Source organism: Trachinotus anak, unplaced genomic scaffold (assembly GCF_046630095.1).
Source record: "Trachinotus anak isolate AG129_WGS33_773 ecotype Australia unplaced genomic scaffold, CSIRO_AGI_Tana_v1 ptg000032l, whole genome shotgun sequence".
NCBI classification, from domain to species: domain Eukaryota; kingdom Metazoa; phylum Chordata; class Actinopteri; order Carangiformes; family Carangidae; genus Trachinotus; species Trachinotus anak.
Window position 1 is genome coordinate 5,517,834 of NW_027273883.1, and position 144,179 is coordinate 5,662,012.

General features: G+C 40.0%; 5 protein-coding genes across 18 annotated transcripts in view; 4 read left to right on the top strand and 1 right to left on the bottom strand.

Moving 5' to 3' along the window:
* The first annotated feature begins 31,485 nt into the window (after positions 1-31,485).
* On the top strand, positions 31,486-61,132 carry dpy19l1l (dpy-19-like 1, like (H. sapiens)). 2 transcript variants are annotated; one of them, XM_071469811.1, is made up of 23 exons: positions 31,486-31,625; positions 31,742-32,002; positions 32,427-32,451; positions 32,550-32,637; positions 35,191-35,328; positions 36,252-36,372; positions 40,473-40,566; positions 40,806-40,863; positions 41,947-42,038; positions 43,733-43,832; positions 46,367-46,444; positions 48,842-48,928; positions 49,155-49,214; positions 49,915-49,995; positions 50,482-50,583; positions 51,072-51,143; positions 53,106-53,185; positions 53,777-53,801; positions 55,466-55,585; positions 55,740-55,914; positions 57,563-57,662; positions 58,090-58,215; positions 58,340-61,132. In XM_071469811.1, the coding sequence occupies exons 2-23, from the start codon at positions 31,780-31,782 to the stop codon at positions 58,509-58,511; spliced, it is 2,217 nt and encodes a 738-aa protein (XP_071325912.1). In that variant the 5' UTR covers positions 31,486-31,625; positions 31,742-31,779; the 3' UTR covers positions 58,512-61,132. The 2 variants fall into 2 exon arrangements, with proteins under 2 accessions (XP_071325912.1, XP_071325910.1); XM_071469809.1 differs by lacking the exon at positions 31,486-31,625 and having other exon boundaries at positions 31,637-32,002.
* A 1,639-nt stretch (positions 61,133-62,771) lies between these two features.
* On the bottom strand, positions 62,772-80,996 carry LOC139612898 (uncharacterized). Its single transcript, XM_071469043.1, has 15 exons — positions 80,921-80,996; positions 80,518-80,803; positions 79,474-79,625; positions 78,846-79,125; positions 78,502-78,645; positions 74,624-74,688; positions 73,846-74,131; positions 72,392-72,546; positions 71,877-72,156; positions 70,037-70,184; positions 66,161-66,347; positions 65,435-65,729; positions 64,926-65,080; positions 63,455-63,734; positions 62,772-62,922 (listed from the first exon to the last, which is right to left on the bottom strand). Exons 1-15 carry the CDS (start codon positions 80,979-80,981, stop codon positions 62,772-62,774), a joined length of 2,925 nt encoding a protein of 974 aa, XP_071325144.1. The 5' UTR covers positions 80,982-80,996.
* A 3,470-nt stretch (positions 80,997-84,466) lies between these two features.
* Positions 84,467-107,430, top strand: smarcc1a (SWI/SNF related BAF chromatin remodeling complex subunit C1a). Of its 2 annotated transcripts, none has more exons than XM_071469808.1 (28): positions 84,467-84,722; positions 86,474-86,593; positions 86,742-86,827; positions 87,312-87,393; positions 87,603-87,695; positions 87,836-87,905; positions 88,116-88,185; positions 88,856-88,931; positions 89,671-89,796; positions 90,754-90,848; positions 91,669-91,799; positions 93,260-93,319; positions 93,442-93,479; positions 94,288-94,409; positions 94,668-94,739; positions 94,918-95,031; positions 95,163-95,316; positions 95,802-95,909; positions 96,195-96,254; positions 96,692-96,950; positions 97,469-97,630; positions 98,973-99,028; positions 100,489-100,642; positions 101,311-101,489; positions 101,849-101,983; positions 104,464-104,830; positions 105,323-105,448; positions 106,980-107,430. In XM_071469808.1, the coding sequence occupies exons 1-28, from the start codon at positions 84,537-84,539 to the stop codon at positions 107,069-107,071; spliced, it is 3,393 nt and encodes a 1,130-aa protein (XP_071325909.1). In that variant the 5' UTR covers positions 84,467-84,536; the 3' UTR covers positions 107,072-107,430. The 2 variants fall into 2 exon arrangements, with proteins under 2 accessions (XP_071325909.1, XP_071325908.1); XM_071469807.1 differs by having other exon boundaries at positions 84,469-84,722; positions 90,730-90,848.
* Positions 107,431-122,360: 14,930 nt separating this feature from the next.
* On the top strand, positions 122,361-131,755 carry LOC139613742 (homeodomain-interacting protein kinase 2-like). 2 transcript variants are annotated; one of them, XR_011686818.1, is made up of 21 exons: positions 122,363-122,517; positions 123,493-123,738; positions 123,829-124,020; positions 124,718-124,899; positions 125,007-125,130; positions 125,907-126,023; positions 126,136-126,204; positions 126,303-126,490; positions 126,578-126,991; positions 127,098-127,168; positions 128,001-128,238; positions 128,322-128,392; positions 129,099-129,207; positions 129,295-129,362; positions 129,817-129,910; positions 130,002-130,072; positions 130,220-130,283; positions 130,371-130,462; positions 130,581-130,672; positions 130,778-130,851; positions 131,218-131,755. XR_011686818.1 is itself a non-coding variant. In XM_071470588.1 (19 exons), exons 1-19 carry the CDS (start codon positions 122,515-122,517, stop codon positions 131,268-131,270), a joined length of 2,466 nt encoding a protein of 821 aa, XP_071326689.1. In that variant the 5' UTR covers positions 122,361-122,514; the 3' UTR covers positions 131,271-131,755. The 2 variants fall into 2 exon arrangements, 1 of the variants encoding a protein (XP_071326689.1); XM_071470588.1 differs by lacking the exons at positions 130,581-130,672; positions 130,778-130,851 and having other exon boundaries at positions 122,361-122,517.
* A 5,584-nt stretch (positions 131,756-137,339) lies between these two features.
* Positions 137,340-144,179, top strand: part of cspg5a (chondroitin sulfate proteoglycan 5a) — a 59,740-nt gene continuing 52,900 nt past the window's right edge. For 3 of the 11 annotated variants that reach the window (XM_071469564.1, XM_071469566.1, XM_071469567.1), the window contains exon 1: positions 137,343-137,899. In XM_071469564.1, coding sequence (XP_071325665.1) covers positions 137,803-137,899 — 97 coding nt within the window. In that variant the 5' untranslated portion in view covers positions 137,343-137,802. Of the gene's footprint in view, positions 137,900-143,497; positions 143,775-144,179 lie in introns of those variants that run through there. The other 8 variants (XM_071469571.1, XM_071469574.1, XM_071469568.1 and 5 more) reach the window with 6 other exon arrangements.

Consider the following 144,179-nt stretch of genomic DNA (forward strand, 5'->3'; position numbering starts at 1 on the left):
ATTTATTGTTGACTATTTTTTACCTTAGATTTAACTTTATTTTTTATCGGTTTTGTTTCAGTTCCATCTTTTTTTGTGAACTTTGTTCACGTGTTTGTTCCAGGCTGGATTCAGGAAACTTTCTGAAGTGCTCATTTGAACTTACTCATGAGTTGCATGGTGGGATGAGGCCCTTGAATTGCAGCTGTGTATAAGGCAGCTGGTACGAAGTTTCTAGCTAAAAAATTGAATTCACAAAAATAAATAAATAAAAAAATCACCCAAAAGTAAAAAGAGCTTTGCACAAAGGAGCCTTTGAGTCCTCTCAGAAAACATCATATCTACCATAAGCCATCTATAAGAGGAGGCGGTCGGGGACACGGATGAGAGCAAACATTTAGTTACAGCTGATGTTTCGTAAGTGTGTAAGTGTGAGAATTTTACTGATGACAACAGAATTGTATCAGATGTCCTGACAAAAATACAAAATCTAAAAAAGAAAAGCTGTTAAACGTCTCTGTGAACTGGAGAGAGTCATGGTGCATATTACTTTTAGTATTTATTTTATTTTTAAATCTTTTCTTTTTTGTATTCAGCTAGGATTTAATCTCCAGATTCAGTCAGGTGACATATAAAGTTGTTAGGACAAAGTGTTTTTCCCCTGTGGAGAACGGCAGACTGTCTGTTCATGACTCATATAACAGGCCTGGACATTTTAGTGAATTTTGTTCGTACCTAAATTTCAATTAAAACAAAAAAAAAAATTGATTAATAGCACAAGAAAATGAGATAAGTTGTCTTCAGTGATTCATTCATGCCACTTAAGAACAAATCTGTCATATGAGTTGTTCTTGCAACAGAGCTTTTGAATCCTGACTCACTTGGCTTTAAGATGACACATTACACTTTAACTCTCTAATAAATGCATTGTGCATCATATTTGAGTGCATGCCAGCATAACTGTGTGTGTGTGTGTGTGTGTTCGTGTGTGTGTGTGTGTGTGTGTGTGTGTGTGTGTGTGTGTGTGTGTGTTGATAAGAAAGGCAACAATAAAGCCTCGATCTGTGTGAAGTTTCCCAGACCCGACCTCTCTGGTGAAACAGCTGCACGGAGATCAACTGTAAATGACTGAGAGTTAGCTTAACCTAATCCCCTCTTGTAGGCAGCCTGCAGGTCGCTCCAGCAGCCCGACGGGCCTGTGTGTCCTGAGATCTGCACACCTCTGCACTTATCAGACACTCGTATATCACAGTCTCTCAAAGCCCCCACTGACCCGCCTGGCTCCACAAATTAATTCTCCCCCGAGGAGCAGGCCGACATTTAGCACTTAATGCTGCTTGAAGCTAAGTATGGTTAGTGAGAAAGACTTGAGGTTTGTCTTAAAGGTCCCATATTGTATAAAGGTAGAAATCCATGTCTTTATATATATATATATATATATATGTATATATATATATATATAGAGAGAGAGAGAGAGAGAGAGAGAGAGAGAGAGAAATGCACACAGCCTGTATTCAGAAACTGAGCCTTAAGACGAGCCATCAGGACTTCTGTAACTTTGTGATGTCACAACAAAGCAGTCACAGCCCTCAGCCATGCCCCAAGCCACTGGGACCCAGAGAGAGGAGGTGTAAAACTACACTGAGCTGTTTTTTTGATTCAAATAAAACACTGGAAAACTGTAAAATATTGAATATAAATAACGTTAAGTTCAGTCCTCACAACAGAAAAAAGAGGCTGGTGTCTATATCAGTAAATTTAATGTAGGTAAAGAGGATTGAATTTCTGTTTTTGCACAATTTCTAAATGTCTACATTGTAAAAAACAGTATTTTACACATGCACAACAATATTTTTCAGTCAAATGAATATTTGTAATAGCTTCTACATACTGTAGCTGTCTTGGGTCATGACAGTCCTGCAGCTTACAGACGTCTGTGTGGACTCCAGACTCCAGGCTGTAGCTCCATCAGCTCCGACTTGTTGCTAATCTAGTAATCACATCATGAGAGGGTCAGAGTGAAAAGAAATCTACACTCTCAGTTTGTTTGTTGATCAGGCGTCATCTCTGGTTACGAAAGCTGAAGCCAACTGTCAGCTGAGCAGTGCTGCTTTGTTCAGTCTAACTCCACTTATCTTGTAGTTCAGACTAACTGTTGCCAGCTGTCTGCAGATACCAGGCTGATTTCAAGAAACACAACCAGCTGGAGCAGATGAATCAAGAAGCAGGGTTTATTTTTTGGCCATATTATCCACCTCCACCATGTCTGTATGTAGGTGAGGACGAAGAGAGGGAAGAGGAAGGCAGCACAGATGTCACCAGATCTCCTCTAGGCTGGTCAGTGTGGCAACAACAAGTGTTTACAAGAAGCACTATGCAGACGGGCTGGTCAGCTGACAGGGGTCAGACTGGTGGAGCTGACTGCTGAGGAGCTGGACCTCCTCTGTTAGTCACGACTGTAGGTTTTCAGTGGTCCAGTTCATGTAAAGACATCACCAGCATCTTCCTGGGTACAAACACTTCACCAAAATAACACTGTCACATGATATTTCCTGGTTTTACAAGTCAACTTGGACCAAATGAGCGCACCAGTACCAAGACTCACAATTATTTGCAAGACCATTTGCATTCAAGTCCTTATGATTTATTTGGTCTTGAAACTTGAAAGCTGTCTGTGCCTAAATCTGGAACAAATCACAACACTTCATGTCTGCTCTCAGGAGGCTGTTGAGAAGCATTTTGGAAAGTGGAGGAGACCATGAAAGGAGGAAGAGCTCAGAGTAGCAGGTTGAGAGGACAATAAAAAAGTCTGCGAGCATGGTGCATTCTTTGCTGTTTCCCTCGTCAGTGGTACGTGGGGGTGAAACCAGCTGCTTCAGGACGACTGTGAGGCTCGCTGAGCCGAGCTGTCTCTCTCATTGTTGATTCACAGCCTTGTTTACAGAGAAAACAGCTCAGCGTCCAGGTATTGTGCTGCAGGATCAGCAGCGAGGCCGAGTCTGGAGAAAAGGACGGATGGTGGTTTGACATTTTTCTGCTCTGGTGTGTGGTCGCAAACACTGTTGAACACAAAATCTGCATTTTCACCATAGTTTGGTAGGATTTTCATTTAATACACCACTTCCACACTTAATCACCGAGTCCCCAGAGGCTGATGTGCGATTATCCACAGGCATGTGTCATGTCTGCCTCGGGCGGATGGAAAGTGTCTGAAGATGATTAATCAATAATTTTAATGCCTGTTGTAAGTCTTTATTGAGGAGCTCCCTGGGGAGGAGGGAGGCTTGTGATAATCGATTATTATGTGATGACAACAAGGACGTAAAATATTCAGATCAGGTTAAGATTTTCCCATAAGCTTTGAATTATTAGGAGCATTTTCTGATGATCTCTGACTATTAAAACTGGCCTCAACTCTTGCTTCATGAAGACAACCTGCCCAGCTGCAGCTGTTTGCCCTTGGCCGAGCCGTCGTCCCCTGGAAACCCTGTCGATTTCTAGAAGAACTGAAGCCCTGGTGGGTAACTGGGTTACAGAGCCTGTAATTTGTAAGTAATAGAAGTTGTCCTGGATGAGGGCACATAGATATGGTCCATGTTTTTAAAAGGGGGGGGGGGCAGTGGTGGGGGATCCAGAGAGGCCTCTCCACTTCAATCCTGGTAAACGGGGACAAACAGGATTAAGCTGGAGGTAGCAGGTTGGGGAGAGGGCGAGCTTACCTCGGGACTTTCAACAGCCCTGAGTGGATGCTGCCAAAGAGCCGAGGAAGAATGGTCAAAGACGCTCATTCTTTTAGCTGGCCTGCTGCAGCCGGGCCGCGCAGCAGCAGTTAATTCTCATTGGTGGAGAGCAGCAGAGAGGCGGAGAGCATATCGCAGTCAAGGGTTTTAGGGAAGATTGTGCAGTAATTCATTTCTGTTACTTGTATATGCGTCTGAATGTGGCAGTTCAGTTAGGACTAGTGTTGTTAAGAAGGTGCTTGATATGCAAATTAAAACCAAATGTGACTTGTGCAAGATGGTGAGTTCAAGGACAGAATGACATCTTATTTTTTTGTGCACCAAGCATGTTTGGAGTGAACATTTATTTGTTAACTACTATTTGTTTGGCTGAATGAAAACAATACATCTAAAATCTTATTGCAGATATTTTAAATAACCTAACGAAACTGGCTTTTTATGTGATGCACAGCCTGCACTGGACTCTCCCTGTGCCAAAAGATGACACATGACCAAGCTGTTGTCCAATGAATAAGCTCCTTGTGATTGTTTGGTGATTCTGTTTTCAAGCCTTTTTTCTAATTTGTTAATTATTTCATTGTATTAACTTAAGTGCAAATAAAACCCCACATTAACCCTGTGACTGAAACATTTCTGTTTTGACATGTGGACCTGCAGGATAAATGTTAATGTTATTGCTGATGAAATGCTTCCAAGATATGAAGGAAACATGACGACAAATAGCAAGTTAGCAAAATCTTTGTCCACAGGGTGAATCCTTGAACCTCCAGATGTGGACACAGTGGAAAGTGTTAAGGTTTTCTCTTACTACTGTCCTACTCTTACTGCTTGTATACTTACTACTTATCTAACATCCACACTGTTACTGGCCAGTAATTACCTTTAGTCAACACTCCTTGTTTGCTGGTTTGTGTATATCTGTTGATCAGAGGGGGGACAGAGTGAGTCTGATATGACAATCAGTATCAGTATCTATGTCCCAATTCAGGGGCCACATCCTTCAGAGCATTTGAAGACCGATTGTGTCACAGTGGTGCATCCAGGCTGTCCCATTTCGAAGGCTCCCTCAAACAGAGGAAATGCGTCCTTCTTTTCCTGGACAATAAAGGCTCCAACAGGTGAATCCTTTGTGGCCCAAGCTATCCTAAGATTAATTCAGCCTCTGAATAGGGGACTGCCACTTTAATTTTAATATTGAGATTAATGCTGTTTGTGTATTTAGATTTCAGCAAATTTACAATCTGCACATTAAATCAAGAGCCCATCAAGTCCCATTGTGCTTTATAAAGACCTTTAGTGTGCGTTGAGATGAAGGAGCAGCTCTTGCTTTTGAGCAAGGCAGTGGAATTGCTCACTTGGTTGTGATGGGAAATCTCCATGTGTGTAGCAGGATGTTTCTTCAAAAGATAATTCATGCTCAGCCAACCCATCCTTCATAAAAAATAAATAAAATGAAGGTTAGTGCTAATTTTTGTGCATCTTTTCTAACACAACAACATGTTTCCTTTCATCCTCAAAAAAACTTCACCCTCAGAGTTCTTCTTTCTCAAGATGATAAAAATGGCCGTGTCCGGCTGTGGTACAATTATAGCTACATTTCACTCCAGGGGCTTGTAATTGAATAACTGCATCCCTATAAAAGCAATTGTACGGTTATTATCTTCTTAGGGCCCCATTTGTGTGGAGTGGCACTTAGGATCAGGATAGTCAGAGGGACTAATCTCATATTTGGATTTCTTAGTCATCAGATTCATTGCTGATGGACAATGTCATTGCTGCGCCGCTGCCGCTGCCCATCCCGGCCGGCGTGATGATGATGGGGTCGGCCTGACCTCCCGACTGATGAGTCCGTGTATGTGTGTGTGAGCGTGTGTTACAGTATTGGCAGGAGCTGGCTCATCAATGAGGTCACTATCAAGTGTGCGCGCGGCTACGCTGTCAGTGTGTGAGGTCATTTAGCACATTCTCGGGGTTTGCAGAGGAACTGTGGAGATGTTTGAGGGGGAGAGTGAATATGGATGAGATTGATGGACTGTCAGGGGGAATCATTTTCTCCAGCTCATCAGTGTCGCCCAGTTAAAACCTTGTGATTTGATTAGGTTTGACCACCTAGCTAATCTCCCTCTTTGATCTCATGTTAAGATAAGAACACTTTCCTGAAGGTATGTTCTGATGATAACAGTGCAAATAGACTTCAGATCATTTAGAAATAACAGAAACTTAATGCTGTTATTTTGTCCATCAGTTTTTATAACATAGTATTGATACATACTGCACAACAAGTGAAGAGACAGATTATCTAAACTAGACTAATGATGAAAACTTGACTGTTTTGGTCACTTTAAAAGCAAAAATGTGAAACACTCTTAGTTCTAGGTTCATAAATGTGAGGGTAAGCTGCTTGTCACTGGTTACATCATTACAAACTAAATATCTTTGGGTCATTTATTCTGTTGAACAGTAAAAACAAGCTTTTTGAAGCTGACACTTTGGGCTCTGGAAAATTATTATGAGCATTTTCTCTGTTTTTTTTTTCCTGACAAATTAGATTATTTGGAAGTGATGGATGTTAAGGACAGACAGTTTAGTGTTTTTTTTTTTGTTTTTTTTAATCAACCATTCGCCTTTGTTTTCTCTTTCAAATAAATGTGTCTAACCCGTGGGTTTGTTTACAGCCTGTCTGATCATCTGGCTGCTTGAGCTTCTTACCTGCTTCTTCTTTATGTGATTAACTTGGTGAGTACAGTGAAGTTCATGTAACATGGCAAAATGAGAGTGTAACATTTTGGATTTTTGAGACAGGATTTGACGTCTGTTTTGTTCTTTGTTTTTTGGCAAGGAAACAACATGCACCTGGCCTCTCAATGTCCGTGTGTTGGTCCGGAATGAAATATCTCATCCACTGTTGGATGGATTGCCATGACATTTGATACAGATTTCCATGTTGTCATTGATCCTAAGGACATTGATGATCCTTTATGTTTCCTGTCGTGACACTAGCAGGTCAAAGTTGTCAGTTATCCTGTAAAATATCCCAACGTCTACTGAATGTCCTGGTCCCCAGAGGATGAATCCTACTGACTCAGGTGGTTCTCAGACTTTTTTTGCAGCACCATAAGGTTGGTGACTTTGTCTTTTAGTAAAATATCTAAACAGGAAATTTGGTGCAGACATTCCCTCGTGATGATTTTTGAAACCTTGGTGATCCTCTAACTTTTCCTTTACCTTCATCATCATTGTCAAAATTATAATTTAATTTGTACGTGCAAAACTAATGATCATCCTCAACTGTACTCTGTGTTCAGTGCATCATTAGCAAATGCTAGCATGCTAACATACTAAACTGAGATAGTGAACATGGGAAATACTGTACTGGCTAAACATCAGCATATTAGTATTGTCAGTGTGAGGTGATGTTAGGATTTAACTTAAAGAACTGCTACTCATAGTTTAAGTCATTGTTTATTACAATAACCGTGATCTTTCCCCGACCTTAATCAAGTAGATTTCGCTGCCCAAGACATCGCAGACATAATCAATTGATATATTAATTGATGCTCATAAATGTGGCCATTAAACATCACCACCCTACTGTTACTGTTTACTTTGGCATATTAGATCATTTTTCAATGATGCACAGATCTCGCTTTCACGCCAGGTAAGTTTCCTGTGTGATTTAAACAAGCAGTTGATTTCTGATCAGTGAAGCCAGAGCTGCGCCCACCACGGTTTGGCTGCCAGGTCCGTCTGCTCCTGCCGGGGTTAAAGCTGTCAGAGGGCACGACAGACGATGGGTGTCAGACTAAATAAACGCTGGGCAGCCGGGCTTATTTGTATGGTGTTAACAGTCTGACTGCGTAGCCCCCACCACACCCCTTCAACTCTTCCAAAAGAGCTCTTCTGTCACAATGAACCGGGGCCAAAGACGAGCAGCAGAGCGCCAGATCCCACAAACTGAAGGATTTACAGGTAAAATATACAATCTGGATAAAAACACACAGTTGTATATAATGTGGGTATTTTCAGGCAGTCACACAAAAACACACAATGAGAAAAGCTCATGTGGGTCCCAGCCAGTATTGATCTTTTAACATAGGATTATACAGTCTGGCTCTATAGGCTTAGCGGCCTTTAATTCCCTCACAGAATAGATAGACTGACTTTGGCTCTATACATATCTGGATCAATGCAAATCTACTTTCGCCCCAGCGGTTCAATTTTAAGCGAATTCCATTAGCCATAAGTAAAAGTTTTCTTGGGTAATGTGATTAGGAGAAGGTGGGGTAGAGGTGGGGAGGGGGATCCTCGCCCATGGAGTCTCTATGAAAGCGGTGAAACGTTTCTTTTTTCCCTCCTTCCTCTCTTCTTATTCTTCTCCGTCTATCTCGCTCATTGTGTTCACTCTGTTTTCGCCGCTGTGGCCTGCTGTGGCGGACGAGGAAGTGACGATAGCGCTACACACACACACACACACAGGAGACACGCACTAACACACATTAGCAGACAGATGAAGAAGGGCTGATTGATGGTTTTAAGGGCTGAAACCTGTTTGTTGTATTTTCTGTTGTTCAGCTCATGTTCAGTCTTTTTCTCAAAGCTGCAGTTTTACTTCTGTCAGCATGAAAAACGCCTCTGACGCAGCATCGAGACGAGCTGACTAGTGCTAATAATAATTAGTCGACTGACTGAAAATACCTAACGCAGTGATTATGAATTAAACCTGTAATTTTGATGATTGATTTGTACTTAGGATTTGCTGCTTTTCTCTGTTTTATTATTGTAAGTTCCAAATCTTTGGATTTTGGATTTGAGGGCAGGCAATGTGAAAGGTGTCATTTTCGTATGTTCTGTTTCCTTTATGTTGACTTTTGGATTACTTTAAAAAATGATTAGGATAATAAAATGATAAAATAATATAAGGTTAGCTGAAGCCATAATGCAGGCCAACATGTGCACCCCAAAAGTCAAGTCTCCCTTGAAACTTCAAAAAAAACCTATGAAATCCTTTGAGCAGCTCTGACAGACACAAGCCAACACCGGTTGTATTAAGTTCTTTCATTGAAAAATCCTTCGTGGGATTATGTCCAGGAAATCCATGAATTGTGTCCACGTCTTTTAAAAGTATATGGATTTTCCCTTTAATGCAACTATTTATTTTTCCATATACAGAGAGCGTGACAGCTCTTTTTGCCTCAGGCTTTAAGGAACATTACAGAATGTAGTGATTGTTTATTTGATGTGCTGGTTAGTTACTGTTCATACAGAATGAAATATATCGAGCAAACATCACTTTTGGATCAAGGGATGATCATAATTAACAGGAAAATAAATTGGCAGTTTCTCCCAAAGGTCTCTGATAACAGGAGGTTCTCTGAAACAGTGACGTAGTGTCTCTTCTTCTACTGTACATTTAATGCACTGGACTGGGATGTTTTGGTTCAACTTATTTAACTTCCACAAAGTAACATAGACTCTCGTTTACCTTTTGTATAAATGTGTTATTAATAGTTAAAACTTGTGATCATAAACAAATGTTTCCACTCTGCATTTACTGTATTTGTTAAGTCCGCGGGGACAAACTGTGTTGACCATCATTAGTTTTTCTTTTATGTAGTTATTTATGTGCGTTTGTGTCTGTATATGTGTGTGTGTGTATGTATGTTGTCTGTGTATTTAATGTGTGGTTATCTTATTTTTGATCATCATTTTTATGTGACAAAGACACAAAAAAGAATAATTACAATGGTTGAAATCATTTATGAGACACTTATAATAAGGACTAAAGGGAAAATAACGTTTGTAGGTTTTAGAGGCAGTTTTGATCTCAGTTGTGTCAGATTTCTGCCTCCATCTTGTTGTCAAGTTGCAACAGTGACCGACCGGTTGCAGACATCTAATAAAAGCTCAATATCATCCCAATATATTGATCTAATCTTGTTACACACACAAACACACACACACCACAGTGGATGAGACAGTAACAGGGCAACTGACGTCCGCTGATTGGACCTAATGCATCTGGGAGAATAGACACACAACAAAAAAAAAAAAAACACACGCACACACAAATTATTCTGAACATTGTCCTGAGTACAAAATTTAATCACAGTGACACAACTGCTATTTTGTATTAGGTCCATTCACAGAGCTCCCAGCAGGCCCTGGCTTTACCTCCAACAATAGCTTTGCTGATATTAGAACAACAGGCTGTGATTCCTCTTCACGTCCACTCTCTGCCCTAACGTGATTTCCTTTTCTTTACAGTAATTTGTTTGTTTTTCAGAGGGCTGGAGGTCTGCGTGTGGAGCGGCAGCTGTCTGTAAATGGACGGCGAGCGTCTTTGTTGTGTTGGCAGGAAGGAGAGGTCGCTGTCTGTCAGTCACCAGCTTTGTTCCACAGCTTTGATATGTCAGTTAAGGTGCAGGGGCGGACGAGGCCGGCACGCTGCTGATTGTTGAGTCTTGGTCCTGTTATTAAAATTCTCTCAATTACAGGAGAAGTGACCGCGTGTGTCCATATGGTCTGTATTGACGTCTGCAGCAGCAGGGACACTGATTAACACTGGTATGTTGTATCGCTTTTATCATCTCGTCTAAGTGAAGGTGGCTGTCGGACATACAAACACATTCATGGCGGCAGCATCCGCACTGTGACCTCTTTCCTCTAGTCTGACCTATCTACACACCCTCCTCTGACACCTGTCCCACTTCAGATTGGGGGCAGGGCTCTGCCAAACACAGTTATCGGTCAGCTGCACGGAGGTGAGAGAGTAAACTTTCAACTTCTCTCTTGTTTCGGTTGTTATACAACTATGTGTGGCTCTCCTCGTCTGAGTGCAACATCATGACTGAGGCATCCCTGAGGCCACCGTCTCCTGTTTACCTCCAAATCATGTTATTAACGAGGTCAAAGAAACAACCATATCACCCCTGTCCTTGCATCCTTACATTGGCTCCCTGTACATGTTAGAATAAACTTCAAAATACTTCTAATTGTTTACAGATCTCTCCATGGCCTCATCCCTTACAGCACCACTCGACCCCCCAGGTCCTCCCACTGTGGCTGTGCTGGAGGGCATCAGACAGGCCGAGTGTGTTGATGCTTTTAAGATGCAGCTGAAGACCTACTTTTATTCTCTGGCTTTTAATTATATTTAACCTGTTTTCGTGAGGCACTGTGGTGCGAAACCTGCTTTTGACTGAAATCAACTTGAAATGTGAATGCTGTCCCACAACGTGCACCATGACTATCACATCTCTCCTCTCTCTATGATGGCCGACTTTTCCTTTGGAAAATCGTGCAGATCAGATGCACACTCGTGTTTCAGTTAGGAACAATACACTACAGCATATGATGGAAAACAGACCACAAAACATTTCCTGTTTGGGCAAAATAGCTAAATTGATTGGTGTCTTTCATAGCAACTGCAAAAACAGTACAGTATATGACAGTCAATACATATACAGCACAAACTGGACAACAACGTTGATACTGAACAATTCTGCAAATCATATTTTATCATGAGATATTTAACCTGGTAATTTTGTATATTTGAAAGTAAGTTTTAGTGTCCCACAGCTTCCCAGAAAACATTTAATGATTTCTATTTCTTTCTTGTGTTTTTCAAGGAATTTAAAGGTCCCATATTTTACACTTCTCTGTGTTTTATTTGAAGTGTTGATATCCATAAGAAGATATATTTGTGGTTTTAGGAGCCAGAAACCATCTCAGTGTCTTTTTGCATCTCCTCTCTCAGGCTTCTCTCTGGAGCTCTAGTAACAACAGGTCAGTCAGCCAATCAGAAGGGAGCCTCTGTTGTCTGAGTGATCAAATAAAAGTAAGGTAGATTTCAGGTAAACACCAGAAACCGCAAAGTTGGATGTAGGTGGACGTCACAAAGTTACAAACTAAAGTCCTGACGGCTTGTTTTAAGGCTCAGTTTCTGAATACAGGCTGTTTGCATTTCTCTGTGGACTGAGGCTTTGATACCTTCACTGTATTAATATAGGACCCAGACCTGCTTTATAATAAAAGAACATGGAAATCTCACTTTATACAATTTGGGACCTTTAATGTTTATATTTGTAGTTGTATTATTTTGAATCATCCCAACCTGTGTGAGAGAGTAATTGATTTTGATTGACTATAAATATAAAACAAAATAAAATAAATAAATAAAGAACATCAATGAATGTGATAATTTACTTTAGCTTCAGTTTCCAGACTTTGCGAGTGAAATATGGGTTAAAACTTTGTTCAGCTTTCTCTTTCTTTCTGCCGCCTTATCTCCCTTTTTCACCATTTTCCCTTTATTATTTTGCCTCCAAGCCTCTTTTATTCCCTCTCTCCCTCCGTATTCATCTGTGGAGGCATTGAGCTGAAGTACTGCAGTAAAAACCCGTCTTACAAGCTGCTGACAGCGTGCTGAATCAGGGGCAGAATCAAAGAAAACCGTGGAGATGGATTTAAGTATGCCCCTCGTCATTAGCCTCAACATAATCAAATCATTTTACTCATTCAGAAGTTCTCGGGGGCCCGGCCGGGATGACGAACGCTGTCGAGAAGGCTTCATTCTCCCCCTCAGCCTCTCCCTCTCTCTCTCTGCCAGGAGTTAGCTGCCGGCTGCTGTCGCTGCTGTCCGGTCTGCTGCTGCTGCCAAACAAGGTCACTTAACAGCTTTTAATTGTTCGTGTCTGTCTGCAGTCGCTTGGAAAAATATGTTGGCAACTGCTCTGAAGGATCAAAAAAAAAAAAAATTGTGTGTTTGAGGCCGACTGCAGGTGAAACTGTAAGACAGGAAGTAGAGACATAGACACACAACCTCAGAAATTGGGGGAAAAACATCAACAGATTTCACTTTTCATGTTCAACTGTGCATCATCATGTTTATATGTGAATGGAAGGAAAAAAACTTTCTAATTGCTTTTGTTTTATATATTGATTTATTTTAGTTCTACAGCAAAAATTACAGCTTTATCAATTAAATTTTAAGTCTGACTGTAAGACACCAGACACATGTTGATTTCTTGTTAACGTCACAGTAGGTTAAGTATCCACATGAACGACATAGAGAGTATTTCAGGATGAGGAGAAATGAAGAGAAATATGACTGTTAATGTTGTTTTTCTCCTCTCCTCTGTGACTCCTCATCTTTTCCAGACACACAGAGAGATTCTCTGCAGTAGTTTGTCCTCCTTGTGTCTAAAGGTCAGGAGGCTCTTCATGCTTCTATCTCCCCCCAGAGGCTCATGGAGGAACTAGCACAGCCAGTGGTGAACATTGTATCTCCCAAATAGAGTAAGATAATATATATATATATATATATATATATATATATATATATAATATATAATATATTATAATATATTAATTAATGATGAAAGTTAAAACTGTGCCAACTTGCATGGGCTCACAACATGACACAATGATTATAAAAGCCAGATCCAGGAAGCTTTTCAAACAATACTCTCCAAAAATAATAAAAAACAATTTGAATCATTTTCACAACCAAACTTTCAGACTTTCATTTGCACAACAAAATTCAATGACCCAGTATACTGTATAATACAGGAGAATCAGAACAAATGCTAATTTAATTGCCAACTTAAAGAGTCTATAATTAATATTTTTATAGCAGGAATGGATCGGGTGACTTGTCTGTGAAAGGGATCGATCATAGTGATGAACCCAGAGAGTTACTTCTGAAATACTTTTGCTTAAAGGTCCCATATTTTGGACTTTTCCTGTGTTTTATCTGAAGTGTTGATATCCATGAGAAGATATATTTGAGGTTTTAAGAACCAAGAACCATCTCACTGTAGTTTTACATCCCCTCTCTTCTGATTGGCTGACTGTTTTCTTGGTGATCAAATAAAAATGTGGCAGATTTCAGGGAAACACTCAGAGAAACCAATTCCTGCAAGGCTGGATGGTGGGTCCCGGTGGGCTTGGTGTGGAGTGTGGCAGAGAGCGGTGACTGCTTTGTTGTGACATCACAAAGTTACAGAAGTCCTGACAGCTCGTTTTAAGGTTGTTTCTGAATACAGGCTGTGAGCATTTCTCTGTGGACTGAGGTTTTGATACTTTCACAGTATTGATATAAAACCTAGACCTGCTTTATAATCAAAAAACAAATGGAAATCTGCCTTTATACAATATGGGACCTTTAATCTGTGTCCTTGATTTTTATTTTTTCCTAACTAAAATAAAAGCTTGGTTTTCATGTAGCTAGCTTTAAAACAGAAATATAGCAAGGTACCCAGGCCATAAGTGAGATAATAAGTTGAGTGCACGTTATGAACCATGTGTGTGAGGCATGTGTGTGATCATGACCACGTGTGCATCGATGTGTGTATCTGAATTCCCTGGGCCCAGCTGTTGCAGTTTGTTTGTGTTTGGTCTGTGGCCCCGGGGCCCAGCCAGCTCAGTGACAGACGTGCGCAGCTCTTTAATGCCCCCCCTCTCAGCCTTGGCCATTGAGAGATATATGGTTCCCTGGAATTTTTGGTTCCCATGAATTCAAGCTGTGTGTCCTGAGCTGGCAGGAGAAGAGCTGCCTGCCACATCAATTCATCAACACCGTCGGCCGCCTGTCTCACTTGTGGCAGCTCCTCCAAGTGTGCCAGAGGTGTGTGTATGTGTGTGAGTGAGTGTGTATTGCCTCTACACATGTGCTGGTGTGGGCAGTGTAGGTAAATTCTGCAGGCACCAAGGAGAAACAGTGGGAAATAACATTGTGATACGTGCAAATGCAGATGTAGAGGCTCCCTCCAATACATGATATTTATTGTGTCCAGACCACTTAACAAACATTTAAACAAAATATCTAAAATGAAGTCAATAAACATTTTAATGCAATGCAGATTTAGATGCACATCCAAATAATTAAAGTTCTCCTGAGCTGGAACTTACCTTGTGGAAATTTGATTCAGCAGAACTTTGTTCAGGAATATGGATCATGTGAACACAATCCAGATTAACAGAATTCAACTAGAGTTTGACCTCTCCACAACACATTGACCACATTATCAGGTAATTTTGCAGGACCTGCTTTAGTTGTTGTTCTACTCAAGCGGGGAAAATTAGTGACCTTTCTAAGAAATTTGCATTCAGCCAAATCAGCAAAAACCATGACTCTGCAGCCTCCAGGTGAAGGAAAGTGTCTTCTGATGTTTAGAGGATGAAGAGATCATGTCACATTTGTTTCTAGACGTGCAGTAAACAGAAAATAAAGAAACACATAGAAAGAATAAAATGATAAGGCTGAGCCCTTGAAGTAAAGATTCTTATTTCTCAATTACACCTGAGCAGAAATAATTAATATGTTTATATTCTTCTGTGAGGATGGAGGGATGGTGACAAAAACACCTGAGAAACGAGAATAAAACTGAAAACACCGAAGGTTATAAACTACAGAGAAAAAAAGCTGGAGAAGGACAGGAACATTTATTCATTACTTGCTTTTTTCAGGACTTGAAAAATACCCTCATCATGTAGAGCATGTAAACAGAGCTGTGATCCATGTAGCGGTGAAAGGAACTGAAGTGCATCAGGTTTTTGCAGGGTTTGGGGCCGATAAGGTAACATGTGTTGTCTCAGTTCATGCAGGTGTTACACTATAAGAGGAGGTAATGTATGAGCAATAATCGAAGATGATAAATACATCATAATTTTTTTTAAAGCCCTTGTGTCTTCCCAGACTATGGAAGAGAAAATATATTGCATTGCCTTTGCAGCTTTCTGCCATTTACTAAAAAAATAAAAACAACAAAAACAAAGTGATTATTAAAAGGTTTATAAAGACGAGCCTGATGATTCTGGTAAATATTTGCATTCTGCAGAGAGTCAGTGATAAACTGATGAACCAACACATCATTTGTTTCACTGGACCACAAGTCAGCAGATTCTTTACCTCCATGCTTTTGTAATCTTCATTCTGACTCACTCAGACATCCCCCCCCCACATCATTTATTTTGAACCAACTAAAAGCCAGTGATGGCAGCGTTTGATTTTTAGCCCATTTTCCAGATTAGAATCCAAACCAATAAAGCAGAGTCTGGGTTCTCTAGTTTGTTTGTTTTTTTTTATTATTATTAAAATTAAGGCCTGAAACTTTATCCCATTGACTTAATTTGTCGCAGTTTTCTCTGAATTAATTGTTAATGTCGTGGTCAACTGTATTAGGTCCCATTTGTGTTACAGCACACGGTAACACACGTCACTAATTCTCTCAAACCTGCCTAATTTATTCATTAAATTGTCCAATTCAGCTACAAGGCTCTGGTGCCTGTAAAAGAAATTAATTATGAAGAGACGGTAAATTATTTATCCATGTTTGCCTCGAGGCTGAAACAAATGAGTCACGGCTGTTAATTTTATTAAAGAGAGCGCAAACCACATCTGTTGAACTGTGTCTGAAACCTGGAGATATGGAAAGATATCTAATGTCTAAATACATACATGTTTCATTAATCTGCATTACATCTGTACATTCAATATTTTTTTTTTCAATATTACTGATAAATATGCATCAAAGTCACATGTTCATGTGTCAAACTAAAGTCAGCTGACTTAATCTTCCAGTGAAGGTGTTTTAATGTTTAACCTGACGTCATCTCAAAATGGCACAGACATGACCAGAATATATATAATATAAACTTCAAACTTCAACTCTGATCTGATACTAAATGCAGTACAATTAATGCAACATAATTAAAGTAATTTCATAAACCTGAAAATCAACTGAGTTTGATGAGACAATTTGTGTTTGACTTGGTGAAATAGACTTTTTCCAAGTGTTAATTATCATTTGAATGAAATTGTCTTTTGTCAGGTGTAGAGGCCGTGTGTGTTATTTAGTATCCACATGAATATGTTCATACTGCTGCCTATAGCCGGTGCAGTGAGGATTTGTCAAGTTGCTCTTTAACTAAACATGGGAGTCAATGAGGTTAATCATTTCTCCACTGGCTCCTCCGGGCCCGGCCAATCTCTCTTCGTTAGGGCCTGGGGCCATCCGTCACGAGGAGAAAAAGCCTCCAAATTCTCTGAGATTGCCCGACAGTTTTTCAGCCTCTCCCTCTGCTTACACTCAAAACAATCATCAGAGAAGATAAATATGCACAGCGAATGCACAGCTATCGTAAAATTGCCTCCATTCCGGGAACGGCCACCATAATCCGTTCCGCTCTATCATCTGTCCAGTTGACAGGGGAGGCTCGGCCCGGCGGTGGCGGTGGACCAACCATGTAGAGGCTCCTGGCCCCGGCTTCGTGGCTTCACGTTCCTCATGTCTTCCTGGACGCTCAGGGGGCCGCAGCTGCTCGTCAGAGCTCCTCGTGCCTCTATTCTGTCAGTATCGGCAGCCGAAACTAAATAAAGATGTTTACTGACAGCCTAATGAACGGATGGGCCCTGGTGATTTAACCTTGATGAATGGTCCGCCCAGGTGTTTTCAATAACGACAATAAGCACTGCAAGCCGCAGGCCCACTGATACTGGTATAATGCATTATTAGGCCATTAGAGGCAGGCCAAGAGAGACCACTTATGCACTGGCCTATCAATAATGCGGTGTCCCAGTCCACATTTGGGCCCGGGGAATTAGTCATACTGATATTCTATTTAATAAAAAAATCACAAGACGACGCATAAAGAATCTCATTACATTTTAACAGGGTTACAGTAACCCAGGAGGAGCGCGAGTTTAATTTTCATAAGAGCATCCATTCCTCAATTATGTCAAGCAGAGAAAATGTAAATGGCAAATGGAATGCTAACAATATCTAACCAGCAGCGCATTGGCAGGAGAGGAGAGCGAGGGGGGGGCTGCAGCTCTCTGTGTGTGTCTGTGTGTGTATGTGTGTGTGTGTGTGTGTGTGTGTGTGTGTGTGTGTGCATAGTTTCTGATCATGCAAAAAAACAAGACAGAGAAACCCACAATTTGCCAGCAATGCGTGTGAACCCACTCCCACACACACAGGGCAGCAGCGAGGTATCAGACCTCTGCAGTGAACAGGTCTGAGGATGTTTCTGTGACTGTGATGATGAAAACTCACTTTTTAATTTTCTGTTAATCTCTTCACCCAGAAATCAGACTAAAACTAATTACATTTATGGTTTTTTTTGTTTTGTTTTGTTTTGTTTTTCTTAAACTCTGTCGTTGTTGGTGATCACACAGCCGTGTCGATGATGACAGATGGCTTTGATAATAGATTTTTCCATGTAGATGATGATAGTTAATTCAATAAAGATGGTGACAGATGATGACTTTGTTCTCAGTTGTTGCTTGTAAATGTTTCAGTACCTTTTTTGCACTTTTGTGTCAGGGGAAATGTGACTTTTGTACATAAGAAGTAAACTATGCTTAAACATGAGCAGCGCCTGCATCATTTGATTTTGCAACACTTAAACTACAAATAATACAAGGATGAGGAAAAGCTGTTTGACTCTATAACCAAGGGAAGCATTGGAATAGACACACTTTTTTTGTCAAGAGTTAAATGAGAAGTTAGAACAAACACCTGCCAACACCTCTACAGCTTAGAAATTAACACGTTGTATGTCAAACACAAATAAAAAATGTAAAAATGACAAGTCCTGGTTTTACAGAGAGTTACGTGCTGGAAATATTTCGGTGATATTGGATGATGATGCCAAATCCTCTCATGTTCTACATCTGTGGATTGTAACTAGGAATGGTCAATTTAAAAAGTGAACATTTGTTGCAGGTCTCTCACAAAATCAGTTGTCAGAATGAAAGTTAAATACGTTGCACTCGATAATTTCCATCTTGATATAAAGAAAAGGGTCGCTTCTTCCTGTATTCGCTTTATTTACGTATCATGGCTTCCTCACATGTCCTGCATTCCTTGGGAGAACTGGTTGTCCTCAAAAATTAACACTACCCATCCAAAAGACACATTTCGGCACCAGTGGGGGCAGCAGAAAGCAAAGTCAGCAGCAGTTGGAAGGCTTTGAAGAGAAACTAATAGAGCTTCTCCGCCTGACATAGCATCCACAATGTCAACAACACTGTAACCTCACTGAGTTTCATCATGGTTTCTGTGTCTGTTGTGCAAAAGTTCACAAGGAAAATATTCTGTTTTCAGGCAGGATGATTAAATCCTAATCTGCCCCCATCTCTGCCCTAACCCCAAACTTAATCCTCCAGATACACACAAAGTATGAACAATAACACTGGCTTCATTGTCACTGTCTGTGCAGATGCATCAGCAAAAAGCAACTACAACAGTGACTATAAATCACAAGGAGCAGAATTGTCCTATATATATATAATTCTATGTTGCCATATTTTTTTAACTTTGGACATAGCTAGGCTAGCAGTTCACTTTCTGCTACTAGCTCACAGTCTTAATGCTAAGCTACACAACTTCTATGTGTTTGTAAATAAAATTAAGGAAATACATGTTACTCCCATAATGTCAAACTAGTCCTTTAATATTTGGAAAACTAAAAGGTACTTAAAGCTACAATAAAAAATACAACATGTACAATAAAAATACAAACATGTGTGACATCATTTTACTAAACAGTTAAAGTTTCCAGGAGTAATGTTAGTGAGCTTGTGTCAAAGGCCACAATGTTGAAGTCACCCATGAGGAGTCACACCATACTGACTTCTCCCCAATAGATCCAGTTTTTACCATGAGCAGGACACACATTTTGATTCATGGGGAGGCATGAATAAACACAGAGACAAACACACATAAAAATGGATCAGTATATTCTGCAGGGCTCAGAAATCGTTGGTTAAACCCCAAAGGCTGCTGCTGAAAGGTGTCACTCTGCACTCTGGCTCCCCGTCTCTCTCTCTCACACACACACAAGCTCACAGACTGTCAGTAGCAGTATTGGCATGTAGCTATCAGCGCCTGGGGGCCGAAGCCGAGGGCCCCTGCAATAATAAACTGCTAATTGAAGGACTGCAGTGAGCAGAGAGGTGTTAGCGGGGAGCCCGGCCGCTGAAAGATCACTGCAGCACGCCAGCCAGCCGAGGCGCTGAAAGAGCCTATTACACCTCGCCTCTGTACCTGGACCCTGCGTTAATGAAAACGCACACTCACACACGCTCTGCCTGGAAGAAATATATACACTATACATCTGACCTGGCCTGTTGGACAAGTGTAGAGATGGACAGATGAGAAATGAGGCACTGTGGGAGTGTTTTTCTACACTGCAGCCCCCAAAGAAAATCTTCTGTCATTTTGACCTCGCATTAAATAACTCCAGTTTGGACCAAGATTATGTAAATTTAAACCAGGCATTAAAACCTGACTGTGTAGGCCACATAAAAATTGTTAACGAGGAGGATTTCTTTAATGCTAGTTGTTGTTCTGTCTGCTCCTGAACAGCCAGCTCAGTAAAGATGGTTTAAAGGTACAGCTAACATTTCCGTTACTACACTGCTTTTTCTTTTATCACATCAAAAGTGGAGATGGTTCTCGCAAGACGAGCGACAGCATCAGTTGTTTTGCTAAATGCTCAAAAGTGACATGTGCGTTTACTTTAAAGTGACAAAGTCCTCCAGCAGCAGCAGTAATTATGACAGGAGCAAAGAAGAGCTACTGAGCCAGTGTAGGGAGGAGGTTGTATTTTGCCGTTTAACTTGGAGGAGCTGCTGCAAAAGTGACTTGAAGGTGAGTGAAAACACAAATAATAAAGCATAAATATACAATTGCACCTTTTTTATGGTATTAAGTTGCAACCGTTAGTTGCTGTCCACATAAAGTGACCCAGATAAGCACTTATTTGTTGGCAGCAACAGAAACAGTTATCATTGTTTGTAGTCTAGTATCGTCTTTGTAACATCCTTGTTGTTTTCAGATTCCCACAAAAACACACCAAAGTTAGGAAAACAACCTCCCAACTCAGCAAATGGGACCATCAGAGTTGCATGTGAATGAATACATTAGCTTAATTAACTAGCAGAGTAAATCTGCCAGAGGGCGTTGTCAATTCAGCCATTAAAATCAATATTCAACAGGTAGAAATAATGAGCTTTTGTCAACTTCTGTCTGATTTCAGGAACCCATTATTTCAAAATGAATTTTGTGTAGTAAATCTGCTGGTTATCATTTAAAAGTATACATGTTAATAGATGTAGCGACAGAAGCTACAGGTGGTGGGGCTCATTGAAAAGTCAAATCTTTCTCATTAGAAAGTGTAATTTCTAACATTAAACCTTAAAATGATGCAGCATGAAAACCAGCCTGCTCTTTAGGTCTCCGTGACAAGTTTGAAAGTCGCTAAAAACTGAGCTAAAGCTAAAAACATTGGTAAAATTCTCCTGGAGGAAACTGTAAAAATGCCCTGAAAACACCACAACCACCACCACCACCGTCATCTCCACCTCCTCTCCACGCCTCTCTCCCCCTGTCGGCCTCTGTCTCACCTCCTGTGAGAGTGAACCGAGGGGCCTCCGGGAAGAAACAGCCCCTTATGTGGCGCGCATGAAGCCATGCAGAACGCTCATAATCTTTTAATACTCGCACAGGCAGGAAAGATTAAACCGTCAGGGTGTTGACAAGTGACAGAAGAACCTCGTCCAGTGTGTTAGTCACAGCGGTGGACCCACACGCATACACACATACATTAACACACTTGCATGCAGCCCCCCCCCCACCACCACCACCACCACCACCACCACCACCCCTTTCCAAGTGGTCAGGGACTCTTCACCTCAATTAAAGCAATTGGCTTTCCAGATTGCTTCCCCAATACTTGATCAGGTAGCAGTAAGAGGCTTAGTCAAAATGGTAGTGGTAATGAGAGAGGGAGAGAGAGAGGGAGAGAGAGGGAGAGAGAGGGAGTGCTGGAAGAGGAGGGAGAGCAGAGAAATAAACACAGACACAGGCAGACAAAGAGATTAGGATGAGAATGAAAGAGAGAGGGAGGGAGGGAGAGATGGTGAAATCTGGGAATGAATAGGCGATTCATTCACAGCAAGTCTCCTGCAAAGGAAAATTGAAAATGACCTGTGATTGTTTGTGTGATTATGTTCATGTTTACATTTCTTTCTCTCTGAGTGTTTCACATTCATCTCTGCTTTCCGGCACAGATTCACACAACTGTTGCACATCTTCATTTAAGATTTTGTCATTTTAATTTTTAATTATCACACTGAACATACTTTTTTTTTAAAAAAAGACTGCTTCTTTCTGCTGTTTTTAATTCCCTTGTTGTAACTTTAATGATTATTTTACTTTTGAAGGATGTTTATATGACACAGTGTAAGTATAAGAGATACATATAACATATAAAACAACATATAAAAAATACAACAAAGACAGTCAGTGGTAGAAAGTAACTTAAGTACATTTACTCTTGTGCTATTCTTGGTACTCAGTTACTTGTACTCTGCTACTTTATACTTTTTACCTTAAATATAAAAACAAATGATCACCTTAATAATAATAATAATAATAATAATAATAATAATTAGCTTTTGCTTTAATGTTAACACATTAATTTAGGAGTAATACATCTATATCTATATCTATGTCTATATCTATCTATCTATCTACCTGTGTGTGTGTGTGTGTGTGTGTGTGTGTGTGCCAAAATGTTACTCATATGGAGTATATTCATTGGGCAGCAGCTTTTTAAATCTGCATGGCCTGAATGTATTGTGTCACTGCTTCACAGCACTGTCAGTTAGTAGATTTAGATTTTATGTGACAGTGTCAAACTCTTGGCTTTTGTGTTTGATTTTGTAGAGATATAAACTGTGTGTCTTTCCTTTTCTTTGTATGTTGCTAACTGTTCCACCAGTGTCCATTAGCCAGAAGGGCCCAGCTGGGTGACTCCAGCAGCTAGTGGTGTAAGCGGACAGAGAGTTACAGTGTGTGTGTGTGTGTGTGTGTGTGTGTGTGTGTGTCAGGAGGTTGCTGAGGGAGAGCAGGGCCCCCCTGGCATTGTGTAGGGTCTGAAAAGGAGGTCACTGATTTGGGCTAATTATATTACATAGACCCGAGTCAGGGCTGGTTAGGTCTGCATTTATGTGTGTGAGTGAGTGTGTGTGTGTGTGTGTGTGTGTGTGTGCTCTTGTACATTTATCTTTGTGAGAAGCGTTTGAGTTTGACAATATATTTGGAAAGTGGGGACATTTTCTCAGCTTCTCGCTCTTTAAAGGACTGTTTGACTTTATTTTAGGGTTCAAAGTAGACCTGAGTCTTAGTTAAGGTTTCATGTTTTTTTTTTTTTTTTGGTTAAGGTCAGGATGTGGGGTTGGGCATGTACTTACTATGGTTAACATCAGGGTTTCGGGCTGGGGAAGGTTTTATGTCGATGAGTGTGCAAGCAGCAGAAAAGTGTGTGAAACAGTGCAAAAAGGAAATAACAAACTGACACACACACTCCTCTAACTCTCGCATCCAACAAAACGAAAGCCGCCATCTATTATCAAGTCGTGGAGCCAACACTAACAGCACTAGCATGTAGTTAGCCCTATAGCCAAACCACATCACCTGTGCGTCTTCCCCTCTGCTGCAGCTAATCCTCTGTGTGTTCACCTGCTGACTGTGTTGCTGCTCTGCTTCATTTGTCTGCACAGCCGGCGCGGAGCAAAGCCCGTCATATGACTGCATGCCCTGCACATCGGCCTAATCATATGGAAGAGATGATCACAGGGCAGGAAATCGCAGCACAGGGCCAAAGGAAACAATCTTTCTGCACTGGCTTAAGCCAATCATGTCCTCTCTCTCAACCCGCTGCTTGGCCTCTCGCTTGCCCTCCTTCTCTCTTCTTCTGTCTCTTCTTTTTTTTCCATCTTTAATTCTTTTTTTTGTGTGCTCACAGTCCTCAGAAGTGACTGCCTTCATTTATAAACCCAGAGCTTTATGAAATATCATTTTTCCATAAATCAGTTTTCCCCTCAAGGTCATTTGTTTGTTTTTGTATGTTTGTATATATTTTATATGGACACCAGTAAAGCCCTTTAACTTTATTTGGTTTTGGACATCAAAATATTCAAATGTTGGTGGTGTTTTAAAAGCAGTAAGGAAGACATGCATTGTCCATTTTGATGTACCTAGCTAATTAAAGGGAAATTTGAATATTTTCCAACATGGCTGTCGTTGTTGTAGTGATTTGGGAAATACAAAATCCAGTGAATGTTGTTTAACCTTATTAAGTTAGCTTGGTTAGCTGGAGAGTTGCCCACAAAGATGATGCGGTGATGTAGATTATAAAGCAACAAAGTCCACATCAGGAGGAGGCTGAGGTGGATGAATGGGTCAACAAAACACAGGAATGTCACACACGAGAGATGTGTTTGATTCGATTGTTTCTATTAAAGTTAACCATGTTGTTATTATTGTAACCATGACAACAAGGATCATCTAATGTCGAGGAAGTACTTATTTTAACCCAAATCATCATCTTTCCCTAAACCTAATGAAAGGCACGACACTTATTATAGTAACCATAGCAAAAGAAGGTTGGTATGCTGCTCTCAGTACAGTCTGCATGTTTATTATCATAACCATGGCAACCAAGGGCTGGTACGCTTGCCGCCTTTGGGGTCAAATCTCAGGAGAAACTCCTAAGGGTGGTCTATGGTTGTTCAGGTTGGAGGACTGGTTGTTTCTGTATATACGTGATCAGAGTCAGACAAAAACATTGCAACTAATTCATGTCAATTGGAAGTTATTTAGAAAGTTTTAGGTAGCTCACACTCTCTCCTGATACATGTTGTTTTGCCATGTTTCCTACAACAGAGGCAGCGAGGAGACAGTTATAATAACCCACAGTCAGAATGACCACAAGTATGAGAATGTGAGTTTCCAGCTTCCCTCGAGGTCAAGAACGAGACAAGAAATTATGGCTGGAGTTGAGAGTTTTTTTAATGAGAAAAAAAATCACATGTGCTGCTTTAATGGAGCTGGTTCAGAAATGTTGCCATTGTCAAGAGATTAGTTGTGTTGTGAGAAGTGTTAGCAGTTATTACTGTTATTAAACTTGATGAAGACATTACATGGGTATCTATCCAGCATTAACATCAGTTCAGTAACATCACACTCATTAAAAAAGCCAACAATAATCTGCTATATCAGGTAAAAGACAAACATTGTCCTGAGCCACCAGCAGCTTTGGTTTAATGAAACGAAGCGGCGGCTCTGATGTGTATCAGGCTCTGTTTTGCCTGACGTCTCCTCCTCGATTTATCTCTCCATCAGCGGAGCAGCAGGTGAACCGGCCGACAGCTTTGTCCCGGGAAGCGAGGGATTCAAACGCTCAAGGTCAAGGTGCGCTGGTAATCCAGGCAGCTGTGTTACCAGGATTAAGATGAGGCCAAGGCCAACGCTCTGTCCACCTAAAACAGCTGTTGCCATAACGACGACCTGGAGGCAGAAAAAAAGTATAACAGCTGTAGCTCTTGTTGGGCTTAGAGATAGTGCTGGGTCTGAAAGGAAAACTCCATCCAGTGTGACAGATGATATCCATAGGTTACACATGCATTTCCATCAGTTACATTAATGTTGAAACTGTTTAAATGATCTAAGACAAACAACAATTTTTACACCCACAGTTGAAGAAAATACAATGCATCACAACCACTAGACGTCATGTTTGAAGTTAGGCTTATTGTTACAGCAGTAAATCTCACTCTGTTATAATAATTACTGTTGTCTTCTCAGATTACACTTTGTTAACAGGTCAAAGCCGTTCTGCAAACAAAAGAAATCATAAATTCACAGACATCCAACAAGTTTCAGGGAAGGTAGATTCACCAAAATTGTAAATTACATATTTTTTTTAATCAAAAAACAACTGTAGAAATCCTCTAAACATGACAATACAAGAAAGTAATCAAACATAGTTTGTGTATCTGATGTTAAGTTTCTTTTCAAACTGAGTTTTAATTCTCATTTTAAGCCTAAATGCACCTTCTCTAAAACCTAAACACGCCTCCAGAAGAAGTAAGAAGCAGGGAAAATGTCCTCATTCATAACCTTTAAGATGTAAATTGTCTCTCATACACACACACACACACACCCTGGTTGTGACAGTCACTCCTGCGGTCTGACTGATGTGGTGTTGCGGCCCCGGGGCCCCTGGAGAGCACTAATTGAATTGGTTTCCAGAGAATACTAATGGGCCTTAATGTTGAGATAACTGATACTCAAACAACGAGTGATCATTGACAGCATGTGTTTCTGCTCCATAATAAACATGTCACAGCAACACAGGGAGCCAGTTGGTCCGTAAATCCCCACGCCACACCCCCCCACCCCCACCCTGTCCTGTCCCTTCCCCTGCCTCACATACATTCACGTTCATGTGGATGTTTACACTATACGTCTAAGGACCCTGTTCCATCTAATATCACTAAAATGCAGGTTAACGCTGGTGTACAGACAAACACATGCACATGCAAACAGATACAGATCTTGACAATATATTAAAAAGAAGCAATGTACACACTCGTACATGCACATACACACACATAGGCACACACGGGATTGTGCCCATTGCTCCACCACTACAATGAGGAGGTTAGTTAAACAGAGAGTGAATCACGCTTTCGCAATTTCGTAATTACCAACTATTGTGTTTCATGATTGAACAGAAAAAACACACTCAGACTTAAAGATACACAGACACACACAGACACAGACACAGTCTTCCCACTGTTCCTTGGTTACTTTGGCGTCAATGGGTCCCCTTGCTGTCCCAGCCAGAACCCTCCTCCTCCTCCTCCTCTGCTTCCTCAGTCTTTGCAGCCATCTGGGAGAAGGTTGTGCAGCAGGGACGACCTCAGGGCTCTGAAACACGGCTCATTGTTTCACATCTCAGCACTGACACATCAGGTAGATTTCTGCATTAATCTGGGAACACACTCCATGGAAAAAAGGCCAAGTACAACCAGAATTTGGTGAACATTCATGGCACACTGGGGAGCTTTAGAGGTCAAATCCAGTATATTGCCTTATAACAGTTGTGGTCAGTGCAACTGACAATTTGCTGAGCCCTGGTTCCCACAGTTATTGCTGCTACGCCCCTCAAACTTTCCTTTCTCTCACGGTACATAATGCAGATTACAATGATGATTGTGACGGATTTACCACTTGAAATTGTTGAGACAATGGCTTCCTTGATTTCAGACAGACAAAAGCAGGTTTCTCATTTCAAGCCACTGATCATCAATCGCTCCAGCCAGCGCCCAAAGCTATTTTATAAACCGACTCTCAGCAAAGAAAACCGTCAGTTTCTGAGACAGTGATGGTTATAGAGTGCTGCAGGGATGATGTATTTTTGTCGGAGGTCAGCATCACCCTGGTTCCCTAGACAATTTTTTTTTTCCATTGGCTTTTTGATTAATGCGAAAAATAAAGTCTGTGACAAACAAAAGTTTGTGATACTTACACATTTTGTTTATTGTCCCTGACAACCTCTGTAGTCTCATTTGGCCACTTATGGCAACTGCCCTTTTTTAAGAGACGTAAGAACTTAAATTAAGCAATTCATTTACTGACGTATTGTGTTGTAGAATAAAACGTAAAAATTTCTTGAGCGTGTGTTAACCACAGACCGTATTTCTGCCATCTATCCAAAAACCCATTCAAAAAACCCATAGACTTTGGGACAAGGGAACCAGACATGCTAAAATGCTAACTGATTTCTGTTTCACTCTAAAGGCAGCAGATCCATTACTCAGTGTGTTTGCTGTGTTATGTAAAATGTTGAAGGTTCTCAGTTATTTAGATGAACATTATTTATTTCAACAAATTTTAGTCAATTACCAACTGCTTAATTGCATACATAAATACACTGAAGACAAATTGTTAAAAAAAAGTTAGCCAGAGGCTAAGCTAGCACTATTAAGCACTAACAGAGGCCTAGACACAGCTTCTGTTTGCTTTTACTAAGGCTAAAGAAGAAGGTCCCACACTCCAAACTCTTCAAGTGCAGTACACTGCTTTGTTATATAGAGAAACCCAAAGCTTGACATGCCTGCTGCATCTAGTCCAGGTGGCTAAGCTATGACTGGACAGTCACTGTTTGTGGGAAGGGTTTAGCAAATGGTCAGCTGCATCAAACAATTGATTATATGACAAATCTGTATGCAATCCTGTAGTTTGAGCCAGTCAAAGAAGGAAATCAGGATAGATGACTGTAATTTGCAAAGTCCTGTCAATAAAAATGTCACGCTGAGTCTTTTCTTTACTAGGCACATGGTTTAATTCAAGTGTGGACACAACTATTTCGTCCAGGCCAGCTGTCTTTAATTAGCAGGAGGTCCCCTAAGCAACACGCCCTGTGAAGCGTCTTGGATAGAAGGTGTCATCACCCCCCCCCAGCTCTAACACTTACTCAGCCAAAAAAGCCCCTGACTGTACCCACCCATAATCTCACCCAGCCAGAGCCTCTGCCACGCTGTGTTTGGTGTAAAAACAAATTCCCTCAGTGTAATCGCAAGCTGAGCTAACAGTTTTCAATAGCTCATCCTTCACCATCGTCCTATCCAGCGACACCTCGATGTTTCTGGCGGTCCTGACGACCACTCAGCCTCAGTTATTGTATTTTGGTCAGACTTGGCAGCCATGAATCGACCGGGAGTTTGAGAAAATACCACCATGAGAGCCACAAGAAGGAGCAGGGGAGCTTTGGTGGAGTGGAAACTGGGGTTGATGATGAGAGATGTGGCACGCAGGCAAGGCTTTGTATCCCATGCGATGTCCACATGTGCTGGTGGTTTTTCAGGAGTGGCTTTGGACGGGCAAAATGGGGAAGGCTCAAACGCATTGCGCTCCAACAACAACTGCTGTAGGGTGGTATAACAATAACCATCCTGTCAGATGTGTGTGGGTAGTGAGAAAGCCTGTTTGAACAAGGCAGTTACATTATACCACTCTGTGAAACAACAGAAAAACATCACATTTTGTGCCCCATTTTGCGATTATGACAGGGAATGAGGCAAATGAGAGAATGGCCTGGATTGTGGGTTGAGCAAGAAAAGATATATTAGATTTTTAGTCTCTAACTTGACTTATTCAGTCTGTTTTAAGCCATGACTTCCTGTCACTTTCATTAAAAACCTGACAGGCGTCACTAATAGCACTATGTGAATCTAAATTCTACATGTTTACATAATCCATTATAAATCTTGAATACAACAATTGAATGAAATGCACCAGAAAAAATAAAAACAGATTAAAAAAACAGAACAAATACTGGGAAGAAGTATATTAGATAAAAATCTAATAAGGCCAATAAATGGAAAACCATGAAGACAGTTTATGGCCTGACAATGAAACTACAGCTGCTGTGGAAATGTGTCTGTAGAGGTTGTGAGTAACAGCACAATGTTCAATTGAACACGTACTGTACTGAAAGGAAAAAAGGAAAAGTGAGATATTATTCTTGGGAGAAGGGCTGCAAACTCAGACTCTGGAGCCCATCTTGGAACTTGACTCAGACTCAACCTTGATGACTAAGACTTAGACTCAGGTAATGGGGACTTGAGTGGGACTCAACTCTGACTCTTCTTTGGTGACTGAACTCTGAGGGCTTGAGATTCGTCTCAGATGAAGTTTAGTGACTCGATTACAAAGCTGCTTTGACCTGATGAATACACTTAAATGATCTAAGCTATATTCCTTTTCCCAGTAAGACGTGCTCCGACTCAGTGCCTCTGTATTGCAGCCCTGAGGAACCCCTAGCTGATCAGATCTCAGCACAAACAGCTTTGACTCTGTGTTCATCTTCTTGGTGAATCTCACAGATTCCCACATGCAACCTTTTAGCTCTCAGTGCTGAGCCAGCGGAGAAAACAAACACACTGTCTCATAAAGCTTGTTATCCCTCCCTGGTTTTCTCACCCACATACCCACCACCACCCACCACCACGTCGCCCTGAGCAGGAACGGGTGAGCAAGGTTCCCCAGTGGATGTTTGTTTGTGGAGTTTGAGGGTAAATGTCATGATGTCACCACCAGACGGCAGACAGTTTTTTCCCCCTCTTACTCTCCCTGTCTTTCTCCGAGCTTCCAAGCTAAACAGATGAGATCAACTCATCGTTCCTGATGTTCCCATCTCTGTCGCCAGAGAGAGCACCATACCATCCAGTTTGAAGCTATGGCGCCCATATCTCAGCCCAAAGCCATCCACCTCGCAGTATCTGCTGAACTGCCAGAGCCCTCAGTTAATATAATTTTATGAAAATAAAATTTTCTGTTTCCCTTTTTTGGCCCAGGAATTTGCAGAGTCTCATGCATCCAGGGATGATGGTGATAAGGCTGCAGCTCTAGTCTGGCTGCTATTAATAAAATGGTATTAATAAAAGGTGAAACAGAAGAAAAGCAAGAACTATTTTTTAAGATTTTTTTTTTAATTAATGTGTGAATGAGTTTGAAGCTCATGTAAAGATTATAGCCCTTAAAGAAAATAATTTCTAGTCACCAACACACAACTAGAGCCACTGTTGTGAGGTACAGTGTGAGTTCAGGGTTCAGGTAGATTATGGTCCTTTAGGGCCATCTACTGGTTTCAAAGTGCTGGTGGAACTTGCTTGATACTTTCAGGAACATTGAGAACGTGTTTTTATACTTGTGGCCGAATGATAACCAGAAATGTAAATGCTTTTAACAGAAAACATGTTTTACTGCTCTGGTTAATGAAGTATAAGGCAATATTTGTCAGACCCGTAGACTGCATATAAAAGGTCAGACCGCTATATCAGACCACTGTAGCCTCTCGTAATCATTATGAGAATCATGAATCTGATACAGCCTACATAGGAAAATGCCTTGTTCTAAGCTTGATCTATGGAATAATGTGGTCTTCTAAGAGGCAGATGCTTTTGTGTGTTACACAAATACCAAATTTAGCAGAGATTTCATTTTGAGTTTGTGCCACTCAAAGTCAAATGAAGCAAAAGTAGTGAGTAGTGACATAAAATAGATTTCTATTACTTATATTTTTCTTTCTCTGCATATCCTCTTGGTAGCTGCAAAGATGAAAAAACTGCAGAAGAGGCAAATGTCAGCTTTTAAAAGATACGGTGGGGTGTTGATTTAAGTCGTGGCAGATGTAGAGCTGTAAGAGTAAAAGCAAAGAAAATCTGTGCTTAGTGTAATTTTTATACATTTGGCTGAATGAAAATGTTCACATTTCTGTATTTGTGATGAAAAAATAAAGCCAGAAATGCTAAGTTGTTGTTTTTTTGTATGTGTGTTTTTTTCACAGTGATTGGGTTGGCAACCTACCCATGAACTCAAATGTGGAATACACCTATTTAAAAATTACATAAAATAGGAAAAGCCTTACTGTGAATTGACAGTATTAATTGTCAAAATAAACAACTAAATAAAAATAAATGTCCCCTTAGCCTCTCCAATTTTGCGTTATGGAGAACTAAAATGCGACTTTCTCAACAGGGACCAACCAGAAGCTTGTTCCGAGCGTCAATAACATCCGGTCCCGTCGTGACTTCCTGTAAACGTAAGGGGGACGTTCTTTGTTTGTGATCCTTGGTCAAATACTTTTGTACACTCCACACACGCTGTTCTTTTTATTTGACTTTTTATGGTGACTGACTGACTTGCTCTTTGGTTTTTGATAAGCAGTACAGCACCAAAGCTAATTCCTTAACGGGCTTTATTTTGAGAATGCCTCCAAAATAAAGTTTTTTTTTTTTTTTTTTAATTTAGCCTGTTATATTTTATTTAGGCCCTTTTAAACCCTACTTTTATTTATTTATTTTATTTTATTTTTTTTTTTTTTACCGTAAAATCTTCTGTATATTGTGTTTCCGAAAATGCTCGGTACCCGCCACTAATCGTTGCCATGGTTACCACCAGAAGCTCTGTAGTTCCGGTCAACGTCCGGTTGGGGGCGAAGCTTCCTCAGATTTCTACGAGTCTCAGTGGAAGCGTCGCTCAGGTAGTAAAGGGGCAGATCCGAGGAGCAGATACGAGCTACCGTGGGGCTGTGTAGCTCAGCTCACACACACACACACACACACCTCGGGTTGTGTCTGTTTTTTCTCCCCTCAACAGCTCCCCGGCTGTCTTAACCTCGACTCTTCCTGGAAACCATGGTGGCTAAAAACAGAAAACAGACCGGGAAGAGTCCAGCGACCCAGGCTGACCGCGACAAGAGCCCGCTTGTTTCGCCCCCTGGCAAAAGTAACATCAGGCGACCAGGCAGGGAGGGCAAAGCTTTTACCAGCTCTCATCCAAACGGGCTCTCGGGCATCAGGCACAAGCTTGGGCTAACTCCCTCTGCAGTCGTGAAGCTGGGAATCACTCTTCTCCTCGGTAAGTTAGGAGCGTTAGCCTGTTAGCTGCTAACGACTGCTAACGTTGTGTACAGTTTTTTTTTTTTTTTTTTTTTTTAGCATTAGCGAATCCGCTGAATTAAGTTATCGCTGCTGCTGATCTGTTGGCTAACGTTAGCTCACTCAAACACTAGCTCACCAGTTAGCTTTCTGTTGTTGCCATTCATTAAAACCCCTTCAAAGAAGCCTGGGTTCTTCACTGCAGCTACACACGTGTTATCAGGTTTTCTGGTAAAGTTCAAGCTAATATTACTATGATTTATCTTAAATATACACCACAGTGAATGCACCATGTCCTTATCCAAGTTTTCAACCCAATGGCTTCTCTCTGGACCCCATTGCAATTAGTCAAACATAAAGACATTTATTTGGCAGCACTGAAAGTTACTTCTCTCTGTCCACAGCTGCTCTGACTGGATATCTGCACTGGTAAGTTACTCTGTCTGCATGTTATTACCTAAACAGTGCTGCTGTGTTTGCTTGGAGATGCAGCTCTTGCCTCACACATTTCTCCTCCTATGGTTTAGGTATCACCTCTCACAGCTGTTTGAGAATGACAGACACTTTTCACACCTGTCAAACCTGGAGAAGGAGATGGCTTTTCGGACAGAGATGGTAAATGGTTCATTGGTTTTATTATGGGATGGTGTTTTGAGGCTGATGCTGCTATTGTCTGACGTTGCCCAACACTTGACTCTTTTGCAGGTGCAAAACAGATTGATGTTTAAGGATAGGTTCAGTTCAGGTTAAGTCTGTCTTAAAACAGTTATCAGTGAGGATGTTACAGGTTTTTACGTGCTTCTACAAGTATTTTCAATGTAAGTGAATGGGGACCTAACCCAAATTTCTCCTTCTGTATAAATATACATTCTAAAGTTTATCTGAAGCTAATGGGAAGTCTGAGTTAAAGAGATTAAGTGTATATCTGTCAAAGTCACCATTTGAAATTCCCTCTTTGTGTTACTTTCTCTGTGTCACAGCTCAGCTTTCGGTTAATTAAGAAATAAGCACATATTAATGATAATAAATATAATTGCAAGTTGCAGTCTTAAACTTCTGTTCCACAAAATTACCCAGCTCTCAGCCTCAGAGAAGGATGTGATGTCATGGTTCGAATTTGGTGTATAAATAAATATTGAGCAGAGTGATCAAAAACTGTGAGAATGTGTGGGCGATGCTGCGGTTTGCACTCTGGCAGTTGGTTATTGTCCAAAACAAGGTAATGACACAGACTAGAGTAACAACTTTGGAATTTTCAAACACTTTGCATCAGTGTTTCTGTTTGACAACGAAGCAACTTTGTGAAGCAAAGGCTAAACACAGATGAACTTTGACCAGTGAGTTCCACAGAGCTGAAAGCCTGCAGATTGAGCCAAAATCATGGACTGTAAATAAAGATGGACGCAACCTCCATGATGTCATCCATAGGTTTCTGAAGAGCAGTTTTGAAGCTCAGAGTGGGCAGCTCCACTGTCGCCATCTTGCCAGTGCCTGACTCTGCCTAACTCCTGGCTAATGTAAAAATGGGCTCCACACGCTTGCTTTGTGGCAAGCATACACTCACCCACCTGTCACTCAAAGCAGCCGTGCCCTCAGTTATGCAGACCTTTAAGCCTTAATAAAATTGAAATGGATGAGTCATATAAAATTCACCACCATACAGTTGTCATGAAGGAGGAAATTGGCTACAGAGACCAAAACTGTTTTTTGTACCAGGCTGTAAACATGTTTATTTCTGCTGTAAGGTTGGACATTTTAACATGGGAGTCTATGGGGATTGACTTGCTTGGAGCCAGCCTCAGGTTTTGGCACTTCTGTGTTGGCTTCATTTTTCAGCCTCAGAGGTTGCCGCTTGGCCAGAGCAGATGCACATGCAGAGCTGTTGTGTGTCAGTTGCACAGGTCTCAGTTTAAATGAATGAGGGATACAGAGTGAATATAGTCGCAAGGCAGAAGAGCTACGTGACCAAACCTTAACTCTTGTGACTAAGAATTGTGTGCACATTCAGAGAAAACCATCATTTCCTCTCACAACAATACAAACAACCGTAGACTTGCTCTTCGAAGCTGCCATTGGCTGTAACAATAGGCAAGATGTCGGTGCATTTCTAATTTCTGTGGTTTTCTGTCCCTTTTTGCCTTGGACACTGCAAAAGACCCAGATCAGAAAATATGTGTGATTTAATGTAGCATATGTTAATACATCACCATAACTGAGTGAAAGCTGCTGATGCTCGACATGCAGCTCAGGCTTGACAACCTTTTTAGAGATGACACTAAAGGTGACAGTTCAGTCATATGCAAACTGAATATTTTTCCTGTTGTGTGTTAGCAGATGGGCTTGTGAGCCTGTGTAACTCAATCCTGTCTGTTGTAGAGTTATATTTAGTGTCTGTCTCTGTCTCTCTGCATCACTCGGCTCTGTCTCTCTCTGAGTCTCTCTGTTCTCTTTGTTTCTTTTGTTCTCCTCTCCATCACTCTGCCTTGACATTTCTCATAGATGGATAGATGGATAGGGCAACAGCAGACAATTGTGATAATAGCCTACATGTTAGTAGAATGTGAGGAGGAGGCTAGAGGAAGGGGTTCAGAGTCCTGACGGCTAAAGTAAAATAGCAGTTTGTGAAACGTTTAGTCTTTTAGTGGACAGTGACCCGTGGCACCTCCCTGAGGGAAGGAGCTGGAGGAGGTGATGAGCGGGATGTGAAGGGTTGGAGATGATCTTCTTTGTTCGCTTTGCAGTTCTGTGAGCGTGTAGAGACTCAGCTGGGGGAAATGGTTTGCCTGTGATTTTTGGATGCCATGTTAACAATCCACTGGTTGAGTGCCTGTGCTGCCGTACCATACTGTAACAGAGGGTGTGATAATGGACTCATAGATGGCTGAGGAGAACAGAGGAGAAGTTGTTGCTTGATCTGATATTTTTCAAGCTGTGTGAGGAAGTATAGTCGTTGCTGAGCTTTTGCAGTGATGTGTTCAGTGTTATATTTGCATATTAGGTTATTGCTAATGTGGCTTCCAAGGAAGTGATGGTGATGAGATCTCTCTTTATTTGTATGATTGTTTTTTTGGATTAGGTTTCATCTTTTCTAACATTCACCACCAAACTTCTTTCTCTTTTTTGAGTCCATGAGTTTAATCTTTTGTATGTACTCTCTCTTGGTTCCAGGGTCTGTATTATTCCTATTACAAAACTATTATTGAAGCTCCCTCCTTCCTGGATGGCCTCCACATGGTCATGAACGATCGGCTGACAGAGTACCCCCTGGTTATTAACACGCTCAAGAGATTTAATCTTTATCCTGAGGTAATGTTGACATGTTATTCATATGATTTGCAGTATGTTAAAATAACCAATGTCACTGTTAACACATTTTATATGTTGTTATCAGACTGTAAATTTAAACAATATTCCACAGTAAAAGCTAAAATCTCACAATAATTCAAATATCTAGAAACGATTCTTTATTTTTGGAAGTGTCTTTGATTTCAGATGAAATACATAACTAAGCTCTGATGCTAACAGATCTGTTATTTCTCCTCTCTATTTCTTATTAGCACAGAGCAGTGTTGAAAACAATCAGGTACTGTTGCAGCTTCTCATTAACTCAACGACAGGCAAAAATTAAATGCGTCTGTTGTCTGGTTTAAGGCTGCAACCAACGACTCAATTAATATTGCAGCTCTAGTCCAGTTTGTGTGCACTCTGCAGCTGCTGTCTGTGCTCAACCAAAGATAATTTTTGAGGGAAGATGCACCACTCCTCTTCCCTATTCGGAGTTATTCTTGTTCAACTGACTCCCAATAGATAATGTCTCGTTCATTTCAGAAGTCACATTAATTTAATTTCATATTAATGAGCTTATGTAGGTGATAGTTATGAATCTGAACTCCAAGTATTTTAATGAACACGCTTGCAAAGGGTGTGTGACATTGTTATTTTCACTGTGTCATATACATCAGCATTTAAGTAACTATCAGACCAAAACTTTGTCAGGACCTTCTTGCAAAGAATGTGAGAGAGGTGCTAATCCACAAAGCAGTGCAGAGAAGATCAACATTTTCAGCTCAGGGAAGCAGTCGGTAAACAATTTCCACAGGATTACAGTGGGAATCCCATGTGTCTGTTCTCCTCAGAGATAACGGGACAGAAAGGTCCTTTCAGACATGTTGTTTGAACAGGCTTTCCGCTGACTGTCATGTCTCCCGCTGTCTGTCTACTCTCCCCAGGTGGTCCTGGCCAGCTGGTACCGGATGTATACAGGTGTGATGGGCTACTTCGGGATTCCCACGAAGATGTGTTGGTCCATCAACAGAGGAGAGGGACTCACTCCCGTGGATAGCTGTGAAGGTACAAACTGTTTCCATGGAGCTTTGGTCTGATCTGCAGATACGCTCATCTGTGCATGCGTTCACACACACACACACACACAGTTTCACACATGCACAGACAGCAGGTTGTATATCTACATTACACAACCACATAGTATCACAGAAATGACCTGGAGCTACACTGACACTTAAAATACTCACACTGAATTGAGTGGATGACTAATTTCTTCACAGTCTTTGATGATTTTCTCCACTAGTGGACAGACGCTGTCAGAGTGGCCTCATGGGGAGCTGGCAGTTGAGAGAAAATGAATTACTTTTACTGAAAGAACTGAGCAATCAAGGACTTATGATTCTTATGTTTTTAATTCAAATTGACTTCATCTGAGTTTTTATCTTTTTTCTAAAAAAAAAAATGCTCAACAGACTATTAACAAATCAGTCCTCAGGTGTGATTTTCATAAGCACAGAGCACAAGAATAACATAATAAATTGGGACTGCAGTCAACGTTTGTTTTTATTACTGATTAATTTGATTACTTTTTTAAAGACCCCCTCCAATGAAAAATGTATTTTTCAAGTTTTTTATCTTGAATCATGTTTAATTCATGATGTGTTTTATTTTAAATATATTAAAAGACACATTATGAGGGAAATAAGCAGTCAACACCTTGGATGTGCATTTGCACCAATGATAGTCTCATAAAAACAGATTTTCATATAACTGAGGATTTTGCCATGAGGAAGTAAGATGTGCTTCCAGCTCCAATTTTTTGATTTTTTTCTTCACTTTTTATGTGGGAAAACCATGTTAACCACAATATTAACCATAGCAGAGTATTTTAACATAGTTTAAAACATGTCTGAGGAGGAACTTTAAATCATGAATGAATTGTTTAGTCAGTAATATGTCAGAAAATGGTGAAACACGTCCGTTGCAACTTCCTAAAGTCTAAGATCGGAGAAGGTTTGTCTCATTAACAAGACAAAAATCACAAATGTTTAACTTTAAATAAAAAGAAATTAAAAAAAAAACAAACAGTAGGTCTTTACACTGTAGAGCTGGAACCAGAAAAAATGTGTGGCATTTTTGCTTAAAGTCAAAGTTCAAGAGTTTAGGAAATATGCTTATTTTCTTTCTTGCCAAGAGTTAGAAGATACACAGTAGTTTCATGTCTGTCAGTGCAGAATAAGGCTACAGCCAACAGACAATTACAGTGTATTCAGAAAGTGTTATGTTGCAGCACCAATACTGGAAACGACCAGAGCCGGACTCCGGCCAAAGGTAACAAAGTCTGTCCTCCAGCAGCTCTAAATCTCACTAATTAACACATTATATCTTGTCTGTTTATTCTGTAAATGGTCTTTAAAGTCTTTAATCAAAGACTTTACTGTCACACAAGACAAAGAAAGGCGGCAAATCTTCACATTTGAGAAGATGAAACTAGTTGATGTTTGACATTTCTGCTTGGAGAATGGCATCAGATGATTAATTAGTTATTAGGATTTTAGCCAATTTGTAGTAGATTAACTGACTTTGCATTTCAGCACTATTGTCATTAAAAAGAAAAAAATAAGGGAGACAGAGACTGATATTAACAGAAAGACTCACAAAGTCATGTTGGGCATCTCACACAAAGATACAGACTGACATTTAGGATCTGAAATGCAGCAAACAAATGGTAGAACAACAGGTAGAACACAACAACAGCAAGGGAAACAATAATTATTATGGTTGCCCTGAGGGAAAGACAAATGTTTTTTTCAGACACATTTCCCAGAAGAATAAATCTGCTGACAATAAACAAGCAAAAACCGTTTTCAGCTTTCCTTTGTTGAGCTGCAATCTGTGCGTTTATGTCAGTCTCATTAGTGAAGTGAGGCACCGCAGGGTCAATGTTTTCACAGTGTTTACATAAACCTGATGCAAGCCGCCTTGCACAAGAGCCAATGGTCAGAAAGAGGAAACGTGTACTGTAACTGTGAGGCATTATGTTTGTGAGATGCAAAATGACACAGTAAAGAGCAGAGAGCCGGAGCTGTTGTTAGATTTGTTTTTTTTTTATACAGTGTTTTTTCCAGTCACATCTGGTGATGAAACAGCTCTTAGTAATGTCAGCACATTTCCATGAATCTTGTTAGTCATTACAGCCTTGTCCATCTGCTCTGTGTACCTGTTAATTTTGTCTGGCAGCATTGCTGAGAGGAAATTCTTCAATGGTGCTAGAAATGAGGTTTCATTAAAGTTGTGAAGCAAAGTCCATTTGTTGTCACTGTTGCCACTGGTACAAATTCAGGAACCTCTGTTTGTGCATCAGAATTAAACTCATTATTATTCAGAGTGATATAACTTTACATCTCCTGCTTCTGGAAACACACAAGATGGTTGAGGGGAACATGTTCTGTAAGGCACTTAAACCCAGTTTAATGTTCTCTAATTTCAACAGTTCAGCTGTTAGTTCAACATTAGTGTAATAGTGTAATAAAAGTTCAAATCTTTCATGATCCCTCACTGGTTTCCCACCAAAGATATGGCCATGAGTTTTTAAAGTAAGTATGACGTTGGTGTGTAAAGACTTTATTTTAGCATAATAGTTTTTTGTATTGTGATAAAGTGCATTTATAGATAATATTAGAGCCTAGACAATAAGTTTTGTATGTGACATGGATGGAACAAAACACAGTTCACAGAATCCTCATAAACGAGTATTATTATTAAGTATTTGTATACTTAAAATATTGTATGCACATACACACATTTTACACTTTGTAGCTTATACAACTCCTGTAGATCTGTGTACAGGAAAATATCTAAATGTGTTTTGGAGCTGACGTGAAATCACAAAAGAGAAAACGTGGCTGAAAATAAACTCAGGCCACAGAAAAGCTGCAGCAGGGGATCAGGGTATGTGGCGTACTTGTAGGTGGAGCAGAGTACCATGAATTTATCATCCTGGCCAGGAGCTTTGCAGAGTTACTACCTCTTCCAAGGGCTATTTTTGCACTGACCTAACTTAATCAACTTTCAGTTATCCAAATTATACTGAACCCAAAATGCAAGTGGTACAGTCTGAAGGAAACTTGTGTGTCACTTCCCCATTATATAAGAGAGCTGACTGAAGGTGCAGGAGAGTTCAGAAAAGTGTTTTATCTCTTCTGTGTCGATCAGAGGAGTTTTTCTGTTACAGCTAATGATTGTGGTCATTAATCAGTGATGAATCTGTTGATTCATGTTGTCTGTTGTATTTCAGAATGTAGTAAGAAGAGCCCACAGCCATTCTAGCAGCTCTGTGAGGCTGTACTTTTTGTATTGAGCTAAATGCTAACATCAGCATGCTCACTATGACAATGATAACATGCAGATTCTTAGCAGCTCTTAGCGTGTTTACCATGTTCACTATCTTACTTTAGTGTTTAGCTACTATTGGCTAATTAGAGCAAAGCACAGAGAACAGCAGAGGGTGACACAAGTGTCATTACTTTTGCAGATATTTGGTCATAAACCAAAGAACCGCACAAACTGAAACTTTGAAGTTAAAGGATCATTAGTGTAAATTGAAATCCATCCTCAACGAGCGTGTTTCTGTTCCAAATGTCACAGCAATCCCTCCAGTTGTTGTTGAAATGTGTCAATCAGCCTCATGGTGGTGGAAAAGTCAGTCAAGAAAGCAAGTGGGATTTCTCCTCTTGAGACCATGAATGTTTCTACACAATTGTGATTGCGATCCATCCAGTGATTGGTGATATTTAAGTATGGATCAAAGAGGTGAACCCTCCAACTGCCTGACATCCTCAGAGCTAAAATACAGGCGTGCCTGAACCCAGCACAGAATGTTGGGCATTTTTGGTCGATAAATGACTAATCAATTATTACTCAGTTATCAAGTTGCTGTCAAATCCATTCCTCTGTTTACTGTCTAATAAATCTGATCAATCTTTGTAGCACCAGCTTTTTTCTCCATCAGTAACCCTTGATTCTGTAAAAAGCTCAACACCTTCTGTGTGTGTGTGTGTGTGTGTGTGTGTGTGTGTGTGTGTGTGTGTGTGTGTGTGTGTGTGTGTGTGTGTGTGTGTGTGTGTGTGTGTGTGTGTGTGTGTGTGTGTGTGTGTGTACATTAGGCATGGGGGATCCGGCATATTTCTACGTGGCCTGTGTGTTCATGCTGAACGGCGTGATGATGAGCCTGTTCTTCATTTACGGCGCCTACCTCAGGTAGCTGCTTCCTGCCCAGCGCTCCGTCCTGTCATGCTCTGGTGGGCATTCGAGAGGAGAGGATGAATTTCACGGTCCATCTCATCTCTCAGCTGTCACACCTTGACAGAAAAACAGTTTTGCGGTTTGCCTCTGACAATAACATGGATCAGATGGAGGATGACCTTTCTGAATCTGTTGCTATCTGCCTCACTTATCGCGCATCCTCACTTTTTTTTTCTCCATCGCTTCCTCTCTAGTGGCAGTCGGCTGGGCGGCATTGTCACCACAATGTGTTTCTTCTTCAATCACGGTGAAGTAAGTGCTCAGTCCTTGTCCTCTCTTCTATCAGTGTCAGTATTTGTTAAATGGCAACGCTTTGTTGCTCACTGCAAGCTTCTCTGGGTGTAAGCCTCTGAAATGTGTAAAACTCAAAATGAAAAACGCACTCAGAAAAGCAGAGGGTGGTTAATAGGAGCTCATTTCAGCCCTCAAAGGAGCTTAGAGTTGTTTTGGGCTGGCACTTAAAGCTGAGTCCCTCCTCCCTCCTCTTCTTCTCCAGTTCCCTCCAGAACAAATAGCGAATCTCTATTTTTCCAGATCAATACACTGACATTTCAACCACTCGCACACACACATACACACACACTCAGACTCAATGTTTCTCAGTCCCTTCAGACATCCTGCTCACCTCCTTCCATCATGGTTTCAGGAGCATCTGTGATTTTCACTTTTTTTTTTTTTTTTTTTTTTTTTTTTTTTGGAGGAAGCAGTGGGTTGGAAATGTGGTGTTCTGAGCTGACAAAAACAAGATTACAGTGTTAAATTTGTTATTTGTGTAAGTAGCGGTGTGGATTTTATCAAGTGAGAAAGAATATGTAGCAGACAGAAGACTGATATCACTCATGTTTTTTGGCCCCTCTGCTGTCATAAAGAAGAGCACGTAGACACTACAGAACAATGAAATTTAAAAAAAAATGATGATCTGTATTTGGTCAGGTTTATTTTAGCCAATTACAGTCAAGGATCTGCTGAGGACATCTCTACACTAAACAGATCAGTAGTATGTCATAATATCAGACATAAACATTTTCAGCATTTACAGAAATAGCACAACTTGCTGAAAAACAATAAAAAGAAGCTTTGGAAAAAAATATCCACCAGATACATGTAATATCAGTCCTGTGAGAAATATCTGCTGGCAGCAGTAAGAATGCCGACCCGATCAGAAAACTGGTTTTTCCAAATGGTAGAAATGTCCTGCAGTGTCCCAGACCATTAAAGATCTGCATAAAGAACGTATAAGCCCCCTCTTCTGAAGTCTTTGTGTATTAACACAAATTCATGAGTTAATACAGGATTTAAAATTTTTTTCTTGTGTGTGTTTGTGTCTGTTACCAGAGCACTCGTGTGATGTGGACTCCGCCACTGAGGGAGAGCTTTGCTTACCCCTTCTTAGTCCTGCAAATGCTGCTTCTCACCTACATTCTACGGTAAACTCACCGTCAGTCCAGATCCCTCCACTACAAGTCCCAATAAGTGTTTTTTTTATTACTTGTTTGTCAGTTCTCCACATTAAGATATATGAATACCGAAAGACTTTTATTGCCATTATTCTAACCCCTGTGTGAGTTATCTTTATTTCAGTGAACCTGTAGGTGCACACATTGTACACACTGGCAGTTGTGCAGTCACACAACGTGCAATGCAGTGGATCATTGAACAGTGCATTACTTTGGCATCCACTCCCTTAAATCTAATTGTGTCTTTATGCTTGTGATTCACATTTTATTGTGTTTAAAATCTTAATCAGAAATTAGCGTCACAACAATGGCTGAATGACTGTATTGTCGCACTATAACCCCTGGATGTCAATGTTAACACGTGAATGTGTTTTTATCCCTTTTATTCTGTTTTATCAAGTTATTTGTTTGGATGTTTTAAAGGTCTCATATATTACAGTTAAGTTTAAGTTTTGATATCAATAAGAAGATAGATTTATGGTTTATGAACCACAAACCATCTCAGTGTAGTTTTACACCTCCTCTCTCGGCTTCTCTCTGGAGCTCTAGTAACAACAGGTTGGTGAGCCAATCAGAAGAGAGGCTCTGAGCAGTGATCAAATGAAAATATAGCAAATTTCAGCTAAACGGTCAGAGAAACTAAATCCTGCAAGGTTGGATGGTGGGTCCAGGTGGGCGGGTCTTGGGGCCTTGCTGAGAGCAGTGACTGCTTTGTTGTGACATCACAAAGTTACAGCAGTCCAGATGACTGGTTTTAAGGCTCAGTTTCTGAATACAGGCTGTGTGAATTTCTCTGTGGACTGAGGCTTTGATACTTTCACAGTATTAATATAGAACCTAGACGTGCTTTATATTCAAAAAAGACATGGAAATCTCACTTTATACAATATGGGACCTTTAACATCAATTTAAAAGCCTAGCCAGAGACAGAGGCTGCTAATTAGCTTCAGCTAGATGTCCTCTGCACCTTGTATTTATTGCACTACTTAACTGTGTGTGACAATGATTATCTGTTTGTTCCGTGTTAAATAATTTTGTTGAAGAATTACAACATTTGTGATCCATCAAAAACATAAAGAAGAATCTGGTTTTCTTTTCATTTCAACGGCTTGTTTAACCGTAAATGTGTGAAATAACAAAAGAAACACAATCAAAAAGCTGTTTCCTTTTGAAAGCAACACAAGCTACAATTTCTAATAGTTTGTCCTTTGTGTGGTAATTGCTGGGGTGAAGTGAGGCTTGCCTCTGTTGTCAGCCTGCTGCACTGAAGCAGGCTCTTTGGTGAGATAAAGTACTTGTCACAGACTAGTAATCTTCTCCTCTGCACTTCAGCGAGTGGACGCCACCTCGTGTTGTGCAAGTGCAGCCAGTAAACTGTGACATATAACAATTTAACAGTAAATGGAGAATGAACTGTGTGATGTATTTCTCACTACATAACCAGGTCTTTGTAGAGCACTCAGAGTGAAATTGAATGTGTGTGCTAGTTTGTGTTTGTGTGTGTTTTTTCAGCCGTCTTAATGCATCTTCTCTTATCCCTCTCCTATCCATCTTCCCTTACACTCTCTCTCTCTCACTTTCTCTCTCTCTCTCTCTCTCTCTCTCTCTCTCTCTCTCTCTCTCTCTCTCTCACTTTCTCCCCCCCGTCTCTCTTCTCTCCCCAGGACACGGAACCCGAGCAGGACAGCCATGGTGGCTCTGGGCATCTCCAATTTGTGCTTCATGCTGCCTTGGCAGTTCGCCCAGTTTGTGCTGCTCACCCAGGTAAACAGAGGCAAGAGAAACATTGAGAGAGAATGTGGGTAAAGAGTAAAGAGATTGGGCAGAGGAGATTAGACAGAGAATAGAGACTTTGAGAGAGCAGGGGCAAGGAGGGAAAGAGTTTAGACGCTGGCAAAGACATGAAAAGGCAGAGAAGACTCTAGGGATAGAGAGAGGTTGTATTATGAGAATGCACCATGTACATCTTTGTTTCATTAACAAAAAAAAATATGCAGAATATTTGAAGTGGACAGGTTAAGACTGTTGAAAGAACAGATTCTTTGTGACAGACGAGTAGTAAGTTAAAGAGCGTAGGCTGACAAACAGGTCACTGCTGCGAGTGTCCACGCTGTCGGCAGGTCCCTCAGGCCACTGCTGCGTTGCATGTGGGGATTTTAACAAGAGACGAGTTATTTAACAACTATTATGTCTTTGTTTGATATTTTATAAGCTACTGCTTGAAGTCAGTCACTCATCCACTGTGTGTGTAAACCAACCAAATACTGTGTGTCCACCCTCACCGCTCACTCCTCAGTCTAGAAGGAGTGAGAAGACTGATAATAATAATCTCTGTTATATTATGGTCCCTCATGCCCTTTATTACTGTTTACCACTAAATTTATTCAATGCACCGTTAATTTTATTTTAATTTATGCAACATCAGTTCAATACCATGCTGTATTCAATAAATCAGCTACTTGACATGCAAAGCCAATGTAGAATGGATGCACAGTATTTTTATATTTAGGCCACTAATTCCACTGCAGTAAAGGCCAAATCTAAAGACTGTAAAGGTGAGTCTCATTAGAAACAATGAGCTGTGTGGGTTGTCCCTCTTACAGGTATCTCAGACGCCAATATCATGAGTCTCGGTACAGTTTAACAGAAGTTAATTTGCAGAATTTCATCTCACCATTTTAATAAGCCTCTAGAGAATTATTCCCAGCTGCCAACAGAAAACACTCACTCCTACATGGGTACATGAAGTGGCTTATGTAAACAATGCTAATTACATGTGTGTGAAAATAACAAGTCTAAACATGAAATGTGTTAATAGCTATGCCTCATATATTCATGAATGCAACAGGAGATGTGTTTTATTATTAAACATGGCTGCATAGAACAACAAAAGCACAATCAAGTCATGAAATAAAGAGCACGAAGTACGAGTTTACTAACTCAGTCCAATCCAATCCAATCCAATCCAATTAATTTATAAAGGTCTTAGATATTTTTTTCTAGCCTGTCATATGCAGTAATATTACTTAAAATGAATGTTTTTGTATGTGATTTTAGCAAAAACTGTCTGGAAGATATAGAACCTTTTGTGCAGACCTCTGATGTTAATGTAAAATTCATATGTAGACCTTTAAATACGGCTGTTTTTAACTTGGTTGCTGTTTCCAACCACTTTGTGGATTTTATCCTTGTTTACATTGTGTTTAATGATTAATTCATGATATTATTAGGAATGATTGTGATATACAGCTGGGACGTAGTAGCAAAAATAGAAAAAATAAATCTCTTGGTAAATTATTCCAGGCTATATCATTCCTGCTGGTTTTCACTGACACATGTCCTTCACACGTGGGTCAGTGTGACTGTGAAATGGGCATTAAATTATATTCAGTGTGGTATTAAAATGGTTTTTAAAAGTCGAACTTGGTGAATCTGCAGAAATCCCCCTAACTGCATCATTTCAGGCCTGTATGATATTCCTATAATATATATGATGGACTTAACATAATTAAATTGTAATTTCAAACAGTATAATTTTTTAAATATTCCTAAATTAACTCACTATATTTCTACAATCAGTGTTGTTCTTTTTTGACTTTATCCAATTAACAGTGAGTTAAGTATATTTTTCTTGTAAAATATCTTCATAATATTGTAGAGACTCTTGGTTTCTGCTTCCTGCGTAGCTCTGCAGACAACAGGAAGACGATTTTTTCTGTCAGCTGTCTGTCACAGGTGCTGCAGCTCCAGTCAAAGCTGAACAGAGTGGGTGGACTGTTGATAAGAAACCCACATCAAGCTCATCACAGTCCACAGAGCAGATGTGAGAGCACACACTGCTGCGCCATCATCGCCTTTTACAGCCATGAAAATTGAGGCTTTACAGTGGAAGTGTCATCCCGAATTCAATTTCTTAGATTTTAGATTATTTTTATGATTTTTAACATATTATGTTTCTTGCTTGCCCCTTGATTATCCGTCCCTGTGCTTATAAAGCTTGGATTTGTAAACTGTCTATCTATGTCTCCTATCTGTAAGCACCTGTGGTAGTTGGAAGCCCACAGTGATTTAAACTGGATAAAATTTGTTAATAACATCCATGTTATTAACCATAATGACATTAACATCCAGTCTCTATTAGCAGCACATCACATTTGGCTGCAACAAACATTATCTTCAGGTCCCTTAAAGAAGTCAGTGTTGAAAAATATGAAAACATGTAGGTGGTGAATACTAATAAAGTTAGAACAAACACCAAGGAGTATGTGGTTGACCCTGTTGTGTGTGTTTTTTTCCAGGTGGCTTCTCTGTTTGCCTCGTACATCCTGGGTTACCTCGGCCCCGCCAAGATGCAGTCCATCCTGGTCACTCACATGGTACAGTAGAAGTCTTTTCCAACTCCTGCTGTAATCACTCAATTCAGAGTATTTCTGTCTCCCAACTTGACATTAACTGGTCACTGATGCATCATGCACTGAGTCTGTGACAACATGATTAAGACTGCAGAAAGAAAAAAGATCCAGATCACCAATCTATGCAGGTGAGAGAAAAAACAATAGTGTGGCTCATGTGTTGCACCCAACACAAGTGACAGCCTTCGCAGCTGCTGTCCTGCTGTGTGATGTGCTCTGCCTCACTTCTCCTTATCTCACTCGGCTCCTCGGCCAGAAGAATTCCACATGAGCCGGAGGACAACACCAGCGGAGACAGGGATGACTGTCTTGAGTATTAATTACACTCATGCATGTGCACCAGTGCCTTTTTAGCATTAAATAAGGGAGGATATGCGCTTCCCTCTGCCAAGGGCAGAAGTATATCTCTGTATGTGAGAATGTGTAAAGATGTTTGTGCTGGGGTCTGTGTGTGTGTCTGTGCGTTACTCTGGCCGCTCGTCCCTCTGCTCCACATTCTTTCCCCCTAATCCCCTCAGCATGCCAGGCTCTTAGCCAGGGCCTGTGTGCTCCACAGATAAGGAGGAGCCCCTTTGTGGTAAGATGGTGGAGATTTGTGTCAGAGGAAGGCATATGGCTCTGCATAATTTACAGAGCTTGGCAATGATGACTTTGGGTGTGTGTGTGTGTGTGTGTGTGTGTGTGTGTGTGTGTGTGTGTGTGTGTGTGTGTGTGTGTGTGTGTGTGTGTGTTTTCAAGAAGAGAATACAGACACACAACGAGGTGTGTGTCCTCTGTGACCTAGCGAATTGTTAACGAGCCAGAGCAATCACTTGTTACAGAGTCACACACACACACACACACACACACACACACACACACACACACGTAGAGGGCTGCACATAACTAATATTTTCATTATCAATTAATTTGTCTGTTATTTTTCTGATTAAGTGGTTATTTAGTCTCTAAAATGTCAAAAGAATTAATTATGAGCTCCCAAAGTGACTCCTTCACACCCCAAAGCATTCACTATACTTCACTACTTTATGTTATATGTTTTTTGGTTATAAACCAGGTCTAGGTTCTATATTAATACTGTGAAATTATCAAAGTCTCAGTCCACAGAGTAATGAACACAGCCTGTATTCAGAAACTGAGCCTTAAAACAAGCCGTAACTTTGTGATGTCACAACAAAGCAGTTACCATCCTTGTTGATGCCCCCAGCACTGACAACCCACCGTCAAACCTTCTTTTTGTTGTTGTTTTAATTTGTTATATCAAGCCAGTTTCGCACAGCCTTCCCAAGCATAGTGATATCAGAGCCCAGTGGCTAAAGTCTTTTCTGAAATACCTGAGTGTTTCTGTCTGAATCTGACCATCTGTTCATTTCACGAAGTTCATTTCATGAAGTTCATGACGTGAGTGAGTTCAACAGTAGTAGGCTACAATCCATTACCTGTGGTTGGCCTAGCCATGTGTCTCTCAAAAAGCAGTCAGCCAGTCAGAAGAGGGGCTCAGAAATCAACACAAAACGCCTTATTCTTGTGAGAGCTCCTGAGAGAAGAGATGTAAAACTACAATGAGATGGTTTTTGTTCTTAAAATCACAAATATATCTTCTTCTGGATATCAACACAGATGAAACACAGGAAAAGTGATAAATTTAGGACTTTATAATTATTTGCACCCCAAATCGATTATAAAAATGGTTGACCATTAATTTTCTCAGACTTGACTTGTCAGTTAATATATTTATTATTTCAGCACTGTAAAAATTTTCATTCATTGTCACCCCGTTGTCTATATTATACAGAGTGGAGCATTATTCAACTCTTCACTGTGGGATTAAGCATCAGAAAGTTAATGTAATAGGATTATATTCTGCGAGAGGCTGCGTCTTCAAAGTTTAATGTTCTGGTTTAAATCTCTGGAGTGTTTTCAGCAACACTGTGGCGCAGAAAGACTTATTGTTGACACTTAATGCGATCTATCCCAGACCACCCTCCTGCTGTAGAGAGCCAGACAGCAGTGAAAAGCTGCGGCCGCTGACTGTGCCTGTGAGCTCACTGCCAAGCTCGCGTTTAGCTTTATTTCTAATTACACAGACACATGATGCACGTAAAGCTATTATTTATATATATATATATATATATATATATATATATATATATATATATATATATATATATATATATATATATATATATATATATATATATATATATATATATATATATATATATATATATATATATATATATAGATAGATAGTAGCTGGATCACACAGTTCACAGCTGTATTCACCACCAGGATTGATGTTAAGGAGGTGTCATTTATCACAGTTACATCACCTTCCTCTCACCTCCCACCCCCTTACAGATCACGCTCGGCGTCTGCTTCATCCTTATGTTCGGGAACTCCATGCTGCTCACGTCCTTCTACGCCTCCTCACTCGTCTCCATTTGGGTGAGTTGGACCTTTACATCTGATGTATGTGCAGCAGCTGATTGATCTGAGGTATATCAGGCCTGAGTAGATTAGTTAGCCCAAACTAATGAGTATATTTGTATAAGTAAAAGCATGATGGGATGTAGTGGACTGAAGTCAGAACACCATGATTGAGAAGAAAAATGCTGTTTTTTTGTTTTGACTTCGTTTGGATTTTGAATTGTGTTTTGGGGGATTTTTTCAGGCAATCATTGCACTGAGGGATCGATTCGCTCAAGTTTTCAGACCTGGCATCGTCATGTGGGTACGTCCAACTGACTTCCGCTTCTGTTTGTTTTGTTTTTTTTGTCCTTACTACACCTATTTACTATAATTTTCATATTAGGTTATGGTGATATTCATACTTCTGGCATTCTTATATTTGTATGTCACTAAACAAAAAGGGTAAGAAAGAGAAAAAAATGAACATGTAAAGGGGAGAAGTAGACAAAGAGGAAATAAGAAAACCAAGTATCCCACATTATTGTTTATGCTCAGTTTAGCACTGAAGTGTTATTACAGCTGTTACTTTTAATACCCAACGTCTGCCTCCTTTAATTAGAAATTCTCTGTATTATTCAGTTGCAGGGCTCATATTTAATCCATGTAGTCCACCATCTTGAAAATCCAGTAGAAGTAGAATTAACTTCTGCTCCTTGTGTTTGGGGGGATACACTTTATTCTGCCACTAAATAAAGGGAAAAATAAATGCAGCCATTCTATAGAATGAATATAAATGAAACACACTATTGATTATTGAGCCTCTGTCATCTAGTTTTGTAAGAGTTCAAAACCAAGTCTCATTTTGAATTACTTAAAAAACTGAAGCTTAAAGGTAAAAATAATAGTACTGGCTGAATTTTTTAACAACAAAGTTTACCTGGCCAGCTCCCAGCTAGGTTCCTGCCTGAGTGTTGTGTGTGTACATGTCAACCGGTCAGTGTGTGTCTCCTCCTCCTCCTCAGGTCATGCAGGGTTTGGCGTGGGTCAGCTCCACAGTTCTGCTCAAATTCATGTTGTCCACAGTCCTCGGTGCCTCTGATGATGTAAGTGACACTAACTTTACACTAAATCCACTTTATTGAGACAGTAAATTATATGTAATTTGTCTGTTTGTTGTACTCTCAGTTTGTTCCGGTCGCTTCCAAATCCAAAATGCAGATATTCAGTTTGAAACATGTCTACACCAAATTATGTTCCTGATAAGATACTGATAATATTTTTTAAAAAGGCTTTCCATATTCCTAGGAAAACATTTTTTTTTTACAGAAAACTGTTGTGGGTCAGTTTGTATAAATGTTTGCTGAAACACACGACTTCATACACTGACTAATTATTATTAAAGAAATGAGGTTCATTGACCCACAAATGAAAACGTAGCTGCTAATGTTTAGATTGTCATTGTGAAACTCTATTATATTGTTAAATGCCACCATCGGAAAAGGTCAGAACTAAACAATAAATAACATCAAAGGTCAGAAATGACAAAAAACTAAATATATAGAAAATCTATCTGCTGTTTTCTTGTCCAGGCTCACATCAGTGGACTGATCAAGTCGAAGTTCAGCAGCTACAAGGATTTCCACACTCTGATGTACACATGTGCTGCAGAGTTTGACTTCATGGAGTTAGAGGTAAAGTCTGTTTTAACCAAAATCAGGGCCTCCATCAGAGCTGACATTTATCTTCCTGCCACAAAATAACTGAGATAACTACAGAGCTGTGTGTGCTGCAGCCTTGTTCACAGATAAAATGCAAGTCTCATGCGGTTTGTTGAGAAACTGTTGCTGAATTTTAGCTTTCAAAATGTCACTCGGGCTCCAGTGACGATACCAGAGAAGAGTAATGAAAAGTAAAACCTGCTGTTTTGTTTCAAAGCAGAGCTCAGTGCAGAAGGAGCCAGCTCTGTGCTCTGAATTTAAGGGGAAGTGGAAACCTGTCAGCGGGACCTGGCAGCTCAATTTGGGAAGACTTCCGTGATAGACAGCTGCCTGATTTAGTTTTTTTGTTCATGTGTGAACACAAGTGTGTGTTTTTAAACATTATTATAAAGCTGTTCCCTCTCTCTCCATCTCCTCTCACCTTACCTTGCTGTGTGTCTCTGTAATTCTCTCTCCCTCAGACCCCTGTACGTTACCTCAAAACATTGCTGCTGCCCATCAACATGCTGGTGGTTGCTCTCATCGCTGGCAGGGTGAGTCTCCTCCTAGGTAAACAGCTTGGTTTGATTTAGAAGCTGAAGAAGAAATGATAAAAAAAAGAGCATGTTACAGAAGGTCTGGTTGCAAAGTATACTGAGAACAATAGAGGGAGAGAAGATGTGTGAGGTGAAATCCCCACCAGCATTATTATCTTTTACTCAGTCTGTGGCAAAAAAATATACAGAACTAGCGAGAAAGAATAAGAAGGCGATAAACTATGCAGAAGAAGCAGCTGTGTTTCCATCATAGGCTTCAACAGGAATTAAAGAAACATGAGTTTATGATTAAATAATGTTGTTTAATTACTTTTTTATATACGCAAGAAAAAAACAGAGAAGTTGGAAGAGCTAAAGTCATCCTCTCAGGCTACATTTGTCCCCAGCAACCTCCAGCAAGAAGATAGGCTGCATCTAACCTGTCAGACAAAACCCAGGGCAAAAACAGTTGTCAAATGACTCGCTGATGCTTGAGAAGCTTAATTGCTCTGAGAAAATGGTCATAATTTAAGTTGACACATATGAGTGTGTGTGTGTGTGTGTGTGTGTGTGTTTAATTTTAGAAACTCTCCTCTAGATTTAAGAAGCTGGACAGAAAGATGAGTCTTATTTAGAGAGGTTTTAGTAATGAAATCAAACTGAGACTGTAAAACTGCAGGAGACTGAAACTGATGTGAAATGTGAAGGTGACTTGTCCCCGATTCCCAGTGGAAACTACATCTTTGCATGTAGTTATCAACAATAAACAGCATGGTTTCAGTGTTCTGTAGCCTCAGGCTGCAAAAAACAATCACAGATCACTTGAGACTATTGTGCATCCAGTCAAGGCTGCAGGTTTTGGTCCAGCAACTATGGAAATTACTGACTTAATAATGCACCAACTGTTAGCCAATCAAATTATGTTTAGTTTCCTTAATACAATCTTGAGAGTTGACCTAGAAGACTTCACTACAAAGAGCTCTGTCCACTGATTATTGCTGCTTTATTTTTGATTGATGTGACTTTTCTTAGGAGAATATTGATTTAAAAAAAATGTTTTAAAAGTGAAAATACATATAATAAAGAGCAAAAAACACATCTTGTAGTACATAATGACATGAACTTAAGAAAAGGAAAAAGGAGCACAAACTAACTATTGAATATGAACAACACACCCTCTCCTTTTTCAAAACCTGTGTGAAATGAGGAGCCCTCTGTGCAGTGTGTGTTGGCAGAAATCAGACGGATGCGACTGTCAGCGTCAGTTCTGCAGCGTGAAGGCTCCGATCTTGCCTTTCAGAACAGTACGGCAGGCAGTCAAACATAAAGTTCAAATCACTTTAGCTCGTCAAGATGCTGCCTCACTGCAGCAGGAAGAAGAGCTGGGAGTCTTACCTGCTTTGGTTACCACGCATACATTTCTACCCCTGAGTAGAGCTGCTTGAGTCGAGGAATTCTGGTTTTCATTGTGAGAGTTTTGCTGTTGTCTTATTTGCTCTGCATGGGATGTGTAGTTTACATTTACTTGGGTATATTTAAGCTTTGAGAAAGGAGAGAGGGAGATTTATGCCATACACCTATTTATATAAACAAGTAGGCTAAATAACAGAAACACCTCTTTGTATAATGCAGAATAGTTCAGCAGCATCACAAGGTACATCCTCTAAAATGATCATACAGTTGAATAAATGTCTCTGAACATTTCATGATTTCTTGTTGGAGTGCTGGAGTAGACAGCATTAGTTTCAGCTTGGTGTACCTAATAAAGTGCCAGCTCAGTGAATTTTAGGAACATCAGAGGAAAAAAACATATTAAAGCAACTGCTCTTTATGTCGTCTAATCTCATTATGCCTCACCCACGCTAAGCTAAGAATACATGAGTCAACGTGACAAAGCATGGCAGGCAATACATGAGCAAGCTGTTAGGAAGAGGCGGGTTTATTTTTTTTTTTTTAATCCAACAATTTGTCCCTTTTCAGACCATCCAGGATGTGGTCCGGTTCCTGAGGGACGGAGAGAAGGCGTCTGGCAAGAGTGACGATGATGATGAAGCTGCAGGGTGAGAGACCTGAGATCCAATTTCACTGTATCTACAGTTTTAAAGGTCCCATATTGTATAAAGTGAGATTTCCATGTCTCTTTTATTATAAAGCAGGTTTAGGTTCTATGTCTGTGAAAGTATCAAAGCCTCAGTCCACAGAAATGCACACAGCCTGTATTCAGAAACTGAGCCTTAAAACAAGTCATCAGGAATTCTGTAACTTTGTGATGACACAACAAAGCAATCACTGCTCTTAGCCACACCCCAAGCCCCGCCCACCTGGACTCACCATCCAACCTTGCAGGATTTGGTTTCTCTGAGTGTTTACATGAAATCTACTGTAATTTTATTGGATCGTTCAGAAAACAGTTAGCCAATCAGAAGAAAGGCTCTGACCGACCTGTTGTTACTGGATCTCCAGAGAGAAGCCTGAGAGAGGAGATTTAAAACTACACTGAGATGGTTTTTGGTTCTTAAAACCACAAATCTTGTGGATATCAACACTTCAAATAAGTGAAAATATGGGACCTTTAAATAGGAAAATAAAAGATTATTAATGATGTGTTATCACAGCTGAGTTTATATGTTTCTGTCCCCTCTATGTTGCAGATCTGAGATAGCTGCAAAAGGAGAGGTGAGAGAAAATACTGTTCACATCCTCTTATATTAAGTACATGCACAAGCATTATCTCGGTAACACCTCACTCTGAACTTTGAGGCATTTCTTCAGCGTCGCTCCATTTTCCTAAACCTGTTTTATTCCTTTTTAATTCCTCCAGTGCACTTACATCTGCTCAGTTACTGTGCCTCTAAGTGATTTTCATCCCTTTTCTCATTACCAAGAAATGAAAGGCAGTTTCTCTTCAGTTCAGAAATCTCACTGTGCTGCCTTTTGTTCTGCTGATTCCTCTGATTTTCTCTAATATCCTCCTCCCAGGGCAGGGAAACGTTAAGATGTTCATCCGCCCGCCACCAGTGTGTGGAGGCTCCCAGAGTTTCCCAGATAATTGTTTTAATGTTTTCCTATGACTCAATGAGTAACACTACAAGGAGTGTTCTCACTCCTCACAGGAAAAGCTGTGTTAAAAAACATACTTCAGATCAAAGCGTCACGTTATGTTCAGCATGTTCACAAAATGTAGCTTTTAGAGTGACATGACAACTTCAGAAAGCTTTTCTTAGGATTTAAACTGGCAAGTTCAAACACAAAATTAATTAGATTGCAACCCATGTGGCATGATCCTAACATATGTTGCAGCATTGACAACTAACAGTTCAATGAGAGTTGCATTTGATGTCAGCAAACATCTTTATCTTAATCCATGATTTTTGCTTCTGTGGTGTTGAATCCAAAATGACAAAAGGACAGCCCTGTTATTGATTAATCTATGTGTAATTTTCTCATATAAATTGTTGATTCTGCAAACTGCCTGTCACATGTTTTCACAGCTTGTGGTGAAGTTATTTTCAGACAAACTATCCCAAACCCAGAGATATTTATTTTATATGGATACAAAATAAGAAAACCTGCACATTTTAAAGGTGCCCTGTGTAGTTTTGGACCATTAGTAGCATTAGTTTGTGCTATGGAGCAAGTGTGTTTCCTTTTGTTTAAATATCACGTGAATACATCAGTCCACAGTGACTAAACTAACTGGCTAAAAGGTTTCACACTGTTTCCAGGGCAGAGTGTAGGTGTCCACTAATCACTGGGTTGGATGTTTGAACCTCAGCTCCTCTTGTCCACATAATCAAAGTGTTCCTGGTGGTTAGGTCGGCACCCTGCTCACTGCAAATGTTTGATGAGGAAGGAAATGTACTTTAATCTACAGTTTGATCAGAAACTATGAATCTAAATAAAACTCCACACTTTCAACATTTCAGCTGAACCCAGTGAGTGATTGTCACACATACTGTCAGTTACTGTTAAAAATCTTTTCAGCAGTAGCTAAGTAACAAGTGTGAATTAAAATCAACGTTCCTTCTTATATTCATCTCAAATGTTTTGTACTTACAGATCAATATTGCATTAATATAAATGTATATATTGAATGAATTTAAAGAATCCAGCTGTGGTCGTTTGGATCAGACGTCTTGGTCTGAGTCTGGTGTTCATCTGCGTTTCACTGCCACAGCTGTGAAAGAGTTTGATCAGAGTTCCTGGCACATTAAAGTAGTTTAAAAAAAGGCGGCCTCACAAGCCCTGTCATTTTTTTATTTTGTTGTTTTCCTGGTATTTTCTCTGCACCTTGTTGTCAGTTCTGATGACAGTCTGTGTGTGAACTTGTTACCCTGCAGCTGGTGTACCACAGTCTGCAGCTGGTGGCGTTTGCTGTCCTGGCCATCCTCATCATGCGTCTGAAGCTCTTCCTGACGCCCCACATGTGCATCATGGCCTCGCTCATCTGCTCCAAACAGGTCTGTCTCTCTCCACAAGTGAAGTGACACAAAAACACCATATACTACATTTTTAATTTGTTTTGACCTGTATAGAGAGATCATGTCTTTGATGAGAGGTTTGTAGAGCCGACGCTCTGTCCTTCAGTAACGCTCTCTCTGGTTGTTGTGGCAGTTGTTTGGCTGGATCGGGGACAAGTTCAAGCACCAGATTGTGGTGTTTGCTGTCATGGCCGTCATGGCTGTTCAGGGAGTGGCCAACCTGCAGGCCCAGTGGGCGATCATCGGAGAGTTCAGCAACCTGCCGCAGGAGGAGCTGCTGGACTGGATCCACGACAACACCCGTCCTGGTGAGTGAAGTCGCCCGCTGCCATGGCTACAGTGAAAATAATGATCCTGATTATTCTGCTCAGTATAATGAGTTGGATAAAATTACAGGAAACTTGATTGAGAGTCACATTTCTTACAAATCAATGTGATGTAGTGAGTAAAGTTACAGAAAACACTGAAATAATGACTGAAATCACCACAGATTTTTCTCAAGCAAAAAAAAAAAACCTCACACATCCCTGAGCTCCACACAACTCCAACAACAGCTGCGGTGCCGCCTCCTGAACCAAACAGTTTGCAGCTCAGTTTGTATTGGGTCGAGTCGAAATTCGCAGTGAACACAAATCTCCTGTTCTTTGTCACTTGGAACGAGCTCAGTGGAAGTTTAATTGTGATGCCAAGAAGTCACCTCTGGTCAACAGTAATTACACTAATGACTGTCAATCACAAATCAAAGTGCGGGGGGGAGCAGCATTCCTTATGTGGACCTTCTGATTGGAGCCAAACAGGCTTAAAACCCAGAGTCTGAACCAGATTGTGAAATTTAGACAAAGAAATAACAGAAGCAATTTACAGGAATTAGTCAACAATGTAGACCACGGCAGAAATTCTAGATCAGGGGTATTCAAAGGTCCAGAACAGCTTTAACTCTTCCTTTTCTCTTCCTTTCCTTCTTATATCCCACTCCTCCACTCTCTCCACTTAATTCTCCAACTCTTGTCTCCAGTGTGTGTATGTCACCCACTGTTGCACGGATTGGCTGAGTGGCATCACATGACCAGTGCCGTAGAGTCTAGAAAAACTGTGCTGGTTAAAGTAGAAACACTCTGTCAAGACAGTAATCCCCAGTAATTTATGGCTTATAAGTCCAGAGCTGGATAGGATTTTATATATATAATGAATGGCTGCGGTGTCAAGAAAGTTCCTGGTTCCACCTTATATGTTATTATAGGGAGCAGTGATGCACATAAAAGTAAAGTTTATTTATATACAGTTATTAGTCACACAGTGCTGTACAGTTCCATAAACAATTAAAATCAGTCAAAATGTGAATTTATAGAAACACACAGCACAGGAATACAGTAGAGTATCTGGTAAAATATACACAACATACCTGAAAGCCGGTTTACAGTTAGTTCTCAGAGTCAGCAAACCTCAGAGGTGCAGGTAGAATTCTTCACAACTTGGGCGCTGCGACCTCAAAAGTTCAGCTTCTGTTTTGGGTCCAATTCCTGATTCCTGGCAAAATTATCTACATTTTGAAACTCACAGTGTTGATGATTCCCTCATTAAACCTTTTATCTGTCCTCATTCTTCTTTATCAGCAGAGATAAAAAAAAAAACAAACAAATCATGTCAGCCTTCTCATTGTAGTGACTGTCGCTGGTTAAAATGACAGACATCAGTAGTCTGTTCTCTGGTTAATGCGCTCTCTGCAGCTGGTGTATTACGGACAAAGACAAAAGACGCATTAGTTTCTAACATCACTTATTAGCATGAGCAGACCTGTGTGTCCCTTTTGAAATATGGACCAAGAGATTTCTTTTGACCTGAATGTGTTCCTCTCTACATCAGGACATTATCCTATTATTTTTATATCACGACTACTTTCACCTACGAAAAACAGACAGATGCTGAAATTTGTGTTTTTGTTTTTCTGTAATACAGATTCTGTGTTTGCGGGGGCGATGCCCACCATGGCCAGCGTGAAGCTGTCCACAGGTCGACCCATTGTCAACCACCCCCACTACGAGGATGCAGGTCTGAGGTCAGTGGAGCAGAGACACTAGAGGGAGGTTCCAGTCAGAGTGGTGTGTCCTGCTCAGTATACAGCATATACAGTACAATAACACACAGCAGGACCTTTTTCATTTGATGCAAACTGGATAATTAGTATATACGTACATACATACAACTGTATAGGGATGTGTGCAGTTCATCGACTAAATGATTAAACGTTGCCCCCTTCACCAGTCGGTACCAGGAATACTAGTCTGTTAAACTTAATATTTCATTAATGTACAACACTGGTCAGCTGTTTGATCGAAGATGTTACACAGCCACTTGCTACTAGCAGAGGCTGCAGCTGGTTTGTAATGTTGGTATTATTTTTCTAGCACACTGCTGATTAAACTGTGACTGAAGTTGTCCTCCCTCTTGTGCATTGTAACATTGCTCTGCTGTGTTGCCTGCAGGGAGAGAACCAAGCTGGTCTACTCCATGTACAGCCGCATGTCTGGAGAAACGGTGAAGAGGAATCTGATGAAGCTGGGAGTGGACTTCTTTGTCCTGGAGGATTCCTGGTGCACCAGGCGAACCAGGTACCCCAACACCACCAGTGCCCTCTCACAGAAGAGTTTGAAGTGTTGCCTTATTTTGATTTTGTGTGATGTTTTTTTTTTTTTTTTTTCTAATTCATCTTTTCCTTTGTCTCTCCTCGTCCAGGCCTGGGTGCAGCATGCCAGAGATCTGGGACGTTGAGGATCCCCAAAACATTGGTAAAATTCCCCTCTGCACCCACATATCCAGGAACTCACGCCCCCACTTCACCACAGTTTTTTCCAATGACATTTACAAAGTCCTCAAAGTCCCCAAAGTCACCAAAGATCTCAGATAACACCGCAGGATGGACCGGTCCAGCACCAAACTCCTTCTTTCCACCACTTCTTTTGTACGTTTTTTTGATCAGTCACCGCCGTTGCTGCTTTTTACCTTTCCAAACTCAACCCCCCGACAGTTCCCCCTTCTTTCGCGGTGCTTTGATTCACTCAGTGGTGGACTAATAATAGGTTGGATATGCCAAAACAATCTGCCACGAGTCTCTCAGCTCTTGGTAACCTCATGGTTCTCAGTATTTCCCTTGTTCCCCACATTTTTGCCAATCATCCTCCTTCCTGCGTCTTTCTCGTCCAGCGGCGTTCCCATCATGCTCCAGCCGGTGCCCAAGTGAAAGCCAAAAGGTGTTGTAGCTCTTCGTTTAGCTTGTTACATTAGTTCTGTTATTTGAAGAGAAGCTGTTCAAACATCATTTTTGCGTTTTACTTCAACTGTTTTCGTGACTTTTGCTTAAGAAGTAAATTTTGTCTGGCAGGACCAATCGATGATGTCCACATACTGTGAAGCAATACCCTTTGCAAACTTGACAAAAGCTGACTTCTTCTATTGTTATGCACAGTGTTGATCTGAGAAAAAGAAAATCAGATTTTTTTTATAATTTATTTGTGTGAATATTTTTATGGAAAGACATTTTCTTTTGAAGCCAATAGTGTTTTAAGAGTCTTGCGAATCACAGAGAAAAATTCTGTTCTTGTGTTTGGAAGCTTTTGAAGTCTTGTTAATACATATCACTCAGTGTCGATGTCCAGATCGGTTTCACTCAAGAATATTTTTAGCAAACTTTTGTTCTTAATTCAGTTCTAAACTGGCTAAAAGAGCTTTTTTTATGGCCAAACATAGTAAAAAAAAAAGTGGTTCTAACCTAACTGTGCCCTGTTACAACATTTTTGTAAATACCCAAACAGTTGTTTTGTACAATACTGACGTGCGGCCTTTAAAAGGTTCTTTGTGTTTCTTAAATTATTGTTTATTGCCAAAGGAAGTCTGGTGATCAAAGCTGGGTGTTCGGGGTTCTGTAGCATCAGTTTGTGAGTTCTGTAACAGCCAATCCAAACTATTTGTAGCAGTGAATTTAATGTAATTGGTAGCAGGTTGGTGGGCTCCCTTATCGGTTTAGGCCACATTAATAATTGTTTATTATTTTAATGAATAAGATTAATTCGTTTTCTTGCTAAGAGTTAGATGGGGAAATTGAAACAACTCAAGTCTGTAAAGTAAATATGACGCTACAGTCAGCAGGCAGCCAGTCTTAGACAAGGCACATTTGTTTATATAGCACCATTCATTCAAGGTGCTTTACAGAGGCATGGAAATACATTAACAATAGACCATTAACATTACATTAAAATATCATTTTAAAACAATGAGTAAGTAAAAATGTTTAAATATCAAGAAGTCATATTAAGATTCAGGTAAGACACTTAGACCCCATTTTAAAAGAGGTGCTGCAGAGATAAGAGACATTAAAAAGAAGCAAATGCAAAGATGTAATTAAGTGGTAAGCTGCAGCAAATAGTGATGTTTGAAGACCAGATTTGAATGATTTCAGGTGTTCAGAAAGCTGGTTCCACAGGTGAGGAGCAGAGAAACTAAAAGCTGCTTCACCCTGCTTGGTTCTGATTCTGGGAGTAAACCTGTCCCAGACCACCTGAGGGGTCTGGATGCTTCACAGCGTACAGGTAGATCAGAGATGTATTTGGGCCCAAGACCATTTAAAAAGTTTATAGCTGGATTTTAAAATCTTATCATTTTACACAGAGGAAGCCAGAGCACTGATTCAATTATTAGCACAGCATGAAGACTGGAGGCAGGAGGAAACTGCTAGTCTGGTTTTGTCGAGCTAGTTCAAAAATACGCCACCAAGCACCTCTAAAAGTGTTAAAACCACAAACTGTGGAGTTGTCTGTGGACTATTTCTTGGTCCAGGTGCTTTCTTAATGGCAAGAAAGCAAATAAGTGTATTTTCCACAATGTTGAATTGTTCCTTTAACAGAGAGGAGCCACTGAAGAACCAAACCTTCATCTTACTCTCTGAGCTTGAATCTAACCACATCCACACAGACACTGTTTCCTTCTGCTCATTTACTGCAACATGACTGCATGTCCTTCAGTCATTGGTCACTTCTTATCAGATATTCCATCATGATTTAAAAAAAAAAAAAAAAAAGGCTGCCAGTTTTCTGTTGGCTTTAATGTGTTTTTGTTTGTTTGTAATGGGTTGAAATCATTTCCGTATGATGCAACTCGGGATCAATGATTTCACTGATCGGGCATCAGAATGATGTGAAAGAACAAATGAGATGAGAGAGGGGCTTTTTTCAAACAAAACAAACACTCACAATTCAAAACAAGCTTCTGAGCAGCTGAACAAATCACACAGCTCACGATTAATCTCTTACATGTTGTGCATTTATGTACTTCTCGTGTGAGGACCGAGGATGTGACGATGTGGAAGTGATCTTCAAGTTTCCGTTTTTAAAGGAGTGGGGCTGTTGTCACATTTCCCCAAACACTTTGACACAAGTAGTTTATTCCTGTCGCAGGCGTAGGCGTGTTTCAGATGTCTTTTATAATATTTTGTCTATTTTGTCTGTATTTTAAAAAATAAAATATTTGCCATCAGCAGCATATTTTTTTGTCTTTAATTTTAAAATTTAATAATGATACAATAATATAATCATAATAATACCTGCTGTAGATAAACTTGTGGTATTGGACAGTAGGGAAGGAGGATGCTCAAATGAATCTAGTCTACAGGCATAAGGCTGAGGCAAACAACCACCGCCTATAGTCTACATGTGTACAGGTGATGGCACCTGTGCACCTTTGAGCACTTGATCTCATTTGACTAAGTTTGGCTAAGTGCTGGTGTCTGACTGTGGTTTTTCTGGGCTTTATTAATCACAGATTCAAACAGGAGAAAATCAACCTGGAAGTGAACAAAATAAAACTGAAACAATCATCTGTCAATCAACAGAAGAACTCAGAGCATGATGATGTCACAGTGAAGTTGACGTTTGACCTTTTGGATATAAAATGTCATCACTTGATGAATTGTGATAAATTGTGTCATAATTTGTAAATGAATTTGTGAGTTATGACCAAAAACATGTTTTATTAAGTCACAGTGACCTTGACCTTTGACCTCTTGCCCACCAAAATCTAATCAGTTCGTCCTTGAATCCAAGTGAATGTTGAAGAAATTCCCTGACAGACTGGCTCCCAGCTTTACAAATGGCTGAATTCTCTGCTTCTCTTATGTTTAACACTGAACTGAAGACTTTCAGGTTTTGGACTTTTGGTCAGATTAAAACAAGGCATTTTAAGACATCACCATGGGCTCTGAATTTGTGATTGGAGTTTTTTTATCCACTATCTCCTTGAAATTTCTTGCACCAGACAAATCAATCAAAAATTAATCAGCAGATCAATGGTAAATAAATGCCCCACCATGCAGTGAGGGTGAATCAGGAGCGTCTTCCTGAGGATCCTCTTGGTGCCTTTTAGTCGTCGTCCTCTTGTGCTTCTGCAGTGAAGCTGAATCTGCAGCTCGCTCTCGTCTGCATTTCACTCCATCACTGACTCTCAGTGATTTCACAGACAGAATCTCTAAACTCATCTCACAGCCGAGCAGTGGGAAGTGTGCAGTTTAATAACCTCAGATTGGCCGGGGAGGGAGATGCATTTAACTTCCAGTGATAACCTGTCGTCACGGCACAGGAAGCGCCGGAGAAATGATTTGTTGTACGACCAGACGAGCTAATTAACACTCAGCTAAATAAATGTCCTGTCTTTGTGTCTCTGTGCTGCTCCGCCTGCTGCTGCCAGGGTCTTCCTGCTAAACAGATGATGAGGGAGAGGCATTAATCACATGTCACTCTCAGCAGAATTTATTGATTTAACAAATACATATTCACAGTCAGTGTCTCTTCCTTGATTTGATTTGATTATTTGAACCCGACACAGAATTAAATAGATCAATGTTCCTAACATTGGCTGATGGAACTAACAACGATATTGTACATTTAGCTCATCTATTTTCAAACTGATTTAAGGTGAAGCATGAGCACTATGAAACTCAACTTTTACTAATGTGAGCCTTTTAGACACTGCAGCGGTCCTGCATTAACACTTTGCAAAGAAAAAGTCTGAGACAAACTTTGCTCCATGTTTCACATAATTTTATTTGTTTCTAATCTGTTGATCCCATTAGTTATAATGGTAACGACTAGATTTTTGCAAATGAATTAAACTTTTAAAGCTAATCCAGGACAGAGCCGTACACCTCCACCTCGCACAGGCTCAGGTACTCGCGTCTTCCGGGGATGAGCACGTTAACGTAGCGACCGTCCAACCCATTACACGGGAATTCAACAATAGCGCTTGCTGGGATGTGTGTGATCACAGCGCACCTGGCAGAAGAAGCAGAAACCACTTTGTTAAAAAGGTTGACTAAAAGACAGGGAATTCCTTTTCACCAGTGGCACTGGGTGTTTTTAGGCTTCACTTTCTTAGACTGTTGGTGTGGTGATGTTTTTATTAGGGTTTGGTGGTGATAAAATGAAAAGTGACTAAGTTTTCTTTCAATTCCATACAATAGACCTAGACTGATATATCATATGACTGATTTATCAGCCGATATTGGCTTATTGCAGATCTACCTATTAGTGTATATGTTGGCCAATAAATAACAATAAACTGCAGTAAAGAAATGCTAAACTAGGATTGAGGTAATTAAGGAAAAACAAATATCAACCAACTAAATATCAACATCACTTTCAGTCGAGCTGTATCATTCAGTCTGCTTTGCTGTAGAAGACTGGAGATGTTAACCTGCATCACCATTTTTAGCTGCAAGATAAAACTACTGAGCTCCTCTCATAAGACAAATGTGCTTAGTTTTATACATTATATTAGTATTGTAGTTAACAGTCTGTAAACTACCTGGGATTGTTGTTGCCATTGTTGTCAAGAGAATCCCCGATGCGGATCTCTGCACCATTGAGTCGTTCTGAGAAAAAATCTCGGTTGACGATTTTAACAGAAAACACTTTGTGGGTTTTGCGCAGATCCAGTCGCCACCACGGGTTGAGGATGTAATCTGTCTGAGTACAGGAGGCGTCTTCCCACTTGGGGGCACGATTCCCATCTATGGCATTATAGGCGATGCCAAATCCAAACAGTGACGCCTGCGTGGCTTTTCCTTGGAGTGCCAGGTTTTCTCCTGCAAAAACAGTGTGGAGTAAGCACTGACACCTACCGGGGATTTATTTGTTTTAATCACATTAAAGTCAAGACAAACTGTGCATTTGCTTAAGTATGTCACAACCTGTAGTTTGGGAGGCAGAGAGGCTCTCAGCAGAGACGCTGTCTAAATGATAATGCACTGTTACTTTTTATTTGAACAGTAATTGTGCTATGTGCAAAGGTTTGGGCTTAATAAGGGCCTACTTAGTCAGTACTTAGAAACCCTGACCTTTTGTCAGATATCACAGCTTGCCGATGCTTTTTCTAGCAGTTAAGAGTTTTTCTTTTCTTGATTTAGGATCGTTTTAGCTTCTTTATCACAAATACCACACCTTAAAATGCATATCACAAGACTATTCAATACATTGGGCATGCACAGGACGCAGACTGTCCACTCTGCAGGTAATTAGTTGCAGAAAATACTGCAAATGAGATACAGCAAAGGAAGTTGTGGTGTTAAAATGCAGAATTTAACGGCAAAGCAGCTGCTTGCAAAGACAACAAGGTCAGTAACATTTGTAATTATCCATGTTGCTTTCGCCACTGTTGTCAAGGCTGCTGAGACCTCATCAGGGAGCGACTGTGGGCATCTACATCAGTATTTCTGAAGGTGTCCCTTTCTGCCTGTCCAGACTACAACCCTGCAGCCCTGGAGTTTTCAAACTAAAATGTGGTCAGCATTGTTTCCAAAAGTCTCAGTTTTAGGCGCTCAAAAATGTATCAGTATGGAGCCTAAGATCCACCCACAGCTGACGTAAAGCAGAATATTTCTACCTCTGTGCTGAACAGTTAAAAGTTGTTCTCTTCATCAAATGCTCAAGCTTTCCTCTAAACAAGCCTTTGGTGATTTTACCCTCATCTGTCCACAGCACTTGTTTCCAAAACGACCCTGGCTTGTCCAGATGTTGTCTTCATGCTGACACTCCAGACAGTGGAAGTTTCAAGCTTCAAGTGCTCGTGCTCATATTCTAGACCCTTCCTGCTTTGCAAGTCCCGACAAGTCATCTTAATGAGGTTCTGAGACTTTACAAGTAGAGGGGTACCCGAACTTTTTCCCCTCCTTTAACTAAGATTGTAATTTTCTTAGAGAGGCAACAACTGTGACCACTAATAAGCTGAGAATCACATTCATTTTATCTATACATTGTGATATGGCTCAAATCCTCACCAGTTGGGGCACGATACCCATAAACCTCCACTTCACAGAGTGTAAGAATCCTTTCTGTACCAGGCAGACGCACAGTCACATAACGTCCTTCCACTCGACTGCTGAAAGTCAGAGTGTGTGAGCTCCCTGCAGGGATTGTAGAAATTACACCAGCCCTGAAAGAAGAGAGGAATCATTTCATTAATGACGCTCAGAATCTGCTTGGGGGATTCTGTGATGCAGTGGTGTGATGGTTAATGAAACAGGTCGGCTGTGACTGGGCTGGCTGGACTTAAAAGTTTGATTCTTTCAACTGACTGTGGCAGAATATGAATGAGTAATTCCTCCTTTGCTTTAGCCTTGAGCCGTTCTCACTGGTCCAGAGGGAAAATGTGGTGATGAATATTAAACAGTGCAGAAATGAAAATAAGCAGCAAAATTACTTTGGAGGAAATATAAGAACATAATGGCTGCTCATGCTGTTGTTTTTTTCTTTCCTCTACATCCTATAACTATCAATAAGCACTCACACTGGGTTTGCAGCACCATTGTCCTGTAAAGAGTTGCCAATGTGAATCTCTGCCCCGTTGATTCTTTCTGCACAGCAGTCACCTCTGTTGGTGATGATGACGGATGTGACAATGTAGGACTCCAGCAGGTCCACTCTCCACCAGGGATTGGTTTGTGTTATCGTCTGGGAGCATGAACCAGCTGAGAAAGTAGACTGACGGTTTCCATCAATGGCGTTGTAGGCAGCTGTGAAAACATCCCTCAATCCCTCGAAGCGATGAGACTGGGTTGCTTTGCCACGCAAAGCCACATTTTCTGCAACAGAAATGGACACAGCTTTATGTTGCTGATTACTCCTGTGGACGAACTTATTAAACCTATTTCCATTAAGAACACCCCTCATTATGACACCTTTGCTTGTTTACACTATATCAAATAAAGATGGCCTGATTGACGATGATGATGATGATTTTAGACAGCATGCCAGGGTTCTAGGATCAAAGGTGTAACACATTACACAACAGCACTGCCGTCTATCCCGCCATGTCGATTTAGCTCTGTGATTACCTCCACTGCATAAAGGCGGAACAGCAATTCCCCCCACAATGTGTTCATACCTGTATATTATACAGTATCTTAGCCATTATTTAAATGAGAGCACCAGATGTGTGTTTTGAGAAAATGTGTACCGGTGGTGATGTTTTATAGTTGACACATAACTACAGGTATCTTCACATCATACTTACGATAAGAGTAAGCTGAGCACGTCCACAAGATGAGCAGCAAAAGACATAATGCGCTGTGTTTCATAGTTCTGGTTGAGACAGGAAAGAGAGAATTGTTGATAGAATTAAGACTGCAAGTGACTGACTGATGAAGACCTTCAGGAGGAAGACTAATGGAAGAAAGATGGCAGAACTTTGCTGAATTAACTTAAATGAAGAATAGTTTTAAACAATGATGGATTTTTTTAAAGCGATAAATAAGGACACAAAGCTAGTTAAAGGTCCCATATTGTAGAAAGATTTCAATGTGTTTTTTGATTATAAAGCAGGTCTAGGTTCTATATTAATACTGAGAAAGTATCAAAGCCTCAGTTCACAGAGAAATGCCCTCTGCCTGTATTCAGAAACTAAGCACTGTATTAAGAATTGACTGAAACGCAGCCCATTAACACCACGTTAACCAGCAGTCACGTCCAAGTTCCTGATTATATACCCATGAGGTCATCTGACAAAATCATCAGCCACATCAGCGAAAGACAAAGGTCGTTCTCTGATTTTGGCTATATTAACTTGTAAAATGATCATTCAGAGAGAAGACTAGAAGCTCATTCACATCAGCTGATGTGCAGTCAGCATAGAGTTGTTTCTGCAGGCTCTCACTTGCAGGGAGATACTTGCGACTCTCCTCTAAGGAAAGTAGCTAAGCTTTGTCCGAAAAGTCAAAAGATAACATGGATGCTGAAATGAAAACCAAGATGTAAGATTGTTGTCACGACTAAAACTGACCAGGGTGCTTTTTCAGACATGCAATCCACATGAAACATTACGGTCACGTTAATGTAAAGTGGTGAAAGTCTGACGGGGGCTTACGATGAGAGAAACGAGAAATAAAATGCTCATGCTGCTCTCTGCTGATAGCAAATGTTTTATCCCTGGAGTCCAGTGATTCAGCTCTTCTTCAGCTGACCTGTACCCGGTTAAAAACCCTTCAAACCAAGCAGTTTGTGGAAAACTCCCCCATACAGTCAATCATTAATGAAGATAACATCAATCGAAAACATCACGGAGTCTGCTCCTATTTATTTGAACTGCATTTCAGTGGTCAGCTAAGGACATCCCATGACAAATTCCAGAAATTTCACCTAATGCACACTTTGTTTTCCTCACAGAGAGATCAGAGAGCACGCATCCAACAACAACCTTTCAGTAGGACTTCTGTTCTCCTTTACTCATATCCAACCTCTTTAGTTTCCTTTTTGGAGAATGTTTGCCCACTAATTAAAAAGCATTCAGAGAGATCCTTCAATACAGTCAATTGCTCAAAATGTGTTATTTATGTTTTGTATTTATATATTTTTACATTCATACATACTTATCCTTAGGAATCATCTGTGTCTTGTGTTTTTTTGATGTTGCTCGTCTGGCTTTTTCTTCCTTTGCTCCAAATTAGGAGCAGCACTCCTAATTTCGCCGTATGCCAAGCTTACACTGACAATAAAGGCTTTTTAATATAAATACAGAAGACGTGTTTTAAGATACAGTCCGTTATCATGTATCAATTAAGATATATCATGTAGGCAGTCAATTAACCAGTTTCTATAAATATGTAAATATATTTCATTTCAGAGAAACTTATCACTTTAAGCAGATTAATGTAAGAACAAACTCACAGAAATCATTTTGCACAGTAAAGTTCAAATATCCAGCTCGGTGGAAACAGTGGCAGGCAATGCTTGACCAGTTAAAGCTAAAAATAGACACCAGTTGGAGGATACTGAAGTGGAAGTGATATCTCTTCTTACATCTGATCTCAGAACAGCTTTCTGTCCTGTAAAGGATTTGCTACCTGTTTGCATTCATCATGCAATTCACTCCCCTCTTGTGGTGGCAGCAGGGAGTTGTCTCTGGAAGGTAGTTTTGACACCATCTATTGTAGTTTCTGTTATTTTCGTGGCCGTGTCCCGTTGACAAGGACTGGAACTTGTCAAGCAGTGAGGGCTCCTGCCATTCTGGGATTATTTATGATGAATTATTATTCATGCAGCATTATACGCAAGCACAGATGTGTGGAAACTAAACTGGCGCATTATGCGGCAGCAGTAGCAAGTAAACAAGCAAATTACACTGTAATTTATCATCATGTACAAGATTTGCTGACAGTACGTGCGCACAACCTTGCAAGGATTGCTGCAGTGTAACTTTTAGAGTGACCTTGAGATTTTGGCATTAGCACAGTGACAAAGGCCCCGGTGGCTGTATGGTGGCTGTACGGCGTAATGATTTTCTGGACATCATTGCCAGAGGAAGTGAAATCGGTTGTCTTGGAGATGAAGCCTCTGGGAGGGCACATCAGAATCATCTAATGACTTCACTCCAAACAGTGCGAACAGGCCCACTCAAATATTTGTAGGGACGTCCCTACTGTCCATGTGCAAACACACATCCTTGCTATCATCTGTAGAGAACTGAACAGCAGGTTTTCCAGGTGTTTTTTGGAAAAGGCACAACTGCATCTTCTATCTCAAATGACCTTCGTGTTCAGGGACAGAAAGTAGAAACAGCAGTGTTTTAGTATGTGCGTGTTCTGAAGGGAGCAGGCAGCTTGTTTGCTGGCTATAAATACACTTTAACACAGTGAAGTTTAAATGCTACACACAGGACCAGACTTGTGGCCTTTTCCCTCCCATTGTGCAATACAATTTAAATGAGGAAACGTCAACGCTCTCTGCGTGTAACTTTTTCCTTTATTCATAGACAAACTAACACAGACAATTCAACAACATTCTCCAGACGGTCAATCATTAAGATCGACATTAATCACAGACTTCATGGAGTCTCCTCTCATGCATTTTAATGACATTTCAGTGGTCAGCTGAGGACACAGAATGGCACACTCACAGAGATGACTGCACTGATGCAACACTGTAATTTCATTCACAGTTACTTTAAAAATTACATTGAACTATAAAAATGACAATAATGAATGATTTCACTCTTTGTTATGAGGCAACAGTGAACAACAACAGCTGTTGTTCTGTGTCCTCCACCGTCTGAACACAGATCTCTGGCACAGATTTAATTAAATCATAATTAAGTCTGTTTAAACCACAGCATCACTGATAAAAGTTTTAAATACCAATCTTTGTGTTTTTGCTATTGTTAATTACAATATTATTGGGTGTTTTTCAGTGTAAAAGGCTGTACGACGATCAGACTTTCACTCAAGGTCAAGATTATTTTATTGTCTCCCATAGAGAAAATAGTCTCAGATTAAGGGAAATGATGCATGAAAACCAAAGATCACATTAAAGTCACTTGCCTTTGGAGAACTGGATGAATCGTAGTTAGTTACTAAACTGTGTTGCTGTGAACTGACCAGGTTAACACTGTGTTGTTGGTCAAAATGCTGTTGTAGGCTGAGATGCAATTTGGAGGTTCTATTAATAGTGAATGACAGCATGATGCACATGCCAAAATATCTCATCACCTCAGGTAAATCAACAGCGGGAAGAGACACGCTTTTTATTACAAACTGTCTGAAATTGCTCCTTATCTTGCACTTTATTTACCATCCAAAATTGGATTTGTGTCCAGACTGGAAACATATTTAAGCACAAAGTAGTGACCTAAAGAAAATCCCACAATGGAACAAAATTTATTTTTTTTTTAATTAAAAATAAAAAAAGAAGGAAAGAAAGAAAAAAACATACTTTTTGCAGTTATTGTCATACCAGGAAATGATGAATGAGTTCATGAGGAAGTGATTTCAGACAAAATTGTGCAATTTATTGCTTTACATGTTGTTTTTTCTGGCAATATTGAAGCTTAACCTGTGATTTCTTGTTAGTATGAGAAAGGGCAAAATGTTATTATGCATTTTGAACTTCCTCAGATCTAGTCCAGCCTGGAGCCATACACCTCCACCTCACACAGACTTAGGAACTCCTCTCTGTCGGGGATGACCACATTAACGTAGCGACCGTCAATCCCATCGCACTGAAATTCGGCAACAGCACCTGCCGGGATGCTTGTGATCACAGCGCACCTGGCAGAAGAAGCAGAAATCACAATTGTTAACTCCAAAAAAAAAAAAAAGCTGGTTAAATAAATTGGCAAATTTCAATTAAGTAAAATAAACAGTTGCTTTAAACATGCTCATGTATCTACTCTGGCACAATCCAAACTTGTGTTGGTTTTCAACACAGCATATACTGAGAGTAAAATAAAGGTTTTGTATACCTAGATTTGTAAGTAACTTTGTACATGCTTTAATAATGACAGTAATAATTAAATTCTGTATAGCGCTTCTATTAATATAGTGTTAACGAAGGACATGAGAGACAGTCACGTCATAATATTTCTAGAAGCAAAACCAGATAAATAAGATAGAATGAATGAATTTAGTAGTGTGTTTAGCTGTCATTACAAAAAATATATAATATATACACACCAAGTCTGATCTAATTGAGGGCTTAGTAAGTCAGTGATATTATTAACCTGGAGTTGTTAATGTTTTGCAAATTAAAAATAATTGTATATATTTCATAATAAAAGATTTCTGGCCACCAGGGGGCAGCATAGCATCGAATAAACACAAGATGTTTCCTCCTTATGGAACCATCATGACAAATGTGCTAGCAAACAGTTGTCTACACATCCTATTAACACAGTGCAACATGGAGATTTATTTTGAGTTGTATTTCAGGCCACCTGATGAATGTAAATCCAATATTAACTCCTTTCAACTCTGTTTGCCCCCAACAACTCAGCTAAATGCACCAGTGAGTTCATGCTAACTCTGTCTGCCACCTGGTGGTGGGAAGTGCACAGTGGGTTGAGCAGAGCTTCTTTTTTTCACTGCTGCCTCAGATGGAAACTACATTATAAAAGAGAGTGAAATTGAGCCAGTACACTGAAATTGCAGGCCATTAAATCAATGAGTCAAAACACACACACCCAGTAAAAAGGGAACAGCAAATAATTATCTGTGGATTAACCCCATTCATCTAACACACAGTACTGTCACCCACTGCCAACATGACAAGGCTCTACAGCCATGTTCACTCCACAGAGGAGAATTAAAAACCATGCCAGCAGCTCTGCGAGCCTGCACTTCAGCACAGCGCGCAATGCTAACATCAGCATGTTAACAGGCAAGTTAAAACACTGATGTTTAATAGGTCATGTTTACTATGTTAACTATATGAGTTTAGCCTGTTTTCATGCTAACATTTGCTAATTAGCATTAAACACAAAGTCAAGCTGAGGGTGGTGCGAATGTCTTGAGTTTCGCTGGTATTTGGTCATAAACTAAAGTACTGGACAAACTGAAATTTTGACCTGGTGTTGGCGTTAGATGAAACTCAGAGGATCACCAAAGTTACTATCGTTCATCCTGAGCTGGACATGAATGTGTGACTTGAATATCATGGCAATCCCTCCTAACAATTCAGTAAAAAACAAAAACCTCAACCTCACAGTGGTGCTACAGGAAAAATCAGGGATCACTAAATTCAGCCGGATTCATCCTCTGAGGAACATGAATGTCAAGAAAATTTCATTGCAAACAATCCAATTGTAGTTGAGATATTTTGGTTTGGACCAAGCGATGGACAATCCGTCCTCTGGCGTGGCTAAAACACATTGATACGCTTAGCTGTAAGATATGTTGTGTTGAAATGCATCTGGAGATATGAACAAAGAAATTATTACTTCAAGTTACCAGTTTGTAGACTACCTGGTATTGTTGTTGCCATTGTTTTCGAGAGAATCTCCGATCCGAATCTCGGCTCCATGGAGTCGTTCTGGGTTTTCATCTCTGTTTGTTACGTTAACAGAGAACACTTTATGGGTTTTGCCCAGGTCCAGTCGCCACCAGGGACCGATCTCATTCTTTGTGTGAATGCAGGAACCCTGGTCCCAGTTGCTGGCGCGGTTCCCATCTATGGCGTTATAAGCAATGCCAAATGAATATAGTGATGACTGTGTGGCTTTTCCTTGGACTGCCAGGTTCTCTCCTGCAAAAAGAGCATCATATAAATATGCATAGTCTCTTTGTCCTATGACTCATTGAGAAAATGTGTTTTAATTTGCAGCCATAACGTTGCAAGATACAGGCTGGATTAACCAGCACTTTCTTTAATGCAAAGGTAGACTGTAAGTTTTTATTAAGTATCACAGTTCACTTTATAGAAAAGATGAGAATTATTAATTACTGTCCTCATATATTCATGGAATAGTTTAGATTCTCACCAGTTGGGGCACGGTACCCATAGACTTCCACTTCGCAGACTGTAAGCATCTTTTTTAAACCTGGTAAGACCAAAGTCACATAACGTCCCTCCACACGATTAGTGAAATTCAGTGTGTCCGATTCGCCTGCACCCATGATGGGAATCATACCAACGCTAACAGAGAGAGAGAAAGAGACAAACGTGAATCAAATGTTACTCCTGCAGCCCTTAAAGGTCCCATATTTTACCAGTATTTCATTTGAAGTGTTGATATCCATAGGAAGATAAATTTGTGGTTTTAAGAACCAAAAATCATCTCAGTGTAGGTTTACATCTCCTCTCTCCGGCTTCTCTCTGGATCTCTAGTAACAGCAGGTTGGTTAGCCAATCAGAAGAGAGGATCTGAGCCTCTCCTCTGATTGACTGAATGTTTACTGAGTGATACAATAAAAATATAGCAGCAAGAAACTGTGGGTGGGTCTAGGTTGGAGCATGGCAGAGAGCGGTGACTGTTTTGTTGTGACATCACAAAGTTACAGAAGTCCTGACGGCTCATTTTAAGGCTCAGTTTCCGAATACTGTGTGCATTTCTCTGTGGACTGAGGCTTTGATACTTTCACAGTATTAATATAGAGCTTAGACCTGCTTTGCAATCACAAAAGACATGGGCATATCACTTCATATAATATGAGGCTTTTTAGGGTTGAATGGTAACATGAAGATTAAAGAAACAGACTTGTTGTTATTTGTGACTGAAGGTTTGGTTCTTTAAAGCTGAACTGAATGTTGATTTCTTGATTTTGTGTAAGGAATTCTGAACTATAATGATACTACAGCACAATTATTCAAAAGGATAAAACTGTTTTTTGAAATGTTTGTGGAGCTAGCATCTCAGCTTTAGCTTTGTGGCGGACAGTTCCCATGACAAAGATTTGACTGACTAAAAATTCAATAATTACTCAATTATTATTCACTTCATATGTTCATGATAGGATGGCAAACGAGTCATGGAGTAACAAACAGTGCTGTTTGGCCTCATTAACTGCCTGTTTGGCCATAAAGTTGTTATGAACAATTTTTTTTTTTAGTTCCCACCCACAAACATAGTGCACCAATCAGATTACTGGTACCACCATGGTGTGCTTTTTGGAGCGAATGTAGGGGCATAAGTCATTTTAAAAATCTTTTTTTTTTTTAATAATAAAACTTTGATCGAATAAGTAGGTGAGTCAAAACAAACACTAGAATATATTATGTACTGATTTCTTATCAAAAATGCACCACTAACAACCTTTCCTTCTTCCCCTATAGAGCCTTTTAACTCTTTCTGTGACATAACAAAGGGGAGGTGAAAATGAGAAAAATGCTGAGACAAATGAAAACACAAAATAAAATGCAGAATAAAAGCTTTTTTTAAGAAAAGAAAAAATCTCCAAATTACACGATATTGTCTTATTTTTTGTATTCACTCACACTGGGTTTGATAAACCGTTGTTTTGTAAAGAGTTTCCTATGTGGATCCGCAGCCCGTTGATTCTGTGCTCACAGCAGTCTCCTCTGTTGGTGATGATGACGGAGTTGATGATGTAGGTGTCCAGCAGGTCCACTCTCCACCAGGGATTGGTGTGCTCATCGGTGTGGGTGCACGATCCGGACCCGAATGTACTGTCCCTGTTTCCATCAATGGCATTGCTGGCAGATCCAAACATGTGCTCGTAACGGTCTGACTGGGTCGCTTTTCCACGCAAGGCCACATTCTCTATGAATGAGACAGTTGTAATATTAAAGATTGTGAATTGTTAAGATTAAATCCATATCTAGTCTAATAATTTTGCATTTTCCTGAGAGCTCAACAGACTGCAATCAAGGAAAATACACAAAAATAGAGAAAAAAAGGAAGGGTTAGGTATTTGTTTTGGTCTGAGATGCTGGGGGCAAAACTACATTAGAAATTCTCATGCATTTATTGCTGGAGTTGAGAAGCTTTTGCCCCTGAAGACTTTATTTCTCTGTGTAAGGAAATAGCTTGCTTCCTTACGGCACCAACTACAGCTGGATTTTCAAGCAAAACACTCAAGACAAGACTTTATTTATTAGGATAGTGTTTACTTTTCTACCTCCTCTTTCTAAAATGTGTATCTTACAGTACACATCTCTTTACACGCAATCATCAAATGACAAATGTTTTTCAGGAATGCATTCTACTGCATGTGGTGATGTTTTTACAATGAAGAGGTGGGATCATACTTACGATAAGTGGAAGCTGACGATGTCCACTCGAGGAGCAGCAGGAGGAAAACACTGAGTTTCATCATTCTGGTTGAGATAAATAACAGTTATTATAATAGACAATATTTTAAAAAATACCACCTCTGATTTGTCTTTATTACTGTTAGAAATATATTGTTTGAGAATTGTGGATGAGTGATTATAATGATAGTTTTGGATGTGACAATCAAGAGACTGGAAAATGAGCAGAAAACGAGACCATGTTTGAGTCTGAGAGTCAATGGCACAGCTGTGTGTAGGTTATATTTCTGTGAGAACGAATCCGGGCCACTGTCATTTAAATGTAAAATGTAATGTAAAAACAATTAAAGGCACCAATCATAGGTAAAGTTTAGGGAGGCCGGGGGTGTATCCTTAGCTATTATTTCTGAGCAATTTAATAGTAAAAAACTCAACTGAATGCTCCCCGCTTTAAATGTGAATCCTAAAAATGTACTTAAAACAAGTTTGATGAACTGCCATACTTAAATTTACCTAGTGGAAATTTCAAAAGGATAAAACCACAAATTAAAAAAATTAAACTATTTCTATAAAATAAATTCAAGCCACATGTACATTTCAACATTAGGTATTCAGTGCAGATTAAAGATTAATATTCAAAATATTACAGCTATTTTATTTCTTCCTCATGTTGCAGAGGTCCAAAAGTCCCCACTGTTCATGCTATAAACATTTTTGTAAAGTAACACGCTCAAGTCAAGAGAGCGAGATACAGGAAAATTAATGCACTAAGGTGATCTGATGCTGCAAAGACATAAAACGTGTTACCTGGAGACTTGGGCAGAGCGAGCGCGTTCTCCCTGGAGTCTGGTGATTCAACAAAAAAGATAACAAGCTTCCAAACCCCTAAAAGCTTGGCAATTTCTGTGCTTTTTATATGCATCTCTACATCAGTTTAACCACAATCAACATCCAACCAATCATCAGAAATCAGATCATATTCACTTTCAACACTATCCAACCATATGCTATGTACATTTATTTCACTTCCCTATTTGTGAAATACATGTCAGAGGTCAGCCAAGACCATTCCCAGAAGTGTTTTTTATATAGTATTAAGTCAAGAGTAGACACTAGAAAGCATAGTAATAAAATCAATGTCACACTCACTCAGTGGTGTCACTGGACATCCTCTGCAGACTCTGGTTTGATTAAAATGAACTATTTTAGTAGACGCGTTGGAGTTTAAAACAAGTGAAGATTACTGGCTAAGCACGGGCAAATAGGTTTGCACATAGTTATAGTCATAGTTATACATATAACCAACCACTTCAAGTGCACACAAGCAACAGCCAGCTCAACTCAAAGTGAAAGAGTGTATCATACATTAATGGGGTTTGTGTGATTTGGGAAAAAGTGGGTCACAGCGGATGAGCAGAAGGTGGTGTGAAGTGCAGCCGCCCCTTCACACTACAACTGCAGTGCACATCTGCATAACCAGTTATGTCTCTGACTTTGAAACCATGGAAAGTAACCGAAGTACCAAGCAGTTAGAGACAAAGAACAAAAACAAGTGTAATGTTTTATACTGAAAATGCTTCGTTGCAATTTTTTTTACCTTGCACAATGTTCAATTTCCCAAGAACTTCTCTGTTAAATGTGTCACTTGAATGTCTGTTTCATCACTTCAAATGCTCTGCTACTTCTCTTTTGCTCTCTCACTATTTTCGATTCTCTTGAATTTACTTGTATCTGTAACTATGTGTTTTTTTACGCCTTATTCTAAAAGTGCCACGACAGCAGCATAGAAATACTGTTACAAGTAAAAGTCCTGCATTCAAAGGTTTACTTGAAGTACAAAAGCATTAGCAGAAAATACTTACTTAAGTACGTACTTAAAGTACTCTTCATTCAGAATGGCCCATTTCAGTACAACATATATTATATAATTAGATTATAATTACCGATGCATTAAATTATGGATTCATCAATATAATGCTGCAGCTGGTGCAGGTGGGGCTAATATTAATTACTTGATATACTGCTGGGTAGTGTAGTCTATAATAATACACGAGAATTTATGTGTTGATTATACAGTACATACTTGACTAAATGTACTTAGTTACATTTCACCACTGACAATGTGAAGCAGTCCAATTATTTTCAATATGACAACACTTATTATCGTGTGTTATTGCACTTGGAGCATGTCTGCTTATACTGGACTGTTGTCAGTTCAACCCATAGCCATTGAATCAGTCAGAGTTGTCTTAAAGGAATAGTTAGATATTTTTGGGAAATGTTCTTTTTTTCCCTCTCTTGAGAGAAGAGTTGGAGGAGACTCCACGCTCATGTCGGGGCGGCTGTGGCTCCGGAGGTAGAGCAGATCGTCCACTAATCTGAAGTTTCCCCAGCTTATCCTGCTCAGAGTTGAAGTGTCCTTGGACAAGATACTGACCAAAGATTGCCCCTGATGGCTGTTCAGCAGTGAATGAGTGTTCAGTCCATTTACCACTTACCATTATCTGCACACTTAGAGTGCAATCAACCCTCACAATCATACATGGGAATTTGTCACATGCTATCACGATAGTAGTATATCCTCACGATGCCCGCACCAACACAGCTAGTTATGTCATCCGTGGTCAATGTACAATCTCATTAATACTTTGTCTTGTTTGAAGTCAAAATCTCTGCCTCATTTTAAATACATAAAGTAATGTTCTGTTTTTGTTGTTGAAATTGTTGTTTTCAGTGTCAATATGCCAAGAACTAATTCAACACTGATTCAAAGAGGATTGCTTTGTTCTGTATTTTGTTATCTCAGCTTCCCATAGACAGTAGACATAATCTGCAGCCTTGGATCAATGTAAATTTAGTTTACATTGTTGTGAAACTGGTTTTACATAATCCTGTGTATTGGTTGCACTGTCATGAATGTAGCATCACTGAATGGGAGTACTTCATACATAATCACTCATTTAGGTGAAAGATGTTTCATGTTTAATGTCTCCATGTTATTATACAACTAACAAATATCTTCCCCTGATTCTTCAAGATTCATCACAGTAAGACGTCCTGATAGAAGCTGAGCTTGGCGATACTGGCAGATCTCTGTTTATCAATGTATCTTAAATCATACAGTGGGCCTCAAGTGTTGCACACATTGCTCATTTTCTCAATAAAATTTCTCAACTTTTCTCATTTCCCCATCCCGATGACGGATAAACAGGAAGAAGCTAAACACAAGGCAGTTTCACTGTTGTTTCCCACAGTTACATCACATTTCTTATTTTTATTTTTTCTTACAAATCTCTGTTGGCTAAATTACAGAAATATCTGTTATAATGCAGTGTAGTTCAACACAACACTACATCCTCAGAAATGATCATACATGATCACCAGCACCTTCAGAACCTCTATTTACTGCACACCGAATGAAATCATCATGTGTAACGACAAAGGTCGTTATACATGATATTTTATTCACTGAACCACCACATGATTATTGAAGAAAGTACTTGTCAGACCTACTGATAATAAAAATAATCATTAGTTGCAGCCTTAGAGGGTGATGATGATGATGATGCTGCTTTGTCCCATGGTTTCTGTGTATTAATTACTTAAAATAAGGGAACACAACTTTAAAACAAATTAGCTCAATATAAACAAACAATTAAGGCCTTGAAACTTGATTTTGACACACTTCTGTCATAATTGATATTCTAGTAAGTGGCACTAATATATAATTATTCACATTACTTAGACCCAAATAATATGCATTAAATCTGGCTTATGGGGACCCTGGGGGACCCCTAATCCAGCCTTGGTCTGTGCAGGTTAAACACAATGTAATTTCAGTGTCATTAAGTAAATTTTGAACCTCCTCAAACTTAATCTAATCTGGAGCCGTACACCTCCACCTCACACAGGGTCAGGTACTCTCTTCTTCCAGGAATGACGATGTTAATGTAGCGACCGTCCATCCCGTTACACTGGAAGGTTTCGGTGAAGCCTGCGTAGATGTGTGAGATAACAGCACACCTAGAGGAAGAAGAGTTGATTTTGGCAACTCATTGAGTATCATTAAAAGTGGATAAATAATATTAATATAATATATAGTGCCAAATCAGTATTCTTGATTTGTTTATTTATTTATTTAGATTGATCTTAAATATGCTGTTTCAAATAAACACTATGGCAGATCATTCTAGTCGTATTTTGATTAATAGTCTGTAAATTACCTGGGATTTTCGTTGCCATTGTTTCTGAGAGAGTCTCCGATGCGGATCTCAGCTCCGTTGAGTCTTTCTGGATAAGCATCTCTGTTTGTTATATTAACAGAGAACACTTTGTGGGTTTTGCCCAAGTCCAGTCGCCACCAGGGACTGATGTTGTTGTTTGTGCAAGAGCAAGAAGCCTGGTCCCAGTTGCTGGCACGATTCCCATCTATGGCGTTATATGCAGTGGCAAATGAATATTGTGATGACTGTGTAGCTTTTCCTTGGAGTGCCAGGTTCTCTCCTGCAAAAAGGACACAGCTGAAAACATCGATGCTACCTGCAGAAAAACATGTCAATGTGTGCAAGTCTTGAACCTGAAATCTATTTTTATTTACACGTTGTTTCCCTTTGCAGTGGTAAGAAGAAACACTACTAAACAATGGAGAAGTTATGGAGATTTGTGTTGTTAACTTGGATAAGTATTGCAAAAAAGCAGCTCGCAGTAGTAGTAGTGTGTCATATGTCAGCATCCACGGTATGTTTATATCTATTAGTAACAGGAAGTGAAAGTTTCCTCTTTCAAATGAATGTGGTTCAAATTGTGGTGTGACCATGGCTGTATAGGAAATGAGGCGGCGGCATCATGGACCTGGGGCACGGTAACCGTAAACCTCCACTTCACAGAGTACAAGTTGCCTTCCAGGACCAGGTAGAACCACTGTCACATAACGTCCCTCCACACGTCTGGTGAATGTCATTCTTAAAGACCGGCCTAATGGGATTTCAGGAATTACACCGACACTGAGAGAGAGAGAGAGAGAGAGAGAGAGCAAGATGAATTTTGTAATTCTGTGTTATAATTGCCGTAGTTGAAAGTAACAGGTGAGAGTTTCATCGCCACACCTTTCATTAGCCCTCTGAACAGGGAATTTGTAAATGAGCATAATACTCAGTTAAAACTACATAGAAAAATAATACCAAGAAATCCAGAGAGAAACTATTAAATGTTTCTGGAGGTGAGTCGCATCACATGTAATAAGGAACATTTCTTTAGCATCACAATGAAATACAATGTTAACCTTTGATAATAATAATAACTATTTATAAAGCACCTTTAAAAACTGAGTTTACAAAGTGCTTTGACAATCGAATAAAAAAACAGTGATATGTAAGAGGCTCAGAAGGCAACTTAAAAACAAAAGTAGTACAGAAATGAAATAAAATATAAAATATACTTTGATATTAATAAGGACAATTAGAGAGAGTAGATGCTGTATAAAATCATATACACACATACACACACAAGCACAAACAATAAAAGCAATAAAACTATGATAAAGAGGCAATAAAAAGATGATATTACATAAAAGTAAGTCTATAAAAATGAGTTTTAAGAAGTGATTCAAAAGAAGTCCCTTCCTCTAGCTTTATCTCCTCAGTCGGGTCATTCCAAAGTCGAGGGCCCTGGTGGCAAAAGCGTGGCCACCTTTCGGTTTAAGCTTCAGCTTTGGCTAATGGGGCTCCTGCCTGAGGATCTAAAACTGCGTACTGGCCCATATGAGGTGAATAATTGTGTAATGTAGGCCTGGCGTGCTTTAAAAGTGATCAGTAAAAAGAATTATAAAACATAAAGGGAGTCAATGAAGATAATGTGATATCATCCGTTAAAACATGTAGGAAGCTGTGCACTCACACTGGGTTTGCAGCACCATCGTCCTGTAAAGAGTTGCCAATGTGAACCTCTGCACCGTTGATATATTCTGCACAGCAGTCATCTCTGTTGGTGATGATGACAGAGGTGACAATGTAGGACTCCAGCAGGTCCACTCTCCACCAGGGATTGGTTTGTGCTATAGAGTGGGAGCATGAACCGGCCCCAAATGTAGGCTCACGGTTTCCATCGATGGCGTTGTAGGCAGACGCATATGCAGAGTCTGCTTGGTGTGACTGAGTTGCTTTGCCACGCAAAGCCACATTTTCTATGAATGGGAGAGTTTAAATAAACATTAACCAGACCAGAGCATCCAGTTAACAAATCAACATAACACATACAACCAAAATTAATCATTATTATCACTCCACTTGATGATACTTACGATAGTTGTAAGCCGAGCACGTCCCCAGGAGGAGCAGCAGCAGGGCTGAACTGTGTTTCATTGTTCTAGTCGAGGCTAAAATCATAAAAGAAATCCAGTGAAATCTCTCCCAGATCCGACTTATTTGTTCCAGGAGTAAAATATCCAAAATAAGAATTAAATATCTGGCAGCAAATAAGAAATAGCCTGAAGCTTTAAGCACATGCACACAAGAATTAAATTAGTTTTTTTTTTTTAAACAATCCTGTTTAAGTACAACCTCATACCTTGACTTGCTAAATAAATTCAGAGGAAGACGAGGAGTCGCTGTGCTGATAAAGTGCATATTTATATGTGCATCTTATCATGGCCCTTGTCCTTTGCCCTTTTCCAAATGTTTAGATAAGGCTCATTTAAAATATAAAGTAGGTCAGTGATCAGCAACCATTGATGATGCTGTAAAAATAGGCTCTTTGATTTTGACTGGTGGTCACTCATTTAAGATTGAGTTATCTATTGCCCCATCATCTATGACATACAGTAGGATAAGATAAGATGAAATTTATTGACGCTGGGAAGGAAATTCATGAGTGTTTATTGGAAGTTATTGTAGTGTGCTCATAAAAACATAATAAAAAAAACACAATAGTTCAGCTCATCAAGAAAATGTTATGGGTATTAGATAAACTAGAGCATAGCTAATGCCCTCTAAAGCTGATGCAGACAAACAGCAACGTAGTAAATGCTATTCTGGCATTTTTCTAATTGTCAACAAATCTAATGAAGAGACCAAAACCATACATGTGTAAATATTAAGAACTCTTCTTTACATAAAAAATAGTTTCTCTACTTAGTAAATACCACAACCAACCTGGGCCCGTTGCAGCAGCTATTAACCTGTTTACTAAGTGAAGTTTTACACATCACTACATTAAAATATGTTATGTAGAGTTTAGTTCTCATTAAATAAACAAACATAAATAATGAACACAAACTAACTGATGGGTGTAGGCTAATTGTTGTGTAGCTAACTACCACAAAGCTAATGTTAGCTTGCTAATATATACACAACAACATATTTGACCTGAAACTTGATCAATGCAGTTTAACAATGTTTCTCACTTTTCACAAAAATAACACATTAGAAAGTATTATGCCTATAACATTTGACTAAGACTAAATGAGTAAATTGCAAGGATTAGCATATGCTAGTCTGTAATCTACAAGGAAATTCTATAATTGCTCTTAATTAAAGTGTTTCCTTTGACTGGTTTGCACAATCCTCAAGTCTTTACAAGCTAAGACATTCATAGGTTTTAATGGCACAATCTGATTAAGCTAATTACTGGTTTGAAACAAGATAGTGGTTAATATAGAGCTTGCTAATGGATTTAGTAACAGTAATAGCTGGTGCAACCCAGGTGATGATGCAGGAATCATTTCAAAGCCTTTACATCAATTGGTAATGTGCTTCATGTACATTTCCATATCACTAAACAAAATTACAGTTATCCAGGTAACCTCAAAACCATTGCCACATATTGAATCTGGGGTTTGTGTCTGTCTTCCCCTCCTAGTGTCTGGGTGCTGCCTGTCCTTTGTGCCAGTTCATCTTTGTTCAAGCGTTCAAACACTCTCTTCATGTTTGTCTCGTGTGTTTCTTCACCTGCTGTTCCCTGACTGTGAGTTTTGCCTTTGGATATGTTTGCCTTCTTGTTGTGATTCCTGTGCACCAAACCTGCCTTTGTAATAAAGACCCTGCTTTTTACCAACACCTGCGAGAGTCTTGCGTTTGAGTCTTATTTCTGTGGCTCTGATAGAAATTACTCCTATTTTGGGGATATTTATTAAAAACTACAGTTTTTTTGGGGGAAATTAGACATTTTAAAAAAATCTAACTTTTTGTGACCCACCTTTAAAGATTTTTATGTCTTTAGTAGGAACCTATTGGCTTGGGACTAAGTTTCACCAACAGGGTAACTGATAGACAAATACAATTTTGGTTTTGGTCTTTGGTTGGGATTCGTCCATTCTGTTTTGTTTTTTTGTTTGTTAGTTTTTTTGTTCTTGTTGAAAATCACAGCATTGCCAGGTTTTTCTGACCACATCTGAGCTTGTTTCTCATATCTGTCAGTGAGAAAGAGCAGCTCACTACCTATAACTTTTGAGGCTGCACATACAGTATAATTTTGTTCAACTGCTTTTTCTATAGGCTGTGGTCTTAGACTAGTGAAGAGAACGTACATAGAACTGAAATATCTCCTCTCTCAAAAATATAAACTTATAGGTTTGTCTCATGAAGACAACTATCTTTTTTGCTGATAGAGAGGAGATGGTGTGAACCTGCTCCACCTCCTGGCCCAAAATATAATAATAATAAAATAATAATAAAAAGACAATGATAATGAAAACAAGCTGACAAAAAGACTAAAGAGTAACAGGCAATAATGGCTCAGAACAAGTGACCAAACGACCGATGATAAGAGGCAAAGAAAACTGGGATTTAAGATGTGAACAAAATAATAAATTATGGTAAAATAACTGGTGTAAAGAAAACACAAAACATTAGCCCGCAAAAATAAATAGATACATGACTGAAAAAATAGTAAAAGAGAAGGTGTCAACAAATAATTTTAGGCCTTCAAAAGGCATAAGGAAAAACTTTACATGTTTTTTTTATCTGTCTCAAAAAAAAAAAAAGAACGTGTAATTTTGAGGTACTTGAGTATTTTCGTTTGATGCCACATATTGTTAAAGAAGTCTGCCACATTGCTTTATGATTTAAAACAAAACTGTGCAAGCATGGTCGTCTACTTCTTCTACTCTATTACATTTTACAAGGATTTCTTCTTTTCAAATTAAGATTTTACAAACATACTGTGTAATGAGCTTAAAACATGATGCCTTGTAAACAACCAAACATGTCAATCAGAATTTTGATACAATTCAGTTATAATGAAGATTGAATTTTTGTATGTTTGTTTATTTTGCTTTGGTTGAAGAATAATGTGGGGGGAAAAAACTCATAAACAAAGACTCTTGCATTAATGTGTCAGTAATGGCCATCCAATAATATATCACTTTTCTGCAGAAGAATGCTTTTACTTTGCTACTTCAAGTAGGCTATGTACTGTCAATACGTTTGTACTTTTACTTGAGTAAGATTTTAAATGAGGGACTTTTACCCGTTTTTTTTTTACTAAAGTAGTAAGTAAGTAAGTAAGTGAAGCATCTTAGTATTTTTTCCACCACTGCTAATGATAAAAAAGAGAAAAATGTAAATAACCAAAGCAAAGGAACTACAAAATAGCAGCCAATAAAAACTACTACTAATGAGTACGTCATTAAAACGGAAGTTGTCATAGCGGTCAGAAGGTATTTCAGGTGAGACGTATTGTGTTATATTTTCATCACTTTCGAAAAGGACAAGAATGTGTAGCGTAAAAGTTAGATTTTCTTCTGTAACTTCCACTTACAACAGCCCAATGCAGCCTACATTTCCCATAATCCATTCAATGTCGAGAATCGCGAGACTTGAAAAGTGTCAACGCGTTTGCGGCTGCGCAATATCATTCGAAAACTTGCACTGTGAGCGACGCCGCGGAGGAGAAAGACAACGCAGTGAACAAAACACACAATGGCGACGGCGGCGACAACGGCAGGCGGAACAGGTTCAAGCGGACCGGCCACCGGCCCGGTCGGTGGCGGAACCGCAGTGGGACGAAAAAAGGATGGCGGCCCATCCTCGAAATTCTGGGAAAGTTCAGAGACGATATCCCAACTGGAGACGGTGCGGCTGTGGATAGGAAAGCATTACAAGAAGGTAAGCTAGCTGCTCCATTCCTCCATTGATTTCTATGAAGGCCCGAGTCTCGCTGGCACAATGGAGGGCTGACATCCTCGCTAGCTGCAGCCACACTAAACTAACTCGAGTGAAAGACTTTAGCTGTTTGTACAAACGTTTACTTTGGCCGCGACCAACAGCGTGTACACGGTTAATTTAAACGTGAAAAGCCAATCACAAAGTAGACGGGCTGTAATTTTACTTGAGCCGAGCTGTTTATCACTTAGCTAGCTCTGTTAGCCAGCTAACCGCCCGCTCAGTAACGTTACCAATAACACTCATGTTTAAAGACGGTGCAGCTACAGCAGCTGTTGAAATCACATTTGTAGTAAATCTCACTTCATAACATTTATCAGAACTGCAAAAGGACCGAGTGGCTAACCAAATGTTAGTCACGGGACACATGCAGTCAAACAACTTACAGTGTTAGCTAGATAAGACCTAGCATGCTTTTTATTCCCGCTCAAATGACATTCTAGTTACTCAATAAACATTAGATCACTGCGTGCATTTTGCATTTGTGCAGTCTTATTCTCGGTTGAAGAATAAACAGTGTTGAGTTTTGACAACACAACAGAGTACCAGACTGTGCAGGCTGCACTCGCCCACTTAGTTAGCCAAACAAAGAGTGGTGCGCCTGTCTCCTCATGTCTTCATTTAAGTCCGCTGACGCACCTGAGTGGGTTAAATTGAAGAAAACAAAAAGCAGTCAGTTTAAATGAAGTTAGAAGAGGGAGTGTAGGTGCAGCTCTACGTTTTAACACAGAGGCATATCTGTAATAAACATGTCAGCTTTGCTAACCCACTTACTTGGCTTGAGACTGTTTATATCCAATCACTGTACCTAGTACAGTTAAGTTGGCTGTGTTTTCAAGAAGGGAGAAGCGAGTCTCCTTGACGTTGTCTTTGTTTTAAATAGACAGGCTCCTGTTGTGCCTATCTATCTATGCAACACTCAGTCTTTGCCATAGCAGGAGTGAAGATTTATTCAAAGCCAGGAAAAATGTTAATGTTTGCAATAGATTTGGTAAAACCCTGCTGCAGTGCTGTAGCAACACCCACAATTCCTCCTCATGGATGCAAACGAAAACTTCAAATTAAATGCACCTATAATGGCAATATTACGTAATTATTATCAACCCTCAGACATTCACACTGTTATGGTCAGTGAAGTAAATTTTCAAGTTTCATTTGTCATTGTTTTGAAATAATGATTAATAGATTCATTTTAAAAAGTAACTAATAGATGTGAATAAAAATTGGGAATAGTTTTGATAATTGAATAATATTTTTTGTTACTTTTTGAGCAACAATGTTTCGAGCCTCTTAAATGTGAGGATTTGATGCTTTTCTTTAATAGTAAACTATATATCTTTGGATTTTGGACTATTAGTCAGACAAAGACATTTTAAGATGCAAGCTTGGGCCGTTTCAAATTACAGTGGACATTTTACTATTTTCTGGCATCATATAGATAAAGTAATGAATGGATGAATACAAAAAGTAATCAGCAGTTTAATGTATTCAAAATAATTTTTAGTCGAAGCCTTATTTGCAGTTCTTGTCAAAGGTGACTTTTCCCCCCTTAATTGCTGATATTACAATTGTGATACTGTGTTGTTTGCAACATGTTATGCAGACCCAAGTGTGTGTGTGTGTGAGAGAGAGAGAGAGATTATCATCTTCACTTGTGTGAGTTAACAAATGCATCAATCTCTGTCTGGCCCCAGTATGTCCAGAATGACTCCCCCTCCAGTAAAAACTTGGCGGCCCTGGTTGTCCAGCTGCTGCAGTTCCAGGAGGACGCATTTGGACGCAGGGTCAACAATCCTGCTCTTACCAAGCTGCCTGTAAGCACAACACACATACTCACAAATGTATCATGTTTGCATTGAAACCACAAGCATTATGTGGTGTTTATGGTCGCTGATATTCATGCTTGTGATTGTATACCTTCAATGCAGAAATGTCATACCCTTTTTCTTCTTGTGTTTCCAGACTAAATGTTTCCTGGACTTCAAGGCAGGAGGTGCTCTCTGTCACATCTTGGGGTCGGTCTACAAGTTTAAGAGTGAGCAGGGCTGGTGAGTTGACTTGTGGTTTATCGTCACAAATATAGCTGCTGTTGACCCCAGCTTGCAACTTTATGTCCTTCTTAAGCTGCATAGTATTCACTCATACAATGCAATGATATGTCTTTTCTTAGAAGTGTTTAAATTCATATTCATATTCTTGAGGGTAAAAAAAAATCATAATAATGGCTTTGTATTTTTGGACGCTGATTGGTATGGATAGAAAAATGTAACTGTTACAATTCTAATTTGCATCAGTCCTAAGTGATTGTTGTTGTGAAGCAAAACATGACTTGGTACCTTAAATTATTATTTTTTTTTTATCCTGAACTGAACATCAGAGCAGCTTTTGGCAGGTACTGATTATAGAAACCAGACTTAATGTCACTGAATAATTACACAAATTGAATTTGAATTGCCGGAGCACTGCACTGGAACAAAACAACAGCATTGCATTGCTTTTTTTGTTTTTTTACTGTGTTCTGTCTGTTCCCAGGCGTCGATTTGACCTTCAGAATCCCTCCCGGATGGACAGGAATGTGGAAATGTTCTTAAATGTAGAGAAGAACTTGGTCCAGGTATGACCCATACATACACAAGCAGAAATGTACAATTTAAGCTAAATGACATTAATTAGATCTTTTGATCTGATCTGCATATATTAGTAATGTTGTTGATGTTTTTAACCAAACCAATGACATGGATAGACAGATGAGCAGTAATTGTCTTTTATGTTCATTTTAAAGATAAAAATATTATTTCTGCCTTAATGTTTCTGTCCCTCTAGAATAACTGCTTGACTCGACCCACTGTTTTCCTGTCACCGGACATTGAGCAGAAACAGGCCAGTAAGCTCAAAGACATCATCAAAAGGCACCAGGTGAGATCCCACTTAATATAAAGAAACTAGCCAATGAAGACCTTTCTCTTTCAATTAGAGAAGAGATGTTTCTAATGGCAAACTCTGTTGTATCTCTCTCTTTAGTTGTTTATTATTTTTTTCCCCTTTGTCACCCCCAGGGCTCCATCACTGATGATAAGTCAAAGGCCACCCACCACATTTACCCTTCACCATCCCAACAAGAAGAAGGTAGGATGGTATTGGCTGTAACTTGGCTGTATCTTACACATTAATTCTGTTCCTAATCACATAATAGTTAGGGAAATTTTCTTTTTCTCTAAAGTTTTATTTATTATAGCAATAAAAAAAAGTTGGTAATTTTTATAAATAGTACTCAGGATTTCTGAAATCTTTTTGGTTGGTGTATGTATATGTCAGCATTGGTTTGTGTGTTTGCAGAGGAGTGGCTTCGTCCTGTTATGAGGAAAGACAAACAGGTGCTGGTGCACTGGGGTCTGTACCCAGACAGGTGAGCAGAGAGGAGGATAGAGGACTCAAACACAACCTCTTAACATTTATAGATTTATAGACTGTTTATACCACGTGATTTTTGATGAACTACCATTAAGCATCTTTTTTATTTGTTTCCTTTTGTTGTCACTATGTCATTGTAATTTATTTTGGATGATAACGTAGATGAAAGGCAGTCTGGGGTCCTCGAAAGGGACCCTGCAAAGTTCCCAAAACTCAGTTATGACAACTAACATTTAAGAGACAGGTCATATGTATTGAATTGATTTATATTGTTTGTTTTTTTTACTTTTAACTTTGGTTTAATCAGCTTTCACCTGGATTTCTCCCAGTCTTTTGGTTAATTACTTTCATGACATCTTGAAAGTTTTCTTAGCACATTTTTATCACATTTTAAGTTTGTAAAATCAGTTCGATTAAATCCATGATTTTAATATTAATCAAAATATTGCCGATATAATTGCTGAAATAATAATCGTCTTTCATACCTAATATCTAAACCCTCCCAGGTGAGGGGTATTTGTTCTGTTTTGAATCAGGTTCAGTGGCCTGATCTATATGTATTTGGGGCTCCTTGACATGATGTTGTTTGGGTAACTACTCTAGGTTTATGCAGCAGGTTATATCATTAATGTAGAGATCACTGAGTTGTTTTTTTCTTCTGTTAGCTATGATACTTGGGTATCAGCCAGCGAGGTGGATGGTGATGTGGAGGATCCCCCGAGCACTGACCGACCCTGGAAGGTGAGCAATGAGGAGAACAAGCAGAGCTGAACTCAGACAAGTTCAAAACCTGTAGCTTTAAAATGGTGTTTGGTGTTGAAATGAACGCATTAGCAGCCAGTGTCAGAGCATCCATTTTTATTTATTTAAGGAGAGACGTACATAGGATGCACTGGTTTTGGTTACTGCAGTGTTTTCTTGTTAAGGGTTGACTACCTCCACTAACTCAATAAAAATATATACACTTCTATCAAATTATAATGTACCGTCAGAGAAAAGGAGCAGAAGTGCATTGTTCTATAGCAAATGCAATACACTTATTGAGTGTGGCTATTGTTTATGCTGTCATATACAAACAAAACAACAATCATAAGAAGGCTGTGTCAGGATCTGAATGGTTTAATACCCCCACTATACAGTTTTCAGCAGGAAAACAAGAAGACACCATGTGCTGAAGAACTTACCAGATGTATAGGTGGCAGTAAATGTTGCTGTTAAATAAGGTTTAAAAAAAAAAAACATTAAAAAGTGCAGTGCGTGTTTGTTAAAAGTAAGATGATTTATAATTTGGTTTGGTACTACATCACAGGTTTTTGTCAAGCTACATTGAGTCAATTCCACTGGGAAATGAAGGAAAATCAGGGCAGCAGTGTAAAGCGCTGATTAGATTCCTGTAGGATAAATTGCAAATAATAAACACGGCGCACACTGAGACTCAATCGTCATGAACAACCTCTGTGTCATTCCCTCTCTCCATCAGGTCCATGCCAAATGGGTTTTGGACACAGATGCCTTCAATGAGTGGATGAATGAAGAAGACTACGAGGTAGACGAGAACAAGAAGCCAGTCAGCTTCCGCCAGAAGATTTTCCCCAAGGAGGAGGAGGTAGGTATTGTGTGCTGTGTGAGAGTGTGTGTTTGTGCTTATAAAATTTAAAACCAGTCAAATACAGCTCATGAATTCTATACTGCATGGAAGAGTTAATTCTGACTGCTTGAGTATGAGTGTTTTTGCTGCAGGTTTGTGTTTTGTTGGATGTGGCTCTGCCCTGTGGACTATGCTTGTTGTTGTTGTCGTCGTTGTCGTCCTCCTCCTCCTTCGTCTCCGTCTTGCCTTCGTCTGTTTGTTTCCCATCCTTTTCCAAGCCTTTCCTCTCTCTTTGTCTCCTTCTAATGTATTTCAGGGTTTCTGTCCTGTTTGGAAATAAATTTGAACATTTACCAGGTGTGCCGGAAAACTAAAATAGGTTTATTAGCCACAGATTACTTCACATGATCAAAGGCTATTTGAAGAATTCATTAAGAGCGAAGACATTTAGTTTCACTTTAAGAATTAGACTATTTTGTCTGATCAACTGATCAAAGTGCCCACATGGTTTCTGCTAACAGTAAGCTAACTACCCAGACAGATGTTCCATTGCTTACATTTAATCTAAGTCTAACAAAATGTACAGCAAATGAAAAACCTCTTTGTTAAAGTTGGTCCACGGTGCCCCAAAAAGTGAGTGAACATCCAGAAACTATAGTATTTAAACTATATCACAAAAGTTCGTCTGGTAAAGACAGTTTACAGTGGATAAATATTCAACACGATACTCAAACCCAGAAGTGAAGGTTTGAGTGAAAGAGAAGCAGTTTTAGGAGGACAGTATACAGGAACCCTGATCGTCTCCACCACCACGGCATCCCCCCTCCCTGCCACCCTTCTCCCAGCGCTTCCCCTCCTTGTGTGTGCAACTGTTCCATCCTCTCATTCTGCGGCTCTTTCTCTCATCCTCCATCCCTCGCTCCATGCGCTGCACGGGGTTTGTCTGATCAGTCTTCCCGTACACCTGATCGCAAGGAGCGCAAGGCTAACTCCGCCGGAAAGAAGAGGAGGCGCTCGCCCTCACCGCCCAGCACTCCTGCCGAGTCCCGCAAGAAGGGAGGAAAGAAGGGGTAAGTGAGCTTGAAGATGTACAAACTAATCTTTAAATATAAGGCTGATTTTTACCAACAGTTTTTTTTTTTTTTTTTTTTAATGTCAACAAATCCTATTAGGAAACCAAACGACCGTGTTTGTCCATCTACCCATACTTTACAGCTTCATATCTTGTCTGTGGCAATCAGTCCCAAGCTCTTTGGTTTTTAATGGAGACCTAAATCTTTAAGAAAAAAGGTCATTAGTACATAACTTTATTTTTTTTTAAAAAGGCCCAGCAATTTCCCAAAACATTTTGGCACTCAAGTTTTTGTGAAACTTTACTCAAATAGATGGAAATTGTCCACATGTTGAATTGTTTTCAGTTTTCAGTTTTCATGTGGTGCTCTAGTGAGTATTTTCAGGATGATAGATGTGGGGGTGACTACAGAAAACCTACTGTGGTGTGTTCATGGTCATTAAAAAACATGCCACCCAGTGCAACAGTGAGGCTCATTGATGTGTTTGAACAACAGCAGAGAAACAAGTTATGTAAGTCTATATATCACAGGTAATACTTGTTAGTCTGATCAATTCATTATTGGTCCATTAACTTGTTGGCAAGATTTTTACAAGAACACAAAGGCAGGGTAATAGTGATGTCAAGTTAAAACTCACATTGACACATAGTTGTGTGTGCTGGTGGATTTATGGTCTTCACAGCTAAAAAAGACATTGAGGAAGATGTCTGAAACACCTTCACAGTTACATCTGACCGTATTTGATAAAATTTCCAGCTGTAGTGCTTTTCCAGTTGAATTTAACTGACCCATAACTTTGTTCACTCTTTGGTGTAAGGAACCCGGGGCCTCACTGGAAACGACGGGGCCACAGAGGTGAGGAGGAGGACACGGAGGAGGACATGACAAAGGACATGGACGACTCGTCAGCTGGTGCCAGCATGGAGGAGGGAAGCATGTCCAAGAATGGTATGTGCTGAGTGTGGCACTCGTACTTTGATTTGATACATGAATAATCATGTTGAGGCAGAAGGCAGTTTAATCTTTGTCTTTTTATGCTGCTGTTTGTCTTGCACTGGTATTTAGCTGGATGTGCACCCCATCCACTGTCTTTACTTTAAAGTGAAGCAAACTACTGTGACCTTTTTATAGCTGGATTGTGTTCCCCATAAATGTAAGATTATCTGTGCCGTTGTAAGTTTTTTGTTTCTGTTTTGGCAAAAAGACTGAAGTGTGTTTATTTGAACAAAAATCTAACTAATTACACTGTTTAAACTCAAGGCAGAAAACAAGACCAAACCAAAATATTACCAGATAGATTACTACATGCTGATTGCCACCACTTGGCAAAATCTGAAATAAAAAAAATTCAGTCAACCTGTGTTTACACTTGAGAAGATGTATGTGTACAAAACAAAACATATTTCTTGCCAAATATTTAACTACCAAGTTGAAGCAATGTGATGCTCACAAATAACTATGGGTTTGGATTCCTTCATATGATCCATTTTCCATCATTAGATAATTTATTGACCTAAATATACAATATCAAAATATCCCCAAACAGATAACATAACTTTACATGAAAGATCCAAACAATATTCTCTATACATTACGGGGTCAGTCATGTAGGTGTATGCCAGTTCAGCAGAGCTTGTGTGATATAATCTTATATATAGAGGCATTTAAAATTGTTGTGTTGTGTGAATCTGATGAGAGAGTCAGTTTCATCTCAAGCTGCACATGAGACAAAGAATGGAAAACACATTTCTTCATCTTCTTCATTTGTAAATGTGTGAGAATACAGTTCTGTTCAATGAATACCATCTTATCTCTTTCACATCATTTTTTAAGTATGGATATTGATAGTTCAGCTTTGTCGTTTTCTTGTTTGCATTCAATTAAGATTTTCTTTCATTGAGTGCTGAGCCGCTAATCTGTAATAGATCATTTAATTATTTTTGATTTCCTGTGTGGTTTATGGGCACTGAGGCATAAGAACGACAAGAAAAATCCTCGGACTCTCCAAAGAGACACACACACACATACACACACACACACACACACACTGTGTTCCAGTAACAAAAGTAGGAAAACAGCCTGGGGATGTGTTTTTTTTAACAACCAGATATGAATTGAGCTGGATCTGTATTCTCCCTCCTCCCTATAAAACCAAACACACAATCCTTACTAAAGATGCTGTCTGTAGACCAAGTCCCATCTGCGATGTCCCACTTTTGCAAAAATCTCCTCCTTTTTCATTCCAGCAGACACACACCCGCTCTCACTCAATCTATTTTAGTGTCCTCCTTTGCAAAGAGGTGCTGGTTAATGCCTCCATGCCCACGGCTGAATTAAACTGTCTTTGAATTTTTTTTTTCGTTCTTTTTACCCTTAAGTATCTTTTTTCTCTTCTCTACCATACACAGCAAGTTCAAAGAAAGACAGTGAAAACACTCCATTGAAAGGAGGGAATGTGGCCGACTTGGGTATGTATCAGTGACAGTGTTTGTTTATTTAGTTGTGTATGAATTATTTATTTTTCAAATACATTGTCAACGAAACAGCATTGTAATATATTGCAACTGAAACCTGCCTTTATTTCTTTCAGATGACATGGAGGATGACTCTGTGCTGTCTGGTGGGAAGGTAAGATCACTGATGACTCAGACCAAACCATAGGACCAAACACTGTAGGGGTGTGTGAGAGGGAGGGAGGAAAAGATTTTACATACATTTTTAGCTAAATCATTGTTTTGTGTATAAAATTGCACAAATGGTTACTAATAAGTTGTCCGAGCCCAGTGCAATGCTCTCAGTAAATCAAAAAACCCAAAGGTGGTGCAACCATTTCTTAGTCTAAAATATAAAGACGATGCATCTGCTCAGGTCTGCTGTTTACTATCACATGGGAGCAATGTCTTTTAGGGAAAAAAAGTATTAAAGATATTAAAGATATCTTTTTAGTGTTTTTAGTGGATTAATTGACTAATTGTTCCTCTGGAATCTCCCCCGTTTATTCTCAGAAAATGTCCACACACAAACACACAGGACCCAATGCCTGCTCTTCTTAAAATGTGCAATAGAGAAATTTTTGTTATCGTGGAAAAGGGGAAAAAATGGATTGGGGTAACATTTCTTCAGAGAATTAGGGAAAGTGTTTTTAATATGGCTGATTCAGCTTTCTTGGACTGATTTAAAAAGGTGAAAAGAAGTGGTAGTTACATGTTGCCCCAAGACCATTTGAGTTTCCTTGCAGGCCAAGTCTGTGTTGATGCAAAGAAGCTTTCATGAACTTGGGTCTGGAAAAGAAATCGAAGCATCTGCACACTTCCTTCCATTTCAAAAACCCAGGAAACTAGGCCTTTAAAGTTCATAATAAAATAGTTAGTTAGTCGATCATGCTCACACACAGTCTTAATCATTCTGACCTTTTCGAGTGTGTCTCTTTCTGCAGGACGATGAGGAACATAGCAAAGCTGAAATCAACCGGCTGATGGACGCTGGTGAGGACAACGTGACTGAACAGACTCACCACATCATCATCCCCAGCTACGCTTCGTGGTTCGACTACAACTGGTAAGAGCTGAGGAACGGATATAAATGCATGATTGCTGCACAAATTGTTGTGGCCGTTTTGCAGGTTTTGGTTTTTTTTTTGTTTTCTCTTGTTATCTAATAATGAGAAATGCTACAAATACCATGGTCTAAAATTGAGGTAACAAGAGGCTTTGCTAGTCTCTAATTGTCGAGGAAAATTAGTATGGTATTTTTACTTCAATTTCCTTCCCTCCAACCAGATTTCTACTTTAAAATTTTTTCTTTATTTCTTGCCAGCATCCATGAGATTGAGAGAAGAGCTTTGCCCGAGTTCTTCAATGGAAAGAACAAGTCCAAAACTCCAGAGATGTGAGCTTATATACACACACACACACACACACACGCACACACACACACCCATCATCCATACACAGCTACAAATTAGATTAAACCACCAGACATCTTGTGTATGGTATGCTGCTGCAGACCTAAAGTGGTATCTTTCCTGTCGTACTGATCTTTGTGGCTCTTCTTGACTCCTGAACAGTTACCTGGCCTACCGCAACTTCATGATTGACACGTATCGGCTGAACCCTCAGGAGTATCTCACCTCCACCTCCTGCCGCAGGAACTTGACTGGGGATGTCTGTGCCATCATGAGGTGAGCTTTGTAGTCTTTTTATTAGGATATGTAATATACTTTATGGAATTTTTTTAATTAACTGAAATAAATCATAAAAGTGCTCAAAAGAAAATAAAAGCATATTAAATGCCATTGTTGTCTGTGTCTAGGGTTCATGCTTTCTTGGAACAGTGGGGTTTGGTGAACTACCAGGTCGATTCTGAGAGTCGCCCATTGCCCATGGGCCCCCCACCTACACCCCACTTCACTGTGCTAGCTGACACGCCCTCCGGCCTCATGCCCTTGAACCACCGGCCCCCACCGGTAAGGACCACATTAATAACTTCAAATCTGAATGAGTGCGGAAAACTGTCCTACGTTTTAAAAAAGGCAGAGTTGGTGGGTGTGTGTTGTTTCAGGGAGCAGATGATGAAATATGATCCAGGAAGGCTAATTTAACTAATTGATAAGTGAGTTTGAAGACTCAACACCAAAACACTGCAGAGTGGTTTATACAATTATAAGACGAGATTTTACAGCTGAATAATAGAAACATTTACGTAAATGTGTTGGGGGTTTTTTTGTCTGAATGCAGCCTCAGAGAGAAATAAGAATGAAAATCACGGCTGTCCTTTTTTTTTTTTTTCTATGAAGCACTGCAGTTACCTTCTGTACTACTTCCATGATAAAAGCTTAATTTTTAAAAAAACGCTATGAAACAGTAAAGATCTTTACGTGTGCGACTTGACAAACACTAAACGGTACTGTGTAAATATTGTTGACTCATGTGCCATGTTTCCTCCCTCTAGATTCCTCCTCCACAGCCAATGCCCAACTTTGTAGACAAAGGCAAAGACAAACCCATCGACCTGCAGAACTTTGGCCTTCGCACTGACCTCTACAAGAAAAACCCAAAGGTCAGAACTCAGCACCCTGAACATGTTTTAAACATTTGATATTGTGTGATGTTCTGTGAGGCGGTCAGATAATTTCTTGGGATTTCTAAGGTGGTAAATAATGGGAAAATGGCAAAACAAAAGTAGTAATACATGTAAAATATCCTAAAAGACTTGAAATGTCTTTTTTTTCATTTAGTATGGGAAGCAAAAATTGATGAAAACAGCACAAATCGTCTTTATATTCTGCTTAAAATACAGTTAATAAAAGTTCCTATGTGATAATTTGGTTCTGGCTCCCTACAGGGTAAACCAGTCCCCTCCACCAGGGAATGGACCGAGCAGGAGACTCTGCTGCTGCTAGAGGTGAGTTCCTCAGGACAAAAAAGGAGGAACCCATTAAAGTGTTTTAACAGTGTGAGCTGCTGAGCACTGAAAGGCTTAACTCTCTGTATCTCTCCCATCACCTGCCCGTCACCTTCCTTTCTCTTTCCTTTTGCTTTCTTTGCTGTCATTGCCCTCTCTTCCGCACTTGTCCCTCTTATTCTGCTCTCTGTATGTCCATCTTGTTTCCTCCTGGTTTTATAAGTCCATCCTTCCTTTCTGAAAGTGACTTACTTTCTCTTCTGCCCTCCTACTTTTTAACTACCCACCCTTTCACATTATTATAACCTTCCTCCTCACTCCCTCCATCCTATCACTTTCCATCTTACAGCTCTTCAGTCTGTATCTCTGTCCTCCCACTCTTCAGTTGCTTTTCTGATCCTAAGACTTGTAAACTCACTCCTTCCACCTTCTCCCAGGCACTGGAGATGTACAAAGACGACTGGAACAAAGTGTCGGAGCATGTCGGCTCACGCACCCAGGACGAGTGTATCCTGCACTTCTTGCGGCTGCCTATCGAGGATCCGTACCTGGAGAGCACTGAGGCCTCTCTGGGCCCTCTGGCCTACCAGCCCATACCCTTCAGCCAGTCTGGAAACCCTGTCATGAGCACAGTAGCTTTCCTGGCCTCTGTGGTCGACCCCAGAGTGGCGTCTGCTGCTGCCAGGGCAGCTCTAGGTGAGAAATGCATTGCCACATCTTTTAGATAAGTGTTCTGCAAATGTGAGATTTAGTTTAGGAGCTTCACGTTTTACTGTGATAACATTTTGACATTCGTAAAAACAAATATCAGAATTTATTTTTGGATGTGTACTTAGAAATGGCTTTATTCATTGAAACATAAATATGACTATGATATGACATATAAATATAGCTTGAACCTTGAAAATAATTTTTTGTCCTACAATTGAATTCAGTATAACTTTATCACTGTAAGTGCAGTTTTATTCAGCAGTTTGTCACTGAGATCAACAGACCCACAGTTGAGATAAATGAAAGAAAAAACTGTGCTATCACAAAACTGAAAACCATCAAAGGCTATAAGCCTAAAGACTATGAGCTATGTTGTATGTTTCAGTAATGCACCAATACCAATATTGTACAGTTTGTTATATAACATCTTTCGGAAAATACAATACACATGAAGTCTTCTCATTTTGTTCCCTTTGTCTGTTTTGAATTGTGAATGAATACAGAGGAGTTTTCCCGTGTGCGTGAGGAGGTCCCGGCCGAGCTGGTGGAGGCTCATGTGAAGAAGGTGCAGGAGGCAGCGAGGAGCACAGGAAAGGTGGACCCTGCCTACGGTCTGGAGAGCAGTGGCATCGCTGGCACCGCCCCCGAGGAGCCAGAAAAAACCGGTGAGTGACGTGTCGAGGCCTAGAGACGGGAGCTAAAGTCACTGGTTACGATCTTCTGACCAGTCTGGAAGAATCAGTAGCCAATGACGGCAAGTGTTAAATTGTGTAAAACTTGAAGCAGGTACTGTTGGGACAAAGGGAGGTGTTTTCTAGGAAGTGGGTTCTAGGTTTGGTAGTTTTGTCTGTTGGGATATCTGCAGCCACTGGAGGGCAGCACATGGTAGCAGAAGCATCAGCAAGCGTTTGGGCAGGGAGAGGCAACTTTGATGTCAGATTATTGTGTGTGTGAGAGAGAGAGGACCAAGGGAGGGGAGGACGGGGTCATCACCTGATCCTATACAAACATCCTTGTTTTTTCCTCACATCATCACCTGAATATGAGGCAGTGATGATCAATCTGTCTTTACATTTGAAGACGATGCACGTCACTTTTGACCAGCAGTGGTGTGAGCAGCACAGAAATATTGGTGTGAATGTGAGAGTGAGCATGCTGCCGTGGTAACCCGTGGATTAAATCATCAGTGGCAGATGGGGCAGGAGAGGGAGAGGAGGGGGAGCAGAAAACTGGGTCATCACACTCTGCCATGTGCTCATCTCTTTCTCTCGTCTCTAGTTTGCTCTGTGCTTTCTTTTCTGTCTCTTTGATTTCTTCCTCACACACACACAGACACACACACACACACAATACGAATCATTTATTATACCTGAATTAATGCCCCCTAGAGCCACTATAGAAATCAATAAGCTTTAAAGCTTCCAGTGCCTCGCCCAGCTGAAGCACTTGACCAACACACACACACACATCACACAATCAATATTCAAACCTTTAACACGCGCTCAAGTGCACTCATGACATGGTTTAACACTCAACCATACACATGTATTCCACTCGGTCACGTGTGTGTTTGGTCATTTTGTTAGTGTGTGCAAATCTTGTGCACTCTTCAAACCCATCCCTGTGGGCCAGTTCACTTAAAATGCTTTGGCCTTAATTTCCTCTCTGGAAGTACTTCCCTCAAACGCTCGTTTGTGATGGTGTTTAACTCGGAGAATAAACAATTGCATTTTATTTCAAACAGGACAGTATGTCACTGCTGCCTCATTCTGTCTTGAAAGTCTTGAATTTGTTGTGTTATCTCTGTATGATTATATATTAATGTATGCAATCTCACCTTGTCTCTTGCTCACGTTCTTGTATTCTTGGCAACTTAAAGGATTCCTGGGGGAGAATTAAAAGGGGTTGTAATTAAAAATCTAGGCTGCAACAAATTAATCTGTAACCATCTTGATCAGTTTATATCTGTGACATGATGCTAATTCTTCATAACACTGTCACTTGCAGAAACCACAGAGCCAGAAAAGATGGACACTGACACAGACTCCCAGCAAGCAGATAAGGTAAGACCATCTTCTCTATGTATGCTGCAGGGCATAGACAATCCTTTTTTTATTTGTCTGTTTTTTTCATTTTCATTCGTTTTCATTTGGGAATGAATAGTATAATGAAAACCTCTGCAAATGAAGAGGACAAGACCAGCAATAAATTATATTTGTCTCTTTTTCAACAAATGCTGTGTGGAGATTTATGCACACATTAGTCCGCCACAAAACACTTTCTGACTTTCCTTCCCTGTCTGTGGCACTCAGCCCCAGGCCCATGGATTCCAACTGAAGACACAAGTCTTTTAAAACAGGACACAAATATGTTTAATAAAAAAAAAAAAAAAACATGTTCCTCAAACAACTGTCATTTTTAGCAAACTTTCCTCAACAGAAGAAACCTTGTGCATTTTTTTGGGCACTATTTTCAGCAGCGGATTAATACACATTTTGTGTTCTTGTGAGTATTTACAGCAGCCTGTGTGTGTGTGTGTGTGAGCAGGTCTAGACTGAAGTCTTTATAATATTTACAGAAACCCAACAACAACCCACCACGAGCCAGCACCAAGCACAAGATGTGTTTTTAATACGTTGAGGCCACAGTAGAGTCCGGTGTTTTTGGCTTTTGCTGCACAGACACTACGACTTTTCATGGGATTTGTTGACAAATACAAAAACACAGAGTATCGCCAGACTCATCCAAATTTATTGATTTATCACAAACTGAGTATGGAAATATTGTTTGAGCCGAAAAGTCACACTTAAATGCAGCTAAAAGGTGATCACTGGAGATATCAAGACTAATTCTCATGAGTAATTGTTATGACAATATTCAGAAAAGTTTGTTGGGGTAAAATAAAATGTGTATATATAACAGTTTCTGCCAACATGTCATTAAAATCACCTTGAGTATTTTTTCAACACTTGGTGTTTAAAGTTAATTTTTCCACTCATCTACATTTGGTCCATGCCTCTTGGTTTGGAAAGGCCCAGCGGGGGAATCAAATGGCAAACATTCACATTGTCCCCTCTCTGCTGGGCCAGCTCAGTGGTTGATGGCCTCCTCATTAGTGTCCATTAACCAGTGTCAGACACTTTGTCCAAATCACAGTGATTGTCCTCAAAAGTTAAATAGGATCACAACAGGATCTATTGTTCCATCTGCCCTGAGCCGTCACAGCATTTACCAACTGAGCAGCTACATTTAAATGTTGAATTGGTTCAGTTGTTTTTGTTCTTTGGTACTGTATGTAGGTCATCTGTCAAATTTTCTCCACCATTTATTTTCTTAGTTATGTTTTACAAAGGCTTCAGCCCATTTGTTTTTTCTTCTTTCTCTCTTTAAGCAACTTACAACACTAAATCGTACATCCAATCTAAAGTCAGATCTCAAAGTCAGACTTGTAAGATAGGGCCTTGTTCTTACTTCTTGTGACATTGGCCACTAATTGTTGTTTGCCTGTGTCTTAATCCTTCAGGCGGAGTTGAAGGAGGAGGCAGAGAAGCCCAGTGAGTCTGCAGAAAAGAGCGACAAGACAGAGACCACAGAAAAGGTAAAGAAGGAGGGAGCGGAGACATCGGAGCGTGAGGAGGAGACAGAGGAAGGAGGAGAGGCCAAGATGTCTCCAGCAGGTAATACTGAGAGTGATATAAGAAATATAAGAAAATGTCTGACACACTTGAAGTTTCTAAGCTCGAAACTAGAACATTTAATTAGCAATTTGCTCCAAATTAAAGCTTTTACTGACTATTTTATTATGGAGTACGCTGCCAGTTATATTATTAATCAGTTATCTCATTGGTCAATAAAATGTCAGAAAGTCTCCAAACTCACAGTTTTCCTAAGTCAAGATGGTGTGATCATGTTGCTTGTTATGTCTGATCAACAATCCATAACCCAAAGATCTTCAGTTTACCACACAATTGACAAAGAAAAACAGCAACTCACTTCACTAAGAAGCTTGAACGAGGGAGTAGCTGACATTACTTAAAAAATTACTCAAACGTTCATCAAAATAGTTCATTATTTTGCTGTTGATCAACTAAATGATCAGTTGTTTCAGATTTACTTCTTATATACAAAAGGTCACCTTTGCTGACTGATTGCTGATTTTGTAGTAATGCTTTAGTTGAAAACTTCAGTGTGTAGAAGGATTCTAGAGGATTTTTTCTCAGTGTTATTCTATGTACTTGTCCTTTAAAACTTCTATACAACAGTGCAGGGGGACATTTTTTACCTGTTGATGCTGACATTGAGAAAAGTCTGCCAGTTGTTAAATTTCTATCTTCGTCACTGTCAGACAAAGACAAGGAAGAGGCTATGGAGACATCGTCCTCAGAGCAGGAGAAGGATAAGGAGGAGAAGGCAGCCACAGAGGAGGGAGAGGACAAGAGGAAGAAGCTGGAGCATGACATTGGGGAGGGAAATATCGCCACCGCGGCTGCAGCTGCTCTTGCATCTGCTGCCACCAAGGCCAAGGTGAGACTGCAGGAGAGCTGACTGAACCTCAGCAAACACACACTTCAGCAAGTCTGATTTTCAAAGGTTCACTTGGGTTATTGTTTAAGAAATTTTGCACCAAGTCATTGGTCTTATCTCAGTCTGCTATTGTCAATATTCTGTCCTCCTTTCTGTGTGCACAGCTGAATGCATGTGGAATACATTCTGTACAATGTAGGACATAATTGAAGAAATGGTTATTGCAACAGAAAATTCAAGTTCTGGTCACAAATTAACTCCCAGAATGAACTGAACTTAATTTCTTGATATCTTGTTAATGCAACTTCTAACAGTATTTGACACTTACACTGTCTGTCTCCCTGTTTCTTTCTTTTCAGCACTTGGCAGCAGTTGAGGAGAGGAAGATCAAGTCCCTGGTCGCTCTGCTGGTGGAGACCCAGATGAAGAAACTGGAGATCAAGCTGAGGCACTTCGAGGAGCTCGAGACCATCATGGACCGAGAGAAGGAGGCTGTAAGTCAAAAAGACGCTGTGCTCTCTGAATGATGAACTTGAGATTTAAGCATGGATGTTTTTGGCCCTGCACAGCTAGGAAAGATGGCACAGTATTAATTATAGCCTGCATTCATATTCTAAACACACTCAGTAAGGGCTCTTAGCTGGGGTTATTAATAATGAAGGTGGTCTGTTAACTTCAGCTCATCCTGCAGTTTGAAATCGCACCCACTCTGTGATACTAAGAGTAGCTTTAAGTATATGATGGACTGAACACAGCACATTTACAACCTGCCCACATTCAGTTCTCATTCTGATGGTTAAATATCATATATTAGGAAGTCCTTACTCCCAGTCCTTACTTATATTAATTTACCAAAACACTCATGATAGTAGCCTATAGTGTGTATATATCCTCAGTGTCAATAGTTTAGTTGTTACTAATGCTGTTGTTGTTGTTGTTGTTGTTGTTGTTGTTGTTGTTGTTGTTGTTGTTGTTGTTGTTGTTGTTGTTGTTGTTGTTGTTGTTGTTGTTGTTGTTGTTGTTGTTGTTGTTGTTGTTGTTATTATTATTATTATTATTATTATTAAACACATTTTTCAAAAGAAAGATGGTGGATGAAAATCACAATGACGATTCAGATTGGTATAGATATTGTCAGTTGTGCTCACTCTCAACAACAAGAACAAAAGAATATGGTTGAAAAGGAAAGTCACACAGTCCTACTTCTGTGGTGGCTAAATTGAAATAAGTGGTGGGCAAATATTTGGAGTTCATCGCCCAGTGTTGGCCAGTGAACAAGTTGTTTCCCACTTGATCCAAGTCCTCTACCGAGACTGAAGAGGAGACAGAGAATTACTTCTTTGTGCGGGAACTGAATTGCAAATAAAAGATTTTCCAGAGCAAAGTGGTTTTAGGCAAGTGAAACTGTTACCTGTCTCCACAGGGCAAATGAAAAGCCCTCAGCTGTGTGTGCGTGTCCTGCCCCTGGACAATCCCCGGAGACGCGAACGAGAGTGTAAAACTGTGTTTTCGCAGTGGAGGCCTCGGGAACGTAGCCCAGTTTCACAGCTGTAAATAGTGCATGAAAAGGACTCTGGTTTACATAAGCTTTCTGAAGACTGGAGAGAAACCAAACCTCTGCAGCTGCCATGGGCTGTAAAACACTGAGCCTCTAAACAAAAAAAGAGGACAAAGCTCCAGACAAAGCACACAGACCAAAAGAGACACATGGCAGTTTTACACAGGCAGCCACTGAAGTGTAGAAACCTGCTGCTTACGCCCTTGAATATGGAGCTCTGAAACATTTACGTACCAGAGTAAACATCATCGTTCTGTCTTTAGATTCAGTTCACCCAAATTATATTTATGTCCAGCTCTGAACCTTCTGCTGAGACCCTAATACAAGACACTGGAAACAGTGAAATGTTTATACAGTTGAATCAACACCTCTCTAAAACAACATTAGTTTTACTAGGTGTTCCTAATAAACTGCCAACTTTTAATTATTCAGTCCCACATTAGGTCATGGTGAGTGCTGCAGCTAAAGGGCACACCAGCACTTTTCCTTTAAAATATAACTTGTTTTTATTACGACATTAAATTCTTGTAAATATATCAAACCACACACACCTATTTTATAGGATTTTGTCCCGCAGTATATCTTATACCCCTTTTACAACGAAATTAACTGGCATAAGCAGGTTTTTAAAACACAGCTAAACCCCCTAAAAAGGTGATTGACTCATTTTACAACGCCAGCGGAGTTTGCAGGAGAGGACGCACACAACTGCAGGGAACAATCTCAAACACACAGATGAAAGGGTTGGTTCTCCTGTAAGTGTTGGAGTCTCTGTGTGAGACACTACGATCGGTGATTGTGCATTTTTTAAAACTAATTTCAGGGCTGAAGCTCACTCTTGCATCCCAGATGTGTTTCTGGTTTAAGAGCAGCGTGCTAGGCAGGTGACAGTTGTGTCTACAGTGTCAATGCCCTGAAAGACATCACAGCATGTGTTCAACTGAGTGTTCTGTTTACATCAATACCCTTGTCTACTGCAGAGTCATTTGACCTGGGAGTGAATGCACCATTGTTCCCTTTTTCCTTTTCCAACCAAAGCTGGATGTTAGTGGGTCTTAGCAGGTTTTTTGACCAGGTGGAGAATAGGCTTTATTTATAAGACTGTCACTGTTTAAAGGGCCAAAGAAAATTCTCCAGTAATCATAGAACATAAGTCAGGCAAGAAAAACTTTAAAATGTCTTCCACATTCTTTAACTTAACTCTAACTCAACTTTGATTTGAATCCATTTAAATTTCAGTTTGGCCAATGACCCCCAATGATCCTTTCACAGACCCTTATGTTGTCCAACCCAGCTGGAGTCGACCCGAACCCACCAGTTGATAACTATGTGGTTGCCAATCATTTTTGGTGTTGATTATAATAAATCTGTTCATGTAATCACCGTTCTCTGTATTCCTTCTGTCTCTCTGTGCAGTTGGAGCTTCAGAGGCAGCAGCTGCTCACTGAGCGTCAGGCGTTCCACATGGAGCAGCTCAAATACGCCGAGATGAAGGCGAGGCAGCAGATGGAGCAGCAAGCTGCCGCTGCCGCCGCCGCTGCTGCTGCTGCGGCAGCCGCCCAGGCCCAAGGACAGGGACAGGCCCCTGGATCTGGACCCCACCCTGGCCCTCCTCAACCAGGCATGCACCCAGGAGGACCCCCACCCCACCATGGAGGACCACCCCCCCACCATGGAGCACCCCCGCAGCATCATGGAGGGCCACCACCCGGTGCTGCCATGCACCCCGGCTACCCCCCAATGGGTCACCACCCCATGGCCCCTCACCACCCAGGACAAACAGGTGAGAGACGAACACAGAGCCAGTGTGCAGAGAGGGAGGCAAACAAGAGGGACGGAGCAAAGAGAAGGAGATGATTTTCTTTACTGCTGTTTTTTCAAAACCTGACATCTCTTGGAACAAATAAAGCTGGGGTTTATATTTGAGAAATCTTGGTAATCTAAGTAGTAGGTGATACTAAATTATTTACAATTTCGTATTAATCATCGTCTTTCAGTGATAGCAATTGTAACGATTAGGACCTGTTGTGATTGTTTTATTAAATTCTGTCTAAAAAAGTAAATGTTTTAATCTAAATTGCACTTGCGAACTTAGAAAATTGGTTGAGTTATTGCTTTATGTGTTTAAACAAATGAAAGAATCGAAGGTGTAACAGTGGAATACGGTTGGTACAGATTTAATGGTGTGAAAGTTAAAAAAAAAAATCCCAACTTATCTCTCCTCCAAATAAATATCCACACTCCTGATTGCCCTTCTATACTTTGTGCCCTGCAGGACCAATGGGGCCAGGCCAGCCGATGCCTGGACGTATGATGCCCGGCCCACCCTCTGCAGGCCCCCCTCCTGGCGGCATGCCTCCCATGATGCCCCCACGCCACCCTGGAGCTCCCAACGGCATGTGTGAGTACAAATCGCCTGCTGTCACACTGTCTCTTTATATTTGAGTTGTGTGTGTTTAAATGCATAAACTTGTATGTTTGTGTAGGTCAGATTATTGGACAAACTCGTGATCTGTTTTTGGTCTTGTGTACAAGCAGTGTACTTTAAACCGTGGGGATGTTTCTAGAATCCAGTACTTACACCACAAACAACCTAAGAAAGGGAAAAAAAAAAGGTTTCTGGGAATCCAAATATTACGTTGATCCAGGATCTGACAGTTGGTATTTCCTTTGAATGTCAGCTGCAGCTAAATGTTTTGGTCTCTGCTGCTTATTAGCATCACGTCACGCACTAAGCATGTCGTTCGCATTGATTTCTCCACTGTTGTTGAGTCTGCAGCCAAACGAGAACAGAATCAGGCAGCAGCATAAAATCATTTTTTTTAATAAAGCAAAGATTTACTAACAATTTCTTCTGTAATTTTATTTTTGATAGATGTCTCATCTTTCCACCTTGACTTTCAGAACAATGTTTTTAAATCAAAGTTTTTCAGTTTTATATTCTTGGATTACTGTTAATAGAGACTTTCCATCACTTTAACGTTGATACTTTGACAGCTCGGCAGACTGAGTAGAGAACATTGAATGTGTGTTAGTTGCTCTCTGCAATGAAAAACCAGAATCCGTCTTGATCATTTGTAGATTCTAAATCTAAGGGCTTTCTGTTTCTATAACATCTACTCCAGATTCTGTTTCTTTGAACTTGACTTGTAAGTGTATTTTAGACATATTGACATGTAGGGCCAAATTCAGCCCTTCAACAAAAATATTTGGCCCCAGTTTTGGGACTGAAGTTGAAGCTTCACTTTCATGGTATACATCAAAACTTTTTTTAAATCTCTAAATAATATTGTAAATACACACATTGAAATCACAATATATGTGACCACATAACATGTAATGGGTGCAGCATTGGCACATGATGAATTCTAATAAACTTAATGCACTCTAATACAACAGGTGGGTTAGAAAAGATAAATCCATGTAATTTAAATGAAACAAGAGTCCTGTGAATTCAAATTTCATAACTTTAGCCGGTTTGAAGTAGATTTGTTAACATTCAGCCGTTGATGAAGATGGTCACTGATTATGTACAGATAATCTGACGGTCAAATAGTCTCAGAGCGTCATATGAGTCATTTATCGCCCCAAAAAAAATCATTGTTTGGCTGAACTTAGAAAATCGTAAAACAGTTTTATGCCTCATATTTATTTTAAAATAAACACAAGAAACATTGTAAACTACAGACCTGTGTTTCCACCTGTTAAACGTGAACAGTGCTGGACAAACTGGCCTAACTGCAAACATGACATAAGTCTGAAAAAATAAACATTATTTTGTGTAGCAGAAATGCTTATGTGTTCTTGTTAAACATTTCATGACCCTTAACATTTCTCAACTCCAGACCCTCAGCGGTCAAGTCGCCATGGAGTCACCTTTACCCCAGAGCATGTTTCTGTCTCGCTCTAAACCAGCATCTTTCTCTCTCCAGACCCTGGCCCAGCACCTGCGCAAGCGGAGGCCGTGCCTGCAGCTCCTGTGGGTCCTCCAGCGCCCCCAAGTGGACGAGTGGCTGACAACTAAACCCCCCCCCCCCCACCTACACACACACACACACACACACACACACACACACGCACGCACACACACAAAACTAACTAACTCCATCTTTGAACCTCTGCCCCCTTTTTGATGGCCTTTGCTACTGGCTCGATATTTTTTTTCCTCAACATTCAAAACTACCATAAACTTCATCACAGTACACACACACACACACACACTCAGGGTTCAGTGGCAAGGGTAACCCAATTTTTCACACACATCCAGACTTCCTCTCAGGGCACAGCGGCAAGGGTCGTGTAGTAATAAACACTGTTTTCTGCTCTGTTGGGCCAGATGGAGGCTGGAGAGAATGAGACTGTACAGAAAACAAAACAAAGAGACAGAACAGATAAAAAAAAAAAAAAAAAAAACTCAGTCTGTCTCAACTTTTTCTCTTTCCAATGCTGTTTTAAATGACACTGTAACCCCCTCCCGTCTCTCTTAAACACACACGCACACGCACACACCTCCTCTTCTCTGGTGCCCTCTTTCTCCAAGCTAGTCGCTAGGGGGAGCTAGTGAGACCAGACGGCCGGTCAGATGTGCAGGGGTTTGTGTGAGTGTATGTGTGTGTGTGTGTGTGTGCATGTGCATGCTCTAAATAACCAGAGCTGTAACACAAACACAGATGATTCAGACAATAATATGAATAAAACACACACACACTGAAGGGGGGACGCAGCCTGCCCTCGCTCTTGTCTTGTCGAGTATCTACCTCTCGCTCCTCTCTAAACGATACACTGTAGTTCTTTGTGTGTGTGTCTGTGAATGTGTGTGTGCTGAAGATAGAGGTGTGTTTGGTGGTTCATTCATCTGCCTCTGACCACATTTTGTATCTCATGTAAGTTGAAATCCAACTATAGTTAAAAAAAAAAAAAAAAATGGAGAAATTGGAGAATTGGAGAAACAAGAAAGATGCAAAACTCAATATTGAAGCTTGTAAAAAACTCCTGTCTTGTAGATACAAATATTAGGCCTTACACACCTGTAGTAAAGGAGTTTTCTAATCTGAGTCATGTCCGTCTCCATTCCTTCACCCAAGAAAACATGGCGTCCATAAATGGTGTTAGACACTCAACTGACTGCCATTTTTGAGTCAAGGGACGGGATCACATCTTGTGAAACAGGTTAAAATTTTAATTTACTGCACAAGGGACGACAGATTTATATCAACACTTAACTCTCTTATTGTCAACTCACCCCATGAAAAGGCCAAAACCAACAGTGTTTGACCATGCTTCAACACTTTCAACACCCGACTTCCCTTTCGTGTCTGTGGCTCTCAGCCCCAAGCCCATTTGTTCCTACTGTAGACTTACAGATTCAAAAGCAGCTCGCAAATGTGCAATTTCATTGTTTTAAAAGGTTAAAAATCTCTTAAACAGCTGGGCACCGAAGGTTTTGGCAGAAATTATTCAATTGGTGAGAAGTGGTGCATGTGTTTGGACTATTTTCAGCTGAGGATTAATATACACTTGTTGCTCCAGTGAGTATTTCCAACAGAAAGACGGTGAATATGGAACTGATAAAAAATATATTTTCAATAGATTTTGAACACTGGAGCAATAATGGAGTAATAGAAATAGTTGTGAGCAGGATCAACTCATGATGGGTTTTGGGTCTTTTCATGGGGTTTGCGGACAGCAAGGGAAATTTTATGCATTAATGCAAAAGTCTCAGATCTGATGACAGAGTTGACCCTAATGTGTCTCTGACAGCGTCAGAGGAAGGTCAGACAGACAAACACACCATCATTCACGCCTTCTGTCACAACAACCACAGCACTGTAACACACACACAGAAACGTAAGCTAAGCTGAGGCTCACACTGGAGGCTGCATGCACACACCGACTTGGCCAGACCCTGCCGCAAAGCACTGGACAACCACACACACTCACACATAAACACGCATACATATAATCTCCTGCTGACCTTCACACAGCCTTTACAGAGAGGGAGACGCTGTGATGCGGCTCGACTGAAACAACACAACACGGACGACGCTCTTCCTCAGCGCGGTGGGCTTGTAGATGTTTTTAGGTGCTGATACTGTAGCGAATAAACCCCATCCCCCGCACCTCTGCTCAAACTTTCCTAACGCCTAGTGCTGCCTACCTCGCTAACCCCACCTCTCACACACACCTTGCCACGCACTGACTTCTCTGCTTTTTAGCCACTAGCCACGGTAATACTTAGCAATATCCTCATTCCTGTGTATCAACCTGTTTGTGGTCTGAACACTGAAATATACTGGGCTACCAATGAGAAGCAATTTTGATTTCACAGTTTAGTCCTTTTTCCTTTGATGTTGCAGTAAATAAAAAGGTATGCAAACATGGGGAACAACCACTGAACATTTATTCACCCAGATGAAATTAGTAATGGATTAGAAACTTAATGTTGAAATATTTCAGCAATCTGAACAGTTTTTAGTCATTTTTTCAGGCAACATTCCCAACTAGTCTCTGCTCCTAACGTCTATAATGTGAATATTTGCTGGTTTTCTTTGTTTGGTGTAATAGAGAATTCAATATCTTTAAGTTTCAGACTGTTGGTCGATCAAAACATGATATTTGAAGACCTCATCTTTGGCTCAAGATGGTTGAAACAGGCACTTTCACTGTTTCCTGACATTTATTGGACCAAAACATTCTCTGATTAATCAAGAAAATAATCAACAGATTAATTTACAATGAAGGTAATCATTAGTTGCAGCCATATTTATTAGCATTCTAAAAGCCAATTAGCCAATTAAATGTCAGAAAATACGAAATGCTTGTCTAAATTTCCAGGAATCAGAAATGATGTCTTTAAAACTTTATATTGTCCAACGAGAAGGCAGCAAATCTTGACATTTTAATTTGGAACCAGCAGATATTTGGCATTTTTTTCTCTCATTAATTGACAAATAGATGAATGCGATTGACAGCTCCTTCTTGACCCCCGAAAAAGAAGTTAAGGCTTAATAATCTTTACTTGATCCGTTTACTATCTGTTCTGGAGCTTTCAGTGGTATCACTCAGTACTTCCCAGCAGCTGTCACGGAGTTGCAGATTGTAAAACTTCCATTTCCTAGTATTTTAGTGACTTTTTGTCCATGTTGGCTCGAAAGTCCTGATTCGGGAAAAAATATTTTGACCTTTTAAAACAGCAGTTGGCTCAGCAGTCTCACCAGAGTCTCAACCGCTGAAGAAGAATGGGCGATACAGTCAAAAGCTCCACAACAGCCACTGAAAGACCCGATGACACGACTGTTTTTCCTACTAATCGGTTAATGTTTTCAGCCCTGCACAAATATTTAAAAAAAGCATTGCATTTTATATTTATAGTTCAGTGTCCTTGAACGTGTGATTTGAATTAGATTCATACTTTTACCATTAATGTAAGTCTTCAAGTGAAACATGCATGTTGGCGTTAGAGAGAAACTATTCTGACAATAAAAAGGTTACTCATCTGAATTTGATACTGAAATAACATCGTCTTGCACCTTTTCCACAGTCGACACACAGTTTAATAATAAGCGCAAATGAGGTTGTTTTAATGTGAAGTCGTAACCCAAACCACTCCTGCCTCCCCGCCCTTCGCTAGCACTGTTAGTATCTCTGCTACCTCTTCCTCGTTCATCTGCTAGCTACCTCTTCTAGAAATCTTCCTCTTGCTATCTGCTACCTCTCTGCGCACCCCTTCGCTACCTCTCGTTCCTTACTTTTTATTTCCGCTTTTCCTTTTCCCGCCCACATGACTGCTGCATCACTGACTGTTGCCCTCATCTCCCCAGTCTGTCAGAAGAAGAAAACACACCAACACACGTACGGTCATTGACTCTCACTCTCATTCACGGCGCCCTCGTGTCCCATGCAACATCTCACCAAGCTTGTTATGTAATATCACTTAAATATGACGGGAATCCCCCTTACATATATATCTTTAATCAATACTTTTTTGTGTTAATGGTAATGTATTTTTAAGGAGAAGTTTTGTGTAGATGGAAGTTATTTGTGTTCTTTGGAAGTTTGTAGCATTTGTTTTCCCTTTTTTTTTTTTTTTTTTTTTTTTTTATTTTGTATGGGGTCTGTTGGTATTTGGACCTAGACACTGTCGAATAAACTGTTTTGTATGAACTTGATGTCTTGGTTTTTGGATACATTTTCCTCACCATTTCTTCATAAACTAGCCTAAATCATCGACATTCAAGTCCACATTTTCCCAGTGTAGTGGAGAACCCACTATACTGGACTTTATAGTTTACTGTAGTTTTTTGGTTTGTTCTTAAATGGCTGGGCGTTATAATTGATTTTTTTCATGTCAATTGATATTGAGAATTAAAATATGCATTTAATACCATTATTGATGAAGGAAATGCATCTTGTTTACAAGTAAACACAGGGTATAAAGGGTATAGTTAGTTTAGGATTGAATACGAAATAAATCAAAGATTTTGCTATGATTTGTTTTTTAATTTCAATGATTTAATATTTATGCCTCAACAAGGCAACAGCAACAATGCTTTTAAATAAACGTCACAAAAGAAATCAATTATACTTCACATATTGGCTGTTGCACATTGTTAGTAGCAGTTGTATTTACTTTTATGTGCCACAGTAATGATAGAAACAACATTTGAGCTCTTATGGGTAATGATTATACTTAATTGCAATAGCAGAGAGCAAAGTTTATTGTAATAAAACCAATGTTTAAAATAGACAAAATCAATGACAAAACTTAAATTCAGCAAAACGACTCCAAAACTAAAAAAAGTATGAAGTTCACAGATGGATGAAGGGTTTGTAATCTGGAGCTGAGGGTTGTTACTGTATTTCCTGTCATTGTGTTCATTGTTTTTGACAAAGTGCAGGAGAAACGGGATTATCTGTGTTGCCTTTGTGTTGGGATTAGGGACGCTGCTACGAAGCATCTGTACATGGTGTTTTCATAGTGTAAATTACACGTATTGTAGTGACATCTAAGGCTTATCTAGCTAAAGTGGAAATGTGTGTTTCCCCTTTTATTTGGCAAAATGGTGACATCTACTCAGACTTCTTTCATTCTTCTTGGGTCCTATATACTGTGGAGATATAAATGGTTTCGAGATAACATTTTTTATTTTCACACTGGACTTGAACTCATTTGTAATATATAGTCCAAGAAAATGCATTATCACAAAGAAATACTGTCATTTTTACTCCATTACATTTATTTGACAGCTTTAGTCACTTAACAAATTATATTTTTGCACCTGAAATATACGAAGAGCTTATACAATTTGATGTGTAATTATAAATTAACCTACCTAACAGTAAACACAAGTGCAGCTGAATCAATTAGTCAAATAATTGGTAAGAAAATGCATCAGTAACTAATTTGATAATTATGTAAATCATTTTTCATGCTATGATGCCAAATATTTCATGGTTTGTGGTTCCAGTGTCGGGATTTGGTGCTTTTCCTTTGAATTATTTTAATACTTATTGATAAAGGTTTCACTTGTGATGGCATCTCTCACTGTTAAATATACTGTTAATATATAAACCAATTAATTAAAATAAAAAAATAAAAATCTGTCCTGTACAAAATAGTTAAAAACTAGCACCACAACTACATCAGTAAAATCCTGCTTATACATTAATGAATGAATAATGATAATCAAATGACATAATACACAATACTATAACATCACGGGGGCTGTTTTCCTGAAGTATTTTTACCTTTAACATTTTATGATAATTTTTCTCATAATAACTCAGTAATATTTTCCATACAGGAGTATTTGAGATATTAGTACTTTTACTTCAGTAAAGAACCTGAATACTTCCTCCACTACCATACTTCACCAAATGTAATAAAACACCAAAACACAAAAGCTTTTATTCTTTCACCTCTAGTTCAGGGTTTTGACAAAACATGTCATCAATACAAGGATTTATAAATATAAAAAATATGATTACAAGAGAAACAAAACGATTGAAGACTTGTAGCAAGGAAACGTAATTGGTTGAAAATGAATAACGCAATCCCATCGTATTCTTGTATTGATCTCAGATTTGCATTTTACATTGTAGAGGTATGATGTGCACATTTACTGGCTGCAGACTAAATTTGAGATTTTTTTTTGCCTGGCGTGGGAGGCACGTGATGGGGATGAAGATGTTCTTGGTGTGGTTGTTTTGCTGCCTTAGCTGCTTAGCTCTCTGATTGTAGCATCTGTTTGTGTGTGTGTGTGTGGACAGATGAAGGGAAAATGATAAGAATAACACGTGTCCTGTCGCCGTTTAAAACCTAATCCCAGCCGGCCACTGCTGTAATCTGGCGAGAGGGGGGGATTTCTCTGTCCAGCAGATTGACCATGAAGATGTTATTGAGAGGGATGAGAGGCCGAGGGGTGATTACTCCCCCAGTGGGATGGGAAGAGATGGGGATGGGGAAAGGGCTTTTTTTTTTTTTTTTTGGTGCCATATGAGCAGGGCAAGAGGACAGCGCTCATCAAGCTTTGTGGGTAAACAAACGGTCCAGGTTTGGTAAAGTTTGACCCTGCGGTGACAGTAAAATTCATCCCTGGTGAACCAGCGGCTTGGTGATGTAAGGAGGCTAGCTGGTGAATTTATGTAGCTAATGGCTAAACGCTAGAGAGCGTGACAATGCTCAGTCACAACAGCTCTGCCAGCCTCTTTCAATTTTCTTTGCACTTTATTGTTAATGCTCCCTTAAATTTATTCGCACGATTTTACACCATGTCACAACTGAAGAGAGGAGAAAAGCTTAGCGACTGCCAGTTCACATAACCATCAGTCAGCAAGCTTGTTAGCATAGAATGAAATAAGTTTATACAAATAATTTAATGCCTGCAAACTGTCAGACAAATGAAGAGGAGTAAAGACTACTATATTTCCGTCCAAAATGTAGTTAAGAAAAATATATAAAGCACAAAACTTTTCAACTACATTCTCAGTTTTGCACATTGACCATATGCAAGCCAAACAAAAACCAGGTTATGACCTATTCTTGTTTAGTAACATACAACATTGGGCAATCAAATATAAGTGCACTATTGTAGTAGTTTTTTGAAAACTACATGAGGTATTTCTACTTTCACGACAGAAGATAAACCAAGCAGAGGTGTTGGTGAGTTTAGCTCGTGGTGAAGCTAAAACTGAGGGAGCTGTTGGCTTGCATTTTCACAGTCTGTTAGTCTGGCCCTTATAGCATATTTTGGTTCATAATTAGAGACACACACATGGCTGCTGTTCAGTGTAAACAGAGTTAACCCAAAATATAGAGATAATATTAGGGTGACCATTTCCATAACACCAAAAAGGAGGACATTATGCGGCATATCAATAAATTACTATGGTGTACATAGGACTCTGGTATACTCTCATTTATAGTACAATTGTGAGTGGTTTAAAGATGATGTTTGTGTAGCTGAATAGGCTACACAAACATACAGCGGCCGGACAGGGCATTGAAAATCCGGACTGTCCGGCCTAAAGCCGGACGCCTGGTCACCCCAGATAATATTGATAACGTGTTTTCCTTCATGGTGGCCTGCTCGGGAGTAACTGTGGAGCTGTTGTGGCAAGTGTGTGTCTGATTATTTTGCAGACAACCAGGAATTCAAATGGGCAACCGTCCAGTCCTAAGTCTGACTCTGAAGCCTTCGAGCTACTGCTTTCCTGGACTGGTTTCCAGAGGAGAAAAGACAGGCCAGCTGTCTGCCAAACAGGCTCCAAAAATGGACCAAATTTGCATTTTGCTGATGCTCCCACTGAAAATATCTGACAGAGAGTGAGGAAGAAGGGGTCAAGTGTTTTACACAAGGGCATTTTTTACTTGACACATGGGCTCAAACAGACCTTTCAGTTACAAGACAGCCTGCCTCTTTGCAGTTTGGGCATGTATGGATTTGGCATTCTTTAATTCTGACTGTCTCTTTCTCTCATATTCAAAAGATGCCTATGAAGCTGACACGTGTCTGTGACATTTGCTGTAGTTTCAGTGTTTGCCCAGTAAAGCAGACGATGGGATGAAGTCTGGATGTAAAATTAGTCTTCTTCCATCAGCCTGTGCCACATTTGAGAGGTGGAAAGAGCTCAGGAAGACACTTTATAAGACTTAATACATATCTGGACATATTTAAAAACAGTAGTCTTATTATATAATAAATCCAATGTGCTCTTATTATCCTTCTTTTATTATCCTGGATATTAAATATATTGTTGGCTGAAAGCTGAGTTCTTGCCTGGCCATGATCTGTTGGTGTCGTATCTATTTATTTTTAGAGGTATGGGATTTTCAATATGTATAAAAACAACTATTTAAATTCAACAGTTAAAGCTATTAAGATACTTTACTTAAGTACCAGTACAAGAATGTACATATTCTCAATTGCAAGTAATGCAATTAAGAAATTAAGAAACTAAAATAATACTACAAAGTATTGACAGGTCAATTTACTTAAAGTCTTTTGCAGAAACGTGCCACACTTACATGTGTCCACAGCTGAGAGCATGTCAGTCAGGTAATAATGATTATTCTTTTTCTCTTCCTGCAGCATACAGAGGGGAGAATGAAGAGTGAAAAGTACAGGCCAAGGTGACGTGGAGGCGTCTCTGAGTCAGTGGTGATGGTTGAAATTTATCAGCATCAGACTCCTGCTCAGTCTCAGTTCAACGGAGAGGACTGGAGGTCATTCATTTTATCCAAAACTGTGTGAATATGTCTAATACTCAAGTGTATCCACGCAACATCAAAGACCAGAGACCTGAGGCAATACACTGAATATAATTTCAACCTGCCCATCTCGATTACAATGAGCCAAAGTTATTTTGAAAACCTAAAGGACCCAGTGGACAAAACATCCCGGCTAATGCTTTGGTAGTTGTACTGAGAAGTACTAACCCTAACTCGCAGTATCACATTGAAAAAAAATACTCCACTGTAAGCCCTACATTGAGACTCTTACTTGAGTTGAAGTCCAGAAATATTTCAAACTGTGCCATAAATATAAAAATTAAAATGGATAATTATGCAAAGTTTCTTCAAAGTTTTATATTTAATATATTCTTGAAATGCTATTGAATAATTGATGTGCGCATCAAGTTAGAGATCATTAGTTTTATACACAACAATACATGTGCAAAATCTTCAGATAAATGCAGAGGAGTTAAAAAAACAAACAAACAGTATTTCCCTCTGAAATGCAGTGGAGTTAAGTACACAAACAGACAAATGAGAATGAAAACACAACACTCCTGGGCTGATGAAAAGAGGAACATTCACATACGTTTAAATGGCAGGATCAAGGATCAGTCATTGTTACTGTGATATGAATTAACTGACTGGACTGATTTCATTGGTAAGTTCTCACTAAAAGCAGGATGCTTATGTGAGGAAAATATGTCTTATTTTTCCCCCACCCACACACACACACTGTGTGGCCATGTGTGATCATTCAGCAGCCAGCTGAACTTAATTTCTGTTTTCCTCTTCTTGTTCACAGGCACATTCTGCATCTTTGTGTTGACATTCGACTTGTTTTTGTCACTGCTCATTCCCTCAGTTGCATCTATGCTTTGAGTTCTGCAGCTGCTCTGCTGGTGTAGAGTGTAAATAAATGAACAAAGCTGCAGTGGCTTTTAATATATTTTTATACAGCTGGAACCACTTAAACAAATGTCTCATCACTCTGAGCTTCACCTCTTCCTCAACTAAAACCATGCAGAGAGGTTTTGATATGTTCACGTGAGCTTGTGTGCACATTAAGCATGTCTGTATTGTGTGTGTGTGTGTGTGTGTGTGTGTTTGTGCATATATGTGAACAGAGTGTCCCCAGAATGTTTCATAATTAACATGGCTGCTCCCTCCGGCCTCTCACATCTGCACTAAATCTGCCACTACTGATGAGCTTTATACTTTACGGCTCAACCGTTCCCTGTGACTCTCTGCTGGTCTCTCTGGATGTTGTCAGTCAATCCCTCCACTCTCCCCAGTTTTACCTCCTCTGACACTTCCACAGAAACTCCAGCAGTTCAAGGGAAGTAAATGCCGACGGTTCACTCAAGAATAAAATATTACGACTGCTATTGGATGACTTTTTGTGTATAGACACAAAATAGAGGTTTCAGACCCACACAAAGTCTACCTGAACGCATGGGTGAATTTTTGCTAAGAGACCCACTCTGAAAGGGACCTGAGCAAAGTCTGAAGCAAAAGAGAACTGGACCCATTTCAAAAGACTTACAGTAGAAAGCAGTAGCCTAAATTCAGACCGATGAATCACTGTCCATAGTTTATCTCCGATTTATTTAAGCATATCTGATAGGTCTATCTATAGGAAGTTATTTACTAATCAGAGCTTGGTTAGCAGGAATAATAATGAGGATGTCATCTCCTTATGTAGCTTGCTGCCGAACTACGAAAATGACGACCACAGTGGATGACATGAGATGAGATGGAAGTCAACATACAGAAATAACAACTCTTGAAATCAACATATTTCTTTAATCAATGTGAAAAACATTGAGTTATCTGCTCCTAACAACTGCTACTCCAGCTTCGACAAGATCCGTCACTCGCTACCATTAGGGCAAAACAATTGCCACCCCCACCATCAAGAAATGGTCTGCCATGAGTACTGGTCAGGCTGAAGGAAGCATGTGAAATGAAAGTGTGAATTCAGTCTGATCGTCAGGCTTTGATGCGTCACCGGTTAATAAGCAGTGACAGTCAAAGATTAACCACGTGTCATTCTTCCTGCGCATCAGGCTTTACCCTCTGTCTGCACCAAAAAAAACACACAAAAAACAAAACACTAATGACTATGACTCACTGTCTGACCAGAGTTAATGACAACTTGGATCCACTCTGGTATAAAATGTATTGGTTTAAACACTTGAGACCCACAGCAATAAAATGGGACTCTTCCTGGATCCAGTTACACAGAATGTGGTTAAGAACTGACCACCCTGGGGTTTTGAGTTGAGTCTTGGATGCTAGGAACCAAAAGGACCTCTGCCACTGAACTGTGTTATTGGAAACAGGTATGATGCATTGCATTGTTAGCAGGATGTAATTTTAGTTGTATAGAGTTGTAATTTGAATTTGTATAATACATCTGAGGAAAACAAAAAGATTGATATTCACAACGTCCTCATATTTTCCGTCTGTCACTATCAGTTTTTCTGCATTACATTACCCTCCTGCTAGCTTGCTAAAATGTGTGTTAAAATCTGTGGCTTTTGCCATTGTTTTGCAGCAGCATTCCCACAACTTACCCCCTTGAACAGGGAGCACACCGTCAACAAGACTTCCTTTGTCACAACCATGAGCTGGCAAGGTCTATTTGAAGGCAGCATTGGTAAACAGTGAATGATCGCTGGCGCTCATTTTCTTATTTTTACTGTCAGTGTAAGTCAGTTTGAAAGTGTTAGCTCTCTGTAGGGGTAAAAATGCCATTAGAAAACCAGCTGATAAAGACTCTTTTTATATGCACTTTGCTCATGAATAACATTTTGCAGTTTCTCAGCAACTGAATCACTAAATGCATCCAACTGTGGGTGGGTGTGTGTGTGTGTGAGCCTTAAATCCTGCAGAAGATGAAGCGCCGCAGGTGCTTGCTCTTTTGTTGAAGGAGCCTGTTGCTATAGCGATGGCTCCATAGTTACAGTCAATGAGCCTGTGGCACCCAGCGCTCTGTCTGGCAGGTAGGTGCACGAGGCCACAAGCTCAGTAATGACTGTAGATGCTTTGCAGCCATAACCCAAACACCTGCAGCATCATGTAGATCATTAAGAGTTTTGTTGCCTGGAAACCGTTTGGGTCCAAGGTTGTTTCCCGTCAGAGTTGACATTCACAAAACCTGCAGTCAGACAAAAAATTGGACCTATTAAACGTTCACGTTTCAGCAGCGAGCTAGCCAACTATGTGCTCAATCTGGTTTGAAAAAAGATTTTATCACAAGTAATTATGGGAATGGAAATTCAATCTACTCTCTCCCATTCAAATTTAAATGGAAGTAAAATTAAACTTCCTCAACTGGCTGAGGTCATTCAAGGTAAAGCTTTCTGCTTTGGGAACCACAGCATAAAATACCGTCCATGTACATAACAGATAGATGTCATTTTTAACCCACTGGTCAGGAGCTGTGTGTTGTCGTCGTAGTTTGTTTAATGTTTAATCATGTCATTTAGTCCTTGGTCATGTTTCAGATATAAAGAGATCAATGTTCATTCTAACTGATTAATGATTCATTTCTTAAATGCAGGTGTTTGCTTTGTGTTTAGCCTAGTTAATTGAGTGTGTTTCACGTTGATCAAATGTTTTGACAAATTAAGAGTTCTGAAGCTATTTTTCATGGATGTAGCTAGCCGTAGCTAATACTAGCCGTGTGAAGATGGCATCCCATGCACTGTTGATCAAAGCTCTGTGTGGTGGACCTCAGAGAGTCTGAACAAATTGGAGATGTGGGTAGTGGTTCAGAGGTCTGACACAAACACTTACATCTTAATGAAATGTGCGTTTCATAAACTGTCCTATTTCAGAACAGTATTTATTTAAAGTGTAATGTCTAGTTTAACAGGCTGTGAGCAATTTACTGAGCAAAAACAACTCAAACCACTGACACAACTGTCAACATCTCATAAGTCACGTCCTCTCAGTCGACTCGTCTGCTTTACAAAGTTTGTATTGGTGATTATTTCCAGTGCTAATAAGACACAGCATGTAAGTATCACAGTTGTGGAGCTGCTGTGACTTTGGACACCAGCTAGCAGTTTTCCCCCTGTTCCCGAGTCTCCGTGTTTTAAATGCCATGATAGCAGAATGAAGATAATGGGAAAACATATTCCAACTTGGGAATATTCACCTATTATTACAAAATGATTATCCCTGTCACCTTGTAGTCACATCAGTTAAATTGAAATGGTCTAAATTAGCTGTTCCTGCCTCTTTCTAATTAGCTGAAATGATTGTGTCTGTGTTAATATTTTATTTTCTTGTGCTGCTTTACAGACATTTATGTAGTTCTTTTTTTGCCAAGTTTCAGATAATGTGGCAGTAACATATTCCCAGCGTCTCAGACTCACAATTACCACTTTTCTTTCCTCCCACTCGGCTGCCCATAAATATGTTCTGCATGATAAAATGTGAACACAGCATTAACCAGGCAAACTAATTGAACACATGCGAGAGTAAATTCACGAGCGAAGTACACAACCAATATAATATTTAATGCAGTGCAGTATATCACATATAGAGTACACCTGCACAGAGAGCTGACTCTGTGAAATACTGTTTCAATATGTCGATATTGCAAACCACAGTGATTTTCAGCTTTTCAGGTTGTGTGTGGTCATGCATGTTTACAAAGCTGACATGTTACTGCTGTGTACATGCTTATGAGAGCATAAGTGTAGCCTCTGAGTGTGTGTGTGTGTGTGTGTGTGTGTGTACCATCATTCGAGCATTAATGTGCTTATGTGCCGACAAGTATATAAGCGTGTGTCGGTGTGTGTCATAAAAAATGGAAAAGGCTAAAGTAGGCCAGCGGTTCACAACACCACAGGGGCTTATGGGGTGAAGGAGCCACACAAAGACACCTCCCTTCCCTCCCAGTCTACCTTCCTCTTTGTCTCCATCCTCTCCTCTTCTGCCTCCTTCTTCACTTCACTCTGCTTCCTTTCCTCTCTCCTTGTCTCCTTTTAACTATTCTATCCTGGACTGCGTGACGCTGCCATATTACTCGGGCTGCCATTTGCTCAGGTGCAAAAAAAAAAAAAAAATGCAGTTTCTCAAATGACCACTTGAGGTTGGCTCCAAAAGTGAGTCAATCCCCACAGACGTCTAAATTTATAGTAGAAATAAACATGTTTGCAGCTTGGTACAAAACAGTTTGAGTCTCTTTTACTAATTTTCCTCTTCATGACAATTGCACAGTGGTGATTTTTACATAACTCACCTGTTTATATTTTATTAAGGCTTAAAGTTATCGCTTTGAGTGACAGGACAAGAATTTGAGTCACAGAACGTGACCTCTTGGTTATATTTGTGGAGTTAGTGCCTTTTGATTTTTCATGCTAATATCGGACAAATAACATGGCTTGCTGTGCAGCTAAATGACGAACAGAACGCAAGGAAGTCTGTGCACCTGTGCTTTGATATGAGCGACTATCTGTGTCTACACTAGGCTTGTCAGCTTAGCTCGTTAACTAGCCAGCAAATGAATTAGCCTTCGATTAACCTTTGAGCAAGACGCCCAGATGTGGTTAGCCAGCTGTGCTAACAACGCTAACAGGAGCGTATGCTTGCCACAGTTATTGTCGCAGAGGCTACATCCATCTTTATACAGACTATGGTTGTAGATTTAATTGTAAATGGATAAAAAATACCTAATACCTAAATCATTTTGAGATTGATGGGAAAAATGGCAGTTTTATTCATTTATAATTAAATCTACATACAGAATGCTAGCATGTAGCTTTCTCTTTTCTTTAAAGGCCATATACTGTATATACCCTGGTGTAAAACACAGGAAAACAGGCAGTAAGTTAAAACATATAACACTTTATTTGCCCCAAATATTCAAATCTGATCAGTCTCCAACATGACTGACTTTAACTTTCCTGTGAGTCCAGTAAGTGACAAAAAGCCTTAACCATATCCACCGAAAAATGTGTGTTTGTATTGTAGCTGATAATAATAATGTCATCATCATCCACATGTCCCAGGATAATATCAGTGGCGTGTAAAATGGCATTCTCAATGCTAATGACTTCCCAGTATAAATGTCAGAACTGCACTTGGTGTATGAGCACTGACAAATGCACTGACAGTTACGGCTGATTTTCCACTGAACAGAAAACACATGGGTCTGACTCAAATGTAAAGCAACATCCACAAGTCTGAGACCAGTTTCCCATTCACGTGAAGATTAATTGATTCTGCTGCATATATTTTATGATGTTTTTTTATGACTTTGAAGTGAATACTTTGCAGTAAAGTGCGTTTGATGATAAACTATATATATGTGTATATATGTATGTAAATAAAATAAGGCGAAAAGGCCTTGTGTTCTTTGTGCTGTAGATGTGGATTTTAAGCTGGTGGTTCACTTCCTGCTGGACATAAGGAAACCACGAACAGGTTGCTGCAGCCAGTGGTCATTTTGCAAACAGCATCATTTCAAAAATCTATTTTTATTATTATTCTTTAATTCTAAAGAAGGATTCTACAGTACAATGGAGAGGATGCTGGAGTGCCACATCATAATAGAATTCAGAATCAAGTGGAACTGCAGAGTGGAAAATACATTACAGTTCATTTCAACTCACTTCACATCGCGTGAACAACCAGCAAGAGAAACAAATTCAACATTTCAACTTAAAGAAGATCTTTTTAGAGCATAAAAAACATCACGACTATCAAGTGACATCATGGTAAGTTGGTTAAATTGGTTTGTTTCAGTGCAAATCAGTCAAACACACAGATGCTGAACTGGTTGCAGTGTAAAATAATATACTTTAATCACAATAATCAGCTAATATTTACTAATAATCAGATGTATTTTTTTAGATAGTCTACATGATAATCAAAGTTTAATCATTTAATTTTACAGTATTTATGTATAGTCATCTAAAAAAAAACAAATACAATGGCGTTTGAATAGTTGCTTAATAGAAAGGGATGAGATCCAGATGAAACAAGGAGGAAAATGAGGTGTCTCAGTCTGAAATCAGGGATTTTATTGGTGCTCTGTTCTGAAAATGTGTTCATGTGAAAATTTCAATCACCAATCAGTAAAATAACAAAAACATCCATACCTAAAATTCAACAGTGGTAGAAGATCTTTTACTGGGTTGATAGTAAAAAACTAAAGTACAAAAGTATTAGCATCAACATATGTTTAAGGCTGTAGTCGTAGTAGTAGTAAATTAGTGCATTTTGGAATAATATAAATTAAATATTGAATAATTGAATGTCTTTAATGTTGCAACTGGCGTACATGGAGCTAAACACCGCTAGCTTGTGGAGTTCTACCTGGAGCTTCACAGTATCTTAAACTATAACAATACACATCATAATGTATTTGTTGAATACTTTTTGTATCATAAATCTGAATCTGCAAAGTAAATATAGTGGAGTAAAAGATACAATACATGCCTTTGAATTGTGGTGGAGTAGAACACCAAAGTAGCAGAAAATAGAAATACTCAGGTACAGTTGTACTTAAGTGCAGTACTTCTGTATTTTATGCCGCTGAAATGTATTATTTGATTCATTTTTCACTAAAAAGACAAATCACATCCTTTCATGTAAACCCTTGGCTGTAAGGATGTGTACATTTGCTGTTGTCCCATTTCATGAGACAAACCGTGACTTAATGTTGTTTCTCCCCTCCTGCTCTCCTGCAGGATCCAATTTATCGGGATCAAGATCAGTTTCCTTCATCTGAGGAGAGCAGCTCCTCTTCCTCAGGTGATGAGTCCCAGGCCATCCTAGGCGTCCTCTCCTCCCCTTCCTCCGACTACTTGGTGCAGTCTTTTGTGGGAGAGGGCGTGTTTGGAAAAGTGGCCAAGTGTTTGAAGACAGCCACCAAGGAAACGGTGGCTGTGAAGGTCATCAAGGACACCAACTTCACAGCTGCGGCGCAGTGCGAGGTAGATTAGCAGTGATGTGTATGAGTTTAATTTGCACGAAGCTTCAAAAGTAGTGTTCACCTCAAATCAAACATCTCATATGTTCCTCAGCTGGACATCCTTCAAGAACTGAGGGCTTTTGACTCAGATAGATTCAACTTTGTCAGATACAACGATACTTTTTTCGACGGACAGAACCTTTGTCTCGAGTTTGAAATGCTGGACAAAAGTCTGAGTGATTTCCTGGAGGAGAAACCTTCAAATTTGCTCTCTGTGAAGGAAATCCGCCCCATCCTGCATCAGGTATGTGCAACTTTTTACACCTGAGCTAATGTAAAAGGCGTGCAGGAACTGATAATGTCACTCATACTACACCTGTCAACCTTTAAAGTTGCGCACAGCACATATGCAGTTTTCAATAAGATATACCGCTCAAAAGCAATGGGCCCATGATTTCAGATAGAGGCTTTTCTTTTATAGCCAGTGACTGTGTATTTTGTCAGCTAAAATAACAACTGTCACTTTCAGATTTTATCAGCTGTAGCTAGCTAATGCTCAAGCTAACAAAAGCTCCAAGTACTGGTTGAAAATTCTTTTTAATTTCTTTTTAAAGTAACCAGGTGATTGGTTTTAAAACAAGATCCCTATGAAAGAAAATGAAACCCAATCAAACCCAGCTTGGTGACGTACTCACTGCAGTCTTATAAGGGTCTGAAGTGTGCAGGAGTTACTATTACATTGTGTAGTGGGTTAACAGCAATCCTTACTATTGTACTGCACTGTATTCTGTTGCATTAAATTGTAAGTTTTTTCTATTTCTTATCTACTGACTGTAAGTACCAGATTGGCCCTGAGATAACACTGAGCTCAGATCTTAGGGCTCACTCAGCCTCAAATGTCTTCGAAACCTGGACAAAGGCTCACATGAAACTATTCAGATGTATCAACTGATTTGATGTACAGCGGCTGACGGTCTAGTATGATTTATTTATGACTACAGATGGGCATTGCACTGCAACTCCTGAGCAGCCTCAGAATTGTACATGCGGATCTCAAGTTAGACAACGTCATGTTGGTGGATCATGTAAACCAACCACTCAAGATTAAACTGATTGACTTTGGCTGGGCCCGTTATGTCTCACAGACAACTACCGGCTCATACCTACAGCCACGCTACTACAGGTAAGTAACTGACAACATGACATGAGTTCTGGTTTAAAGGTTTTAGAGCCAAAGCAGGAAAATATTTTTTTGAAAAAATCTAATGATAATTCACGTCCTCTTTTAAGGTCTCCAGAGGTCATCCTTGGACTTCCCTTCACAGAAGCCATAGACATGTGGTCTCTGGGCTGCGTTGCTGCAGAGCTCTACCTGGGTCACGTACTGTACCCTGGAAGTTGCGAATACGACATGGTAAGTGTTATAATTAAAATATATTAAAAATATTTTGTGGGTTGGAAAAGGTTAGTAACAAGCAGAATAACCTCATACTGGTAGATGCTAACATTTATGATAAAACATCCCAACAGGTGCCCTGGTATCTCACCTGGTAGCTCACCTGGTAGAGCGCTTACCACATAGCAAGGCTGAGTCCTAACTACAGCAGCCTGGGTTTGATTCTAGTCCAGCAATCTTTACTGTCTCTATCAAATAAACAAATAAAATATCGAAAAAATAATTAATTTTAAAAATGCTCAAAATTTTAATTAATTTTTCTTATAAACAATATCTTTATGTACTTCTTCAGTGTTTGGCAAAATATGCTTATTCGCTTAATGTGAAGATTCTGTATCTTAAAATTAGCAATTAGCTTAGCTTAGTGTAAAAACTGAAAGCAGTGGGAAACAGCTAACCTAACTGAAATTTGCGATTTCAGTGGTGTAACTATATCTTGGTAAGAGATAATAGGCCGGTTGTTTTCTCTAACTTCCTTATGCTAACGTCTTTATGCTAAGCTAAGTTAACTGCCGCCGTTCTCCAGCTCTTATACTTAACTCACAGAAAATGTAGTGGTGTCAATTCTCATCTAACTCTGTGCAAGAAGGTGATTAAGTGTATTTGTCAGAATTGCAGTATTTCACTTAAAAGCTGATTTTCTCAAGCAATGCAAGAAATTCTTAATATCTTTGACATGTACAAAGTGTAACTGGCCTTGTATGACCTTGACCTTGAATCTGTTGCGCCTACAGCTACGACACATTGTGCAGACTCAAGGTCAGCTGCCACAACAACTTCTCAACGATGGAGTCAAAACCTGGTGGTTTTTCCAGAGAAACAGATGCCGCGGACGTCGATGGAGATTAAAGGTACAAACACTCAGTGATTTTCTTTTTATCTCTGTCCCTCCATTAGTCTGTCTCTGTCTTTCCTTCTTGTGTTTGGGGCAGATAATCTAAATCAATGATTACTTCTCTTTAGACCCCAATTGAATATGGACAAACCACCTGGACTGAGAGCTATTTCAACTCACTGGATGACCTGGAGAATGTAGGAATTTTACTTCAAAAACAGAAGAACATTTGACAGAGACATTGCCACGAGCCAGTCGCTTTTTTTCTGACCTTTGTGGTTTTGTTCTGATTCAGATCAGACCACCCTGTCATCTAGCAGATGAGGACACCACGGCAGAAACCACGGACCGGAAGAACTTTGTGAATTTGCTGAAGAAGATGCTTCATCTGGACCTTAACGAACGGATAACACCCAGCCAGCTTATTGAGGATCCATTCATCAGCATGAGCGACCTTGCAGAGAGCTACCCCTACAGCTTCTAGTAAGTCTAAATGAAGATGCTGTATGTGGAATATCTGAGGATGTTGATGAATGTAGTTCCTTAATTCAGTGATTAATTGTCTTCCAGCGTGAAATCATGCTGTGAAGTGATGGAAGTCTGTCGGGATCAGAGTCCGAGCACCAGTAGGAACTCCGAGGTTCAGTCAGTCCAGCAGCCGTGGCTGAGCCCGCAGGCCTCCACCAGCACCGCCAGCCTGGACCAGCACAACGTCTCCCACCAGGTCGTTCCTGCTTGGCACAGCCATCAAGAACATCCCCTCATACTGGGGATCACATCAGCCATCACCAGCTACCTCTCCATCCATGAGGAACAGAGTCTACAACAACCCCTGCAACCCAGCTTCTCCACTCACAATGAAAGGACGTCGCCAGAGCTACAGTTGCCCATCGCCTGTGAATTTGCTCCATCCTGCACAGGCAACATTAAACCTGTGAGGAAAATGAAGAGGGACGCTTTTGAAGTCCCACAAAGTAGTGAAAGGTACGTCTCTTTCAACTCTGCTGTACTTAATTTAATTATACTTATATATGACAAGATACTTTACTACTAAAATTGAAGAGATTCACACAGTACTTGGTCTCTGCAGAAGCCCAGAAAGCGTCCTGCCAGAAAATAAGAGGATGAAGAGGAACACGGATTTCCCTGAGACACACACAGGTAGGTTCACACACTCTTGTTATAAACTGACCTTAGTAACCAGAAAATGTCTTTGGGTCAGATTTCTAATAAAGCAGACAGAATGTTGGACCCAATCTGAAACAGATCTTCTGAAAACCTACCAGAACCTGACGTGCATAAGTTTATTTAAAAAAATACAGATCTGATCCTAAGGGGACCCATGCAAAACTTCCACGGGATAATTAGATACAATCCAAGATGTAGTTGAGGACACTAACACAGCAACATGTACCGGTACATTATCAATTAACAATCGGTTGCAATCAAAAAGAGCAGCAATAAAAATGTAAAGAATAAACATAAAGTCTTAGAAACTATGTTTAAAAAATGTTTGAAGACTCATTAGAAATCAGAAATAATTGGAAGTTCACGGATAGAAGATAATAATTTTCCAATCAATTTAATATTGTGGAATCAAAATGCTAAAAATTGTCATTTAATAGCATAACCCCTTTACTTTCGGCTGCTGATTTTTTTAAAATGTATGAAATATTTTCTGGTGATCATGATGTAGTATGTTATCAGAGACAGTAGGCAGTAAGGGCAGTAAGTGGCAGTAAGACAAGACCTACCTTTCTGACCTGATTAGATTGAATATAATTTGGATCTGATCTGGCTCAGGTCCTGCCTCAGGACTAGGTTCTTAAATTTCAAGTGGACCTGTGGAGACATTTAGGCTTTGCCATTATTGTAGTTGTTGCTGACTTGCAGTTTTTTGAAATTACCTTTGAAATAGACAAATTTGGAAATAGGACATTTCCGTAACTTTATATGTAAAATATCATCATGTTTTTCTTTTTTCTTTTTTTAGAACTATGTCAAAACCCCAAAGAGTATTCATCCAAGGGTGCATCGAGGACGGCCAAAGCTCAGCCTCAGAGGAAAAGGACAATGGTTACTTTTATAAAGCGGAAGAGGATTAGGAGGAGAATGAGCCTGCATCAAGTCTCCAGACAGGCTTCATCTGAAGGCCCATCCAACACAGCTGCATTTAAACCAACAAGGAAAAGGATGTGGGCCACTTTTGTAGCTGCACACAGCGGAGACAGGTAGGTTTTTATGTTACTTCTCTCTGCTGACTAAATTTTACTTTTTAGATTCAAGAGATTCAAATAACATTTGGTTTATGCAGAAGTCCAGACAGTGCATTGCCAGAGAGGAAGAGGAGGAAGATGAATCCAGGTTGTGTGCAGACATGCAAAGGTTGGTTCACCTATAACAACACACTTTGGGACCATTATGCTAATACACACAAGTCAACTCTAATTGTTATTTTGTAACTAGTTAGTTTCACAGTAAAATCACTATGTGTTCAGTCGTTGCACCAATTCTGCTTTGGCTATAACTCAACTCAATCAACCGTAATAAAAACACTTCACCTTCTGCATCCTGCAAATGAAATGGAAGAAACTATTAGTGACTGAAATTACAAGACCAACAATGGTCTATTTAATTAAAAAGGGGACAGTAATCTATGCAATCATGTGTGAACTAGCTAATTTAACTTTCTGATCACGTATATTATGTTGCCATTTCTGTATGTTTAGGCTGCCTGCACATATGAATATAGTCATACATTATAGAAACATCTGCAAAAGTCTGTGGAAAACTTCCATCTTACACCATAAACAGTTATAATTCAATACAAGCTATAATTAGTCTATGTTTAAACAGATTAATGCTTGAATGTTGCCAGAGCCTGGAGCTTATTTAAATCAGTTCAGTGGATGATATCATTAAGTCTGATCTGAAAGAGGTAATATTTAGAACTGTTGTCAGTGTGATGACCTCCTATTATAACGCTAACAAAGCAGGATGATGAATCTAACCTATATGAGGAGATATATGTAATCAGTATCATTTAACTTTGTCAGAATTATAACATCATGGTTTTCTCATTTGTGTATAGATTTGCTTCAGAACGAGGCTCCAACTGAAGCTTCATCCAGCACAGACAAATCTAAACCACATAGGAAAAGGACCTGGGCCACATTTATAGCTTCATACATCGGGATTAGGTATCTATTATTTAACTTGACTGTACTGAATACATTTTACTGTTAAAGTTCAAGAGATTCAAACAGCAGTTGGTTTGGTTTATGCAGACGTCAAGACACCAGCTCACCAGAGAGAAAGAAGAAGATGAGTCTGGATGAGGTGGAAACACAGACAGGTAAGAACATCTTTGACTCCTCTTCACTGGGTCTTGTGTCCTGTGCAAACTGTGAATGTCGTAGTTTGGTAAAACTTTGTGAACCTGCCTTGTGCTGTGCGATGCTTGACAAAGGTTAGTGAACATGTGAACTTCTCTTTTTTCCCCACACATACTGTAAGTCCCCCTCTATGTTAAACTAAGTTATATTTGAATCTACATAAATCTGATACAAGACACTGCAGTTTACTTTGAATCATTTCAGTGGACGATATCTTTAAGTCTAATCTGAAATTAAGAGGGAGTGAATTGTCACAGTTAGAACTTCCTGTTATAAAGCTGAAATAGCAGGACGGTGAAACTCAGAATCTAACCCACATGAGAAGATATTTCATCAGTATTTATTTTGTGAACAGAATCATTCCTCTTACCTTTTTCAGTTTTATAACATCATGTTTTTCCTTTTGCCTTTTAGAGTTGCTTCAAAACTCTACAACCAGTATGGCAAACGCTAAGCCTCAGAGGAAAAGGACCTGGGCCACATTTATAGCCTCATACACTGGGATTAGGTTTGTATTATATACTTAACTTCCCCGTACTGATGAAATTTAACTGTTAAAGTTCAAGAGATTCAAACAGCAGTTGGTTTGGTTTATGCAGACGTCAAGACACCGGCTCACCAGAGAGGAAGAATAAGAAGATGAGTCTGGATGAGGTGGAGAAACAGACAGGTAAGAACATCTTTGACTCCTCTTCACTGGGTCCTGTGTCCTGTGCAAACTGTGAATGTTGTAGTTTGGTAAAAGTTTATGAACCTGCCTTGTGCTGTGCGATGCTTAGCGAACATGTGAACTTCATTGTTTTCTTCATTACCACAGAGACGCTCTGCAGCTCTAAACAGGCTTCATCCAGCAGGGCCAGCGAATCAGAGATCAGCACCAAGTATGTGTTATGTCACATCCCTGTTTTTATTAGATTCTATTGCTAATGTAGGATTCAAGAGATTTAAACAACATTTGATCTATGCAGAACCCAAGGCTGCTCGTCTCCAAATATGAAAACAAGAAAAAAAGGAAAAAGAAAGAGGAGGAAAAGTATGGATGGGCTGAGGACACGCAGGGGTAGGCGCTCACATGCCAACACTCACAGATGAGATCAATTTATTTTTTCCAGTTTGCCAAAAAAAAAATGAAATGTGTATGAGGCTCAGCAGCTCTGTCTCTCCATCTGTGAGCACAGAAGTCCACCAGATGCAAAAACGGTCAGCGACTCTGAGGTGGCACCATCGACTGCGGCCCAGGCCAAGTGTCTGAGGGAAGGAGAGGTCGAAGGTAAAGACTGCAAGAATGGCCACAGTTGCATCATGTCCTTGTTTTGGAGATGTAACATTAGTCTTCGGTATTCAAGAGATTCAGACAAGTTTTTTATCTGTGCAGAAATGCAGACTGCAGCTCCAAACAGAGGAGGGGGATTTCGATGAGCCTGGAAGAGGCTGATCAAACACATACAGGTGGGCTCACCTACGGAAACTCAGTCTCAGTTTTCAGCTTCCTTCAGTCCTGATAAAGACCTGCACCATACACTACAGGCTGCTACTATTCCTCTTGTATGATCTCATCATGTAGCTAAATGGAGTGAGTTGTGGCTTAAAATACAGGAAATGGTTAGCAACACGGCAAGAATAACATAAAAGCTTTTGCTTACGAATGTCAGAAATGTTGTTTGTTGGCTCAGACTGCCGTCATGTTGACTAAAAAGTGCAATGCTAAAGAAGAAGATCTCCCTAAACGTGCATCATGTGTCATGTCTTTTTGGGAACTGCTCTTTTTGACACAAGGCCATGGGTAGTAACCTCAGCCACTCTTTAAAATTAAAGGATCCAATGAGGAAGAATCCAATGCCACGGACCAAGAGGACATCAGGTGGTAAGAATAAGGTCTGCACAGGTGGAATAAGGTTAAAACACTCGCCCCTGAGTAGGTTTCATGTACAACCCAGAGGAGAGGAGGAGATACTGGGAGAGTTACTCTTAAAGAGCACCTGACTTCCCTCCTGTAAATATTGATCCTCTGAAAATAGCTTTTATATATTTTTTTGACATTTAATTTACAGCATTGTTCAGGATGTTTTATAATGCTGCCCAAGACACTAAACTAACTCTGGAAGGGAGTTCCCTCTCGTGCAGTCCTTCCCAAGGTTTCTTCCAGTCTTTCCCGTTAAAGGGTTTGTTTGGGAGTTGTTCCTTGCCCGCTTGAGGGAGGTGTCATCATCACTTGGGCTTTAGATTAAAAATAATTTATGAATATTACATATAATTTAATATATAAAATAATGAATATTTTCCAACCTGGGTATTTTTTTAACATAATTTAATCCAACCTGTGTTTATCAATGCTTCTTACGCTTGACATATTATTGTAAACTGTATTTTATTTAATTTTTTTATAAATATTAAATTATATATATTTATATATTTTAATATATGTATATATTTTAGATATATAATTTTATACAAATTCAAATAAATGAATTTAAAAATTTGATATAATGTGTGTAATTTCATTTATTTTAGTGTCTCTTCCCACATTACGTCTCACAATACTGTCGGGTTTACATTTTCCATTGTATACATACAATTCAAATAAATTACACCTATTTAATTTGAAGACTATAATTAATTTTAAGAAATTCACTGATGGTGAAGTAAAAAGAGTAGAAAACAATGTCTTCAAAGTTAATGACTTTCAAAGTGGAATTTTGAAGTATTTGTTAAAGATGAATAATGCATTTTCATTTTTAAGCATCCTGCATAACATGGATGAATATTATGAAAGTGTGGATAGGCCTACATTTAGGCCAATATAGAGCAGTTGTGGTGACATTAGACTTGAGGACAGGCTTAAAATTTGCTCACATTATCTGAGTCCACCTTTGATGGCGGTACAGTATTAAACATCAACAATATTTACATGCTCAAAGTTGGGCCGTATTTTCAGCTGTAAGTATGAGAAGAAAATGTCTGGTCAGAGAAAGAGAATAAATTAGCAGAGTGTGTATTTTGTGTGTGAGGTATTGTGTGCTGTATAGACAGAGGGTGGGGTAATATTTTTGGTTGAGTGAGAAATGGGAGGGGTTGATTATGAAGTCAGTTTATTTCTGCTCTGGTTAGCAAACACAGCTGGTTCCACCCTCAGAGCCCAGGAATAGAAAATACAAAAGATAGGAGATGAGGCAAAAAAACAAAAGCAAAACAAACAAAAAACAGGAGAAGCAGAGGAATAAATGGAAGAAAATGCAAATGGAGGAATGAAAAAAGGGAAAGAGGGACCATGGTCGATAGAGGCCATCAGGCTCTTATGGTCATACACTCAATGAATATGGAGTGAAAACTTTGCTGCGCTGTTTCCTTCACCACTGGGCACAAATGTAAAGTTTGGCCAGAGTGCTGCGACGGGAAAAGCCATGTATTTGCAATGCTGCAAAAGGATGAATCTTTTAGGGCCCATTCAAACACTCACTAATCTACTATTCTGAGTCAGTCTCCGAGTTCTCAAGTTGTTATGTACACTCGGACTGGGTATCGCAACTGATTTCTTGCATCACAAGGTCGCAATGCAGTTCGATTCAATATCTATTCAGTTTGGGATATTTCAGTTACAACACTGTTTCTCAGAACTAATGCTATAAATTCTTCAAGTAGCCCTCTAACCTGGTGCATTTTTTAAAAATATGAATGTTTACACAAACAATTGACCCCAAAACAGTTACATTAATGTACTTTGACCAACATAGTGAGAAGTAATTGTCAGGTATGAATCCATTGCTCTGGATGTGCAGCTGTCACAAGTCTCTGCTGACTTAAGTGAAGTTGTGACGCTGAGTTTAACATCTGTGTACAGGTCTGAGAAAACCTCTTCACTGAAATGTAAAACTTAAACCATCATTTTCAACAACACTGTGCAGGCATATATTCCTGCATATGACAGTTGCGACAGAGAATTGGATGGTAGCTTCAACACAAATTCCTTCTTTAGTTTTGGAGTGCACGTTTTTGCAGATTGCACATCTGGGCAATGTCTTGTTAAATGGTTTTGGAGATTTGTGGTATTTCTGCAGTATTTCCCCACCATTTTGCACATCTTGCACATGGATGGGAATGCAGTGCTTCACAGGAGGATTCAGTACAACATATGAGTATTGCACTACAATAGGCTTGGAAAAAACTGAACCTATCCTTTAACAATAAACCAGGACACCCAGCATCTAATTTCCATATGTGCGGCAAGCAGTGTCCTTATAAATCAAGCTCTCATTAACACGTATTTGCTTGAGAGTAAACTAATGAGACTTGATACAGTTTGGTCTGCATGTATAGAAATATAGGTCACAAAATAACCCCAGGTCTCCTCTTAAACACCTCCAAGGTTGACTGTATTGTGTTCATTCAAGGAAGCTCCAGTTGTTAGGACTGTGAACAGTGCAACAACACTGAATTCACACGACTGAGCAGCTTGATTTATGGGTCACTCTGCTCTAACAATATGAGAGGTTTCCTTGTGCAGCCTCGAACTATTTTTCTGTTTTGATGAAGAAATATGGCAAGGTAGCTCGTGCTAAATACCTAGCATTCATACAAAAATAAGAATCAATCCACTAATTGACTTCAGAGCTTACCACAGATCAAAACAATGGATCCAACTGTTCACAAAGCACAGTTTTTCTTTTATTCTTCCCATTTTTGAATAACTTGAACTTTTTATTCTTTTTAAAATTGCAATGAAAAATAATAAAATTACATTATTAGAGAAGTAATAAGTCACAGAAATTTTACTGTTGATATTACTGACAACGACGGTCCAAAAGCAGCCAAATGTGGGTTTCCCTGTTTGTTCAACTTTATTGGAAAGGATTTTTTATTATGTTGTTTGCGAAAGGAAAGCAGAGAAACCAGAGGAGATGAGGTGATGAAGGATGTAATAAGTGTCTGTTATGCCCACGGTGACTGATCATAATTTATTCCCTCAGTGCTACAGTGGCCAGGAGGTGGGGGGTCTTCATGTTTTGAGGGTGAGCAAGAGGGATTAAATGGGCCCTAATCTGTGCGATGATGAGCACTGTCCCCAATTTGATATCACTACAGCTTTTGGCCTGGACTGTCACAACAACAGCACGTGACCCTGAGTGGGAGTGGGTTATGGTTTTGAGCAAAACATCTCGATGACTGTTGGCTTGATATTTGGTTGAGACAGCTGCAGAATCTGGTCTTGTTGAGTGTTAATAAGTTTTTGATTGTGAGAGTGGGACAACAGTGGGACAAAATGAGGAAAAGATACCACTTTATTAGATCTGGAGGAGATTAATCATTTCACACAAATGTGGAGGACAGGAAAACAAAATCTGCACAAAATGAAAGTTCATATCAAAATGCTGTCGGCTTTTGTTATTGCTCCTCTGTCCGACGTCGCTGTCAGATAATATTGGTATCATACAGTGGAAGAGATGCAACCAGTCATCCCGTGAAATCAGATAAAAGCAGAAATGAGCAGGCAGGTTGGTCGTGTGGATGTTATCTTATTGTGCAGATAATGAATAAACCAGTGGTAGGAAGAGAGGCAGACGGAGAGAGGGAGAGACGACAGGTGAATTCAAGGTTTTCTGGCAGGATGTCTGGGGCTGACACACATTGTTGTACAGTTCCCAAAACATTCCTCTGCCAGAAAGAGGCAATATTTTATATTATTTAAATGGAAGAGACCAAACTGTCCTCGTGACCTACTTTTCACAATCCACTGAACACATTTTTCCTTCCACTAAACACTAAACATTTGGATTCCCATATATATATATTTGGCACTGCTGCTGCTTCCATGTGCACATGTACATATAAACAACCAACTGCAGATACAGACACACACACACACACACACACACACATCCACACAAAACATCTCCTGTTGCCCTTTCTCTCTCATTTCTTTTATGCTTTTTTGTGTGTGTGTGTGTGGAAGAATGCCCACGACCCCCACCACCATCACTACCCCCGGGGCCCTTAGGCATTCATCACTGTGTGTATCCCCCCCATTTACCCCTAAAACACCCCCCTACCCTCTTTTATCCAGACACCCTCCCATGCTCTCCTCTCCCCCTCCTCCCTTTTGTTTGCTTCTCTGTGTCACACCATTAAACAAAGCTGCTTGTTTTGACGGCATCAAACACCACACTTATTTTTTTTTTTTACATAATCTCAAACTGCCTCATCCTCTCCGACGCTCACAGAGAGAGATGACGGGAAGTTAAGCTTCTTCGAAACGGACTGATGGGAAAAAAAACAGAGAAGTGGCCTGACTGTGTGCACTCCTATTGAGATCCAACACTTTCAGATGAATAGCACATGATGGAAAGCTTTGAGCAAGGAGGGAGGGAAGGAGGTGAGGAGGAGGAGGAGGAGGAGGAGGAGGAGGAGTGGCAAAGTTTTGGGAAAGAGAGAAGGTGGAAGAGGTGACAAAAAGTGTCAGGAGGAAAAAGGAGGAGATACAGATGTAGGAAAGAGGAAGATGAGGAATTTCTAGAAAGGGGGAAGGTGGAGTAGAGGAGGAATAGTCATAAGGAAAAAGAGGAGGGAAACAGTTTGAAGATGAATTATAAAGTGAGGAGGAGGAAAAGGAGGGGAAAGATCTGTAAAAGAGAGGGGACAAAAAGTATTTTGAGGAGAAAGAGGAGGGAGACTAAAACAGGAAACTGTTTTAGGAAAAAGGATGGAGAGAGGAGGAGGCAGGGAGGTGGGAGGAGGTAGAGGAGGAAGATGGAGAGAGCAGCAGGAAGAGTTTCTGGAGGGAAAATGAGGTAAAGTGTCAAAAGTTTTGGGAGATAAAAGAAAGTATAAGGAGGAAGATGAGGAAAGGTGTCCTCAGAAAAGGAGACAAAAACATTTGGGGAATAGGAAAGATGTGGATGCTTCGAAGGCCAAAAAAACGAGGAAATTATTTTAAGTAAGGAAAGGATGGAGAGAGGAATATGAGGGAAGGAGAGGAGTTAAAGGAAGGGAAACATGGGAAAGGTGCAGGAGAGAAGATGTTTTCAGGAATAAAAGAGACAAGGTTTAAAATAAAGTTTTATAAAGAGGAAGAGGAGGAGAGATGTCTCTGGCATATTGGGAGAGAAGACAAAAAAGTGTGAGGAACACCCAGGTGGAAATCAGTAAGGATGGAGAGAAGAGGAGGAAAAGAGAAGGATGTAAGAGGATAAGGAGGGGAAGAGGAAAAGGAAGAGAAAACATCCGGGGAAAGAAGAAAAAAGTGTGAAGCAGGTGAGGAGAAAGGACTGGGGAAGATGGAAGATGTGAAAGGTACGGTAAAAAGTATAGGGAAAAGGAATGAAAGACACGGTGGAGGAGAGGAGGGAGAGAAGGTGAGAAGGAAAAGAAGTGAAAGAAGGGGAACGTTGTTTTTCTGGAAGAAAAATGAGCAAATGGGGTTGAAAAAATCTTGAAAGATGAAGAAAGTGAAAACAGAGAAGACAAGGATGAAGAGGAGAAAGGAGAAAAAGTTGGAAGAAGAGAATATGTTTTCTGGAAAGAAAGGGAAGTTTCAAAAGAAACTTGGAAAATGAGGAAGTATAGTCTTAGGAAAGGGAAGGATGGAGAGAGGGGGAGGCGGGAAGGAGGTAGAGGAGGGACCACTTTTGGGAAGGGGAAAGAGGAAACATGTTGGGAAAGAGGAAAAGTAGGTTAACAAAGTCCTGGAAGATGAAGAAAGTGGAGGAGAAATGTGTGAAAAAGAAATGAAAGGAGGGCAAAAGGTCTGAGGAAGAGAAAGAGGTGGAGGCTGTGGAGGACAAAAAAGTAGGAAAAGTTTTAGGAAGGATGGAGAGAGGAGTAGGAGGGGAGGGTGTCTTGGGAAAATGAGGGAGGGAGGGAAGGGAGGAGGGATGAAGAGGATGGGGGAGGAGGAGGAGGAAGAAGAGGGGGGGCCATCAACAAACCTTTTTTCCCCTCCCCAGATGATGAGAAGGGGAAGGCTGCCGAGCGCGCTGCACTCCGCCGTGCGTTCAAGTGCCCAAAGCACCGATCCTTTCCGAGCCAAACCAAGCCAAGCCGAGCCACGGCGTGCGTCTGCGCCCCCAAACGCAAACCCCCCCCGCGTCCACTACCACTACCACCACCACCACCACCACCACCACCCCACCCTCGCCTCGCCGCTGTTGTAGAGCGATGGAGCCGTAACCAACCCCAGTGAGCTTAACTGTGTGAACCAGCGGCGGAGAGCAGGAGACAGCTGAGAGCAGGCGGCTATGGAGGAGAAGCGCAGGGAGGCTGGAGTCTAGACTGCACGCAAATCAACAGACCCACTTGTCCGGATTACTTTTTGCCACATTTTTTTTGAACTCTATTGCCATTATTAGAACAGGGACTTTGTATATTTTCTTTCACCCGATCATCTTAGGCTATCACTGCTCGGCGAGGATGCAGGGGAAGGAGGCGAGCTTCTGCACGGGATGCTGGAGACTAACGCTGCTGTCGTGCGTCCTGGCTCTACACTTGATCCCGCCGGCTGTCCACGGTAAGAAACTGCCCTTCCACCGTGCACTTTGATCATGCAAAAGCGTCCTCACTTATTGCCTCATATTATTATTTTTCTGCTGCAGCAGCAGCAGCAGCAGCAGCGTGTTCTCTCTGTGGAGTCAGGGCACCTAAACACACTCCCACAGGGCAGCCAGAAAGGAGGTCAGTGAGGCTCGGATTGTAGGTTAGGAAGCACTCAACACTCAGCTGGTATTAAAAGTCTACTGGTCAGAACAATTTGGTGACATTATTCCAAACATCTTGCGGGTGTTTATTTTCTGGTCACTGCGAGTCCAAATAAATTGCATTTTGCAGAATCTGTCATCAGAAAATGTGGGTAATGCACATTTTTTTATGCATAGTAGAACAAATAACTCCTTGATATCATACTGTAGGATTATAAGAGGAATTTCCAAATTCCATATGGATTTTATATCGATGCCTGTGTCATGATTAAACCAATGAATGGTCATTATTGAACACTATAGCCTTGCAGGAGATGCCTCAGGAGACAAAATGGCATAAACCAAAATTAGGTCACTGTAAAGACACAATTAGACAATCTAAGTCCCATGAATATTATAGAGACCCCAGAGGGGAGGTAACAATGGGGTCAGTATAAACCCTTTGGACACCATAGACACATTGCAAACCATGATATTAGAGCATTAATTTAAATATTGTAAGATCCCTCATAAGAAGTCTGTATAAGGAGTGATATTGGATTAAAAATAAATTAAGATGTGAATATGCAATAAAGTCACTATCAGCTCCATGCTCAGACATATTGCAGACAGTGTAAGTCATTATAAAGGATGGGGGGGGGGTTAAAAAATATATATCATTTAGGACATGATAGTAGCATCTTAGGAGGCAACCACAGCAAAATCAGGTCAGTAAATCATCACTTCGAGTACTGCAGACTCACTGTGAGACCCTGTAGGAGTATTACAGGAGAAATTATAGAGATCTGTGACAGTGACAGCGTCCGGCCGATGCTGGAAACCGGTCCGGATCCCTGGAGGCGCACTGGCACTACAGCCACACAAAGGCGAGGATTAGGGCTGGAGGGGCAGAGTGAGGGGGGGCTGATGAATTATTCATGAAGGGATCTGAACGGACATTCTGATACATACACATAGGGGGGGAAAAAACACTCGAGTAAACATAAAAAAAGCCACGGAGGTTCTCTCTCTGTGTCTCTTTGTCTGAGGTTCCTTGCGCACGGCGGCTACGTTACTGTCAGATTAATGATGCAGGAGCGTGGACGAGATGAAGTCGGTCTGGCGTTATAATCTAATATAATCTGTCTGATTCTTTTCGTCGCACTGGCTGTAATTCACGGAGTGTGATGTGATTGCAAACTGGAGTCCAAAAACAATGAGGTTTTCATAGTGGAGTTTATGGAAAAAAAAAAAAAAAAAAAAGTCTGGAAGGTTTATAAAGGAAAGGAAATCTCACATCAGTGGAACATCCAAGAGCAGTGATGGCTGTCAGCTGCACATCTGAGTCCAGTGTTTTCGCACACTGGCCCAGTCATCAGCCTTTGCTCCATTTCTCCTTGAAATGTAATTTAATTGATGTTGATGTTATTTTTTAAGTAGCAGGTGCATTTTTCCTCCTCTGCTCCCAGATGCCTTGCAGGAATGTAAGATTTGACCTCATCTCACCAGTTTTTAAAGGCCTGAGCAGACAGTGTAACGTGTTTGAATATGAGATAATTGTGTGGAGTATTCAGCCTCAGCTCTCTTAAAGAAACAGTTTAGACTTTGGGAAATTTGCCAGTTTGCTTTCCTGAGAGTTAAATGAGAAGATCAATACCACTCCAAAGGCTGTATGTTGAATATGAGGCTGCTGCCAGCAGGTGGTTGTGTTAGCTTAGCACAATAACTGGCTGCAGGGGGAAACACCTAACCTGGCTCTGTCAAAAGATTCAACGAAATCCATACCAAAGTGTACGAATGTCTGTCTGGAGTTTGCAGTTGTTGTCTCACAGCAACAAAAGGTAACAATAAATCTATACATTCATCACGAAGACTTAAAGATGACAGTTTGGGGATGTTAGCCTTGTGATTGACCAGAGTTCACGGTTCAAGCCTCTGCAAAGTCTTATCTAATGAGCTGCCCTTGAGCAAAGCACAGCACTCCTCCACAAAACACTGGGCCAGTGAAAACACCCTCCTGTAAGATTTTTTAAAACCAGTTTCAGCTACAAATCATCTTTTTTTGAAATATATTTTATGTTTCATTTAGAAATAAGACAGAATCATGCAGGTTGCTGAACTGGACAACATCTGCAGGGCAACATCTGCAGTGTAAAATTCACCACAGGGGTTTTTTCAGTTGTTTTAAGAAAATAAGACTTCAAGGACTCAGTAACAGGCACGGTAGCTGCTCTGTGAGGCTGCACTGAGGCACAGATTTCCAGTTGTCCTGAGGGGAACATGAGCGTCTGAGCCAGATTTCAAAGCAACCCGTCCAATAGTAGTTGAGATATTTCAGTTAGTCACATCTGCAGAGCCACGCCACCAGCAGGACCTACAGCTCTCTTTATAATGGAGATTTGAATGTGTGAAGGGATTACTGTACTGTAGGGTACTGAAATAATAAAATACCATATGATCACCTGTAACGCTAAAAAGTGCAGTAATTCGCCTTCAGGAATCAGTTTGTCTCCGTTCATCAGTGCTGCCGCAGCGACTTCCTGTCAGCTCAAACTCAGGTGGATATTTAACAAAAAGAGGTTGGCAGATCTGGTTCAGACCCCCTTAAAACAACCTTGGGCTAAACCTCCTCCTCCCACCCATACACACACACACACACACACACACACACATTTTCCCGCTTCACCGGTGAAGTGTGGAGGCGGCAGCTTGCCCCACATCTGTGAATGATGCTCAGACGTCTTAGGCCAACTGCCCTGAACTGACAACACCCGAGCAGAACGCCGTCAGTCATTTCCTGTCCGCTTTTTCTCCGGTGGCCATTTGCAATCTTCCTCCTCCTCCTCCTCTTCCCTCTTCTTCTGCGTGTTTAATACAGATAATATGCGGCCGTCCCTCCCCTCCCCCAGCGCGCGGTTTCACTGGCAGATAGGTGGTTGATGGAGTAATGGTTGCTGGTTCTTGTGTGGATGTACAGCCTCTGCCGTGCTCTCCTCCTCTCCCTTCACCCTCCTGCCCTGCTGACACATATCTGCTAGCTGACAGATTATCTTTGATGTGCAGTGGGTCAATCTTCAAGCCAAATCCTCCCTCCATGACTCCACTGACCCGATCCAGCCCTGTTTTTATCACAGTGTGATAGAAAAAAAAAGACAGCCCCCCCCCATCCTCCCCTATAAAATCACCTATAGGTTTTGATTATTGGTGTAGTGAACAATGGCTCTGCACTCGCTCTCCCCTCTCGTATCTTCCTCCTCTCGGTCTCCATGGAAACCACACACATCCGTTGACATGACACCGGCTGGCAGAACAGTGTGTTCATGTCGCCACCATGATGCCTTCACGCTTTGAATTTCATTAAGGCTCAAAATGTTGGTTGGATTTTTGGTGCACGATGATGCTTCTTGCTAAGTCTGGTGGCTCAACGCCTACTGACCGCGCATCAATGTGTGTGTGTGTGTGTGTGTCTAAAACTGCTGGCAATGGGTGTAGTCCATCATTACCAGCTCTAATTTGTAGATGATATCATCATTTGTTGCGGCGTATTCATTATTTCAGCGTAATGATTTCATGTGCTGTGTGGTGTGGTTTAATTTCCAGCAGATGTACTGTTGGCTCTGCACACATCTAGGGTTTTTTGGAAGCTGCAGCATTTTTAGACAAAGTCGTACTCGCTGTATGACACCTCGCAGATCATTTACAGTCTGTCTTGATGGTATTTTGGGAGCAGTCACGTTCAGAGGCAGCATTGTTTTGCATGATATTTTAAAACCTTGTTTGGCAGAAGTAGAGCAGGGATTTCTGGCACACCTTCAAAAGGTGCATGGAGGAAGGAAAAAGATTGGTCAAAACTCTAGCACCACTTATACGCGCTCTCTATTGTGGGGAAAGTAATTTCTTATTTTAGATTCACCACCATTCTGATGCTTTTGATGAGGTGATGGACGTGTAGGAGCGATGGCTGACTCTTCATTGAATTATTGCAACTGCACACATGTCAGACTGCTGAAGCCATGGCGGGCCCAGTTATCAATCATGTTAGTAGAGAGACAACCAAAGGAAAGACTGCAGTGATGTCCATTTGTCATTCTTGAGACAATACTCACATAAATTTCCATGTCTTTGTAAACGGAGCACGTTCTATTTTTTTGGCCATTTCTCAAAACACAAAATAAGCAGTTCAGCCTTATTTTTGGCGTTTGACAGACTAAATAAGTAATCGATAATGAAAACAATCTCTGGTTGCAGCCTCAGTCACTGGGATTTGAGCCGTCACCCTCTGTTCTCTCTGGGGAACAGTAGGGACGGAAACTTTTCTCGCAGCACTAAATTGGGATCAGCGTTGGCTATTAGGTCTCTCATCCAGATAAATCTGTTTGTTGGGAAACTAAATGATTCTAATCTCATTTGTTTTTGTCCTCCCACCTGGATCTGCCTGCCGGCCAACATTAGCATACATAGGCTTGGCCCGACCAGCTGCTGGCTTCTCTCTGTGTTACTGTGTGTGTTTGTGCGTGGGAAGAACTGAACTGTACTGTATGTGGGTCTGTGTTTGCATTTTAACCTCCTCTGAGGTGCAAATGTCAAACAACAAAGTAATAACATTTTGGGAAGTAGGCATACAATTGGAAACAAAGGTTATGTGTTGCTGGTTAAAATTATGCAAGAATTAAGTTTGTGTTTCACAGTTTGGAGAATGAGATAACAGCCTGAACTTGAAATGATTTGTTAAAGGTCTCATATTATATAAAGTAAGACTGCTATGTCTTTTTTTATGAAACCAGGTCTAGGTTCTATATTAATACTGTGAAAGTATCAAAGCCTCAGTCCACAGAGAAATTCACACAGCCTGTATTCAGAAACTGAGCCTTAAAACAAGCCGTCAGGACTTATGTAAAAGAGTAAAATATGGGACCTTTAACAGTTCAACACTAAATAAAAGTGTTTGGATTAAAGTGCAGATAACTAAAACTTTGGTTGTGTTTTGGTCAGGACTGCACAAATATTTTGTTAAATAGAAAAGCTTCAGTCTTAGAGTATAATTCAGTCATCATTACATCAAAACGTATTATCCAGCCTGACAGAGATTTTCTGTGGATTTCATGTCATGAATTTTTAACAATATCCTTTTCATGTATCTTGGAGCATCTGTGCCAGTTAGTTTCTAAATAAAATATTTTATTTATTCTATTTTATTTACAGTCCACTCTAGTGTGATTAATAACAGCAATGAAGAGCTGCCCTGAAGCAACTCTTTCTTTGGACTTAGTATGGACTTTATGTTTATTTCCTGTTTTACTTTGAAATTACTTCCCATATGTGTCTCATGTTTGTTTTACTTCCTGCCGTTGTCCTGCTCCGCCCTAATGTGTTTCACCTGGACCTAATCAGCCCCGCCCCCTTCGTATTTAAGTCTGTTGCTGTGTCTCAATTCGCCTTTTTTCATACTCACACTTGTGTTTTAAGTGATGGTTCACAGAAAACAGTCAAAAAATTAAGTGTAAAACGATGAACACTTTTCACCGTGCCATCTTGGCACGTAGCGGAAGAGGAGGGACCACTTAGGTATTTCCAAACTTTTGAAAATGGCAACCTAAAGACACCGGGGGCACACACAGGAAAATTAAAAGGTTCAGTTTGAAGTTAAGTGAGAAAAGCAGCAGGCAGGAGGGTCACAGCTGCGGACAACTGTTGCGATCGTCATTTCCGGTGAGTGCACAACGGCAGTGTTTGATTTGGGATACTTCACTGTCCATCAGAAGTATCGGATTTGAGAAGCAGCATGTGTCTTTCCCTCAGTTCCTGACAGTTGGCAAGTTTCTGCTCCTGTATTTGTCCAAGCTATGTTCCCTAGTGTCTCCTCGACCTTTTTTGCGCCTTTGTTTTTGGACTTTGAATTCTTTGCAGCCCTGATTTGAATTCTGCTTTTGGCTTGTTTCTGCATATGGGTCCAGAAATCTGTGAGAGAGCCTGTTACTTTCATTAACTAATCGATTTCATTTGATAATAAAGATATTCTTCACTTGTCAATCAGGATGAAGATAAAATAAAGCCTCATTATGGTCGTCCAAGGCGACAGAAAACAAATACTTGTACATAAAATCAACATCTTAG

Bases quoted from the DNA above. Each gene is read 5' to 3' on its own strand.
- dpy19l1l (XM_071469811.1), top strand. From the start codon at position 31,780: ATGGTGGCTAAAAACAGAAAACAGACCGGGAAGAGTCCAGCGACCCAG. The intron at 42,039-43,732 runs GTAAACTCACCG...TTCTCTCCCCAG, and splicing joins CTTCTCACCTACATTCTACG to GACACGGAACCCGAGCAGGA. The intron at 53,186-53,776 runs GTGAGAGACCTG...TCTATGTTGCAG, and splicing joins GATGATGATGAAGCTGCAGG to ATCTGAGATAGCTGCAAAAG.
- LOC139612898 (XM_071469043.1), bottom strand. From the start codon at position 80,981: ATGAAACACAGTTCAGCCCTGCTGCTGCTCCTCCTGGGGACGTGCTCG. The intron at 79,626-80,517 runs GTGAGTGCACAG...TCTCTCTCTCAG, and splicing joins GATGGTGCTGCAAACCCAGT to TGTCGGTGTAATTCCTGAAA. The intron at 79,126-79,473 runs GTCCATGATGCC...TCCTTTTTGCAG, and splicing joins TTACGGTTACCGTGCCCCAG to GAGAGAACCTGGCACTCCAA.
- LOC139613742 (XM_071470588.1), top strand. The intron at 123,739-123,828 runs GTAGATTAGCAG...TATGTTCCTCAG, and splicing joins CAGCTGCGGCGCAGTGCGAG to CTGGACATCCTTCAAGAACT. The intron at 126,992-127,097 runs GTACGTCTCTTT...TGGTCTCTGCAG, and splicing joins GTCCCACAAAGTAGTGAAAG to AAGCCCAGAAAGCGTCCTGC.
- smarcc1a (XM_071469807.1), top strand. From the start codon at position 84,537: ATGGCGACGGCGGCGACAACGGCAGGCGGAACAGGTTCAAGCGGACCG. The intron at 88,932-89,670 runs GTGAGCAATGAG...TCTCTCCATCAG, and splicing joins GCACTGACCGACCCTGGAAG to GTCCATGCCAAATGGGTTTT. The intron at 101,490-101,848 runs GTGAGACTGCAG...CTTTCTTTTCAG, and splicing joins CTGCTGCCACCAAGGCCAAG to CACTTGGCAGCAGTTGAGGA.